The 113547-nt window shown below is 47.7% G+C and overlaps 2 protein-coding genes across 2 annotated transcripts; one reads left to right on the top strand and one right to left on the bottom strand.

Annotated features, from left to right (window-relative positions):
* Positions 1-10085: 10085 nt before the first annotated feature.
* PLCD1 (phospholipase C delta 1) lies at positions 10086-58344 on the top strand. Its single transcript, XM_036378684.2, is given in 16 exon segments — positions 10086-10374; positions 10376-10442; positions 14577-14741; positions 27815-28043; positions 32814-32943; positions 36658-36886; positions 38061-38262; positions 40109-40253; positions 41271-41420; positions 50048-50209; positions 51523-51679; positions 51979-52095; positions 53787-53965; positions 54871-55003; positions 56715-56864; positions 57179-58344. Coding segments are annotated over 16 exon segments (2340 nt in total). The 5' UTR covers positions 10086-10341; the 3' UTR covers positions 57271-58344.
* Positions 58345-60795: 2451 nt separating this feature from the next.
* VILL (villin like) lies at positions 60796-98137 on the bottom strand. The gene is given in 21 exon segments (XM_054515316.1): positions 60796-61980; positions 63234-63398; positions 63400-63516; positions 64401-64469; positions 66147-66335; positions 66670-66814; positions 67512-67657; positions 68541-68720; positions 71262-71420; positions 72366-72503; positions 72767-72867; positions 73895-74048; positions 75592-75690; positions 77045-77123; positions 77206-77405; positions 78837-78947; positions 79262-79370; positions 81811-82007; positions 84514-84588; positions 86197-86278; positions 98093-98137. Coding segments are annotated over 20 exon segments (2616 nt in total). The 5' UTR covers positions 86266-86278; positions 98093-98137; the 3' UTR covers positions 60796-61866.
* Positions 98138-113547: the final 15410 nt, after the last annotated feature.

The raw sequence follows: 113547 nt of genomic DNA, 5'->3' as shown, positions 1-113547 counted from the left end.
GCAGAAATACAACTCAAAGGACTGCAGCCTTCTGAAACAAAGCTGGGATGAGCCCTGTGCTGTGGGATCTGCAGTTCTGGGTGTTTGCTGCAGCATATCAGCACTCTTATGGTGACTGCTGGACTTTCTGATGAATGCAAGAAGTGCAGGACTGTCTGTTACTGCCTGGCTTGCTCTGAGCACACACTCATGTCAAGCCCATCAAGGATTTAGAAATGGTGATGACTTAGCTTAGGGTGGCAGAAAGGTCCCCAGGTGCTCCCAGCAGCCTAAGTGGTGATGCTTCTACATATGCACAGAAGCAGGGAGAGTAAATGGAATTGCAAAAAGTGAAAGTACAGCAAGTTCTGTGAGACCTCCTGATAGGCACCATTTGGATGTGGCACTTGGGGATGTGGTTTAGTAGTGAACATGGAGGTACTGGGTTAATGGTTAACTTGATGATCTTGGGAGGTCTTTTCCACCCTTAGTGATTCTATGGTTCCAGCTTCTACTTCAGCTGTGGTCATGGAAAAGGCAGCATGGCAAGAAGGTAGAGATACATGTGGGCTCTCATGAAGGGTAAACGCAGGGGATGATCTTCAAGTCTCAAGGGATGATGGCAGGGAAGCTCAGTTGTGTTTTCTTGGTGAATCCCTGTCCAGCCTGAGGTAAGGATGGCTGTGTTCACAGCAGAGTGATGGTGCCATTGTACCCCATGCTGCTGTGAAGAGGTTCTAACCACAAGATGGTCCATGTCATTTCTGGGAGTGATGGAGCTCTCTTACCCTGCCCCCTTGGCCACAGGGGGCACAGGGACACTGACCAGTCCATCTCTAAGTGAGGACTTGTGCCAGGCAGTGTGAGGGCACAATGGGCTGTGACACAGAGAACAGGGAAGGAGTTACTACAATGCCATTTTGTGTCACCCCTTTCGAACTGCCCTTCTCTCCTTTTCCTCTCTTGTGAAAACCATCATGTCCTCACCACCTCAGCCTTACTGGAGTTTCCAGTCTGGCTGGCTCCTCCAGCAGCCTTCCTGTACACTCCCTCCAGAACTCTTGCCCATCAGCTGAAAGGGTGACAGGCTGTGAAGTGTCCTCCCAAAATCCTTCTACCTTGAAGCTTTTAGGGCTGTACCAGGAATTTTCTGGTCCTGCCTGCCAGCAGCTGCCAGTTTGCCCTATCTGAATCAATGTCTGTGGGTTTGAAACAGGAATGTTCCTTCCTGGGTCCTTTGGAAAGTGTCTAGCAGGAGATGAGCCCTCCCCATGCCAAGCTGGTGACTGTGAGGTAGAAGAGCAGACTTGGGAGGAGTCATGGGGTGAAATCTCTGCTCTTTTATTGCTCCACTTGTTTGGCTTTGTTAGTTTTGTCCTGGCATGAAGAGTTTTGCTATATTAGGGCTGTTTTCCTTGGGTGGTGGCAGCAGCCTTGTATTTGTGGACTGTAAAACTCTCTGAGAGCAAGGTCTGGTCTCTCAGAGGAGCAGCCCAGTTCCTGGCAGGGAGGGACAAACTGTCCCAAAGTATTTTTCAACACATGTTTTCAAGATCTGACACCATCAGAAGAGACTTCTCTGTCAGTGGAGCTGCTGAGGAGAGAGGGCTTTGAATCTGCCAATAACTCCATCAAAGTGTTACATCAAGAGAACCTAAATAACCAGAAACATACATAAACAATAACAAACCAATTACTAAAAACATTCAAGTAGAGGGAAACTATTTCCCCACACTTCCTTCCTTTCCTTTTCCTCTCCCTGTTGGCCATCACCACCTTTCTATCCTTCAAAGATACCTAATTCAGGAGGAGGGAACAGAGTGGAAGAAATCAATTCCACTCACTAAAAGCCTCAGGACAGTGCACTTCTTTTCTGTCTCTCTGTCTCAAATGCAAAGCTCAACTTTTTTTTCTGCCCTAAACTCATGCCTTTGTGAGCGTTTGTGGTTACAGTTTCTATTTCTACACTGGCAAGTTCTGACTGAGTTTTTTTTAGTTTGTTTTATTTTTTTTTTTAACTTGTGAAAAGAATTATGAAAAGAATTATTACCTAAAAGCTCATTAACCCTAAACTCCGACCTGTGGCATCTCCTTAAGACCCTTTCCTTGATTTGCGGACCACCGAGCATGGACTCAGAGCAGAAAAATGCGGCAGCCACAGGAGAAGCAGCATCGCCGGGAAGCTCCAGGGGCAGGAGGAGGCCGGGCCAGCGGCGAAGACGCCAAATCCGAGCAGGGAGGAGCCAGAGCCGGAGCGGCGCTGGCCGCGCTCGGGGCGCGGGGCTGGCAGCGGCTGCGGCTGCGATAAATGAGGAGGCACAGGCGGGACGCGGTTCCGGCCGAGGGCACGGAGCTGCCTCCCCTGGCTGCAGCGAGGAGCGGGGGGAGCCTGGCGGCCCCGGCCCCGCAGCAGCGCTGAGTTCAGGGCACGGCTGCTGCCCCGGCCCCGCTGCTGCTGCTGCTGCTGCAGCCATGGCATCCAATGGCACATTCCTCGCCTGCAACAGTAAGTCTGGGCAAGTCTTCTTGTGTTTCAGCGCTCTTATCTTGTCCTAGAGCTTTATTTTTCCTCCTCTCTTCTCGTCCCTTCTCCACTTCCCCGTTCTCTCCTTTGGATGTAATGGGGCACTTCGGCGCTGCTGCAGAGAGAGGTGACGGATTTTTCTCGGGTAATCTGTGGTGTCTTGGCTGGGGAAGCATCTGCAAGTTCAGAAAAGTGGATCCAGATCTCCTCCCCTTTATGGGAAACTGAGAGTGGGATGGGTGCTCTGCTGGATAAAGTCTGTGGGTTCTGGTGGAGCCAGCAGAGCCTGGATAAACACCTGGGCTCAGGGGCTGTCCCGAGTACAAAAGTACAAATAAGTACAAAATAAGTATGTTTTCTAAAAAACATTATTACAGAATTATTATTAAGTACAAAAATAAGTAATGTTTCTAAAAACATAAGTTCTCTCTGCCCTTGCAGCAAGTGAGATTTAGGAAGGTTCTGTTGGTGCCAGGCCTAGGAGGCTTGTCTGATATTCCCTTATTCCCTCACCTGACTTTATGTATTACTTTTTTACCACTTCACTGTAATTTACTTACTCTGAGGAGCAGAAACAACTCAGGGCTGTGACAGCTACAGGTTGAAATGGAATATTTTGATCCCCAAGAAATGGGAAAAGCCTCCAGTATTTCTTTTATTTCATGAGATGGGGTGCTTTCTTACTACAGATAAGCTGTAAACAAAAATAAACTGATAGAGCAATAAGTGATTACCCATGAACATAATCATTTTAGTGTTACCAGCAGAAATGTGCAAAGATTTCCCCAGGCTGATGAAATCTTCACTCTGATTTTCCCAGATGGTAGAAATCTGACAGGAGGGTGAACTAGAGGTTAATGTTATACTTTTTGTAGGTATCTCATTCATTATACAGCCACTGGGAAAAGAAAGCTAAGAAACACATCTGGAACTGTTAAAACATTTCCCATTTTGGCCTGTGGGTTATTTTTCAGTGAATATTATTTAGTCCTCTGGGTTTAGGAACCAAGAGAAGAATTCAGTGGCTGGTAATCTATTATTTTGTCTGGAGCAGAAAAAGACACAAATGTTGAATGAGCCAAGAATTATAAAAAGTATTTACTGAAATTCCTTGACATATAACACACACACAAATGCCAGGGTCACTGCAAATGCCAGACTACTTAGATAAGAGGGATTGTTCACATGTGGACTTCTTAGCAGGATCAGACTTTGCTATGTAGTTTGTCAGAAATTTCTGATACTGTGAGTTGTGGATCTGCTTTGCCCTGGCTCTGTGTTGGAACTCAGCTTTCTTGAGTTTGGAACCTTTCTTTCAGGTTCTCTCTTCCCCCTCCCGCCTTCCGAAAAAACCACAAAAACCCACAGAAAACAACAGCTGTATTTTCCATGTCAGAATTAATGTGGGCTATTAATACTCTTTCTCTTGCCTCATGAAGTTGGTTTGTTTCTGAACTGGGAGCCCTTGTGCTCATAGATTGTGGAGTAGCTGATTTGTACTATGCCTTATTCTTATACACTGACTTTCCACCCAAGACACTGTGTGCATTGTGAGAGGAATGCTCTCTGCCACGGTCCAAGGGGAGAATCAGCTTGTAAAACCCTGCAGGACAGACCATTTCCTTGTTTGCTCTGCCAGAAAGTCCTCAGGATTAACATCTATACTGAAATTTCCAAATGAATCATCTCCACCTGCCCTTGTGAGCACTGAGGAGGCTCCTTCTGCACTTCAAGCTAGGAGGTAATGCAGCTTGGGATCAGCTGGGATCTGCTCTGGAGCAGTTGGTGACTTTCATCTCCTTTCCTGGCACCAAAATGCTCCCAGCACACACCTTTGATGCAGGTTGTGCTTGATCCACCATGTGGGAGTTTTGTGAGCCACAGTTCCCCATATTCCAGGGGAGTTTGGGATACTGACACATCCCATTACATTGAACAGGCAACATGTCCCTTTCTCAGACAGGACAAGTAAAATTCACTCTGGATCATTTTTATTTTGACATAAGAACTGCTAAATTTTCCATCTGAGCAATGTCTTTTAGTAAAACTAAAGCCCACAGTTGGTTCTGAGATTGTTGCCAGTGTGTAAAGCCCCATCAGGCCCAAAAGTAGCTAAGACAGGGCCAGAGGATGCTTGAGGAAAAATAGATTTTAATGAGGAAATGAGAAAGAAAGAAGAGGGAAATGCAGTCACTTGGAGAAGTGCTGCAGGTAGCAGAGATGAAAGGATTCAGCCAACTACAAGGAAAAGCAAGAGGGAGAGGTGTGTGGTGAAGAGATTGTTTGTGTAGGAATGGAAACTCAGCTGCCTGGATAGGCACTGGGAGCCAAAGTTATCAATAATTTGGGAGCAAAGTAGAGATTCCTGTACAGGGACATCAATTAAAAAAAGATATTTTGGAAGGAAAGCTGCAGATCAACACACTTGGTGGTTTGATCGTGCAGGGTGGGATTCAGCTGGGTCAGCACCAGTATCCCTAAGAAATTTTAGGTTTATAGGGATCTAGGCAGGAGGATTGTATCCTGTCTTCCCCTGTAGATAATGAAATCCTGCAGGCTGACCCTCAGCCAGGTCTCTCTGAGGTCCTTCCCATGGGTGGAAGGGCTCAGTCCTCACCAGCCAAGCCACCAGATCAGAAGGCTGCAGACCTTGGTCAGACACAGAGGTTTCTTTTTTCCTTTGTGCAGGCAGAGAGGATTTTGACACAGTTTCTTCTAAACTGAAATACTTCCACACCTTAAATGAGCCAGCCTAAACACTGTGTGTGGGGAAATTCTCACACCTCAGGCTTTCCCTCACATGGAACCTTTTAAAGCCCTGTACCATGGTACCTTTTAAAGCCCACACAACAAGTCTCAATGGCTGGTTTTGGCTAGAGTTACAGAAATTCCAGATAAATCTCTTAGGGAAAAAAAAAATCCCTAGTTTTGCATAATTCAGTTGTGCAATTTAATTACTGCACAAATTTTGCCCTGCTGCAGAATGTTGAGAATGACCTGTGTTTTGTCTATGGAAGAAATTTCAGCTCCTGAAGAAAATGTGGAGGAAAAGCTGTTAAGTGGCCTTTAAAAAAATGAGGCTGGGACCCACCTACAACTGACTTTGGGTTTATGAAGAGAACATCTTCCTCTGCATGTTCCCAGAAACATGACCTGAGAGTTGGGCAGCTGAGCTGCTCAAGTGCTGCTGGCTGCTGATCCTGGTCCTATCCATCAAGTTGATATCCTTCTTTTCAATTACTTTATTTCCACACCAGCTACTGGAAAAGCTGTAATTTATTGCAAGCCAGTATTTTTTTTTTACACTTTCTTTGCAGCCAAATCTCTCTGTGCACTGATGAAGGGACCAGTGGAAGCAGCAAACCAAACCCTCAGTCTGGTTTTGGGTTTCCAGTTTTAGCTGGGTGTTTTGTTTTACCTGGATTTCATCAAGAGCTCAGGGCAGCAGCTTTTGATGGGTCACAGGCTGTTCCCTGCACTGATCCAAGCTCCCTGGGAGGGACCTGGACTGGCAGGAAGATGTATGAAGGTTTTCACAAATAAAGGTCCTGATTTGTCTGTCTGTGAAATGTCTGAGCAGGCAGCCTGGCTTTGTTTACACCAAGCAGGGCCAGGGCTCTGCACTGTTTAATTTCCAGCACATTCCCCAGCCTGGTTTTGATCCACAGCAAGCTGGCAGATGGCATGGCCTGGGTGATGGGATTGCAGCCCTTGCCAGTGGGCACTGTGGATATAACCACATGAAAATACCCTTTCTCTTGCCTTGTGAAGTTGGTTTGTTTCTGGACTGGGAACCCTGTTTTGGGGAAGGATGGGCTGCATGGACTTGCCAGAGCTGGAGGAGGGACCATTCTCCTCCCAGAGACCATTCAGACAAGGTGAAACAGCCAAAGGGTACAAAGTGGGCTGAGAAATGCTGGGCAGTGCTGATCCCATCCCACAGCTCCTGGCCAGAGTGCAGGCAGGGGGAGGCTTTAGGCAGTGATCTGGAGGACAAGGAGACTTGGGAGAGCTCCTCCTGTATGAAATGTAAGGTTTAATGTATATGGTTTCTGCCCCAGCCCTGCAGGACCTCTCAGCACTCAAAGGGAGAGGGCCAGAAAAGCCAGTGTAAGGTTTGCTGCTGGAGAATCCCGTTCTCAGTGTGACCACAAGGTGGAACTTGGTACATACCACATGCTCTGCAGAGGCACCCAGTGGGAACGAGAGCAGCATCCTTGGCCTGGATGCATCTGGACTCAGCACCCACTCCCTGATCCCCTCTTCCCACAGGGGGAAAAGAGGGAAAGTGCTGGTGTAGAGGATCCGCAGGCATTTTTTTGCTGGAGGTGGGAAGCTGTGCCAACAGCAAGGCTTGGTTCTCAGAGGATGTGAGGGGTCACTGGGGAGAGTAAGCTGAGAGCAGTGAGTGGTGTCCTGGAGGTAGCAGAGAAGGAGGAAAGAGGGTTTCTGCAGGTGGAATATGGTGGGCATGGATGAAGTGAGGAATGGACTCCAGAGGGAAGGACAGGGCAGGTGGGACCCTGCAGATGTGGAAGGCACTTCTTCTGTCACATTCTTTAGTAAGAAGGATGGCATCATGTAAAATAGAGCTGGGTTTTTTTTCTTCTTGGTAACAAATACAGGGCAAGACACAACCTTTGGCCTCTTTAGGGGGAAAATCTCCCCTGAACATGACATTATTTGATATGTAGTTCCCAGAGGCATTACTAGTTCTAATTTGCATCATGTGCATGATGTGATGGGGAAGTGGTGAAGTCATCACCAGCACAGGTATTTTTATTCTGCTCCTAAATTACCACAAGTCTGGGCAAATCAGCAGCTGAGTTTTGTCATGCCATTTTGGTAAATGTGCTCTAAAGAGACTGTGGTCAGAATTAGGGTTGCATCACTTTTGGTGCTGCCTAAATATGATGGTGGTGAGAGAACAAGTGCAGCCCTAATAAAGAAGACAAAAGCCAACCTGTTTCTCCCAGTGTGAAGTGGTAATAGTGCTTCCTTAGCTCCCATGTGAAAGGATGTGATGGAGATTAATTAATTTTGGAAAATCATCTGAAGAGCAGCCTGTGGATTGTTGTGTTCTCACATAACCCATTTCCTACCAGACACTGCAGCCACTCCATCTGCAAGTGCCTGTTTCCTGGATATTCACTTTCCTAGATATTCACATCACTCAAGCACTTTGCTAACTTTGGGACCATGTTCTGCCATCCTTGTTCCCACTGGTTTCCATTTGCTCTGTGAGTGATCCAGCTGGAATCTATAGGGTGATGAGCACAGCAAATCCTGGGCACAGGGATGTGGGTAACTCCACTCATGTGACCAGGGCCATTTATTTAATTGGGATTGGTCACATGGGTAAAATTGCACGACCCACTGAGGTGCAGTTACCTGCAGTGAATAAGGCTTGAAGAATTTTTCCACAAGCCATTTGCAGGAATCACTTCCTCCCATGCCAGAGTGTGACAGCAGCATTGTGTCACACCAATACCCATGTCATCCTTACCCATCAGGCTTCTTCTGTGAGTTGTGACATTGTCTTTAAATGACCTCAAGACCACAATAAATCCAGCTTAGTCATTTCCCAAAGCAGGGAATTTCTGTCCGGATAGTCTCATCTTCATTTTAAAAACAAACTGATTTGAACTGCTTTACATCTCTGAAGCCCTCACAACAGCAAAACTTGCACATTGCTGTTCTGGAGAGGTACCTAAACTCATTGCATGCTAATCCTGTGCTTAGTGTGTCAGCAAACTTCAGGGCTAAGTACAGTAAAATGCTCTCCAAGGGGATGAACAGCTCTGAGCAGAGCTGTCACTGGCACTGCAATTAAGAATTAATGAGAAAGTGAAGCACAGGGGCTCTGTGTGTTCCCAGATCAATCCCTATGGGATGCTGGTTGCTGCTGGACAGGAGAGCTGGTTCATAGAAGCAAATTGTTTTGCTAAGGCAATTACAGGAGACTTCCCCGCTCCTTTAATTAGATCAGTCCTCTCCAAAGTGCCCAATGTGAAATATGGGAAGTGCTCAGAGACTGATAGCTAATAAATATCATCTAGCCATTACATCATGGTGCTCACCTCCTTGCCAGGGCAAAAACCAAGCTTCCAGCTCCCAGGGGAGTGCTATGAAGATTACAGCTCTGACATCCAGTCCCTGTCTGTGCAGGGGCCCAGAAAGGCTGGAAGTGTTTCCCAAACACCCACTGACAATCTGGCTAACATGTTCAGCAGTGTCCCATCCAGAAATTGCCTTTATTCTCCTTTGCTGTCTGTGATCTGCAATGGCTGGGTGTAAATAAAGAGTTATTAGATGTCCTGCTGCTCAAGGCCCGGCAGTGGCTGTGTCTTGTCCCCAGAGAGTCTCTCACCTGTGGTGTATGGCAGTGATTAATGGCTCTGACCCTGTCCTTGTGCTGGTCAAACAACCCAGGGCTCTGTGCTTCCCTGTGAGGGCTGGTAGGGCTTCCTTCAAACTGCTGAGAAAGAAGGGGAAGATTGTCTGGATTGACAGACACCAGAAACAGAGATAATGTGTATAAAACTTGTATTGACTATGATGAGGGTGATGGAGAGCCTTCATTTAGGTTGAAAACAGTGGCTAAAACAGTGATCTATGGTTTGATATCAAGTTTATTGGGTATGTGCTGATTCTGCAGTAAGAGACATTCAGCCCTGTTTGACCCATGTCCCTGCAGTACCTTCACCCTTACAGCAGCAGCTTGCAAAGGCAATGACAAAAAAAAGGAAAAAAAACACCAAAAAGAAAAAAAAATAGTCTGTGACAAGGTGTGTGTGTGTATAGCTGCTGTTTTTCCCTTCAGAAAAGGTCATGGCTAGGGAAAAGATGGATTTTAGTCCCAGACATTGCCAGGACAATGGGGAATGGCTGCAAGTTTCAGCAAAGGAAATTGATACTGATCATAGCATACAAATTCTTCTGAGAACGTCTGAGCTCTTGTATAGATATCTGAATTGGTTTTGGAGTCTCTGTCCCTAGAGATATCCAAACTCACCTGGACAAGGCTGCAAGCAACCAGATCTACCTTTGAAGGTGACTCTTCACTTTGAATGGGTGGTTGAACAAGAGAGCCCCAGAGGTTCATTCCAACCTGAATTATTCCGTGATTCTGTGTAATCAGTGACTTGTTAAATCCCTGAGGAGTCTTATTCGTGTACCAGAGTGCAGGGTAAATCTGAATTGCAAGAATAAACCCAAAGCTATGCAGAAATGTGGGGTCAGTGACTCACCCAAGTCACACACAGGAAATCGGTGGCAGAGAAGGCGCTCTCCGCACTCTTAGGAAAACACTCTTCGGTTAGTGGAAAAGGAAGAGGATTCAAACGCAGTTTCCGAGCATCGTTTGGGTCCCATCTGCCTTGGCTAGGAGGTGTTTTGGGCGCCGTGTTCAGTGCCGGTCAGCGGGAGCAGCTCTGCTCAGAAGAGAAAGGTGGAGCCAGGCTCGCTGCGGGCAGCACACGCTGACAAGCCCAAGGCACTGATTAGGAGCCACAGACAATATCCGCGACTCCTCCAGCCTCTGGAAAAGATGCGTAAAATCCCACTGGTGGAAAACTCGTTCCTTCTACCTGGGCAGCTGCCGGCAGGCTCCTCGGCTTGAGTTTGCATCCAGCGTGTGAAGCAGGAGGAGAGACTCAGCGCGGTCCCACCCCCAGCCGGACTCTGCCCTCCCCTGCCCGCCTGCGCTGCCGCTGTCCCGCTGGCCGCTCCTTGGAGCCCCGTGTGACACCGCCGGAGCTCCTGGATGAGCAGGGACCCCCGCAGGGGTGGCACGGCCCCCCAGCCCTCCCGACGGCCGCCGAGCCCCAGGCTGGATCATGCAGTGCATCCGGAGGCAGCCCAAGCGCACCGGCGTCCCAGGAGAACATCCTGCTGGAGCAGAGCCGCAGAGTGGCCGCGCTGAACGGCATCAGGCTGGGTAAGGGACAGGGACAGGGACAGCGTGGGCACACCCGGCAGCCGCTTCCCTTCTCTTTTCCCTGCGCACTTTAGTGCTCCGCCCTAAACTCCAGCGTTCTTTTTCAATTCCCAAGGTTTCCTTTCGTTCGCTTGTAATCACACGCCAGATGTGCGAACAGCTTCGTTGGACGCATCAAAGAACGCGGGCAGAGGCTCCGTTCCCAAATCTCTTGCCGGGTTTCTGCACTGCCTCTGGTTGAGGGTGTTTGGGGAGGGCAGTGCCATTCTCCTGCCTGGCTTTAGCCCTGCCCGGTGGTGCTGCCTGTTGCTGTAAGAGCCCAGGGAAGCACGCAGAGGCTGCCGATGAAAGAGGAAACCCGGGGAGTTTCATAACTTGTGTGCCTGGCTGTGAACTCAGTGCTGGTTCCTGCTCTCTGGAGGCACAGCCCGGGTGGATGCAAGTGGGATACACAGGGTGGTTGGAAGTGGGAAATAGCCATTTACTCACCCGAGTTCCTTAGACTTTACAAGAAGGGCTTTCTGGCCTTTTAAACCAGCAAACCTGAGTTAAACCTGGTCTGTAAGCAGGTGGCAGGGGGAGAGCAGGCAGGAGGAGACTTGTTTTATAGCGACTGTAATTAATTTCTATCAGATCAGCAGATTTGTGAGAACAGTGCAACAATACAGATTGTCACTGCCATCCTAAGGAGCTCCTCAGTGAGCTCAAAGCCTGGCTCCTACCATGACAGCTATTGTTTTATTGGGCTTTCTGCTTGCTGTAAACCTGAGCTAGATAAGCCAAAGGTTAACATTTCTGATATCTCAGTGGCTGGAGCTTCCTAGTGCAGTGTATCAACACGATGGTTATTGTGGTGCTGTGTGTGCTCAAGGCACTCCTACCTTGGCCAAACATGATTTTCGCTCTGAACATCACTGTGTGCTGAAAATATTCTGTTCAGAAAGTGTGTGACTGATGTTTTGCAAGTAGGGGGGTCCTGACCCTTGAAAGGCACTCTGTAATTTTGCATGCTAAGTGTGTATTTGGTATTTTACAGAGGATGCTAAGCAAGACACAGTCTTGCCACATGCTTCAGGCAGGATTTGCATGTCTATTTCAGTACAGTGATTGTGCTTCTCATGCTAATTAGTGTTGTTATATAGTTGGGAGTCAATATCCTTGTCCTGCTGCACAGTGGTTTGTAACTTTTACATGATGTATGTGTACAATGTGTATGAGTCTGATTTTCATTGCTGTGAGATGGAGCTTTGGACCACAAACCTCCTCAGCTTCAGGCTTTGAGCAGTCTGGTCTAAGGGAAGTGTCCCTGCCCATGGCAGGGGGGTGGAATGGGATGACCTGTAAGCTTCATTCCAACCAAACCATTCCACGATTCCCCATGGGGTTGCTAGGAAGAAATCTTCAGGTTTCTGGTGGGAAAAGGTGGGGTTTGTTGTTTTTTTTTTTTTTTGCTGGAAAGCAGTTCAAATAACCAGCTGAGAGTAATGACCCACTGACACATCAGGGTGTGTTTGTGGTATCAGCAGATCAGAGTGTCTTATGCTGCACTATGGACTAACAAAAAGCAGGTAGGAACACAGAAGTTAAGTGACTCACCCAAGGAAAGAGTCAGTGCCAGTGCTTGCTTGGGCATAGGAGGCAGAGCCTGAAGCACTGGGGAAGAAGAAGAAGGGGAGTTTTGACACTGTTACACTGCCTGGGCTGTTCTGCTGAACAGGATGAAGGGCTCTGAGCTCCAGCTTGTGTCTGAACTCTGTGGTTCAAGCCTGGAGGAGAGGAATCTGCCCTTGGCCACCACCTGTGCCCATCCAGATTTGTCTTTATTACATTGGTGCGGCTGTTTGGGATGTCCTGGTAGCAGGACATGTTACCGATGCTGCACACAGGGCCTGTGGAACAAAACATGCCCTGGTTAAATGGATTCCTCATTCCACACTTACAAACATCAGCATCCAAAGGATTTGATGGGTTTCCTGCCCTCCTTGTCATGCCACCCCAGGATGACTTGTCCTCCTCCTTGTCCTGTAAATGACTGAGAGTGGTTGGGATCTGAAGAAAAAGAAAAAAAATTGAGCTGGGAGCCAGAATAGAAAGGTGGGTGAATAGGGAGAAGGGAGAAGTTGGTTTCCTCTCCAGGAACCTTGAGGGGAGCCCCAGGGATGTAAGTGAGGCTGCAGTCTGTGCACCTTTGCCTTAGAGCAGAAGCCAGCTCTGGAGACCAAGAACCTGTGAAGCTGTTGTGTGTGTGTCCTTCCTCCAGATGATCTGGCCTCTCATCAACCCCTGGGAATGCTGTCCCAGGTCCCATAGCTGGCCTCACCTTGTCACCCTTCTGTGCTTTGCAGGAGACATTACTTTTTTTCCATTAATTTTTTTCTGAGGTTTTTGGAGGGGGAAGCATTCAAGTTCCCCTCTTAGGAACCTCCAGACCACTCATGAGCTGGGGAGCCAAGCAATGCTGTAGCAGGAAAGACAATTAATGAGATGTCTGTTTTAACTTTGAGGAAAGAGAGAGGCCAAAGCCACCTTTGCAGGTTCTCAAGCTTCTACTCTGATGCTTTCAAGTCTGGATGTTTCAGCCTGGCTTAGCTCTGGGCATATTCCTTGAGCTCTGCAAAACCAATAAATGCTGTGAGCTGCTCAAACAGTGGACACTGGATACCCCATGTATTTATCTCTGATGTAAATCTCAGGCTTTGGCAGCCTAAAATGCTCTCTTTAGGCCAGTGTATCCCAGTTACAAACTCACAGTGCTGTGTTTTGCTGCTGCCACCATGACCCACACTGGTGCTTTGCAGCACCTGGCACTTCAGTTTCCTGTATGGAATGTCAAGAGACTGGGAATTTGGCCACTTGGATCTCAGGGTTTTGTTTTCCAAGCAGGCCTGAAGTGATGCCTGGTAGTTCCTTGTCTTGCCTTGTTTAAAAGCCAGTGATCAAAGCAGCTGTGTCTCCCAAAGAACCAGCCCAATGTCACAGGGAACTCTGCACTGAAAAAAATGTTATTTGTGAGACTCCACATTATGTTTGTGTAGCACTGAGGAATGTCCCTGGAATTGAGTGGTAGGTGGCTGCAGGTGGCCAAGTGGCTCCCTGCACTGTCAGGGTAAGGTAAGAGAAGTTTCCTCGGAGTTGGGATGTGCATGGTCAGCTCTGCAGAGTGAAATGCTGCTTCACCAGCTCTGAGCCAGCCTTTCATGCAGTGCCACAGAGCTGCAAGGTGCCTATTACTGAAAGCCCAGGATGCGTTTCTTGTGTTTCATGCTCTCTCCCTTCTCAGTCTGCGTGCTTCAGATTTGTAATTAATGGTTGGTTTGAGGGACAGATTCTCCAAGGTATTTAGCTATGTGGAAGTCATGCACTGCTGGGACACTCAAAACCATGTAGAATGCCAAATCTGTTTTCAGAGGCTCAGTAGGTGCCTCTTTCCTCTCTAGATGTCTTAAGTGCCTTCCTAAATCTAGGCTAAGTTGTGAAATCTGAAGTTCCCACAACCAGAAGGTTTGGTTGTTATTACTTGACATTACATTGGCCTTGTAGTGTAAGAAAGACAAAGACCCTTTGGATGGTTGAGCAATGAGGAGATCCTGGCTGCTCCTTCCTGCTGTCTTAGTGATCTGTTGCTGCTTGTCACCAAACTTCCTTCTCCTAAGCTTCATCTGATCTGCAGAATTCCCACATGGCTAGGAAGGCACTGCTTGCCAGAGGAGGATGAGAGATATCTTTGTGTATTCCTGTTTCCGCAAAGGAAATTTTGTTGCAGAAGAGATTTGAAATCACTTGAAAGTTCCTGACAGCATTCCAGTTACAAGTTATGCAATTTTCCTTTTTCTGCTTTTACTTCTCTGTTGTTGGTTTTGTTGTAGTTTTTTGCATCCTAACAGTATTTGCTGGAAGTGTTTTACCTTTGTAAAACACCTGAGAATTACAAAGTATTCAGACTCAATCTGAGAAGCACACAAGGCTTCAGCCTCTTCTGTGATCATGAAGTGACCATGAACCCGTGGAGGATTTCTGAGTCTCTCTGCTCCGCTCTCCTCCCCAGACCTGGCTGCCCCTGTGGAAGGGAAAACTCTTTTGAGCATCATTTCTTGAGCTGTCTCTTAAAACATTCCCACTTCTGTTTCTCCACAGGCCTCAAAGATGACAAGGACCTGAAGTTCCTCCTGAAAGGCAGCCAGCTGCTAAAAGTGAAGTCAAGCTCCTGGAGAAAGGAGCGGTTCTATAAGCTCCAGGAGGACTGCAAAACCATATGGCAGGAGTCAAAGAAGATGCTGAGATCCCCAGAGTCACAGATCTGTGAGTAAAGTTTGCTTTCTCAGAGGTGCCTGGGGTGAACCCAGGACCATTATGTGGTGTGGAGGGAGGGTTTGGAGCATGTGGAAACCCAGGGCACTGGGAATGTTTCTCTGTCTGCTCTGGGCTGCCCTGACCCCCAGGGCAGCACTGACTTTGACCCTCATTCATGGAGAAAGTTCCCAAGACTTCGAGATAGACTGGAATCCACAAAAGTGGGAAATAGATTATAGAGAGCAGTGTGTGTCACTGGGTGAGAAATTGAGGTTTTGGGATTTTTAGTGTGTTGTGGATGGAAGCAGGATGGAGGGCACAGGGTGTCATCCTGGGTTTCTTCTTCTTCCTCTTCTCCATGGGTTTGGGTGGCATTTTGTAATTGGGCAGAAAAGTCCCCATTGCAGCTCTGTGGGATCAGTGATTGGGTTCAAAGGGAAAATAATCCAGGTGTCAGTTCTTAATTGGATAGTTTAGTCTGAAAAGACCTTGGAACAAGAGATTGTGGCCATTTTGTGCCTTCTAATGAAAAGCTGCGAAACTCATGGTTGTGAGACTGTTTCACTGATAAGAAATAATAAACATCTCCAAACATGAACTACTGTCTCAAGTGCCTTCAATCCAGACCCAGAGAACCCCACAACTGGAACTGCCACAGGAGCAATGAGAGCAGGTCCTTCATTCCTCCTGTGACACACACACTGAGTGATGCTGTCACCTCTGGGACAGCCAGGAGGAATCTGCCATGTCAGGAATGGTCACATTGCCCAAGCTCAGGAGCTGCTGCCTCAGATGGTTGTGGAGTGGGCTCTGCTGGCCTCAGCAGCCCTGCCTGCCTTGTTTCCTCCCCAAATTGTTCAGGTCACTCAGGTGTCTGAGCCCTGATGCTCAATGTGAGCACTTGTGGTGTGGTGTGTGGCTGCTGCTCCTTTCCTGCCTGCAGCCCCAGGGAAAAATTGCTATTTCAGCCTCACAAGGGAACTGCAGAGATGTGGAAATCCAAGGGCTGACAGGAGATGTCTCTGGGAAGGACAGCCTATTCTCATCCTTATCTTGGAAACCCAGGATCTGCCCTATTATAAAAAGTCCAGATACTACAATCACCATTATATGGCACAGGAAGAACCATTCTGTTCCAGCAGCACCCAGCTTGGCACCATAATTGGGACCCTAGTTGAACCCAATTGTGCAGTCAAAATGGAATCAGACAGGGTGTGTCTGTTTATATCTTTTTTTTTTCTTCTCGTTCCATATTTTTCTGACACATTTCTCCATATTTTCTGACTTTTTTTTTCTCTCTTATTTCACTAATCATTGTGGTGTTGTAAATCCAGGAGATAAATTATTAACATGGAAGATGTTTTATGGCATGTTGAAATGTGTTAATTACACAGTTTTTTTGGGTAATGATCACAATTAACTAAATGAAGGGTGGGTCTTTCAAAGTACCTCCCTTCCTCCCACAAGCAGTGATAAGATTTGCAGTAGGAGGAGTAAAGTAGCAGGGTAAAATATATTTGGTTTGTAACCAAAGTTTTCTCACATGACCTTGGGCACCTGGTTTAATCTCTTTGTCCATCCTTCTCCACACATTTTCTTTCTCTTCCCTCTTAACTGTAAAAGGCTTTGAATCATAGAATCATAAAGACACATTAAAGATTGTGGATCAGGGAGTTCCAACTCCCTGCCATGGGCAGGAAAACCTGGACCACGTTGCTCCAAGCCCCATCCAGCCTGGCCATGGACACTTCCAGGAATGGGGCATCCACAGCTTCCTTGAGCAACCTGTTCCAGTGTCTTGTCACACTCTGAGTAAAGCATTTCATTCTAACATCTCATCTAAATCTCTCCTTTTTAGTTTAAGACAGTTCCCCCTTGTCCATCGCTGTCTGCCCTTGTAGAAAGTCCCTGTGGCTCCTTTTTTATAAAAGGGGAAGGCTGCAGTGAGACCTCTCCTGAGGCTTTGGGCTGTCCCCTCCTGGGTGTTTGGGTCTCAGCCTGGTGGGGTCCTGAGCTCAGCTGGGCTCTTCAGGTCTGCCAGGGCAATCACCCATCATAACAACAACAAACACAAAGTCCTCAGTGAATGTTTGCTCCCTGCTCTGCTGAGCTCTGTCCTATATAGACCAAAGTCCTTTCCCACATAATATGTATATTTCTCTATATAATTTATCTTGCTAATATATCTCTCTCTAAATCAAATAAAGGTGTGAGTTGAGAAGAATGACTTTCAGAGCTCCCTTTCCTGTGCTCTGAGCCAGCAGTTTCCAAATTATGGGGTCTGAGAGCCCCTACAGCAACAGTCCTGACCCCACCCAGTCCTTGGAAGTGAATGGGAAGGATCCTTGGGCTGTGGCTCCAGGTACCCTGATGTTTGCCTGCAGGAGCCCTGGTGGATCCATGGCTGTGGAGCTGGCATGGAGAAGGGCTGCAGCTGGGACTGTTTTATAAAGAAGTGTGAGATAAATCCTTTGAGCTGGGCTCTTCTTGGGATCTCTTGCTGGTCCCAGTGACTTTGAGATGTGTTTGAAAGTCTCTTTTTCCAGCCCAGCGCTCGAAGAAGGAGTCAGAGCTCTTCATTTCTCGGTCTCAAGGTTGTTTATTGTATCTTATCTATAAAATTCTTTCTCCTGACCTGCTGAGGTCTGCTCAGCAGGACAGACAGAGCCACTCTGCCTGCCCCAGGCAGTGTTATCTTTTTATACTAAAAACTACCTGTACAATATTTACAATCATTTCCCAATACCTATCACCTGTGTTAGACAGTGAGCTTCTACTCTAAACCAATCTAAAAGTGCCAACATCACCCAGAAGATGGAGCCCAAGAAGAAGAAGGAGAAAGGCTGGACATGCCCAGATTCCTCCATCTTGCTCCCCGAACCCCCATTCTAAAACCCCAAAAATCTATTTTTTCACCCCATGATAAATTCACTGTCATTCTACTTAAACTGTCATGGCTTGTAATCCTTCATACAAGGTTGGGAATTGTTTTTTCCAAGGGCTAAATCAATGGCACAGGGGTCTTGGGCTCTGTGCCAAGGTCCCTGAGCCCCCTGCCAGGGTCCCTGAGCCCCCTGCCAGGAATTTCCTGGGTTCCCACAGGCTCTGGGCACAGGCTGGGGCTGTGTCTATGTGGGTGTGGATTTACAGCATTCCTGGTACACTTTGGTAGCTGGGCACAGCCAGCACTGCCACACTGCTGGAGACAGGCAGTGCCACAGTGGGCAGGAGAACCTGCTGTGCCCTGGGGGTGTCCTCAGTGACACCTGGAGATGTAGTAATGTCACCTGATGGCTCACAGCACGTGCCTGCTCCTTGACACCCTGTGCAGCAGGCACACCTTTCCCAGGGAAAGGTTTCTTCTTTTTTTTTTTTTTTTTTTTTTTTTGTCATGAGGATAACAGCAATGGAGACAAGTCAGTAGAGGCAGAGCTTGTCCTTGCAGCTCTGGGAAGGCAAGCTAGGCCAGGCTCTGGCCAGACTGGCTTTGGGTTTGCACCCATGTGGCTGTGGGAGCTGGCCAGGCAGTGTCCCACGTGCTCCTGGGAGGGTGTGAGCCCCTGCACACTGCTGGGAGGATGTGAGCCTGTGCCTGCACTTGTGGTGCCAGGCTCTTGGCAGGGCTGGAGGGACACCTGCAAGTGCTCTGCACACACCTGAGCCTGGAAGTGAATGAGAGAGATGAGTGCTGACTCCTGCCAAGTCCTAACCCATAACATCAGAGGTTCATTTCCATAAAATCATGGAATGGTTTGGGTTGGAAGGGACCTGACCATTTCCAGGGATGGGGCAGCCATGGTTTCTGTGGGCAGCCTGTGCCAGGGCCTCAGCACCCTGACTGTGAGGAATCACTGCTTTGTAGCTAATCCAAACCTGCCTTCTGGCAGTGTGGAGCCATTCCCCTGTGTCCCATCACTCCAGGCCCTTTGACAGAAGTCCTTCCCCAGATCTCTTGAAGCCCCCGTAGGTACTGGGAGGAGCTCTGATGTCTCCCTGGAGCTTCTCTTCAGGTTGAGCACCCCCAGCTCTCCCAGCCTGTCCCCAGAGCAGAGGGCTCCAGCCCTTGGAGCAGCTTGGTGGCTTCCTCTGGGCTTGCTCCAGCAGATTCACATCCTTGGAGGCCCTGGAGCTGCAGTACTGCAGGTGGTGTATCATGAGAGCAGAGGAGAGGGACAGAATAACTTCCCTCAAACTTCTGCTCATGTTTCTCCTTGCCTTTCTCTTTTATTGATCCTCTGAGACCTTCCATTCATGAGTTTTCAGAGTGATTGCTGTGTTTGAGTTTGATTCTAGAGCTTTTAACTTCAGCAGGCTGCTCTGGGTCCAGGTGCAGAGTGGCTTACCCCTGGCTCGTGTTGTGGCCTCTGACAGGCTCTGTCACCCCCTCTGCCTTCTCCCTTGGTCCAGTGAAGGCTGTCACAGCAGAGGAGGAGTGCAGGGTCATGATTTGAGACCCAAAATCAGGGTGAGTCTCTGCAGAGGGTCACACGTCCTTGCTCACAAACACTGACTTTGCTCTCCAGGACAAAGCCTTTCCAAAGCTGCAGATAAATTCCCTTTTCAGGATGGAAAAAAAGGATGAGCAGAGTGGAAACTGGGAGGTTTAGCAGCAGATTTAATCTTATCTGCAGCATTGCTGACAGCAACAGATGCTCCTCAGAGAAGGGAAGTCTGGGTAATCTAAGGGTTATGGGTTTTTTTGTTTGGATAATTTCTTGTTGTTCCTGTTGTTATTCTTATGACCATGTGGAAAAGCTGTTTGTAAACCATTGTGTGATGGAGTCCAGTAGATAAAACTGGGGACTGCCAGGGTTAGACAGGAGAATCTCAGATGTTTGAAGTTCAAAAAACCCCACTTATCAGGGTTGTGACAGGAACAGATGTTGCCTGGATCAGATACATGGGGTATAAGCAGTACCTTCCTCTGTTGTCCTTGTTTTAAACCACTGGGAATTTAAATTAGATGCTGTCTTCATAGCTGCATCTCCCAAACAGGGCTTTGGGGATAAGCTGTCCTTCCAAAATGGTTTCTGATCTGGTAGAATAATCAATTTTTTCCTTATTGTCAATAATTCCTTATTTTTCAGTATGTTCCATTTAGGCCCCAGGGCAATTATTTTTCCCCCCTGAAAGCCCTTGAAGAATCTTAAGCCAGTTTTCCAGCAAGCATGTCTGCCCTGTGTGTACTCTCTGGTTGCCTCCAGCAGAAACACAGGAGTGCTGGGCACCAAGGGCTGCTCAAAAGCACCTTTAAAAATCCATTTTTCACCAGGAAGGTTGCTCCTTCCTGTGGCTGAGCTACAACCAGACCCACAAACACCCTGCTGCTCTCCTTATCCCAGCTGATGTGTAGGGCCATGGGAGGGTGGATGCTTCTTTGGCCCATGAGGCTTTCACAGGGCTTTCTCCCTGGCCTCCAGAAACAGAGTTAAAGTGGCTGGATTAACAGTTTGGGGGCAAAGAAAAGATTTATGTGAGGGAGCTGGAAAACAGTTCATTCTGAGCAGTTCAGTGCTGAGTACCACTGTGGTGTGAGGGAGGAGAGCCAAAGGAGGCAGAGCAGCAACCTGTCACTAGCACTGCCTAATTTAGCTGTGGTCAAATACCAGATCTCATGTAGGTGAAAAAAAAAAAGGAGCAAAAAGGCATTTGCTGCTTTCAGTGAAATTGATTTTTGAAAGTATTTTCTTAAACCAGCTGTAATCCCTAGTGTGAGCTCACTTAAGCCAGACTCAATCCCTTTAAAAACTCTCTCAACTTGGGGATTTGTGGGAATGGTTGAAAACTTTCCAGTGAATCATCCTTTTGAGCAGCTGGTGGAGAAACAGAGTGTTCAAAGGCAGAAGGAAAAGGCTGAATGAGTCTGTTGAGTTTGGGGGTGCTGCAGTGGGGCCCCAGAGGTGGTGCTTTGGTACCTCCTGCACTGTGTCTCTCCTGGAGGCTCAGGGAGGTGATGTTTTCCATGACAGCCCTGAAAAGCTTCACACACTGGAGCAGGGATGATTCACTGGGGCTGTGTTGTTGAGTCACGAGCAGTGAAGTCAGGAGAGAACGTCAGGAGTCGGAGATGAAATGTTTCCCTTTCTGGCCAAAAGCTTTACGTAAGAACTTCTATTGTTGGATTATTTCTTCTTCTGTTTTTTTGATTAAAATAATCGGTTTTGGGAGGTGAGCTAAACTCGATTGGACTGCTGAGTGTTGCAAGTGATGACTGTATTATTACTTAAACTCATTAAATAGATCTTTTGGTCTGATGATTAGTTAGTCTCCCTATTAAAAATGCACAGCATTTGCTTCTGTTCCTCTGGTTTCTGGCACAGTTATAGGATATTTTTTGCTTGGTTTAAACATAGTACAAAAGTTTTATGTTTATAGCCTAGTACCAGTGTTCAGCAGAAAACTTCTTCCTTTGCTTTTGGCTTGCTGGGAAATTTATGAATATCCTTAAAATACCATGCAGTGAACATATCATACCACTTTTGTAGAAGAATAAATGATTGTCTCCATTGAATTAATGTCCTGAACTCGCTTGCAGAAGAGCAGGAAGGATGTAATATTGCTTTGTGTTTGCTGGAGTCACGAAGCAAAAGCTTGAAATTGTTCCTGATAAGTGTCTAAAGTCAACAGAAACTCTCAGCAACCTGTGTGCACACAGCAGGTAGCTGGCTGCACCAGCAGCTTCCTTCTGCAGTATCTTGAGGAATCATTGCTTTCGTGGTCAGACAGGTATTTATCCCTGGAAAAATATTTGCTGATGCCAATGAGTTATGCAAGGCGGCTGTCAGCTGTGAAAACAAAACTGTCTGTGGGTCTCATCAGTTTTTATCAGAATCACTCAAGCCAGATGCTGAGCTGCTGTTTCTTCGATTGAGTTTTCAATCAGGCCACCGCGGGCATCGCTGGGACAGTTTTCATCACAGGCTGGCAAATATTGACCTAATTCTCCCTAGCATATGTTAAATGCAAAGGCAGAAGTGTTGAGAGCCTCAGATCCAAATTTAGCGGTGCTGTGATGGCAGGGCAGGTAGGAACCAGTCACCAAAACAGTTTGCAGGGCCCTGGTTGTGTGGAAGGAATGTAAATAGAGATCACTCTCTTTGCTCCAGTGCTCCAAGTCATGATGGGCAGACTGAAAGGCTGGGTGAAGGCCTTATATGAAAGAGTACTTCCAAACGACCTGTAAAATTGCATGTGCATTGCATCACTGGTTGCCAGCTGGTAAACACACACCAGCAGTGAGGGCAGACTGCTGTGCAGCAGATCTCGAGTCAGAGCAACCTGCTGAGCATGCCTGTGGAGGGGAGAAGGGAATGGATGAGGAATCAGCAGCTGGGACCTGCCATAATTCACACACAGGGAGATGAAAGAGCAATGCAGGCATGGCTGGGAGGGCACTGTCACAGACATATTTTATGAAAAATCCTTTCATTAGGATCTTTTCTTCTGAGAAGCTGAGAAGCTTCAGCTTCTCCATGTTTTGCTGCTTTGGAATGTGATCTGGAGAATTGTTTACCCAGCATGTGAAATTGTTTTTACTTGATGACCAATGACAGCCACCTGTGTCGAGGCTGTGAGCAGTCACAGGATTTTATCATTCCATTCTTTCTATTCCTTACTAGCCTTCTGATGAATTCCTTTCTTCTATTCTTTCAGTATAATTTTAATATATCATTTTATTTTAATATAACATATATCATAAAATAATAAATCAGCCTTCTGAAACATGGAGTCAGGATTCTCATCTCTTCCCTCATCCTGGGACCCCTGTGAACACCCCCACGTTTGGTGAGCCCTGAGTGAGGAACATTGCCACAGGGCATGGCACAGCAGGTCTCACGCTGAACCCACCCCTAGCCATGGAGTTAAAGTGTCCCTCAGGGATGGAGGTGATGGGTGGCCTTTGGTATTCCCAGCCCAGGGGGCTGACAGTGCTCCAGCTCCTGCTGGTTGCAAAGGTCCTGATCCCAGCTGCAGGTCCTGATCCCAGCTGTGTGTGGCCATTAGCATCAGCCACCTCTGGTGACAGCAAAATCAGCTGAACAGCTCTTGTCAGAACCCAGGAAATCCCTCTGGCTGCCCTGGATGGCTCCAGCCCCTGCCCAGGGGGCTCAGGGACCTTGACACAGAGCCCAAGACCCCTGTGCCTTTGATTTAGCCCTTGGAAAAAACAATTCCCAACCTTTATATGAAGAATTACAAGTCAAGAAAGTTTAAGTAGAATGATAGTGAATTTATCACGGGGTGAAAAAATAGATTTTTGGGGTTTTTAGAATGGGGGCTCGGGGTCCCAAGATGGAGGAATTTGGGCGTGTCCAGTCCTTCTCCTTCTTCCTAGCCTCCATCTTCTGGGTGATGTTGGCACTTTTAGATTGGTTTAGAGACAGACTGTCTAACATAGGTGATAGGTATTGGGAAGTTATGGTAAATAATGTACAGGTAGTTTTTAGAATAAAAGATAACACCACCCCAAGGACGGGCAGTGTGCCTCAACCCAACCTGCTGGACAGACCTGTGGTGGGTTGGAGAAAGAATGTTATAGATAACAGCAAATAAACAACCTTGAGAACGAGAACAGAAAAGTCCTGACTCCTTCTTCGACTGGCTGGCGGGGAAAAAGAAGCTTGTACGTGTCTCAGAGTCACTCTGAGCAGCAGAGATTCTGAGAGGCTCCTCCTGGGGTGAAGCCAGAGCAAGGAGCAGCACATGGGACACACTCAGGTGGTGTGAAATCCAAGGGGTGTCTCTGCAGGATGGTCCTGGGGTCAGCTTTCATCTGCTCCTCACAAGATGCTGAGCTGAGGTGCAGCTGGTGAGGGTCTGGCCTCTCTGCAGACGGTGCAGGATGGTGTGCAGGCTCTGTAGGGCTGAGCACGTTTCTCATCTGCATTTCTTGACAGTAAACAGAAGTGACTTACTGAGCCAGTTAGAGTGGGATGGAGTAATTCAGTGTGACAGAGTGCCACATGGCACAAATAGCCTGCTACTGACAGGGGTGGGGTAAGGAAGGGATCTGAGGAGCTCTTCTTGGACTAACTCAAGGGAGGCTGTTTTGGCAGTGCCCATACAGTGACCCTCCTCTCCCACTTCATCAGCAAAGGCACAAGAAAGGAGAAGCACCTGCCAGTCCTTGTCCCTCACATGCTCAGTAGTTTGCAGGAGGTGCAGGTTCAGTTTCTTACTTTCTCTCTTGACAAATACTGTTGACAAAATGTCTCATCTCAAAGGCCTATCAAGCAGGAGGAAAACAAAGGGATTGTTGTCTGCCTTTGTACCTCCTTTCCCTCTATTCCTCAGGATTAGCAAAGAGTTTACTGTTCATGCTCCCAGCACGGTCTGGACATTTCAGTTGTGGAGCAGTGATGAGAGAAGAGATGGAGAGGCCAGGGCTCCTCTCTGACAAGTGCTTTCATCATTAGGAATGTTGTCAGGCTCATCCTTCTGGCTCTTCTACACCAGAATCACAGAGTTTCTTGGGTTGGAAGGGACCCTAAAGATTATCCAGCTGATTTCCTTTAAGAGGTGTTCCTTCTGCAGGAAGAGATGAGTTTGCAAATGTAACACCCAGCTCCTTGAAAGCCATGAGGAGAGAAATCCAAATCAGGAGAGATACCCAAAATTTACATATTGGTTGCTTGAAAATACCATGGGCTGTCAAAAGAATCCTGAGGGCCTGAGTCATCCCTGCCTGCTGATGCCAGGGGTGAAAGAGGAGAAGGGTGCTGGGCTGAAAATCAGCAAGGGAGAAGCACAAGAGCAGGAGCCAGTGATGAAAACTGAAAAGAGGGCTAGAAAGAAATTTCTCAACATCTCCCTGAGAGTAGATCAGACAGGAGGAATTCCGCTGGCTCCAGGGAAGGCTGCTGTACGTCCGTGTCAGTGGGGAGCCTCTGGCTGTCTGAGCAGCATCCAGAGCAGCCAGGAGGGCTGACCAGGATGTAACCTGTGTGAGTTGGTGTCTGGAGGTCGGGAGGAACACAGGCTTCCTTGTGCTGTGCATCGTGCTTTGGGCTCTCTACAAACCACCTCTTCAGCAGACGCAAACACTCCGAAGTAGATGCAAACTTTCCAAATTCTCTTCTGCTTGTGGTTATCTCCCCACTGTGGCGTGATGGGGAAGGAGCAGGGAGGCTGCAGGGAGCTGTGATTGATGGCTGTTTGCTGGGAGTGTTCCTCTGCTGTGAAACATCTCTGTGCCCCAGTTATTTTTGATTTCTCCTTGCAGATAGCTCAGCTGAACACACAGTTTGGGACTCCTAATAGAGTACAGTCACTGCCTGGGAGCAGCTGATAAAGTACTCATGCTGGGTTAAGATTTTCCAGAAAAGAGATAACTTTAGCAGATGGCTTGGGCTGAGTCCTTTGGCTTCAGCTTTTTTATTGATAGATGAAAACAGTACACACAACCAAGCTATGGAAAGCTATAAAAAGTGTCCTTCCTTACCCTGCTTTTTAACAGTTCCTGTGGTGATAGTTTCTCTCCTTCTCTCTTGTGTGACTACAATAGACCCCAGTCGTGCTCTTCAGCCTTCCTTGTACCCTTTCTGTACTGAGGAGGTCTTTTATCTCCATCATCCTCTGAAAAGATCAAGGCAGCCCTTCCAGACACAGGTTTTCAATCTTTTTTTTCCTCCCACACAGCTCTCTTTTCCAGTGGATTCATGCAGCCATGTAATGGTTTCCAAAGAATCCATTCTAAATTTCCAATATTTAACATCAGATTTTCTGGTCTTGGAAACAGGAGGCTGTTGCCAACCCGAAGTTTAGGGACTGATTGCACAAGCAGACTGAGGAGCCATTCTGCAGGACAGTAACTCTTGTGAGCCAAGCAGTGGTGAGCAGCTGGCAGGTGGGGAGGAATAACAGGATGATCCTTCCACTTCACTGCCATAAGCAGAGGAGATCTGGAGAGGAGGAGAATCCCACATTTAAGGACAGTTTGCATATGAGATGCCCAGCTTGCACTTCCTTTCTGGTCAAGGGTCCACTGTAGCCATGGGTTAAGGGTATAACTTATCTTACCCTGAAATTTTTGCTTGAATAGGACAGAACAGCTGTGTTCCAAAAGCTGCTTTATTTCCCACTGGCTACAAAAGAAACCTTACTAAACTTTAGACTTCTTGATGGAACTGAATCTGGCCAAACATAATAAGATGCTTTACATTAAAGATGAAGTTCCACCTTAGGCACAACCTCTATAATTTGATTAATGTCCTGGTTAAAGGGCAAGATCACCAGGAAGGCTCAGCTGTGGGGGAATTGCAGCCTTTTTTTCTCTTTAAGCTGGTTCTAGTACTCAAACCCATAAACTTTCACTCAGAGGTAAATTGGCCAGATAACATAATTCCACAGCAGCCCATCCCAACCCAACCTTTTCCTCCCCTCCCCTCAGCTGATCAACTGTTGGCCTTTACAAAGTGATAATCAGAGACCACACAGAGATAACAGCTCATAATTGTCAGGGAAGAGCTTTGCCAGCTCCAGGGAGCTCCTGGTGTGTTCTTGTATAGGAACCAAACCAGCACAGTGCTGTGGAGGGTGTTTGACCACCCCAACATCTGGTGAGAACTTGAAGCTAATGTTAAGTGTTGCTTTTGGAAAGTCACTGATTTTTGAGGACTGGAATTTTGGATGGTTTTTTGCAGGTTTTTTTTCCCCCAGCAGCTGAGCATTATCATGACCGCTCTGGGAAAACAAGGAAAGTTTTCAAACCTCTAATGAGCATCTGATGAATTTTGAATAATCCCAAGGCAGCCATACCAAAAATGTGCAGGTGGATACTGAGTTGGGTCTTTCTACAGTGTTGACTTTGAATAAACTGGGCATTTTAATGGTGAAATGGATGCTTAAAGACAAGTTTCTCCTATTCAGCCAAACTTTGGGGGTATTTCATACTCATGAACTGCTTTTTAGCAAAGCTCCAGACCAGGTTGCTCCAAGCCCCATCTAACAAGGCCTTGAACACTTCCAGGGATGGGGCATCCACAACTCGGGGAAACCTGTGCCAGTGTTGTGTGGATGTATGAAGTGACCCATGAAAGACAAAAAGAGGCTGTGGGTGCTGCTGGGAGCTCACCTGATTTCAGCCCAGTTTGAGGGCTCTGATTGCTCTCAACAGCATTTTAAGGCTGTCTCTGTCACTTGTATTTGTTTAATAAAAGTCTCTTCATGCACTGCTCCTTCTGGATTGCCTTGTGTGTGCATTTTGCAAACTTGGAGCAACTTCAGGGCTCATTTCCGCCAGCTGAAGAGCAGAGATGGAAGTGGGGAAGGATGATCTTGAAAACAGTGTTTTGATTTCTTACAGCAAGGAGGGTAAATTCTACCCTTGACAGGGGTTAGGATGGAGTATGGGTGACACCAGACTGCTCTGAAGCTTTGGTCTTTGCCTCCTTAATTTGCACTACTGTGACTGAGAGGAACAGATGGGATCTTCACTTTTACCTTCTCATTATTTTTGCCACCTAAAGAAGGACAGTTTTATTCTTTACCCTCCTCTTATTGAAGTCATTTCTTATTTTGCCCAGAGAGAATGTGGACTTCTCATCCCTGGAATTGTTCAGGGCCAGCTGGATGGGGCTTGGAGCAACCTGATCTCATGGAAGGCATTTCTGTCCATTTCAGGGGTTTGGAACGGGATGGTCTTTAAGGTCCCTTCCAACCCCAACCATTCAGTGCTTTTAGGATTTTCCTGTGGGGTGATGTTCACAGGGAGGCACAGCTCCACTCTCCCCATTCTCAGGGGCAATGAGTCAAGGGATGCTCCAAGGACTTGGAACCAAACTCTTGGCCCTGATTTGTGTCTCGTAAAGAGGACATCACAGCATGGCACCTATGGCATATTCTGTTTCTTTATTAAATAAAGAACATGAAGAAAGAGGTTTTCTTTTTGATATTTCTTGCTCTTTCTAGCCCTTTTGAGTTGAGGTTTTTTTAGTACCAAAGCTTGGGGAGGTGGGGGAGAGGAAAGGAACCTCCAGAGGCTTCAGGAAAAGGAGAAAGAGTAATTTTTTAATATCCCTCACCAAGTAGAGATAAGGCTGTCTGAACCCCTGCTGACAGCAGGCTCTGCTTTCTTTCCACAGTCTCCATTGAAGATATCCGGGATGTGAGGTCAGGCCATAAAACAGAAGGGATGGAAAAATACGCCAAGGATGTCCCAGAGTATCGCTGCTTTTCCATCATCTTCAAAGACCAGAGGAAAAACCTGGACCTCATTGCGAGCTCAGAGGATGATGCCAACCACTGGATTGCTGGCCTTGGGAAAATCATAGCCCACAGCAACTCCATGAACCAGAAACAGAAACTCCAACAGTATCCTTTGCCTTATAAAGTGATTAATCATGGACAAAGATGCACTTGTCTTTCCATGTGGGTGGGGATAGTAGACTAACCTCCTTTTTTCCCTATTCTGGGTTTACTCTTGCATTGATTTTGCACCCAGGCAAGCTCCCTGGTTTCCAGTGCTTTTCCCCCCTGTTTTACAATGATACCAGCAAGAGTGGAGTCAGGCTTAATGTGGCTCCTTAAGCAAAGAATTCCCTCTTTCATGGAGCTCCAGATAAAACAATCATTATTTTTTTGTGTTCTTCAGGGGTCTGTTTCACTTGCAATGCAGTAAACTCCAGGACAGGCACTTCTTGGCAAGGCATGAAAAGCCCTCACTGTTTACCGTGTTTCTCAGTAATACAAGGAGAGGGAACTGATTCTCTTCTTCTCACTGCCAAATTTACTCCAGGGTAGCTCCACTGACTTGAGTGAAATTACTCCTTATTAGCCTCAGCACGGGAGGAAGTTTTGCCCTGAAAAATCTGCAGTTGCTCTGGTGACAATGCAGAGAGCAGAAAGGAAAAGGCACAGAGCAGGAAAGGAGAGTGAATTCATTATGAAATGGAGAGAGGGTGGTTATTGGGTGAAATCCTGGCTCTGCTGAATTCACAGGGAATTCTCCCTGAGGCTGCATTTCACTCAATAAGTTGCTTTGCAAACAGAGGTCTCATGTATAAGGAGAGGATGTCTGTGGGTGCAGTTTTTTGGATGGATTTTCTTCAGTCCCTGTGTGTCTGAGACTCTGACCCTGACATCTGAAGCTGTTGGCTGATTTCACCCTGATTTGACAGAGCCACAGTAATGGTAAAATATTAGGTTCCTTTAAGCTTCCCAAGGTAGATACTCAGCTATCAGAGAGGAAAAGAGATACCACTCTTGGGGGCAGAAGGCTGTTTGGGCTTCATGGCCTGTTTGACAGCAAACATCAGAGAGGAGGGGAGATGCAAAATCCTCAGCTGGGAAAAATCACAAAGCTGGAGCTCAAATCTCAGAAGGCACCAGGAATGCTGCCCTCAGTTAAGTCTTCACTCCACGTGAGTTCTCTGCTGGGTAATAATGCACTGATGGAGAAGGAGATGGTGCATAAATGCTGAGCTTTCATCAGGCATTACTCTTCTGTGGATTCTCTGAAGTCTGAGAAGCATTTTCACAGCCACAGTGCTGTTCACTTAAAGGAATCAGACTCCATTAATTCTGATGTGCCTGGGATGTCCTGTTTATCTCCTGCATTGTGAGTGTCTTTTTTTGGATGGTTTTGCAAGCTCTGGGCTGTAAGGTCACTCCTCAGCCACCCCACAGTGTGTAGGGGAAAATCTGGGCTACAGAAAGTTGTCCCTGGAGCATATCAAGTTAAATATATTGCTAAAAAATTTGCCTGTAAGAAGAGAAAAGATTTTTTTAAGGGGGGAAAAATAACAATGACATTTGCAAAGGAAGAAAGCTGTAAATTTCCAGCATGGAAAAGTGCCTTTCTGTCTTTGGAAAGCAGAATTGAAGCTAAATAGGGTGGGTAGGCAAACCATATTTCTGGAAGAGTAATTACTGTGCAGTGCTGGCTTCCAATCTGGGCTTGTCTCAGGCCATTTAACGTAACCTGGAATTACAGAACAGCATGATTTCTCATTTGAAATTTGATGATGTTTAATTAAAGCCTCGGATTTTAAATTTAGTCTGCCTTCACTGGGTTTGCTTGGCAGCGTGGGCTTGCTCAGAACTTCCTTAAACCTCATGGAGTGTTCTCAGCATCTGTGAGGACAGAAGGGGAAGAGTCAGGGCATGAGAAGTGTTGTGTCCCCTGCCTGTCCCCCATGACTGGAGAATTGCCTTGCAGGGTATCGTTGTCAGCCTCTCAAACCCCTTGCAAAACAAGTAAGGAATGTGCAAGTTTTTGAAAACAAGGATTGAAAGCAAAAACTCTGCTAGTTTCAGATGGGGCTCGTTCAGTTTGGAATTCAGTGGAGTTGCCTGTGCTAGAAGGGACTGGAATCAGTGTCTTATGTATTTTTCCAGTCCTGTATTCCTACACAGATAAAACTCCCACATGCTTGATGAGCATGTCTGATGTTCTTATATACAGAGTTCTGTTTTAATAAGCCTCAGATTCAACCTTGCAGCAGGCTGGCATGGGTAGTTTAGCAAATATTGCAGGTATGTGTGCAGGGAAGACTTTAGACCAGCAAATACAGAGGACTTTTCATTTGAGCAGGGTGGCACTGTCTGGTTTGGTTCTGGGGTTTATGTGTGAGCTTTTCTTCTGGTTTGAAAGCAATTACCAGAAGTTCTGCAGCATTTCTGTTCTGAGCACACTCATGGGATATCTGCCAGATAGAAACCAAAGAGAGATGACTGAAACTGAGAGAAAGCTGGTAGCCCTGGAGCTGGCACAGCCTTTAAAAATCAGAGGCTCTCCCTGGATGCACACAAAAATGGGAGAAGCTTTCCCACAGAAATGGGAGCAGCTGCTGTCCAGTGCACTCAGACCCACAGAGGGGCACCAGGTGAAAGGAAGAGCCACAGCCAGGGCTGAAAAATGGTGTTTGTACCAGATGAGAGGACTTCCAGTGCGAGTGTTTTGTTCATCCAGCTCCTCCAAGCTCTCCCAAAGCTGAGGGGATGCAGATGGATGGGGAGTTTGGGTATTTTGGGCTCAGAATGCTGCTATTCACTGAGATCTCAGTTGTCTGTACTCTCCTTTTTCTCTCTTTGCTGCTTGCCCTTGCAGCAGGAGGACCCACTGTGTGTGCCTGGGCTTTTCCTGGGCTCTCTGATTTCCCTCCTGCATTTCTCAGCCTCCTGGGAAGGCATCTAAGAGAAAAACATCCTCCATTAACAGGTAGGACCTAGGCATACTCTTTTGCAGATGCATTTACTGCCCACATTTTGCCTTCCAGAGAGGACTTTGGGTACATGCATGACCTCTGGGTGCCCATTATCAGAGGAAATGATGCAGACTCTTAAAGAAATGTGGGTTTTTTGCAGTGGTCAGCACAAAACCAGTAGTTTCTATGCACAAAAGAGTAGTTTCTATCCACCCCTACTGCTCACCTCTGGCTGTGGCAGACTGGATTTCCTCTTGGCTCACCACAGCTGGGTTTTCCTCCTGCCTGTTGTTTTTAGGGAAGGCTGGGAAGAGGACCTGAGGTGCAGGGTCAGGTGTGAGTGGGTGGCAGCAGGGTGACAGTGTGACAGTCTGGTGGCAGTCTGACAGACCCTGTCTGGAGCAGAGCTGGTGGAGGGGGTGTTCTGCACCCCGGGGTGGGTGTGAGGTGCTCCCAGCACAGCATCCTCTGCTCATGGGAGCTTCATGACTCAAACTGGGCTTTCTGGGAAGAATCAGACCCTGGTTCAGGGCTCTGGAGTGTCCTTGGGAAATGCAGCCTCTCTTTATTTTGGTTTCCATGTCTAAAGAAGAGGAATATTAATATTACCAGGCTGAGACGGATGTGGGGTGAGGTCATTGCTTAGCACCTGCCAAGATTTTTAAAGTCAGAAAGTTCAGCTTTCCACGAGACAAACAATACTCACTAACAGTTTACACATATCTCCATCACTAGGAAATACTTCAGTGCAGGGGTAGCTCTGGCAAACACTGTTTCAGGGTTATGTTTACAGCCCCTAAGGCTGTTAATGCCCTTTTCTGGGGTCATTTTGAAAGGCCCAGTTTAAATGTTACAGCACTATATGCCTCAGCTGGTTTTGCTGATCCTGAGCTTTACTCTGATTAACATTCAGATTGGGCATTTTTTTGGAAGTTTTTCTGGAATTTGGAAGCATTGTTTCCTATGTGAGACATGGAAGGTTATTATTGGAGATCAAATTCTTACTTTGATCATTTTTTTTTCCTGTTGAAAAGTAGATCTTTTTCTGGATGACCTTTCTTATTTGACAGTAAAACAAATTAGACAGACAGTTCCATGATGCAAAAAGCAGGGGGTTTTTTGGTGTTTAAAACTGCAGTGTGTCTCAGCTGTCTAACATGATTTTAGAGACTGAAAGAAAATGGAAGTCTCAGTTCAAAATATCTGACATCACATTAAGAAGATCATTCTTATAGCAGTTACTCCTGATCCACAGATACACTAAAGTGATTAAAACCCAAGCTGTTATGAACATATCATAGTACAGCACAGTAACAGACCCCGTGCATTTCATCAGGGGAAGAAGGCAAGACCCACGAAGTTTGCTTTGATTCCACTCACAACAAATTCTTAGGAGATATTGGTAGAAATCCCTAAAAATGTGCTGAAGGTGAGTTCAAAAATTATTATTGATCATTCTCTTGGAGTTCAGTGTTCACCATGACACACTGAATATTGAGCAGATCCATGGCAATGAGTTTACCAAGCTTCTCTTGGGAGCTCTTTTCATTCTTTCCTTTATCCCCTTTTAACCGTCTGGAGCAGAATGTACTTTCTGTCATAAAAGAGAAATCAAACTGTTTCTGGCTGTGGCCAAGAACTCCTACAGGGTAAAGAGAGCTGCTCCAGCCTTGGCCAGATGGTGAAAAGCTTCTCCCAGGTCCCCATCAGTTGTATCACAGCACGTTTTCCTCCTGCCAAGGCGCCATTGTGCTCTGTGGGAGCAGGAGGTGAGGTGGTGGCGGCTGCTCAAGGGGCCCACACTGATTTTACAGCAGCTGGAGAGGTGGCTCAGAGCCTTTAGAAGAGGACTTCCCCCCTACCATGTGCAGCAGAAGGTATTTAGGTGCTCAGGCTAGGCACTGACCTGGAAAGGTTTCCTTACATCCCCCTGCAGCTGGATTCACACCTGCCTGCGCAAAGCTGACAAAAACAAAGACAACAAGATGAGCCTGAAAGAGCTCAAAGACTTCCTGAAAGAAGTGAACATTGAAGTGGATGACTACCATGCCAAGAAGATTTTCCAGGTAATGGGAGCAAGCAGAAAAAGGGTTTGCTCTTGGCTGAGGTCAGGGTGTCCCACAGCTTTCAGCTTAACGGCTTGGAGACCTCACCTAAAGTGAACTCCTGGTTTCTTTTCTTGTACCAAGGAAGGACTCTCAGGTTTTGATGCTCAGTAATTTGTTGCCCAGAATAATTGATTCCCACTGAGTTAGGCCAGCACAATGCTTTTGATGAGGGTGTGTTAAGATCTTTATTCATAATCAATGCCTAATTTTGCCACGAAGCAGAAAATGAGATGCAAACATGGATAATACAAGAAAAAGGGAAACAAAGTTGAAGGTCCCAGGGGTCTCAGGAGTTTTGTGTGCCACAGCTGCATGTCAGTGCCTAAGTCTGGCTGAATTTTGTTTGGTTACAATTGTGAACCCAGATCCTCACATTCTCAGAGGAGGGGGGTGCAAAGTGACAGGTATAAACAAACAAACAAACAAAAAGAATGAAGTGCAAATTAAGAAAAAAACCTTTCCAGATTCATGATAGATACACAACATTGCACCCAAGCCTGGACTAGTCTGATTGATTTAATACTCCCAAGGCATATTTAATCTGGTCAGGGATGTACACTTGTAAATTCTCAAGATTCAGCTTGCTGGCTGAGCCCATCAGAAGATAAGAAAGGGATGAAAATTTCTCAGTTGTTAAGCTTTGGGTTTCTCTCTAGAGAATCCATTCTGCTGAGGTGAGATAAAACATCTGGATAATTTCCAAACTTCCATCCTGTCTGAAGCAGGATTTGAATTAATGTGTGTGCAGTTTCAGAAATGGTTTTTTCTGATCAGTGGTAAACATGTGGGTGGTTTTGGGCACCAGGCAGGAGTTCTCCTGCTCCTCCATGTGAGCAGGCAGCCTTCCCCCAAAGGAGGTCAAAGTTTCCTTGTCTTTGCTTTTTACACATCTCTCTGGTAATTCCTCAGGAATCAGGGGGAAGGTCATCAGCAAATTAAAGAATTTCAGCTCACAAAATATTCCAGTTGTTGCCTGCTCTGGCTGGTGGATCCCATTCCCATTCCCATTCCCAGGAAGGTCCTGGAAGAGTGGAAATAAGGCTGGGAATCCACTGGTTGAGCTGCATGTCTCCACTGGAAGGAGCTGCCAACACTTCCTTTGCAGTCTGTGCAGGTGAAGCCAGTAGGGAGCAGGGTGTGAATCTCCTCATCCCAAAGGATACATCTCACATATGGGAGAAGAATCATTTCCACATCTTCACACATCAACAATCTGAAAAAATCACCTTTTTTTTTTTTTAATTTTCCTTTTTTTTTTTATTTTAGAGGCACAGTCTCCTCTTATTTAATGAACCTCTTCTGCTGTCCCAATAGTTACAAGGGAGCTCTAGGAGAGGAATCTTGATGAAATTAATCCTTTTTGCTTAAGGACTCCAAGTAATTGCTAAACCTTGATTCAACCCATGGAAATGCAGGGAGTTAGTTGAAGTACCATCATTAAGCAAGTAATTTTAAAGTTTCCTGTATAGCCCGTGGGAAGAGGGGCACTTTGGAGGTTAATTCAGATCTCCTGAGGGCTGATTTGCCTCCAGGAAGGGTCTGTCTTGCTCTTAAAGCAATTACATATTCAGTTTGCATCCTGCCTCATCCTAGATGGGCTGGGGCATTACAGCCTATTAAAGGGTGATCTTTTCTGTCTCAGAGAGTTTTTCTTCATTTAGTCACAGGAAGGAAGGGTGATCAGGGGCTCAGGTGAGGGCTGCATGTTCTCACATTAGTTTTGCCTTTCCTCACATGACTCTGTGTACACATCCAGGTTTGAGACACTGGAGTCGAACATATTGCAATGAACCAGAAATGATGCCAAGCTGCTGTCATTGCTCACTTCATTTCAACCTGAATATTCATTCTGATGCATCAGAAAGGTGTTTTTGCTGGCAGGCCAAGGGTCATTCAGGACTCATGGCTTGTGATGCATACATGGGAGGTAAAACACAGTATTTTGGGTTGAGATTCTCTAATTTGGACCTCTTGTAGCCAAAGCAGAAGGAACCCACTTTCATACTGAGCATCTGATCTGTCCTGGAGTTTGACTCTGGTGCCAGTGCTATTGTCCTGGTTTCATCATTTCATTAGTTGCCTTTAATGGCAACTAATGAATAAACTTCCCCAGGCACACCACTTAAAATGCCAGTTTTCTAGGAGGAATATCTTGTCATTTTCCCTGTCATGTCTTAAATAAAAGAACATTTGTAATTCACAACATCCCTGCTGTCTCCACCAGCTGCTTTCCCTCTTTATATTCCTTTTGCAGTTGCTAAGCATCATGCTCAGCTTAGCTTGAGGGATCTGCCAGAGCCACAGAGCAGGATCATAGACATGGAAAGCAGTGAGGAAAAGGCAGTTCTTGGACTCTCAAACCTATTTTGGAGGTGTTTGTAGTACTGAACATGTCACAGGTTGTCCCATCCCTGCGATGAGCCCGTAGCTTCTACCCAGCAGGTTCTGAAGTCAGGACAAGTTGAACTCTTTTTTTCTGTCACTTCAGTTTGTGAAATGCTAGGCATCATGAGAATGTTCTTTGGTTTTATATGCGCTCCTTAAACAGATAGTGAAAGATTTGCAGGGGATGAAAGTCCCTCCTTACCATCTTGGGACACTGCCAAAGCCACTGTGGCCATTGCTGAGATCACTGGCAGGGCTAGGCTGAGATTAGTGTGATTACTGGTTAAACTAAGACAGGCATTTTCATCATAAAAACCAGGAAAATAGCTCTGTCACAGGGGATCAAAGATAGAAAGCAATTTAATTCCTCTGGTTTGACAAGCTGAAGAATTCTGCTAGGAACAAACAACAAAATTAATATCAGGATTTGCCACAGGAGAAAAAAAAAAGTTGTTTCTGATGAAAAATTGAACTTGGGAGTATTTAAAATAAACTAGAACAACTTGTTATTGGGAAAGCTGTGTCCTTGATGGAGACATTGACATGTATATCTCAAGCTCCCCACCTTTCATGGTCAATCAAGTCCTTGGCTGTGGTGCTCTGTCACAGATGGTATCTACTGGAAAAGTTCAAACCCCAGAGGAAGATGGAAAATCTGAATTACAGTTCCTTGTGAGGAGATTATATCTGATTTGAAATCCGTGGGGATTTTGTTACGTGGCAGGTTTTGGATGAGAATGGAAAATTTCCATGGAGAGGTGGATTTTTTTCATACCTAAACATGCACATTTAGGAGTTGTGAGGGTTTTTAGTTGTTTTTGATGCCATCTTTGCAAACAGCCCTGCTGTGAGTCTTGACAGCCTCTTGAGCCACTAAGGTCAAAGGAAAGGTTCTTTTCACTTCCTGGACTTTTGGCTATACTCTCTATCATTAATGAACAGAGTTAATTGTTTCCCTTTGTTCCCCCTTAGATTAAGATTCTTTTGACCCTTGATTTGTGCTTGGATTATTTTGAGCTGTCCTGACTGAAGCCCACCAAGTGCTGGAACTCGAGGCTGGTGCCTCTGAGCTCACTGACAATGTATAAATGCTAATAACTGTAATTTTCATGACTCTTGGCCTTGTCAATGAGAACCATTGTCATGGACCACGTGCTCCTCACTGGCTGGCCAGTAACTCTTTGCAATTATTTTGTGTTCTGCGTTGTGTAGCCCTGGTGCAGATTACGGCTGGCCTATGCCAGAAGGAAAGAAGGTTTTCACTCCTTCTCCCCTCTACGTTTACAGCACTGTGACAAGTCCAAAACAGAGGCTCTGGAGGATGATGAGATAGAGGAATTTTACAAGATACTGACAGAGAGGAAAGAAATAGACAGCATCTTCCAAATGTACTCGGACCCAGAGGGGTTCATGTCCTGCCAGAACCTGGTGAGGTTTCTCTATGAGGTGCAGCAGGAAGAAGATGCTGTTATTGCTGCCCCTGCCTTAATTCAGAGATATGAGCCCAACGAAAGAGGTAGGTTGAAAACCCTGTCTGGTTTGCTTCAAAATCTTGCTTTTTTGATGTATTATGAATTGCATTGCTGTTGCTTTTTTTTCCTGCAGTCGTTGCATTATTTTCTCCCCACAGCTGCTTCTAAAAAACCACTCTCTCCTAGGGGAGCATTAGAATATTAGTTATTAAAATAAAATTGAAGAGAGAGATTTCCCAGCCTCTCCTCTGCTCTCCTCTCCTAGCATCTCTAGGAGAGGAGGGCAGAGGAGAGGCTGGGAAATCTCTCTCTTCAATTTTATTTTGGGTGCACTGAACAGCAGGAGAGGGATTGATACAGGTTTGACTAGAGGATGATGAAAATCCTGAGGGAAAGACTCAGATGCCAAAAGACCTCATGTGCCTTTTCAAGGCTGAGAATGGAGCAATATTTGTGTTCTCCAGAAGCTGGAGTGGAGGCAGATGTCCTTGATGGTGGGCACCTGTAAAGCCATCTGCAGATGGGATCTCTGAGTAGAGGCCAAGGAGGTGACAGCTGTCTAGGAGGCAGACACTGAACTGTCTGTCTGCTCAGACTGTGGGTGAATCATCAGTCTGGAGCACCTTGGAGGATGGGTTCCAAGAGCCAACTCAGAATCATGGGCTGGTTTTCCACTATCCTGCTCTTCCTTCAGGAGAGGGACAAGGCTTTGCAACTGTCAGGCTTTAGGATTAGGCTGAGATCTAGTTCAGTCCCTCAAAATGGGGAGTAATTTTGTATTTCCTCTTTGCAAATCATGTATTTCATTGGATAATCTAGACAGGATTTATCTGGCTGTGTTTAGACATCTGACAGCTTCTCTGGGTTGGTGCAAAGAAACCTTGAAATGCTCAAACAGAGATTTTCATGCTGTAAATCTCTGGAGACAGATGAGGTAAGGTCTGTCTTTGACACTTTTAAGATGTTATCAAGGACAAGTAAAGTGTCATAAAAAGCCACATAAGCTGTGCTTGGGAAGGGCTTTAAAAGCATTTTCAGGCAGCTGAAGGTGCCATCCTTGCCTGGAGAGCATCCATGTCTTTGCTTTCACTGAATGCCTGGGGAGCACATGTTGCCTCTGGGGTCTTCTGGAGGGCAGAGGCACCGTGGTGAAGGTGGCAGTGTTACCTGGTGGCGTCTCATTTTCACTGTGGGGTTTTCTGTCTGTTTGTCTGACAGCCAAGAGGGGCAATGCCATGACCAAGGATGGTTTCCTGATGTACCTGCTGTCAGATGAGGGGAACATATTCAACCCCTCCCACAGGAAAGTTTACCAGGACATGACCCAACCTCTCAGCCACTACTTGGTGTCATCCTCACACAACACCTATCTCATGGAAGACCAGATCACAGGGCCAAGCAGCACAGAGGCCTATATCAGGTAAAGAGAGTGTGTGTTTGTGTCTGTTGGGGAGGTTATCCTCTTTCTTTCGGAAGACATGATGCTGATGGATGCAAGGGATCAAGAAGCAGTCTCCCACCAGACCAGGTAATAGGGGCTGGCCCATGTTTCCAGGGTGAGCTGTTTCCAAACCAGCTCCTTGTCACAGCTCTTTGACCTGAGTCTCATCTGGTGTCCACCTGAGTGCAGATGTATAATTACTACATTTGGAAGCAGTATAAAATATCTGCAGTCACTGGAGGCTGGATTACAGCCCTCTGGCCTGGTGTTCTCTAAGCATGATGATGAGGCGGTGTTGCATTCCCCAAAATATGGCACAAGAGAGTGCAAGGAGCTTACAAGATGAAAAGATTCCTCCTGGGATAGGGCTGCAGGTCTGGGAGAAGCCAAAATGATGCATAGTGTCATGGTACTTATATTCTGTGCTGCCTTTTGGGACAGGTCCATGGCAGGAACTGTCCCCACAACCATGCTGGGGTGTATTTTGGAGAGTCCTCGTTGGAGCAATCAAAAAAAAAAAAAAAAAAAGAGGTGGGATATGAGCAGGGGAAGTGATCAGCAGAACTTACACCTGGTGCCTTTTTATCATCTCAGATATTCCCACAGCACCCCTGCACTGAGCTTTAGGTGTTGTTTAGAGCTTTAGGTGTGGCCTGTGTCTGCCTTTAACAGCATCTGATGTCTCATGGCCAGATGGGTGCAGTGACCTTTAGTAATTTGCACACCCACAAGACATCACTGCTTGTTTTTATCAGGTGAGACAGTGTTTCCTTATGAGCCAGTCAATGGCTGCAGTTCTGCCTTTGTTTATGACTTATCTCATTCTCAGGAGCAACCTGACCAAAGTCACAAGGTCAAAAGTGTTGAGAGTGAAATCTGGCACAGGTTGCTTCTCAGTAGCTCTTTGAATTCATCTTACACAGTCTTAAAATTATAGATGTATGTTTGGGTTGTACCAAAAAAAAAAAAATCCCATTATTCTGGAACAGGTTTCCCAGAGATGCTGTGGATGCTCCATCCCTGGAAGTGTTCAAGGCCAGGTTGGACAGGGCTCTGTCCCTTCCCATGGCAGGGGATTGGAGCTGGATGATCTTTAAGGTCCCTTCTAACCCAAACCATTCTGTGATTCTATTGCAATGAGTTAGAGGAATTGTGTGATCTGAAATGTTTAGGGAATTACTGTAAAAGAGACGAGATCAACTCCTAGATAGATGGGGGAGGAATCTACATTTGAAAATAAATTGAAATGAAAGTATGGATATGTAGAGGTAGGAATTTCACATGGAAATTCAGTCTGTAGACTTGGTTTAGGACACTGTCCCTCAGCAGTCTCCTCTGCTGTGGTGGAGGTCCTATAGCTCCCTCCCTTTCTCCCAGCTCTGAGGATTCATCCTTCATGTGATATCCAATCTAGATGAAGAAATCACATCATCTAAACTTTGTGACCTGGCTTCTAAGGCTGACTGTCATTCTTCCACTGCAGCCTCTCTTGATTTTCTCTTCTCTTCACCATCTTTGGGGAAAGGCTTGGGGCACAGTAATCAGTGTCCTTTCTTATCTGACACTCACTATGTCTTATTCTTTGGATAATTCTACCTTGAACTTTCAGTACCTTATTTCTCAGATCCTTCTGTCCTCTCCTTGCTGACACCGACTCCACCTGATCCCATCCTTTATCTGCTTTCCTGCTTTTCCAAGCTCCTTTCTTCTCCCTTGCTCCCGAACTTCCTTCCAGTCTTCCCAGGCAGTGGCTGTGCCTGATGTAGCCTCACTTGGAGATGGAGCAGAAGGTGTAGAACCCAACCAGTCCCTTCTTTGTTTCCAGAGCCCTGACCAAAGGCTGTCGCTGTGTGGAGCTGGATTGCTGGGACGGCCCCAACTCAGAGCCCGTCATTTATCACGGCTACACCCTCACCTCCAAGATCCTCTTCAGTGATGTCATTAAGGCCATCAAGAACTATGCATTCCAAGTAAGGATGAGGGACTTTTTTCTCATGTTGTACAACCCAGGACTGGCAGTACAGCTCTTCCCCCCCAGCAAAGAGCAGAAGCAATGACAGCTTCACCTCATGGGGACAAGAGAAATTCCTGCTCCTTCTGTCTGAGCATCCATGCTCTGCTTCCTGCAGAGATCCATGCCTGGGGGTTGCTGGACAGGGAGAGCACCATCTGAGGATGAGTTTGAACCTGTGCCAGCACAGCTGCATCCTGGACCCCTCTACAATGAAAATGATGCTTATCATCTTGTGCATACCTGGTGGGAAACGCCAGCAAGCCTATGATTTGTGTGGCTTTGATGTCTCAGGGTCTGTTTCTTGTTTAGAGGAACCCATGTGCATGTTTTGGATGTGAAGGACTGGATTTATTCTGCATTAAAATGGGTGAACAGGGCTGGATTCTTGTATGGCAGCAGGCTTCAGAAAATCTTAGGTCTGTCCAGACTCACTGGACTCTGTTGTTTTCCTTCAGTGCACTGGGGAGCTGGTGCCCAATTTTGTTTGGGGCCATAAAGGAGTGACAGTGACAATAATGACAATGCCTTCAGCACACAAAATGACCTGGGGGGCACAGGGAACCAGGTCAGGCCTATGCAGGAATGAAGCAAGGATTGATATCACTTAAGGGTTTGAGCAAGCCCTGGGATTTCAAACCCCCTTCCCAGTCCCCTCTGAAGGTGGGTAGGAAGGTGCTCTGGCCCACAGTGCAAGTGGAGAATGGAGGCACAGGGAGTGCCCCAGAAGGTCTGTGAGAGGTAATCCTGAGCCATCCTGGTGCCTTCTCCATTGGACCATCATCTCTGGAAGGCATCAGCACAGATCTGAGTAACTACTTTAACAAATTCCATTATTCCATTTTAAACAAATCCTTGCCCTCCTCTTGACACACTCCCTCCCAGAGACAGCAGCACTGGGGTTCATACCAGTTCCTGTAGACTGGTGAAAGCACAGAGTTCACTGATGGTGTGTGTTGCTGTGTTGCTGTTCCAGACCTCACCATACCCTGTCATCATCTCCCTGGAGAACCACTGCAGCGTGGAGCAGCAGAAGGTCATGGCCCAGCACATGACCACCATCCTGCAGGACATGCTCTTGGTCGCCCCAGTCGATGGAAACAAATCCCAGTTCCCCTCCCCTGAGGTAAGCAAGGCCACTCCAGCACTTTCTGCCTTCTCAGGGTTGGACAAGAGGGGAAGTTTTTCTTCTTGCTGAGTGCAAAGCTCAAAACTCAAGGGGAAAACCACTGCAAGGAGCCTGAAGTGCATTAAAAACAAAGTGTCCTGCCATTGAGAGTGTCCTGGGGGAGCCACTGGGAATGGCCTGGGTTGGTGGGGATGGAGATGTCCATGGAGGAAAAAGGGAAGCAGGAGTCTGCCTAGAGATTCCCCTTTTATTCCCAGGAGTAAAATATTCCCTGCAGCTGACAGGCTGGGAGCTGAGCCCTGGCCTTGCAAGAGGAAAGAGATACACAGCACTCAACAGTGGTTCACCACTATAAATCATTGGCTGACAGAAAAAAAATGGAAATGGAATCTTGATATGGAAAATATGTCTCCAAAACAGGAGCCAAAAGGAAACATTAATCTATTTCCACCCATGTGGTTTGTGCTTTCTTTCTTTCTTTCTTTCTTTCTTTCTTTCTTTCTTTCTTTCTTTCTTTCTTTCTTTCTTTCTTTCTTTCTTTCTTTCTTTCTTTCTTTCTTTCTTTCTTTCTTTCTTTCTTTCTTTCTTTCTTTCTTTCTTTCTTTCTTTCTTTCTTTCTTTCTTTCTTTCTTTCTTTCTTTCTTTCTTTCTTTCTTTCTTTTTCTTTCTTTCTTTCTCTCTCTCTCTTTCTTTCTTTCTTTCTCTCTCTCTCTCTTTCTTTCTTTCTTTCTCTCTCTCTCTCTTTCTTTCTTTCTTTCTTTCTCTCTCTCTTTCTTTCTTTCTTTCTTTCTTTCTTTCTTTCTTTCTTTCTTTCTTTCTTTCTTTCTTTCTTTCTCTCTTTCTCTCTTTCTCTCTTTCTCTCTTTCTCTCTTTCTCTCTTTCTTTCTTTCTTTCTTTTCTTTCTTTTCTTTCTTTCTGTCTTTCTTTTTCTTTCTTTCTTTCTGTCTTTCTTTCTTGTCTTTCTCTTCCTTCCTGCCTTCCTGCCTTTCTTTCTGTTTTTCTTAGCACTTTGCAGAAACAGACTCCTGCAGAGTTAGCTGCAGCTCCCTTTAAATTGCATTTCTTTGCTCATTCTCCAGAACTTGGATGAACATGCCTAGTCAGAGCTGGAAGGAGTTTGTGGGTGAGATAAAGCTGGCAGTCAGCAGGGGAGAAAAGAGAGGAAAACAATCCACTCAGAATATCTTCTATATTAGTTCTCCCTCTTCCTTTATCTCCTTTCTCTTTCTGACTTTCCCCTTTTGTTTAGGAGTGTCATGCCTTGTTTGATACAATTCCTGGCACAGAGGGAAGCTGCTCTGGGCTGGTCCCTAAGCACCAGGGCAATAAATTAGGATGAATTGTAATTTTTACTGCTGCTGCTTCAGCAGGACCTTGGCTCTGGCACAGACAAGGTGCCTCCACTGGGAGAAGTGACTCTCCCAGGGTGAGGACACTCCCAGCACAGAGATCAATCTTTGCAGGCTCTCACTGAGTTGGAAAAATACATCTTCAGTGTCCCCTCCTGACTTGTTATTTATCCTGGTGCAGGATCAGGAAAAGTGCTGATGGCTTTTCAGCTGATGGCAATGGTAGGAGGAGAGAAAGGAGAAACACCAAGCAAAGCAATGTGTGATTTGTGAGTGGAAGGGGATGACCCCAACTTCCCAAAGATGCTTTTTCCATGCCTGTGCTCATCTAAACTGATTTTGATTACCAAAAAGACACTTGGCCCTAGCTGAACACAATGCCCAGATCTGCCCTAGGGGATGGATTTGGGCTGATCTGCTCCATTGCAGGGATTGATGCATTTAGTTTAAACACAGAAAAATTGCCAATGTTGCAACACCTATCCTTTTCCTTCTGGTACTTTTCCTCTGCCTTCCTGCTGTGTGAAGTAGGACAGTGCAAAGGGCTGAAATGCTGATTTTTTTTGGTGTAAAATACATTGAAACTGAAACATGAGGGAAAAACAAACAAACCAACAAACCAGGAAGCTCTTGGCTTTTCCCTCCCTTGTTGACAGGAGGAAACCAGGCATAACAAGGTATTTTTTTTATCAGGAAAAGGGTGGGATCTTCCACTGGGCTAAGGGCTGGAGGCTGTAAACACAAACAGTCGAAGGATTGCTGCCGATTGTGTCAGCAGGGCAAGGTTAGTAATTAAAGGAAGATTGACACGGTTTGGATTGGTGCTAACGATTCACACCACAGCCCAGCCCGGGGCAGGAATCTGATTTATTCGGCTCCATCCAGGCGCAGTGTTGGGCTACACAGATTGTCTGAATACCTCCCCCAAGCTGCTGTCTTCAGGCCCCAGTAGTGAATTACGTGAAAAAACACACAAAGGCTCCAGGCAGCGCCAGGGCTGGAGGGAGGAGATGCTGGTGGGCTCTTGCCCTTCTGTCCCAACCCTGCCAGGAGTGTGCCAGGGCCCCTTGGCCCCGTCCCTACATCCCAGCTAGAAGTGCTGCAGTCACAGTCTTAAAATGAGGCTGAATACTTCTCCCACTGTTGGAACTATTCAGTGTATCCAGGGGTCTGAAACCCCTACAGTCCTTTGTTCCTGGAATTCCTTGTTCATGAGGACAGTGGCTTTGGGCATTACCCACACATTTTGTGCCAATGTGGCTTCAGGTCCATCTGCACATCTCTGTTTCTCCAGAGATATACAGATGGACCTGAAGCCCAGCTTGTGTCAGTCTTGTCTGCAGTGAATCTTCTTGCCTGAAATTCTTCAGCTGAGTTTCCTTCAATATTCCAAACCCTCCTTCAGTAATGTGTTTCTTCCCCTTTTCCTGGAGACTCTCTTCATCCTCTGGTGCCACTCACTTCAGTTTGCAGCTGAAGGACATGCACAGATGGAGATGTCACACCAGTTAGTGCATCTGATTCTCCTCAGGAATGGGAATATGTTATTCCTCACAGCTTCCAGAAGTCTGCAGAGGTGGATATCCTTGTTAGGAAAATTAATCCACAAACACCAGAGGTTTATGTCCAAAAAGGAGACAGAGGAGTCCTTTTACTTTATTTGAATAAAGGGAGAGGCCATGGAGCATTCCTCTGGGATCTCTCAAATTTTTGGAGGATGCAGCCTCCTTTTTATCCCAATTTCCCAGCCACATTTCCCTTCTCTTTCCCCATTGGCTGAGGTACTTGAGAGGTCCATCCAAAACACCTGATACCAGAGATTCCCCTCTAATGTATAACCCTCCCTTTTAATTTTTAATTCTTATGGAATTTAGGGTTTTTTCTTCTTCATTGTTCCTTTCATCTTTCAATGTCTAATTTCATTTATCAGCAAACCTAAAGTTTATTTGTAAAAGCAAATATCTTTTTCCATTCATCAATCAGTGGAATCCTTCCCATTGTTTTTTTAAACTCCTAGTGCTGGTTTTATCTACCAGCAGACCTACAGCTTTTTGTAAAGACAAATCCACCATTCCTCTCATCCTCATCCTCAGGGTGGGATGTCAGGAGGCAGTGCTGACCCTGTGTATCCATGTACCTGAGCACTTCACTCTGGGCTCCTTTGGAGAAACAGTCCCAGGAGCTGGAGGTGTGGTCCACCTCCTCCTCCTCCTCCAGTGTTTGTCCAAACAGAGGAGGAATCACACCCTGGGAGTGTTTGGTTTTCTCTGTTGACTCTAAAGGAGGTGTTGAAGCCACAGAAAGTTTGTTGAGATGGATCACTTTACAAATCCTCCATTCCCACTGAGGTGAAAACTGGAGCTCAGACCTTGCTGTGGCTCTCAGGGTGCTCCTAGGGACAGGAAGATTTCAGGTGGGATAAACCTGTGCATGCAGATCTTTTAAAATCCTCTGCTCATTACAGCTCTGCTGCTTCTGATAAAATCAGTGCTTTCCTTTAAGATGGTTTCCATATCCCAGTGTTGTCAGAACCATTTCACCTGCAGAGCTGAGCTTGTTCAGTGTGCAGTGGAAGAAGTGGGAGAGCAGATGAGCTCCACTTCAGGAGGACTGAGGAATGCCATTTATAGGGCAAGAGCTGCATCTGTTCCAGCAGCCACTCCACTGTGTGTTCTCAGTGGAGTCCAATGTCCTTGTAGCCCTTCCTGAGGTTGTACTCCACCTTGGGCTTCCCACAGACAGCTGGAATGGCTTTATGGTCTACTTGGAGAACATTTATTGAGTATTTCAGCTATTGCTTCCTCCTAAGACAAGGGATCTGCTCAGCAGAGCTGAACTGATGAGCTGAGTGTGTTTTGCCTCGGGCTAGAAATACTTAATATCACATGAAGGGGAACCAGGAGAGATGGAGCCAAGGGCAGGTGTGTGTTTGTGACTGTCTATATCAGCTTATTTAAAACCTCAGGAAAGAAGATAAACTCTCACATTTAGGACTTGGCTTCCTCTGCAGGGGGGGAGTCACTGCAATGCTACTACAGGATAGCACCTTTTGCAGGAGATGGGGGTGAAAATGCCTCTCTTTGGGGTGAGTCTCACCCTTTCTTCTGACAAATAAGTAAATGGATCTCCTCTGAGTTAGGTGGCACATGGCCTGCTCTCCCTTGTAAGCTTAGGAGCAGTGTCCTGTGCCCATGGGGAGCATCTGCACCCTATCCAAGGTTTCCCAGAGGAACCAGAGGCTAGATAGGATAAACAGCACACTGAGGACCTGCTGCTGGCAGCCCTGGAATGGCTTGTGGTGAGGAGACACAGTGGAGGCTGTGTTGCTGTCCCTTCCCTTGTGATGCTCTTCAGCCATGTAGGGTTGGTCTGTGCCAGCAATTGCACCTCCCACTTGCTGTGCAGGCTGAATGAGAAGGCTGACCTAGAACAGAGGCTACACAGAGCTAAAGAGTAAATGAGGTATTTATTAAAAGGCCTCAATGGATCCACCTTGGGCAGCACAAGAGCCCAGCCCAAAGTGAACCAAAATGGTCACAAAATGGATGACTGCTCACAAGGTCTCACACTTTTATAGGTTCTGGTCCATTTGCATATTGGAGTTAATTGTCCAATTACAGCTTCAGATTATAAGTCCCATCTTTCTTGTTTTCTCTCTTCAGTTCACATTGTTTCTGCTCTAGGGCCTGAAACTTGTATTGGTTGTCCTTGGTCTCCAGCTAGAGAAGGAATTGTTTTGTCTCCCTACTTTGTGCAGAGAGCTCACCATCCCCTGATATGAAGCTCAGAACTACACACTAAAGCAACACAGAATCTGAAAAATATGAAAGCTAAAACTTAAGGCATCATTTCCCCCCTTCAGAGGCTTGACAAGATTTAAAAAGCTTAATTACCTGCTGGTAATTAAGAATCAAGTGGGCTGACCCAAATACCTTATCCTTAGTTCTCCACTGCTGAGCTGTGAGGGGAGGCAGTAACATTTCTTGTGGGACATTAGAAAGCAGAGACAGATAAAACATTAAATGCCAGGATGGTATCTGCAGCCTGCAGGGGACAAGAGGGGCTGCTCTCAGCCTCTCCTGATGCCTTGTGCAGGCTGCCCTAGAACAGAGGCTGGACAGAGCTAAAGAATAAAGCAGGGATTTATTCAAAGGCCTCCATGGATGCACCTTGGGCAGCACAAGAGCCCAGCCAGGGCTGCACCCAAGATGAACCAAAATGGCCCCAAAATGCACCAGCGCTCCCGGGCTCTCTCCCTGGGATCAGTTCTGCTCCATTTGCATCTTGCAGTTCATTGTCCCATTCCAGCTTTAGCCCCTGCAGTCCCACCCTGCTTGTTTTTCTCTCTCCAGCCCACGGGGTTTGTGCTCTTGGGCTGAGATTTGGATCATTTGTCCTTGGTGCCCAGCTGGAGCAGGAATTGTTTTGTCTCCCTGCTCTGTGCACAGAGCTCAGCATGCCCTGATGTGAAGCCCAGACCCACACACTAAAGCAGCACAGAATCTGAAAAATAGAAAAGCTAAAACCTGAGGCATCAATCCTTACTGTCCCCAGTGCAATCCTTCCAGGCTTGTCCATCCCAAGTGCTGAGCAGAGCCTAAAAGCTCACCCAGAACTGGATTTTGTGGTGGAAGAACAGAGTAGAGCTGGGTGTTGAGGCAGGAGGGTGGGAAGGGACATGAGAGCAGCAGGCTGAAGTCAGGCTCTGAAGCTGAGCCAGCTCATCTCCCAGCCATGGATGTGGAGAAGCAGAGCACAGCCCTGCCTGGGAGGATGGGGTGGGGATGGGAGGAGGATATTGCTGTGCTCTGAGTGCTCCTTGCAGTGCAGCTTTTGAGTGACAGGGAAAGTGCCCCACTGTAAACAGCTCATTTATAGCTGAATAAAAATGCTCTCAGCTGCTGCCTCAGGGGCCAGTGTTGGATTTCTGCTTAAGCCCAGCTTCATCCACAGCTTTGCCAGGTGGTGAGGAGTGGGGCTGGTCTCTGTAAAGATGGGATGCAATTTGTTTGAACCCACAAAGGGTGCAAAGAGGGAATGGTGTCCTTTAAAAATGCCTGTGTTGTTTCATAAAAGATTCTTGGTTTTTCACAGTCCTGTCATTTGAATGTGGTGGGGTTTTGTTGCTTTTACTGTTGCAGAAAAGGTAAATATAGGGTGTTGCTGAGGAAAGGGGAATGTGCTACACAGACTGAGGGGCTGTACTGCCTAATTCCAAGATTTTTCTGGAATAACTTGTACCCTCCAAAGCCAGGAGTACCAAACACATCCAGGTGGCAGCAAATCTCCTGTTCCTGGAAGCTGCCAGGCCTAGTGGTGCTCTTGATTTTAAGGCATAACCCACACACCTGGAGATCACCCCCAGTCACCTTTCCCAACAATTCTCCCTGCTCCAAACATTGTTTGCTGCCTTGTTTGGGCTCTAAGTCATCCCTGCCCAGGCTCCAGCAGCCAGGGTTTGTGCAAAGGATGCATCAGTGGTGAGGGGTTGTGGGTTCTTTGCTTCTTTTTTTCCAGGGTCAGGATTAAATTGATGAGAATGTATTTCTTGTTGGGACTCAGATGTTTATCAGTTCTTATCTATGTCAGTCTCACAAACCCTGAGTTCTGCAGCACTTCACTCTAACAAACTAAAAATGGAGCCCATCTCTCTCTCTGCAAGGCCTTTGAAGGATCAACTGTCCAATTAGGAAATGACACCTCAATTATTTTCACTTTTAACTCAATAACCAACTACCCGTGGCTGCAATGGGGACTTTTTTATCCAATTACACAAAACCACCCAAAGCCATGGAGAAGAAGGGGAAGAAGAAGGTGGAGAAGAAGAAGAAGGAGAAGAAGGACCAGCCTCTGCCCTAAAACCTCCATCTTGCTTTATATCCATTCCTGTATTCTAAACCCTTAAACTCTGAGTTTCCCACCCTGTGATCTCACACACTTCTATCCAAACTCCACACCCACAATCCCAGTTCTGTCATTCCATTCTGGAAGCTTCTCCATGGCCTCAGGTCAGTGCAGTGTTCTCTTGGGGGACAGTGCCTGGCAGCACAGAAATCTGAAATTCTCAGCAGCCAGAGTTCCAACAAGGGCTTTCATGTGAACCTTGAAAGAGGCTGGAGAGAATTAATTCAGCACAGGGAATGTGATCCCTGGACTCCCTCTGCACCCAGCTGTGGTGCACTGGCACATGCTGGTTTTGCTCAGTGTTGTACCATCAGAGCAGTAGCAGGAGAAGCTGTTCCCCGAGGAGGAGGTAGCTTTGGAAAGGGTCTGGAAATCCTCCTGAGGCTGTCAGCACCCTAAGGCTTCACCTGCAAAATGCCAAATGCAATAAAATTCCATGTCTGCTGTGTATGGGGCACCTGTCCAGAACTCACTGGAGCTCCCTCCCTCAGTCCCTGCTTGGATCTCAAACAGTTTCCAGAGTTGTGCACAGGTTTATAACCACACACTGCAGAGCGAGGAGTGGTTAATACATTTATTAATTAATAATAATTCATTAATAATATTATTATTAATAATAAATATATAATTATTAATAAATTTATCAGTTAATAAATTTTATAATAATAAACATTTATTATTATAAAAATATATAATATTATATATAATATTATATATAATATATATTTTATAATATATAAAATATATATTATTATTATATATATTATATAATATTTAAATATTATTAAATTTGTTATTTCTAAATTTTATTATTAATAAATTTATCATTTATTATTTAATAAATTTATTATTCTATTATATTATGATTTTATTATAAATTATTATAATTATTATTAATAATACGAGTAATCAATTAATAATTAAGAAGAAATTTATTAAATAGATTATAATTAATAAGTTTATTAAATAACAGGCCAAACAGAGGGGCAGAAATGGTGCCACAAATTTCTTCCAGCAGCCCAGATCTCCAGGCTTGGCCTTGTTTGCTGAACATTTCAGTCTCGGGGGAAAAAAAAATGTATATTTTAATTGTCTTTAACAGCACAACTGTTTAAGTTGTCTGGTTGAGGAGATGGTCAGCTCTATAGCAGAGGGGAATCACTGGGCTCTCTGGGGTTTTCAGACTCATGGCTTGTGGTCTCAGAGGCTGGGCAGGGCCCCAGTGTAAAAACACACTTATTTTTACCTGTGTCTCTGGGTAATAACCAGTCACTGATGCAACTGTCAAGCACTGGTTACTGAGGGGCTTTTTCAGGGTGGGCCAGAGCCTCCTCTAACCACCAGGTATTTTGTCCACTTTTCCTTGTGCAGCAACTGAAAGGGAAGATCCTGGTGAAAGGCAAGAAGCTGAGCAGGCAGGAGGACCCCATCAATGGGAACAACAACCTGGAGGCTGAGGATGTCTCTGATGAAGATGAAGCAGCTGAAATTGAAGATGAATCTGTGAAGACCAAGGTAGAGCAGAAGGGAAAGGTGAGTGAAAGAAGAAATCACTGAGAAATCTTTTTTAGGTGGGTTTTGTACCACACCTAAAGCAATAAAGAAAGGAAAGCAATTGAAATACAATTTTTCATGTGTTCCCAGCCAAGACAGGTCTGTGTGGTTTCAGCTACTCAGCTGGGTTGAAAGGGTGAATTGTTGAAATTGCTGGGGCTGAGGATCCTGGTGCTTGCCCAGCTTAATGATCTCTGTCCCAAGCACAAACAGAGATCTTGCAGAGCCAGCCAAGCACAAAGGTTGGCTTCTTTCTCTAAAACGAGACTGGAGGACCTTGCAGCAAGGACAGACTGTGGAAGCAGTGGAAGGGCACATGTTCAATCTCTGTCTTATTTCCAGAAATCTGTTTGTCATGGGACAGTCATGACTTTGGCTTTTCCAGTCACATTTTAGGATATGCCTGCACCCTCACTGGCTGTTTGTTTCTGACCTGGAGGAGGGAGGGAAGATCTATGGGGAAGGGGTGGCCAGCTACTAAAGCAATTTGTATGATGATTGCTGGAAGGAAAAGGATGGCCTTTGCACAAGTGTTCTGTCCCATCTTGTGAGGAAATGGATGTTTCCAGCATGCAGGTCCTTGTGAAGACCATATCTGTCACGGGGTGGCTTCATAGGTGACACAGACACATTCAGCCCCACTGAAGGCAAAGATGTTTGGTGTTACCTCTGTATCAGGACTGATCTACATTTCCCTTTGATGAGCTGCTCACTCTTTGCAGGTCTTATTTACTTCTCTGATCTCTAGTCAGTAATGTGTACATTATTTTGACATTCTGACATCTTCTGACTTTCTTTTCTTGCCCCTGATGGGAGCTGGGGACTCCCACTTGCACCAGTGAATGTGGCTGTGGAGTTGGAGTCATCAAAGCATTGTGACAACTTCCTAATTCAAGGGGGAAAAAAAGCCCAAGCTCTGTGGAGGCCAAAACACCCTTTTATTCCCTTTATTTCCAGGTTTGCATGCCTGGGACCAGGACAGTATGGAAAAGTCATTGCTAAGGCTCTGCTGTAAAATTTAGCACCTGGAGACAGACGTGAGTGCTGAAATAGAAATGATTCTGCAGGGAGCAGCAAGGAAGGGTATCCCACCAACAAAGGGAGAGTCCTTTTCCAGCCTTTCCTGCACAGGTGACACAGAGGGCACACCAGCAGCTGCTGAGAGTGTGCATCTTTTCCTGGTGGAAGTGGTGGAAAAGACAAGCCCCACGGATCCTATAGAGAAAACACAATTGCCATTTCGAGCACGAGAGTAAAACCTCCCCACAAACCTCTTGCTGTCCTGTTTTTAGAGTGACACCTTGAAGCTGGCCAAGGAGCTGTCAGACACAGTTGTCTACTGCAAGAGTGTCCACTTTGAGGGCTTTGATGACCCCAGCCATCCTCGGGCTTTCTACGAGATGTCGTCGTTCTCGGAGAGCAAAGCTCTGAAACTGGCCCAGGAGTCTGGTAAGTCTGTTCTGCCCTCCTCTGTCCCTGCCCCCCAGAAAGGGACAGCTGCTGGTGGAAAAGGCAGCCCAAAGACATGGGTTATGATCTCTTTGATCAAGCATGTCACTGAGAAAAGTGGGAAGAAATAGCCTTGAGGATGTTACCAAGAAGGGGGTTTTTGCAGGTGGTTCCCATTCAGCCAGACTTGCCAGGCAGAGGAGAACACACAGGCACAGCAAGAAGAGATAAAAGTAGCCCCACCACTGAAAGGGATGGGGGGAAAAAAAAAATCTGGTTTTTTTTTCCTGTCTCTGTAGGAACCAGTTTTATCCATCACAACATCAGGCACCTGAGCCGTATCTACCCCGCAGGCTGGAGGACGGATTCTTCCAACTACAGCCCCGTGGACCTGTGGAATGTTGGCTGCCAGATTGGTGGGTGTCTCTGGGAGGCTGGAGGGGGTCACCTGGCTGGGGAGGGGCTGCAGGTGAGGCAGAATCTCAAGCCCTTTGCAGCCAGAGGCTCAGCAGCCACTGGGAGAGACCAGTTTTCCAAATAATGCCCAGTGATGTGGTGTTGTGAGGTCCCCAGGATGAGGTGAGAGATGAGAATTTGACTCCATGTTTCTCAGAAGGCTGATTTATTATTTTATGATATTATATTAAAAGAAAATTATATAGTAAAACTATACTAAACTGTAGAGAAAGGATACAGAAGGCTAGAAAAGAATGATAATGAAAACCCGTGACAGACTCAGAGAGTCTGACACAGCTGGCTGTGGTTGGTCATTAAATTAAAACAATTCACATGCTGGGTAAACAATTCTCCTGATCACATTCCAAAGCAGCAAAATGGGGAGAAGCTGAAGCTTCCCAGCTTCCCAGGAGAAGAAATCCTGGTGAAGGGATGATTCATAAAATATCACGGTGACACAGTGACTTCCCATGGACCATCTTCTGTCTCACAAATCCATCAGGAGAGGCTTTTCTGCACATTAATGTGCAAATCCCTGCAGTTTCACTGCCAGCAGAGTTATTGCCATGTAACAAAGGAGCATGAGCTCATTGGGTCCTGCAGCCCCATGGGGGCACAGGTAGCACCCCTTGCCCTGTCTGGCCTCAGGACAGTCCTTGGGAGGCACCATCAGTTCCCTTGGGGCACAGGAAGGCCAGACCTGAATCCAGTATTTGGGCATGCAAAATAAGATTTTTTACAAGCCCTGAGTACTTTCAGCTCCCAGGAAAACCAGTGTGCTGCAGTTATCAGTCTTGCTGCAGGTGGAAAAATAAGGGAGGGCCTTAAAATGCTCTCAGCCTTCAAGTATGACCAAGTATGAAAGACATGCAACCAGGATAAATTTCTGTGTCTTAAGAGATGTCTTAGGTGTTGCTAAAGAGTTTAAAATCATCCTTGAGGAAATGAAGGGAGCACTGAGGAGCTGCTGGGGTCCATGTGCACTCCCTGTGTGGTATCAGTGAGGCTGTTCCAGGTTTTACATCAATGCCTTTAAAAAAGGTATCGACAAATTGGGAAGAATACAAGGAATGTGTCTGGTGTTAGGACAGCAGTGAGGCTTAATCTGTTTTGGGCAGTAGACAGTAAAGAGGTGATTTGATCACAGCTTCTGTGCTGCCACCTAAGGAGTTCAGACAATGAGGAGCTCTCCAGTCCAAGCAGCAGAGGCATCAATGCCCCTCAGGATGGCAAATGAAAACAGGCAGCTCTGGGCTGGAAAGGAGATTTTATAATGAGGCTAAGTAGCCACAGAAATGATCTGAGATGGATTTGCTGACTTCACTGCAGGAGAGAACTCCTTCAGCATAGAAATGAAGAGGTTTATCTAAAAGATGCATTTGTTCTAGGTAGCATAAATTCCTTGCAGGACAGTTTTTGATCCTGGGGAAAGCAGGATGGCTGTAATGGCTCCTCCTGTCTCTGTCATCTCTGAATGCAAGAAATCCTCAGGGCTAGCAGGCTGTGAGGGTCAGAGTTTACCACTGCTCTTTGAAGCGTGGAAAAGCCAATGTTTATGTCCATGAAGTGCAGTTTCATGTGAACAGAATTAGCATGGAAAGATTCCTAATTGATTTCTCTGAGTGACTGAAGTTATTTATTTATGTTGCAGTTGCCCTGAATTTCCAGACAGCAGGCACAGAAATGGATGTGTACCAGGGCCGCTTCCAGGACAATGGGTTTTCTGGGTATGTCCTAAAGCCAGAATTCCTCCGGGACGAACAAACCAAATTCAATCCAAAATCCATCACAGAAGGAACATGGGGGACAAAGAAGAAGCTGCTGCTTAAAGTAAGAATAGAAGTTGGAAAACATCTCAGTAACATCTGCTTTTGGGGGGGGTGTTAGGGTTAGGGTTAGAAGGTTGTGCCTTCTCCTTCTTCTGGCCCTACCTTGAATGTTGTCTAACCCTACTGATTTCCCACATCTGGAGGCTCTCATGGACTTGGACCCTCCAGGGATCTACTCTCATGTTTAATGTTGGGTGCGACCGTGTTCACAGGGGTCCCAGGATGAGGGAGGAGACGAGGATCTGACTCCATGTTTCAGAAGGCTTGATTTATTATTTTATGATATATATTATATTAAAACTAAAAGAATAGAAGAAAGGATTTCATCAGAAGGCTAGCTAAGAATAGAAAATAAAGAATGAATTACAAAGGCTTGTGGCTCAGACTCTGTCTGAGCCAGCTGACTGTGGTTGGCCATTAGTTAGAAACAACTCTATGAGACCAATCCCAGATGCACCTGTTGCATTCCACAGCAGCAGATAATCAATGTTTACATTTTGTTCCTGAGGCCTCTCAGCTTCTCAAGAGGAAAAATCCTAAGGAAAGGATTTTTCATAAAAGATGTCTGTGACAGTTGGGCAACAGGTTAATGACAATATTTGCTGTTGTTCCAGAACTGTGCAGGCAGGCGTGCAGCCGCCTCTGGTGTTCCCAAGCACCAGCTGAGCACTGTGGGGACACTCAGAAAAGTTGTCTGTCCCAAAGCCAGCTGGCTGGGCTGGAGCAAGGTTCCTTAGGGGCTTTAGCTCATGACAGCTTCTTCTGAAAGATGTCACAGCAGCAGCTCTGAAAGGGCAGCACCAGCCTCTCACAGCAGATCCTGCACTCCTGGCGAAGGAAAGGGAATCCTCCAGGGAGCCCCCCTCCCCTAATGATGTCCTGACATCTTCCCCGTTTCCTCCACAGATAATCTCTGGCCAGCAGCTGCCAAAGGTGAACAAAAGCAAAAACTCCATTGTGGATCCCAAGGTGACGATAGAGATCCACGGTGTCCAGCAGGACAACAACAAGAAGCAGACCAAAGTCATCGAGAACAACGGTGAGGGGGTTTCCTCCCAGCTCTGCTCCCAGGAGCAGAAACCTTTTCTGTTCCTTGGCAAGGCTGCTGCCCTGTGGGCAGACCCACCCAGGGCACCCAATCCTGCCCACTCTAAGCAGGTATTTGAGGTGTTGTTCTTCTTCTGTTTGGAGACAGAAATTCCCTGTAAAACAACATCAGCCATGTGGGTTGTTTGGGGCTGGCTGCCAGATTTGCAGAGCTAGAGCTTTGGAAGTGCTCTTTGCCTCCATGCAGTTGGGTTTGACCTGGTGTGCAGGGGTTCTCACCAGGATCTTCCCAGAGGAAGCTTCTTGTGGGGCTGAGTGTACCCCAGAAGTGTCACAAACTCACAAAAGATTGATGGAAGGAAGTTCAGAGCTGTCTGTTCCAGCCTCTGCCTAAGGTAGGGCCAGACAAAGTTTACTCAAGCTGCTCAGGGTATTGCCCAGATCAATTTTGAGTATCTCAGAAGTTGAAGGACCATTTCTTACCAGTCAGACATGGCTGTGACCTCCCTCTGTGCACTGAGGGTTTGATATTATGGCCTTCTGCACAAACACACATACTCTGCTTTTCTGTGTGGAGTAAGAGCCAAGCACTGGAAAGCTGGTGCATATTTTCCTGCCTGCTAACAATGTTTTCCTTTTCCTCTTTCCTGTTTGAATAAATCTGGCCTGGCTCCTAAAGCTCGTGGCCATTTCCGTCACCTACAATAATTTTTACAGCCTGTCAAGTGAAAGTTGTGTAGGGAACATTGCAGCCCTGCCAGGCCTGTTCCTCAGAGCTGCTGAGCACTCCCAGCCCCATGGCCAGCCCTTCTCCAGCTGGAACAATAGTGGAATGATGCTGGAATGCTAAGTGCTGCCTTATGGAAAGCAGATCAATCAATAAAGACACCCCAGGCCCATCTCAGCACCTTCAGGGCCAGATGAAAGATCCCCGTGTCCTGCTGAATCACTCACAGACCCTGCAGGACCAGCAGGCTCCAGGTGACATTTTGCTGTCCTTGGTCTCTGCTCTGCACAGGCAGTAGGGTTTTTAACAGGATGTCCTCTCCTGTTTGCTCCTGGGGAGTGGTTTATTGACACTGCACTGCCGTGGCCTGGAGAGAGGGCACTGAGCTTGCTCTGCATTTCATGTGTGTTGGTCTCAGCTTTGTTTGCTTTGTGATTCTGGACCACATGATCCTTATCCAGACTTGATTATGCTTTTTGTAATCAGACACTCCTCATTAACTTTTCTTGCAGACAGGGAAATTGGGGCACAGAGTGGTGCTTAGATGGATTATCTCAAGCAGTTGGAGAGGCTTAAGGCTCTAGAAGGCTGTCTCAACACAAAAGCACAGCTTTCCTCTCTTCCCTCCCCTGGTTTAGGGCTATAAAAGTTTGCATCTGGTCCAATGGCAACCAAAGACACCCACGTAGCACCCAGCAAGAGCCTGTGGAGCAGAGCTGAGGTTCTCCCCTGTCCTGCTCCTCACTCCTTAGTAGGACCAAGGTCTGCAGTGAACAGCCCAGGCTGAAGGATTTATTAATTCCAGGCAGAAAATCACAGTATCAAAGCTGGGAACAAGGCTTTTGGCACCTCCTCAGAGCCTTGGTCTAGGTCAGATTAGATTGACAGGCAGGAAGAGTCTCCATCCATGTGCAAACACCTCAGACCACCATTACTGCTGACATCTCTGACCTCCATCCTTGTCTGTGTTGCCCAGGCTTTAACCCAAACTGGAATGAAGAGTTTACATTTGACATAGAGATCCCTGCACTTGCCCTGGTCCGGTTTGTGGTGGAGGACTTTGACATGTCGACCAAGAATGATTTCATCGGGCAATACACCCTTCCCTTCACGAGTCTGAAGCAAGGTAAGGCCCTGCTGCCTGCTCCTCACAGCCCCTGAGCCCTCTGGGAAGCTCTAGTGTCCTGGATGAGTGGTCCAGATCCATCACAGCTGGGGTCAGAGTGGATTTTTTGGCACCTGTTGTCACCAGAGACCTTGGGCACGTTGTGTTACCCATGCTCAGAGCTGTGCTTCTGGGACCTGCCTGTTCATCACCCTGTGGGAAATGGGGACAAAATGCTCTGAGACAGGGAGATGTTTGTGCAGGGTCTTGGCAAACGTGAGCAAACACTTTTCCAGATGGACTAAAGGCCATTTTCCATCTGTCTCTGCTTCCAGGTTATCGCCACATCCATCTCCTGACCAAGAACGGAGACCCCTACTCCTCCTCCACCCTCTTTGTCTACGTCAACATCCAGGACTGTGAGTAGCAGCTTGGCTCCTCCAGGCCACAGAGAGCCTCCCTACAGACCTGGAAGGAATTCAGTGTGTGTGAGCCCTGCCAGTGCCAGGGTCAGTCCCCAGCACCTTCCCTGGAGCAGCACTCGGTGCTCTGTAGGACCCCGGTGTGAGACAGCCATCGACCTTCTCCCTGCTGCTGGAAACATCCTAATGCTGCTGATGAGATTAATCCTTTTGTACCTGTTCAACCAATCCAGCTGTGGTTTTAGTTCACTTTATTTCCATTTTTTTAATGTTGCTTTTAGCGAGAGGACGGGGACTCCTTTTTTAGTGAAGTACAGCTCCTGGGTTGGGCTCAGTCAGGCATCTGGGCAAAGCACCCAACATCTGTGCAAGGAAGAGTCTCCCTCAGCACTGCAATCAGTGGCCAGGTGCCAGGTGGCTCCTTGCAACTGCAGGTGTCATCCATCTTTCACCATATGAAGCCCTAAACGGGGACACCATTCCCCTCCTTTCTGTTACAGATTAAAAAAGAAAGCTGCACTACAAAGCCCCGTGTTATGTAACCCGAGTTTCCTTTTGTGTTGTAATAAAAAATACACGAGCACTACTCTGCCTGTGTGCCTGGCTCTCAGCCAGGCCACTTTGCATTCAAAGCTCAGCTCTCATCCTGTGAAGGAGAAAGAAGCTGCCGAACAGCAGATTTCCCTCTGACCCAAAGTGAAACCCACTCAAAGGGACCTCAGAGAAGGTCTTGTGCCAAAGACAGAGGGAGCAAGCTCAACTGCCAGCAGGGCTTTTCTTTTGGCTTTGGTTTTTTTTTTTTTTTTTAATACAGTAAAACTTGGTGTTTTTACAGAAAAATGTCATTTTTTAACAGACAGGAAGTAGATGTTATAAGTTCTAGCAGGTCCCAGCTGCACTGTAGAGGTAACCCAGCACGAGAATGTTTTGAGAACAACACAGTATTTATGGCAACGAGTGATTTGTCCTCAAGCAGAGCTACAGAGTTAAGGGAATATTGTTGAAATAAAATAATATATATTTTGAAGTGCCAACTGTGTTGCTAACAGTATGTTAGACTATTAAAAGTTTAAAACAAATTCTGGAAGCGTTCAATTACTTGTCACTATTTGCCTCTTTGTCCTACTTGAATGCAACATGCATGAATTTGGAGCTAGACCTGCTTGATTTCTTAAATTATCAGGATTCCTGGGGATTCTGATCCCTGGTGGTGAAGATGAGGGGCTGATACCAAAGATGTTAATGTCCTTTTAAACATACTCTGGTCATTTTATTTTTTAGTCCAAAATAGCCTGGATTTAGTGATTTTTAGGCCCTCTGCAAAGCTGGGATTCTTTTAGTCCTCCCTGGAGTTTGTTATGCTGCAGTAAACATTGGGCACATTGATTTTTCCTCTTGACTACAATACTGTGTGATGTTGTAAACCATTGCCAGATTAAATGTGAATTAAACCCACACCTCAAGGGCTGATATTGCATTAACCACCAGCCAGCTGGAAGAGCTCAGGAGTGGCCAGTGAGGCAGAACAGGGGGCCCTGCAGTGACACAGGCTCTCCCAGGTCACCTCTGGGATGGGGCACATTGCTGGGGACACATTGGAAGGCCAAGGATGGAACACCCTTGACTCCCACCCAGGGACAGCCTGAGTTTGGTCCCTGCTCTCAGCACTTTGTTTTAGGGAGCCATGGGATGAAAAGCAGAGGTGAAGGTGGTAAGAAATGCTCCTGCCCCCTCACTTGTACCAACACCAGCTCTTGTGGGGCAAGTTAGAAAGAAATTCTTCCCCTGTGAGAGCAGTGAGGCACTGGAAGAGGCTTCCCAGAGAAGCTGGGGATGCCCCATCACTGTTAATGTTCAAGGCCACTTTTGGGGCTCCGAGAAACCTGGGACAGTGGAGGGTGTCCCTGTCCATGGCAGGAAATTGGAACTGGATGATCTTTAAGGCCCCTCCCAATGCAAACCATTCTGTGATTCTGCTCCTCTGTGAGGCCAGATCAGCCTGCTGGGTTGGCTGTGGACTTAGTACTGGGATTTTTTGGATGGCAGGGTTATATTTCAGGTGGGATACTGAGCTAAAGCCCTCACCTGCCTGCTGTGGCCAGCACCAGAGAAGTGGGGGACCAGGTGGCCAGGGTCAGGGTGGGCTTGGATGGATTGCACAGAGAAGCTGGGGTTTCCTCTGCTTGTTTTGCACTTAAAGGTAGGCAAGATCTATGGGATGAAAAAACATCCTTTATCAAACAGAAACAGCTGGGGAAAGCTACTATAGCCAGGTAGGAAAGGAGCTGAGATGGAGATGGGGTGGGCAGAGCATGATGACAATGCTGCAAGGTCCCAAAGGAAGGGACATGTCCACATTGTTACCACCTGAGCTCATCTCTGAACAGATCAGAAGTGCTGCAGCCCCACTGGAGGGAAGAGCTCTGGGGAAAAGAGCAGCAGAAACAGGACATGGCCACTGACATCACAGCAAAAGGCACCAAAGGGAGGAAGTGGGAGAGGTTTTTCTTTTAGAAATCAGAGGTGGGGAGTAAAAGCAACTCCCCCATGAGGAGAGGAGTGCAGCAGCAGTTTCCATCAGGCCCAGGTATCAGAAGGCTCTGTGAGCTGTGAAATCCCAGGCTGGTCCCTGAGTGCTGCCAGGAGCACTGCACTCGTGTTGGTGAGTGTGGTGGCTACAGGAATTAAAGCAATTGGCAGCAAACTGGCCTAATCTCTATAATCTGACTGTATTTTGGCTGATCTTCATCTGATTGTGTGGAGCTGGTTAGGCCCACAGGTAGGTGGCATTCCTGCATCTTACTGAGGAGCACATGCAATTCTTTAATTTGGGAGCTGGCAGCAGCACTCCTCAGCAAGGCAAGGCAAATATTGCTGATTCCAGCAGGGCCAGCAGAGGTTGAAACGTGGGTAATGTGCACTGATTGCATCTCTTGTGAACACAACAGGAGCAATCACACAGGTAATTCAGCTGATTTGTGTCTCTGCTTGATGCTTTACTCTGCACAGGGTATTCCAGTGGGTTTTGGGCTGGACCCTGAAGCAGAAATGGGATGAAGTGGTGGTAGGAACAGGGACAAAACAATGGGGTTGGGGTTTATTGAGTTAACTACCAATTCTTAAACACAAAGTTCTCCAGCCCAGCCGGATTGTGACACTTCTGCACCATGATGTGGCCCTGGATGTTGAGTGAGAGCTCTTTGCCCCTCATTCCACAGCCTGGAGCTCCCCAGCTCCCTGCCCACATCCCTGCAGTCAGGCCAGCTGCTGAACTGCCAGGTACTGCTGCCCACTGCCAATGGGGGCTCCAGGAGCAGGGTACATGGGTGTGGGGGACAAATGGCCCCAGCTACGTGGAGTTTGGGACTGAAGGGGCCCCACCTCCTCAGTTCTTTTCAAAAAAATCCAAAATTCCATTGATAACCAGGTGTTTGAAGGATCTGTGGCCCTGCAGAGCTTTTATCTGCTGCCATCCTACCCTCCATGCTGATCAAGGACACTTAGCGTGCTGCTGCTGGATGTTTATTTGGAATCACTGATCAGGTTGGAAATGGAGTAAAGCTGCAAACCCACATGGTCTGAGTTTTTAAAGGTGGTGTTTTTTCCTTTAGTTTACATTTTTATCCTGTAATCACTGACTGCTCACATTTCCCACTGCCCTCCCCAGTCAGACTGATCCCACAGCGTGGAACCAGCACTCTCGTGGACATCACAGGGATGGAGCCCTGATAAAAACTTCAGTAGGACACCCTCTGCCTCAGGTCATACCCAACACCTTCCTGGCTTCCTCAAGCCTCTGGTCTGTGGCCTGGTGGACTCTGACATTCACCTGGCCATGGTCAGGGAGGCCAGGTGAGATTGCAGATGTTGTCTGAATGAGAAAAAAAATAGAGTCTTGTCTGGCAGTCAAAAATCAGTATTTGTGTCTAGCCTTCAGTGTCATCATCCTCTGGAAACATCAGCTAATAAATTTGCTCATAATAAGTGCTTTTTTCACCCCAAACCAGGTTCTCATGTGTTTTACCTGCCCTGGGCTATGCATGTTTATCTGGACCTGATTCTTGCTGTTTTTTGGTGAGAAGGGGCAGAAGTGTCTGGTGTCACTCCACAGAGTACCTCATCAGGCATCTGGCTTTTCCCTGACCTCAAGGCTCCCCCTCCATCCTCTGAGGGCTTCCCCTCCTCTCCTCATCCAGAATTCACACAGCAGCTGCAAATGGCCTTTGTCTTGACTAACTTTAAACTTCTACAAATGAAGGAAGATCATGGCCTGGTGCATGTGGCAATTTGCAAAAGGGAGAGGAAAGATGAGGCTACAATGCAGTTGTGTGGCACACACTTGTCTTCATGGCTATCAGCAATAAAGTGTCAGGAAGAGGCAAAAACATCTTGTCAAGAAGCTGTTCCAGAAAAAGGCTGTTCCTCCTGGGGTTCTGGGTTTGCAGGGAGAAAGGAGCCATCTCCTGAACAGTGGCTGCTGGAATAACTGCGTTGGATTGGGCTGCTGGGTTGGGATCACTGAGGAAATGCCTGCACTTCTTTTCTGCAGCTCCTAAGGGAGCAGGGGCTGGTCCCAGAGTCATCAGATGCCCCCTGCAGTCTCAGAAGAGTCCAAATTGCTTCTTCTCATTCTGCTGCTTCCATTTGGGCATCTGGTAGAACTCGTCCTTGGACTTCCCAAAGATATCGTGGAAATCGGCATCGGAGAGATAGCACTGCCGTGAGGAGAAAGGACAGGTCAGCTTTGGCTTCTGCAGAGCCTGGACACCCCCATGGCTGCATCCCCTCCCCATGTGCCAGTGCTGACCTCTGACTCCAGACCAACAGCTCCTGCTCAGCTCCCTGTCCTCGAGCTGGGAAATGCAACATCCCAGCCGACTGTTCCTCATCCCACTCCCCAAAGCACCAGGGGAATAAAAGCCCATCAGCCCAAAGAGATGTTCCAGTTTTGAGGAGTTAGCATGCTCTGGCTGGAATTTAGCCCCTGCTGATCATACTGTGGCCAGGACAATTTATGGCCCACCAGGGAAGCTCTGCTGGCCAGAGTTTTAGGCAGTGATTCACAGCGAAAGCATCTCCCCCTGCTCAGTCCCCTCTCCTAAAATATTCACTGGAAATGTTCACTCTCATTGCTGGAAATAGAGGGTTTGCAGAAATCAGGCTCATCAGGGATGCTAACAAAGGCTCTGTGGGAATGGGAGGTTGAGCTTTTTCCTGGTATTTTGGGTATAAGAACCCATATAGAGCCCAGCTGTGGATCATGGCTCTGGCTGTGGGTGCTGGCCTGTGCCAGATCTGTTGGGTAAGACATTGGTCAAACAAGGATTACAGGGAATAGAGGGAATCAATCTTCTGTCCCCCCCATCAGCTTGCTTGGATTCAGCTGCAGACACTGCCGAAATCCTTGGGCTGACTGGAAATCTGGGATGTGTAATTTCTTCTGAAATTGAAAACTGCTGAAATGCAAGCTTTCTGCAATTAATAAAAAAACAAACAAACCATCCTTCTGGGACAAGTTTCAGAAGAAAACATTCACCTACAGCTCAAGTAAAATGCAAATTCTGGCTTAGCTCTCAGCTGTGTCACCTTGTCCCCCTGTCCCTCTGAGGACACAAGTTGTGTGGCAGAGCAAAACAATTCTACCAGAAGAAAACACTTTTTAAAAATTACTACTTAAAGTTATTTTTTTTTCTGCCACAGAAACCCCATAATTACTTAAACTAGGCTAAAACCACCACAAGGTGTTTCTTTCCACAGCAGGGAAAGGGAACTAGACCACCTTTAAGCTCCCTTACAACCCAACCATTCTATGGTCCTATGAACTTCCTCACACAAAGCTCCTGCTTTTGGTGAGCCCCTGTGTGTCCTGCCAGTGTCCCCTCGAGTCTGAGCAGGACTTGGTGGTCTAAAGCACACTCAGCCAGCTGCAGGTTAAGTTAGAAAGGGATCAAAGCAGCAATGCCATCACCTCTTTTTTAGTGGGATCCACGCCTTCGGGAAGCTCATCCACGGTCCTGTGCATCAGCACCTCTCGGGAGTAAATCCCTTCCCCGTTGGGCACCATGGCAGGGCTGCTGTGGCTGTTGTTGCTGCTGCTGTAGTTGTTGCTGTTGTAGTTGTTGCTGTAGCGTGCTGTTGCTGTCACTGTGGCTGAAGTGAGATTTGTACTCCGAGGAGGCATTGGCTGTAGCTGAACCAGCCAGGCTGGTGGTGCTGAGGGCTCTCTTGTTCAGGCTGAGGTTGTTCAGGTCCTGCCAAACGGAGGAAAACACCTCATGATGAGATGCTCTGGCAGAGCAAGGTGGGGAAGATGCCAGGATCTTTCTGCTGGGGTTGTGGGGGACTATTTCTGGCACAGACTATCTGTAGCTCCAAAGCAGCAAGGGGAAAGTCCCACCTGAAGTGTTAGTGCAGTGCCTCCATAAATGCTACACCTTGGTGTTAGGACTGCTAAAAGCACACACTAGCGAGAGCTCTTATAAAGAACTGAGGATACTTACAGCAGTCTCATTCTTCTCAAGATAACATCAGGGGAAGGCACATGTGGGATGACAGAAGGTGAGGTTAGATGTCTACCATGTCTAAAACATCTAAATTGCCTGCACACCCCTCCCTGATCAGCCATATCTCCTCATCCAAACCTGCCACTTCCTTCCAGCCTTCATCCTGACCCTGCCCAGGGCAGAACTGACCCTGTGACAATGGCATTTGGGAATGTTGGGACATCATTTACTTTGGAGGATCCCCCACTGGGCCATGCCCTTCTTGACCAGGGGACCCTTGTTTGGGGTCTCAGGGGCTCCACCACTGTAAACTATTCACAAAACACTTCACTACACCCTCTCAGAGCTGCACACACCTTAATTTGTTCTGCATTAGAGCAGCTGGACAATGTCCTGCTTACAGATGCTTCTGGGCAGGACTGGAAAAGGCCCAGGAGGTCTGGGTGTATTTATGGGTAATTTATCACATCTCCCTCTGCTTCCCACAGAGGAGCACAGCTCCAGTGCTGGCAGCCTGAGGTTCCCATCCCTGCCCTCATCCTGGTGTCCCCTCCTTGGTGCAAACAGGCTGGGGGATGTGGAGGTGTGTGAACCCAGGTGTTTCCTACTTGTATGGCCAAGACACAACTCACCACTTTGATCTCAGATATGGCTGACACGTCTCCCAAGCTGTTCTTCATTTCCTCGTAGGATTTGCCATCCTAAAGGGAAAGAGAGAGCTGTGAGAGCCATGGGCTGCCTTTAGCCCACACTCCTGGGTCAGGAGATCCTGAATTTTAAAGCCCAGAGATGGCCACTGATGCGGCAGCTCCTGCAAACCTCAGCCCCTGCAGTCAGAAGAATCTGAGCTTTCACTTGAAAACAAAGAAAAAAAAAATGGACTTCAGCCTTTGCAGTTGTACAGTAACAGGTGAAACCAGCAAATTTAAAGACTTTGGAGCAGAAGGCAAATGAGAAATAATATTCATTGCTGGATTTAAATCTTTTACATTTTTGATGAATCTTGCAATGCCTGAAAGTATTCCTTTTTTCCAACTTTCCTACTTCATTTAGCTAAAACAACACATTTTTTTCAAAGCCTCAAGTCCTTACTTCTTGTAATTAGGTGCCATGTATTACCAGATACCTTTTATTTTCTATTTAAAAAAAAAAAAGGAAGAATCTAGATACTAGATAAATTGGCAAAGCTCATGGCTGTGTTTTCCTAAGCAGCCAGGAGATGTCAGTTCTTAACAGAAACATCCAACAAAGTTTCCCAACAAGAACAAGCAACATAAACACATGGACTGCAGAGAAAACAGATTTAGACCCAAAACTGAGCAAAGAACACACACCAGATGTTTCTGGGATGTCAACAGTTTGGATGGCTTGTCTGTAGTTGCTGAAGCTGCCTACAGGGGATATTTTTAGAGGCACATATTTTATGAGCTGTATCCTTGTTTTTCAGCAGTTCCTCGGGAAAAAAAATAAAACAAACCCACAAGTTTTGACCTTTGTTCTAAGCATCAACATATTTTAAGGGTCACTGTGAGTTGCTGTCTTATCTCTCCAGATCCAGCTGTCAAGACTGGATCCACCACCACATGGATTGGGAAGCAAGACAATGCAAACTCAGATACAGGAAATAAAATATCTCTGTAAGAGTTTTCCTGCAGTGTGGAGTCCTGGGGAAAGAGGGGAGAAAGGAATTTTTCCTTCCCACTCATCTCTTGGAACAGGTTTCCATTTCTGCATAGGGAGGAGCTGGTATTTGTAACTCTGATTTGAAGGCTGGTGCTCAGGGACCAAGGGTGACCTTGCTCAGGAGCTCCTGAGCTCTGATGGACTTTCCACAAACCTGAACATGAGACCTGTCTGCTCACATCTTTCATTTCACCACAGTTTGCCCTTAAAGCTGGCTCATAAATTTGCCTCTGTGGCTGCACTTTCAACAAAGAACTTCTGTTGCTTTGGTTTGTTTTTTTTTTCCTTTATGATGTGGGTGTGTCTGTTTTCCCTCTGAACTTGATTTTACTACTCATAGTCCCCACCTCTTTCTGGCTGAAATCAAAAACTTGATTTGGAACCTAATATTTATGAAAATATGAATATCGTGATTTAGAGCACATTTGCCAAAGCCTCTGTTTCACCACACAGGTACTTTTTTATTGGTGAAGGAGCAGAAGCTGCTCAGACAGCACCAGGAACTCATGTCCCTGCACATGGCAGGGGTCTGGAACTGGATGGTCTTTAAGGCCCCTTCCAACCAAAGCCATTCCATGATTCTGTGAAGCTCAGGACATTTCCTAGTGAGGTTTCACTCCATGCGTCCTATATTCATTGGCAACAACACCCTCCAGGCACCCCTGAGTAGCCACAGGGCTTTTCCAGCAACTTACACTCCATTTGTAGGGGTCCCAGGCGTTGAACCACCCTGTGAAGTTGAGGGGTTCATAGCCCTGCTTCACCAGGATGATGGGAGTTGCCAGGTCCCTCCCAGCTGGGTGGGTCTTGAGATACTCCTTGGCCGAGGCAATGGCCTCGTTCCTCTCCTGTGCGTTGGAGGCTTTGCCAACCCAAAGGAAAATCTGCAAGGGGAGAAGGAGTTGAAGGTCAGTGAGGCATTAGAACCTGTGCAGACAGAGCCTGTTTGCTCTCCCCTGCCAGTGGGAGCAGAGACAAGACTGGAAATGTGTTGTCCCAGTAGCCCCCTGTGATTCTGAGCCCAAATTTACCCCCAAACAAGGAAGATTTTGCTTTTGAGACAGGCATGGAGCATAAATATTTCAGGTGACAGCTCTTGTACGTTTCAAGGTAGCTGAACCCAGTCATTGGCCAAGATCCAACTCAATAACCACCAACTAAAGCCATAAACCTGCTTGAAAACATGTCTGAGGAGAAGGGGAGGAGGCTTTTTCTGACCTCTTCCCACGTGTCCAGCAGCATGACATCATCTTCATCCAGGTCCTCCTGGCAGAACCCGACCACCTCCGTCATGATGAAGCGACCTGTCTGGTTGGAGCACTCAAAGAGGCGAGGCTGGTAGTGTGTGACCTGCTCCTGGAACCTGCCTCGTGCATGGCAGGGGAGGGAAAAGCAAAAAATGTGGAAATCTTTCCCTCCTGGCTTACTGCAGGGCCCTGAAGGTGCTTTTTGTGGCCTTGAGGGGAGAGGGGGAACATGGCAGCACTCATCTAAAGGGCTGGAAGCAATGTCAGGTATCACGGGATTCTCAGACCATTTTGATAACTTTCAAAGGTAATTTTTTTCCTTCACCCAAAAAGGCAAAAGCAGAACCCTTCCCTCATTGTGGCAATGAGCTTGATGTCAGGTGAAAGCCACACCAGATCACGTTTTACAGAAGAAACCATCACCAGCCCAGAGGGCTGGGGAAATCCATGCTGTCCAAAGGCAGATCTAGTCTCAGGATTCTCCTGGAGCTGCTGCTGACAATGGCTGGAAATGGAGCACGTGGTTCCTGCAGCCCTCAGCACAAGATATGGGATATGTTTACTGGGGAGAAAGGAGGATGTAGCACACCCTTGTCTGCAGGCTTTGGACCTGTAGCTCCCACTTCAGGAGAACCCCTGGCCCAAAAGGCAGGGAAGAAACACCTTGGTGTGGTTTCTGATCAAAGCCTTGGTGATATTCTGGCCTTGTGCTTCCTTTATTGAGGACACAGCATCAAAGTATTCACTTTCCTGCAAAGTTTTGATCCCTTGCCTAATGTCCCCTGGCCAGAGGAACAAGCAGGTCACTATTACCTCTTTTCACTGGCATAAGGTGCTTTGCCTCCCAGAGCTTCCCAGAACTCTGCAGGCTCCTGTCCTTCCAGAATGGTGTGTTTGTCCCTTCTGGAAACGATGTCAGCCACCATTTTTGCCATCTCCCGCTCATCTCCACTGCATCCCTGCGTTCAGGATAAAAGATGGAGGTGCAGTTAGGGAAAAAAGACTGGCAAAAATTATCCGTGGGGAAAAGCTGGCTTGGTCCTCTGGAGAGCTTCAGGCCTAATTGAGTGCCCTTGAGCTGATCACTCAGAATCAGAATCATTTCTAGTCCTTGAAGGGACATTTAGTGCAGCCAATGGCACCTGCATCAAACCTCACAGAATGACAGAATGATTTGGGTTAGGAGGGACTTTAAAGATTATCAGGAACACCTTCCATTCAAACAGGATGCTCCAAGCCATATCCAACATGGCTCTGAACACTTCCAGGGATGGGACATCGACAACTTCTCTGCTTCGGTTTGATCTACTATCTCATCCTGACACATGACTGAAACAAGATAAATTAATTTGCTCTCGTCCTGGCTCATTTCTTACAGCTGGAAAATCTGGGATGATTTATTGACCTGAATGAAAGTTGTATGGACACCTACATTGAGGTGAGGTGAACCCCAACATGGGTTACTTTTGTAGAGAAGGCTTTTACTGACCCTCCACAGACAGAGCCCTTTCCTCACAGAAACATTGAATCATTAAGGTTGAAAAAGACCTTTAAGATCATGAAGTCCAACCATCAGCCCAGCACCACTAAATCATGTCATTAAGTGTCACATCCACGCATTTTTGAACACTTTTGACTCCATCATTGCCCTGGGCAGCCTGTTCCAGTGCTTTCTGTGAAGAAAATTTTTTAGCATGCAGTATTAACCTCCCCTGGCACAACTTGAAGCCATTTCTCCACTGAATTAATGGGCCACCTGCCCAAGGATTTAACTCCATGACCTAGCAGAGGCAGCAGACTCAAGCAGACCTGGCTGGTCCCCATGTCTCACTGCAGACTCACCTTCCCACACCACAGGTAGCAGACCTGGCTGGTGCTCAGCAGGAAGACATCGTTGGAGTTGAGGGAGGAGGCTCGGGCTGGCACCTCTGTGGCCTTGGTGTTCACCTCATCCGTGCCCCTCACCTGGAAGAGGCGGATCGCCGGCTCGGGGCTGCTCTGCTGAGCCCGGCTGGTGCCGCCCTGCAAGGAGAGAGGGAAGGGCAGCTGTTGCGTTGTGATTTCAGGGTTCACCCCAGAACCTCGGATCCCTGGCTGATAATTCCCTGCCAGGTGTGTCAGTCACCTCTCCTTCCATCTCTCTTGTCCCCTGCCGAGTACTGTCTGTCAGTCCTGGAATTCCAGAAGGGAGTGGAGAGACTGGCAGATTCAAAGGATGCCCTCTACCCCTGGGGGGACATTAGGCCATCCAGGTGTCCTTTGCCCCTTAAGATCTCCTCTCCCATACCTGGTTGGTGGCTTCCTACCCTTTCCCTCCCCCTGTCCCCAGGGTTAAAAGGAGCAGCAACCACGCGGTTTGTGAGTTCTGTTGGAGCTGTTGCTGGATTCAGAGGCCTGTGGGCCAGAATAAAGCTCTGGATCAAAACCCTCCAACAGAATCGACTCCTTTCCTTCACCATCACCTTGAAGCTTCTCTGCCAGAGGTAAATCCGAGCTCCTGCAAGGCTGGACTTGTCTCCAAGCACCCAGCTGCAATATCCAGCTAGCCAAAGGTGTCTCTGGGGTGAAACACCACAGTGCCACTGTTGGGTTCAGCACCAAGGGCCAGGCAAGCTCAGGCCTGTCCCATCCAGTTATATTGGTATTATTCTAATAGGTAGCACTGAGAGGTGAGGAGGACACACAGATCCAGGGTGTGACTGATCTGAGGAAGGCTCTGGGCTTGCAGCCCTGCCCACTCTTGCAATAATGTGTTACGGTCATATTTCCCGAAAAATCCCTCCACCAGGATTTCCTCTCCTGGGAAGCTGAGAAGGCTCAGAGAAAAATGAAAACAATAACTAGGAGATTTGTTTCTCCTGTGTTTTGCTGCTTTGGAATGTGGTCTGGAGATTGTTTATTGAAAAGGTGGTTCTTTAATTGGTTTCATGTGAATTGCTCTAACTTAATGACCAATCACAGCCAGCTGTGTTGGGACTTTGGAGGAGAGAGTTTTCATTATTCATTCTTTGTTAAGCCTTCTGTCTGTATCTTTTCCCTCTTCTTTAGTATAGTTTTAGTATAGCATCATATAATATCATATCATATATTATCATATCATTAATATAATATATAATATCATATCATAATAAATTAGCCTTCTAAGAACATGGAATCAGATTCATCATTCCTCCCCTCGTTGGGGTTGCTTACAAATTCAACAATAATGAACCATGGTTCTGCACTGAGCAGACGAGGAAATCCAAGTATCTTCTGATTCCAGGTCAGAATGAAACCTACATGGCACAACTCCCACATTTCTCCCTGACTGCAGAGTCCTGACCAGCTCCCATCAAGATCCTCAAGGTCCATGTGACCAGATCCTGGTGTCTGTAGAGGATTTACCATGAAAACTGGGCAGGGCATCTGTACCCTGATCTCCAGCTGTGCTCATCTTAACTGAACATCTGCCATGGAAACCATACAGTGGGACCAACACTGAGAGCTGAGGGCAATCCCCCTCTCCCACAGCCACAGGTGGAATTTCTCCACCATGTATGTCAGCAAGCAAGGCAGCAAGTGAAGTGGGTTGGTGGCTATGTGGTGTAACTCAGGCAAGGACAATGCAAATCATGTTTGTAGGATATTTTGAAGGACCCTCTCTGGATAGCAGCATGGGTAATTCACAGGATGACTGCCTTATTCTAACTCTGCAAAATATTTTGGGACAGAGTCGGAATGAACCTCACACTGCTGGAGCTCAGGGGTGGAGCTCAGGTGAGTTGGGCCAGTCCAGGACCGTGTTTACTCCAGCAGTGCTCAGACTGCTTGAGGAGTACCAGAAATGTCCCCTCTGCCAGCCTGGGGGGACATTTCCTGAATATCAGCCCAGTTTGATTGGACTATTTCCACTGCAGCTGCCACTGTTGGTGCTCCCACCTCCCAAAGCCAGGTTGTTGGAACCCAGGACATTCCTCTGGCTGCCCTGGAGGACTCGAGACCCTGGCAGGGGGCTCAGAGACCTTGGCACAGAGTCAAAAACACCTGTGCCTTTGATTTTAGCCCATGGAAACAATTACCAACTTTGTGTGAGGATTTACAAGCCACAAGGGTTTGAGTAGAATGATGGTTAATTTGTCACAGGGTGAAAAAGTAGAATTTTGGGGGTTTTAGAATGGGGGTTCAAGAGGCAAGATGGAGGAATCTGGGCATGTCCTGTCCTTCTTCTCCTTCTTCTTGTCCTCCATCTTCTGCTGTGATGGTGGCACTTCTGGATTGGTTTAGAGTAGAGACAGACTGTCTAACATAGGTGATAGGTATTGGAAAATTATTGTAAATAAAGTACATGTAGTTCTTAGTATAAAAAGCCAACACCACCCCAAGGGTGGTCAGAGGGCCTCAACCTGATCTGCCAGACAGATCTCAGCAGGTTGGAGAAAGAATGTCATAGATAAGAGAAAATAAACAACCTTGAAAACCAGAGCTGAGGAATCCCAACTTCTTCTTCGGTCGTGGGGCTGAGAAAAAAGACTCTTTAATACCTGGGGAGCCATTTCAGCAACACAAAACCCAAGAGCAGGTTACCTCGTAGATGACCAGCTTGCCCTTGAAGATGGCCAGGAAGTGCCTGGGCTCCTTGCCCATGGTCACCCGCACCTGCACGGCCTCGTCCCCGTATTTCCTGTCCAGCTCGATGGCATTGAGGGCACAGGCAGTGATTTCATCCACGGAGGCGTGGCGGCCCTGGGGGACAGGGGTGACACACACAGCGTGATGAGAGCAGGGATACAAACCTCTTCACAATTCAACACCTGCCAGTCCCAAAGTCTGTAATACCATGAGATCAGAGTTAAAATTTCCAGATATTTAAATTTCACTGACATTCTGGCTTTGCAGACTTTAGAGTCCCATTTTGAAGCTTCTCTCTGCATGAAAATATACTTCAAGAAAGAAAGCAGGGATGTCCATATACCCACAGAACTCTAGGAACTGAGGCTTTGAGGGACAATCCGACTCCAAACTTTGACCTCAGCACCGTAAGCCCCATCATTCTTCACTCTTTCTGTCTGATTTTGCTGGTGCTCAGTCTAATGCCAGTTTGGGATCAGTGTTCATGCTACCTACAAAGGAGAGCTTGGGATATTTGAAACTGGTATTTCATCCACGGAGGCGTGGCAGCCCTGGGGGACAGGGGGGTGTCCCACACAGCGTGATGAGAGCAAGGGTACAAACCTACAAACCTCTTCACAATTCAACACCTGCCAGTCCCAAAGTGTGTAATACCATGAGATCAGAGTTAAAACTTCCAGATATTTAAATTTCACTGGCATTCTGGTTTTGCAGACTTTAGAGTGCCATTTTGAAGCTTCTCTCTGCATGAAAATATACTTTAAAAAGGAAAGCAGAGATATCCATATACCCATATAATTCTAAGAACTGACTCCAAACTTTGACCTCAGCACTGTAAGCCCCACCATTCTTCAGTCTTTCTGTCTGATTTTGCTGGTGCTCAGCCTGATGCCACTTTGTACCTACAAAGGACAGCTTGGGAAATTTGGAATTGATGAGCAAAGTGTATCTGAGTTCTTCTGGGTGCCTGGGTTGGGATTTTTGTGTGCAATTGCTTCCTTCAGCTTTAGGCTTGTACAGCAGGCACAGCACAGTGCCCTCTGCTCTGCTTTGACCTACCTGCCACATGTAGAGGATGTAGTGGGGTCTGCCTGACCTCAGGTAGGTGTACAGAACCAGGTAGCAATCACCTCCATAGAACTGCCCATACATCTTGGGATTCACTGGCTGCATTTCCAAGTCCTCAATCCTCCACACCTAGGGAACAAAAAACATCTTGGTGAGCAGCTGTGGAGTCAAGGTGAGGACAGAGCACAACCCTTTGGCTACCACACCACTGAAGCTTCAGGAGTTCCCCCAGGTCCCATGACTGGAGGGAAGAGATCAGTGCCTACCCTTTGTGAGGAAGCTGTGAAGTGCCATGAGGTCCATCCTCAGCCTCCCCCAAGCTGAACAAACCAAGTAATGCTTGGAAAGAGGCTGATTACAGCACCCTCTGCCAGCCAAAGGAGCTGTCTCACCTCAATCTCCCCAGAGGCATCATCGACCATCCTCTGCTCAGCTGCGAGCTCAGGCCTGGCGTGGAGCTGGGTGGTGTCAAACTTCACCTGCTCCACCTTGGCTGCGTCAAACAAAACAAAAACAAGAACAAAAACAGAATAAAAACAAGAACCCAGTGAATGCATGACACAAACCCTTCCCACAACCCTCACGCACAACCACTGTAGAGCAAGTAAAACCCAGTCCAGGTTTGCAAAAAGCCACTCCTGCCCCCAGTAAACCAATGCTGATTTTGGAAAATGCAAGAGCAAACCCACCTCAGTGTTGACCTGTGACAGGCTGGAATTGGCCCCACAGCATGTTCCAGTGATGGCTGGTAAAAATATTACTTGTCTCCTGACTGAAAATTCTTTATTTTTTTCCAAATCTATAAATATTTGCCTCCTTTCAAAATGCTGATTTCAGAAATAAAATGCCTACATTTCTCCAGCTCATGGCAAAGAAAGAGAGCATTTACAGACAGCACAGAGAGAAACAGAGATGGAGAGAAAAGAGAGAACTTGCAAGGGAAAGAGATTTGTGGCTCTCAGGCTGTTATTGATGGAGATGTTCAGGATCTCTGTCACCTTCCCATCATTCATCAACAAGTTCTCTCTCTTTGGAATTGCTTAGTCTTGGGGTTAATGCATTGTAATATTCCCTTCAGCAGTGTGATAAATACACCATTTACACCCTGTGTAAATACAGCATCATTCCACCGACGTCAGGAGGGGACTGGATGGATGCCAGTGTAAATGAAAGCAGAGCTCCTTATCAGGCTCAGCATTAGCCCTTCATAAAGGAAATTTGGGAGATCTGCAAGTGGGAAATTTTGCATACAGTTCTTCAGAGAGGAGTGATTCTCTGCCACCATTTATATTCAGAGGAAGTGGCAATTTGGTTCATATTAGAAAATTCAGCAGAGCTGAATGTCATTCAGTTCATGAATCCTTTCCATCTACTGAAGAAGATGGAAAATAGAAGGCACCAGGAGAGTGTAAATTAGATTTTTGAGATCATGAAGGCAGGAGACAGTTGATGTGAATGATGTTCCCTCAGCTATTGCTTAGCACAGGTAGGAAAGACAAACCCAGGACCAACATGCTCACCAATTTTGCCTGTAGTGTAGACCTTGCCCAGCCCTTGTGTTTCGTTCTTTTCTGTCCACCTCTGGAACAGCTGTTTGAACATGGCTGACTCTGCTCCATCATTGATCACCTCAACGTTGGTGGATGAAGGATAGCCTTTGGCCTGGATAAAACCCTGGTGGGGTTCAGAAAGGTCACTAGTGAGCTTTTGGCTTTTTACAGACATGAGAAGAGGGGTGTGGACCTGGACCAGCTTGAAGAGTGTCCCTCACTGAACACAGGGTGGGATTCAGTCCAAGATTTGCATTCAAACTAACCAGAAGTAACTGAAGACTCTTGCTGTAGTATCCATGTTTACTTCTGTCTTTAGGGGACTGAATCCTACCCTTACCCCTTTTCTCCAAACTTTTTGTCCCTCTCTAAGTCAGGAAAACTGTTCTGCCTGCAGCCTGGTAGAGAGCATGGGAGTGAAGGGGTGGAGGCAGCTCAGCACACCCAGAGCACGAAGTCTGTTCTGAAGGGACTAAACTCTCACAAATATTTTTTTCTTCTTTTTTCTAGTTTTTCCCTAAAGCCATATTATTTCTTTGCAATAGTGCTATCATTGAGTTAAAAGACTATTTCAACAGAGGTGCTTGATACAATATGAGTGGAAAGAAAATGTTCTGTGTTCTGCCACAATGCCAAAATCCTCGCTCGGTTTTGGGAACTGCTCCTGTGTTTATCTCAGAAGGCTCCAGGATGACCCGAGGTGCAGCGCTGGCAGCTGTGGGAAGGAGCCTAAATGTGGCTTTCTGAGCATCCAACTTCTGCTGTAAAAACTGCAGCCACACAGTGCCCTCAGGGAAAAGCAGAGCAGATGGTTCTCCCGCCCCTCCCACCTGCCACACTGAAAGACAGACACATCTTTTGTTCTACATGTGTAGCTCAGGGCCAGAATTTGCTGAGATGATTGCCTACTAAAATGAGTCTGAGTCAAGCTCTTGAAAGGAGCACAGAGGACAGTGAGATAAGTTTTAAGGCATTTTTAAGCTTTTCTTCTATGAGACAATAGGTGCAATCCTATTGAAGCTGGGGGTCTCCAGGTAGGACCTTGCTGAAGGTAGGACTCACTGAAGTTCAGTATCTCCTAGTTAAGATCTCATGGAAGATGAAGCCATTTATGGTCTTCCCATAAGTAAATGTCTAATTAAAAGCCATGTTCCCTCATAGTCTTCACTTCAACATGCTAACTTGTAAAAAAATACCAAATTCCTTACTTGCTCAGGCTCCCTCGAGGCTAATTTTTTCTGAGAGGAAGAGCTGATGAATGCTCTGACAGAAAATGAGACATGGATGTCAGAACCCCTTTATTATCTGTTTATGCACCTTTTCTGGTCAAATTCTTGACTCTGCTGATCCTTTCTGACTCCACCATCCCTTGAACCAACAGTTCCCAGAAGTTCACTATTTACCATGTAGAAAGGTATTTTCTTTTACACTTGATTTTCTTTTACCATTTTTTTCTTAGTTTTAGTGGCAGGTCTTGGTCCTAGCACAATTTGATGACTAACAATTGTGTATTTATGTCATCATGCTTCCCCTAGACACTCAACTTCTCTCTCTGTTATTACACAGGCCAGCTCCCCAAGAGCTACACTTAATTGTAATTAGTGGTCAGATCTAGATCAGCATGTATCAACCACCCACGACATCATTTGCACTCTATTCCAACTCACCACAGCTCGAGTGAATGCTGCTTTTTTCTCTTCTGGGCTGGAGGCTTTTCCTCTCCAGACATAAATTTTGAAGCCACCTTGGTCTAAAATGTAGCAGTCCTGAGGTTAAACCAAAAAAAACAGGAAACAGAAAAAAACAAACGTGAAAAACTCTGTGCAGGAAAAGCTCATTATTTGTAGCCCAATCAGGTGGATCCTTGTTGTAGATTTAAGTTAGATGCATATCCAGCTCATTTCTGAGCCTTGCAGAGCTCTAACCCTGGTGCAGCTATTATCAGAGGTGACAGAGAATGAATTTCCTATGGTTTATAAATGGAGTACAACTACCACCAACCCCACTGGGCAGGGGTTCACAGGTGTGGGCACACCTGGCCCAGGCTGCTGATTTATAATTTTAACTAGCTAAAGTATGTATTTTCCTTAGGCATTGCCCAAAACTGTCTATTACCCCCTCACAGGAGGTGTTCTCAAAGCAAAAACATCACCAGCTCTAAAAGGGGCCAGGAGAAGTGTATGCTGAAATATCTACTCTACCCTACTGCTGCCTGTATTTACGCCCAAATCTGCTTCTAAAGGAGCAGGAAAGGTCCAAGTTAGACGTCTTCTGCATGAATATTTTGTCCTCACTGAGATCCCTGATCTGGAGCTCAGTGTTGCATTGCTGTGAACACAGCAGGATCCCGAACCCAAAAGGGATGAGGGGTGTGCTGAGCCCATCCCCACTACAGACAGCTCGTGCTCCAAACACACTGTGGGACCAAAGGCTGCTCCTTTTTCAAACTGAACTATGAAAGAAGAAAAAGGGCTTAATGTGTCTGCAAAGGGAGGCTGAGATTTTAACAAGGCTGACATCAGGATGCAAAGGGGAGCGGGAGCCTTGCGGCACAGTGCTGCGTTGGAATAGGCTGGTCTGCACTGCAGAGAATTAAGGATGAGCAATTCTCTGCCAAATTTCAGTCAGAGGAAAAGCCTCTGTTTTCTGAAAAACTCTGCACAGAGGGTCTGTCAGGAAATCTCCTTCCAGGGTGGATCACTGAGACCAGCCACTTGCTATGACAGGAAAACAAATCTCCCCGGTTTCGTGAGCAGAGTATTTATTTGCTCTGGAGTCAGCAGAGGGAAGGCTATCCTTGAACATCAGGTATTAAGAAGCCTTCATTCCATCTGGAATTTATTCCTGGTATGCAGCTCTCCCTCACTGTGATTGCCAAGCTAATATAATCCTTGGCTGAGAGCATCAATTTGCCATCTCTTCTTGGAACAGCTTCAGCACACCACCTACCTCCGGCTGCTGAGATTGTAGCAGGGCTAAGCTGTCCTAACCTAACAGCAGGGCTAAGCTCTCCTAGTGATGGAAGGCCTGATAATTTTCAGGAAACAGGTGCTCAGCTGAAAACAAAGTGAGCCACAGCCTCCTTTTCTGGCTGCAAAGGCCACTCTGGCTTTGTCTCACCTCGTGCTGGAGCAGATCCTGCGTCAGGGGCCGGGTGGCGATCTCCTGCACCACCAGGTCATTGTCCTTCTCATAGACACTGCAAGACAGAGCCACCGAGCTGAGTTAGACCCCACAGAGCCCCCTGTGACAAGGGACAGGGTTTGGAGCACAGGACTCACTGGTAGAGCCTGACGTTGGCTTTCTGCAGCTCGTCTGCTTTGGTGTCGGGGATGGCGTCGCGGAGCTCCCCGCGCCGCTCGCCCAGCACCATCCTCATGATCTGCATCAGGTCTGGGGAGTCCCTCTCGTTGTCAATGATGCCAATCTGAGCACGGCCGCCCCTCTCGCTGTCCCTGATGCTCCGAGCCAGAGCAAGACCCTGCACAAGGAGCCACAGGGGCTAAGTCCTGACACACACCCCAAAGCCAGCCAGCCCCAAGCAGTGACTGAGAACCAACAGCCCCAGCCAGGTTACCACAGCTCCCTGAAGCTCCTAGTGCCTTCCAAATTTAGCTATTAAAGAAGCAGATATGTCTGTAATGCCTGATTGTTAACTAACTCAAAGGGAAATACTGCTAATTGTGTCGCTGTTGATGCTGCTCCCGCAGGGCACATGGGAGGAGGCATGTGGGAGCCACAGGCATGTGGGAGCCACAATAGGCACTGCCTGCGTGTGACTGTGCACCAGCAGGTCCAGTGGTCCCCTGGGATGGCCTGGGGGACAGATGAGCACATGCTGAGGCCAACGAGGCAGGATGCTGCAGAGCTGCAGGACCCCGGCCGCCCCACGGTGACATTTTACATTTAAATGTTTCAAGTGTTCAAAAAACGTGGATGTCTTTGTGAAAAAAGCAGCATGAAATGTCAAGCAGCTAATTAGGCTGAAATCTCCATCTTCAATTGATTTATTTTTTTTGTTCCCATGACTCTTACTGCAATAGCTTTGAAAGACTCCTTTCTTTATCTCCTGTCTCTTTATCAGACATAGGGGATGACCTGCTTGAGGCCTGAGATGAAGCCAGCAGCCACAAACCTGCTCCCCTTCCTGTGTTGAGGATTACTTTGTGTCTTCTTCAGCACCCACAGGATCTCCACTGTGCCCCAAAAATGGGCAGATTCCCTGGGAAGATTCCCCCTCTCCCAGTTCATCAGGGGACACCACACACAGAGCAGACCCATCTGCCTTTTAATATTATAATGACCACAAGCTTGGCCACCAGCTTTGCTGATGACCTGTTGCTGTATCTTGCTTTATTAGATCTCTGTATCTTGGCTCCTGTATCAGTAAAATAAGGGTAATGATCCCTTTGCAAAGTGCTTTAGGAGCTGTAGATCTGACCTATCAGCACCTGGGTTATGTATTCCTGCTTGTCTCATACTGACCAAGCCAGAATTCCCTGTTGATGCTGTAAACAAAAAATTAAAATTAATCTACCCTGGGGTGGTTACTGCAGCTAAACCTACTGGAGTTGCTGACCTTCTAATCCTTGACATGCAAACAACAGGGCACAGAGGGATGGAGATGAGCTCCAGAGGGAGCTGGATGACTTTCTAGGGCTGGAACTAGTGATGTGTCCTTGGCTGCCTCTGAAATGCAACCTGAGGCCAGGTCTGAACTGGAGCAAAGCAATTCCATGGGCCTCTAAAACCAGCATATGGGCAAGTAGAAAATTTATGATTATTTGGTCATATCTATGTTGTTGGTCATAAGATTTTCACTGTGAAAACACTGTGAGTTTTTTCCTTTATTTTTTTTCCCTAGGCATCAAAAAACGCCACCTTAAGCCAAGTGTTTTTTGCCTGTACTCACCCTGGATTTCTCAGCAATGCTGCAGCTGGGTCCATTCCACTGGATCAGCACTTTACCAAGGTCCAGCAAGAACACATCTCCCTTGTTGAAACTGTCCCAGGAGAGCGCTACCTGTCACATGGAAATTAGAGAGTTTGGCAAAGCGGGGAGGACGAGGAGAGCTGCAGGTGACAAGTCCCAGCCATGGCAAACCTGTCCCTGGGGATGCAAGAACAGGTTTGCAGTGACTGCTCATTCTGCTGGCACTCAACTCCTCACTGAGCACAGTACTAACGCCAAACCCTCGAGTGAGGACTTGAAAACTGTCCTGAAATAGAAGTTATTGAGCAGAAATGAGATACCCACCTGTAAATCTGCTCAGAAATGAGCGTAGGAGGAGAGGGAAGGAGGAATGATCTATAAGAAGAGCAAGGTCTTCTTCTTACCTCCGTGGCTGACACGTGCTTCTTGCCCTTGACGTGAAGGAGACGCTTGATGTTGTACATGTTGGTCTCCACGTGCTTAAATCCTGAAGCCACTCCTCCCTTCTTGTAGCTGTTGTGCAGCAGAGAATAAAGAGTTAGAGCTGGTTAGAAAATACCTTCCCCTCTACCCTCTGAGAACATCCCAAGATTTTGGTGGCAACTAAAAAAACCTAGAGGAAAAATAATCTCAAAGTCCTAAAATTGCAGCGGCAAATGCTGTGTTCCTCACTGCTGTTCATGGTCCTGTTCGAGGTGTCTGTCTGCCTCTTATGGGTGTTGTGTTTCTGCTGTGCACACAATTATAGAATCATAAAATCATTTAGGTTGGACAAGACTTTCAAGATCATTGATTCCAAGCATTAAACATCCTGGGAGAAGATGAACAGGCAGGTCAGGGATGGAAATGGAATTGTATCCCAACCAAACTGAAAATCCCACTGACCATGGCAGTGGCATCCCAAAATTGAAATATTCCATAAGTATTCATTTAAAATATGAAACAGACTTGGCAGAAAACAAACTTCCTGCTAAAATTTTGGTTTTTTTCAAAATAGCTGTTTTATTAAAAGCAGCCTAGACAGGAAACTGTGGCCAGAAGCAGAACAAAACTGTAAACACTTACAGGACACTGTGTTTCCCTCATTGTTCACCTCCCAATTTTTTTTCTTCCATCCTTGAACACACACTTTGCAGCAGCCACTCTCAGCACTGTTATCACCTCATGCCACAATGCCATCCCCTCTCTTGTGGCAACTTTTCACAATCATGAGAGGGCACAACCCCCCATAGAAGTCCCACAGCCCTTTTAGTGGGTTTTTTGGGGTGATTCTAATCCACTCTTACATATCCTAGAGCATTTTAGAAACAGATCCACTGTTCACACTACAGTAATAACTGACACAATACAATTTCCATTTAGATGAAAAAAGGGACGATTGTTGATTTTAATTTTTGCCATGTGGGTACTAGATGTATTTTATTGTAGGTGGAAAGGTACTGGCTAATGTGGTCAGAAATGTGACTCACAGCACCCTAGACTTGTTTGGCCCAGCTTAAGATATCCACAGGAGGATGCTGTGGTGATTAGTCCACCTGCCAAGATGTGGAAAGAGCTTCCTTTAACTTCTCATTCTGCCTCAGACTTCTTCACTGACCACAGGGATGTGGTTTAGACCCAGATGAATTCTAATGTTGATTTCAGAGGCAGCTTTCCAAACAGACTAGTTTTGAGGGTCTGATTTTCAGTCCTTCATTGTCCCCTACTCATCTTCAAGATGAGGCTAAAAGCGCTTTTCTCTCTCAGAAAAGTTCTGAGGAGATTCATGAGAGGTTGTTGAGATGCACAAGACAGAGATATCCAGACAGACTGGGATGGAGGATATTGACCCAGGATTATCTGAGTTTCCTTCAGATGTTTGAAACCAAAGCACTCAGGCTGTTTATTGCCAATGAAGATCTTCCTTGGAGGACAGTAACTGGAGTCCTTCCAAAAACCCAAGAGAGAGCAAAAAAAAAAAAAAAATCCCTGGGATTGGATTCAATATATCAACATATCATATATTCAACAGTATCTTTTAGATGACAAAGGTTCAGTCACTTTTTCCTTCCACTTCAGGAGTATTACACCCAGTATGAGCCAAATCAGCACTTCACTGCAAGGTGGATATTAGTCTGAAGTGCTCGGAATGGACACTTCAAAGTCTGTGGAGGAGAGGAACAAAGACCCTGAGGTGAACAAAAGGGAGGTTAAGATTCATTTACTGCAAAAATCTGGGAAAATGACCAGTGGAACAGAATGCCACGGCTCCAGACTGAATAAATAATTCCTTCAATATGGGAATTCTTTGCTCTGAATTTTAACCAGCATCAGTGCTGACCCAGGGAGGTCATTCTGTCCCTCTACTTGGCATTGGTGAGGTCACACCTTGAGTGCTGTGCCCAGCTCTGGCCCCTCAGCTTGGGAAGGACCTGGGGACACTGAGCACATCCAGAGGGGACAAGGAGGCTGGAGAGGAGCTGGGAACACAAACCCTGTGAGGAAGCCCTGAGGGAGCTGGGGGTGCTCAGCCTGGAGCAAAGGAGACTCAGGGCTGCCCTCATCACTCTCTGCAGCTCCTGAAAGGTGCCTGTGCTCAGCTGGCCCTGGGCTCTTTCTGCAGCAGCACTGACACAACCAGAGCACACAGCCTCAAGCTGCACCAGGGGAAATACAGGTTGGATAGCAGGGAAAAGTTTTTCACAGAAAGAGTGAGAAAGTTCTGGAATGGCTGCCCAGGGAGATGGTGGAGTCCCCATGCCTGGGTGTGTTTAACAAAGCCTGGATGTGGCACTGGGGGCCAGGGTTCAGTTGAGCTGTTGGGGCTGGGTTGGACTCGATGATCTTGAAGGTCTCTCCCAACCTGGTCATTCTGTGATTTCTGTATTTTTCACATTTTTGAGACTTAGAGAGAAGCAGAGGGAACCTCGGGGGCCACAGCCCCCCTTGGTGAGGGTCATTTGGTGCCACTCACATGATGCCGTGTCGGAAGTAGCTCTGGAAGGTCTCGGACTCGTGTCCCTGCACCTCGCGGTGCTGCACGGGGCTGCCCCCGAGCGCCGTGTCCAGCTGTGTCACGTACACGGCCGCGGCGCCCTGCTCGTCCTGGGAGGAGTCCTTGCCAATCCAGTAGTGCAGATCCACAGCCGAGCCACGGGAGCTCCTTTTGGTCTGGAAGAGGCGGGAAGGACAAGTCCAGGTGAAGGCACAGCCCTTATTGTGTCAGAAAACAGAGTGACCACGGAGTTCCCCAGTTCTGCCTTTCTCCTGGGCAACAGGGAGAGAGGGCAGAGCCTCAGGTACTCCCTGGGAGCTCAGCCTGGAGCTCTTCCCATTCAGCAGAGCAGTTTATGGGTTTATAAACTGAACTGAAGGAGGTTTAATATTCTAACTCCCATTATCAAGGAAAACGGAGCACCCATGTCTGAAAACATTTTTGTGTCTGAAAACATTTTTGTGTCGGAAAGCCAAGTGACCACAGAGCCCTTTCCCAGTTCTGCCTTTCTCCTGAGCAAGGGGAGAGAGGACAGAGCCTCAGGTACTCCCTGGAGGCTCAACCTGGAGCTCTCCTTATTCAGCAGAGCAGTTTATGGGTTTTATAAACTGAACTGAAGGATGTTTCTGTTTTATATTCTTTTATAACTCCTATTATCAAGGAAAACTGAGTGTCCGTGTCTGAAAACATTTTTATGTCGGAAAACCAAGTGACCATGGAGACCTTTCCCAGTTCTGCCTTTCTCCTGGGCAAGGGGAGAGAGGACAGAGCCTCAGGTACTCCCTGGAGCTCAGCCTGGAGCTCTCCTTATTCAGCAGAGCAGTTTCTGGGTTTTATAGACTGAACTGAAGGATGTTTCTGTTTGATATTCTTTTATAACTCCCATTATCAAGGAAAACTGAGCGCCCGTGCAATTAATGTGTTCAGCTTGTTCTACTATTGTACATTTTGATATTATGACTTAAAGCAGGTTCTTCTCATAGGATACCTCTTGAAATGCAATGCACGTTGCTATTTATTTGCCTGGAGATGCTACCCCTTCTTTCTTGTTGTCGTTCTCACAGCACATGACAGAGCAGCACAAACTGCCTTGGAATTCCTGCTGACTTGCAAAACAGACATAACTCCAAATGAAGCTGAGCCAGTGTGTGCATGCTGGGATTCATCTTATTACAGAAAACCCCAGCAGCCTAGAAAAAGGAGGCAAGCAGGCTGAGAAGAAGGTGTGCTCAGTGTTATTTGAGTTGTGCCAGTTATTTTTCTGCACCCACTGTGTTAAATCCCATTGTGGACACCTGGGAAAGGTAATAAAAGCTCATTTTATAAGCTGGATTTGACACTAAATTCTGTTTATTTGCTTTGTGTAGTGATACCACAGCGAAACACAGCAGAAGGAGTTGAATAAAATCCAGCTCTGCTCCTGAGGCACAGATAATTAATTTGTGGAAAAATCACTCAATTTAATACATTGCTATTGAGGATGATCAAAGTCCCATTGTCCCACGGACAATCATTATTTGGAAAGGCTCCAGTAAAGAAGCAGAATGCAGAGATGAGTGTTTTTACCCTCCTGTCTTCCAGGGAAAAGGAGAATAGTGGGCTGATGAAGGGCTCTTCTGCCTGGGGAAGTTGTTGCAACAGAAGCTGAGCCTGTGAGCATCAAAATCCATATTTACACTGCCAGCTCCCTGCAAGGACTCCAGTATATTGCTCTAAGCATGTGTTTGTGGGCCTGTAACTCAGGCTTCCAGCACTCAGAAAGTACCCTAGAGGCATCTGTGTGGGGCATTTGAGCAGGAGACACATCCTGTGCTGCTATCCCAGCCTGCCTTCCCATCCTGGCACCTGGGGGATGATGTGCAGTTGGGTATTGTGGGGCACTGGAGGTGTTGCTGCCTCTCCACTGACAGAGATGTTTGCAGGAGGCACACTCAGACCCAGGAAGTGGGAAATGCTTCTGGTCTCCACCCTGTGATGGGTTTGGGTTCAATGGGACCTGGGCTGCTCTATGCAGATGAAGAGATCTGGAAGGGATTTTAGGAGGTGAGTGTAACACATCATCCTCCTGCCAAAATCTGAGACCGCGAGGCAGTTTGCACAGAGCAGAGCTGGCTCTCAGCAGCCCTTCACAGCCAGCTCAGGGAGGTCTGGACCAAATTTGGGTGGGGCTGAAGTGTCCTTATGGGGACATGGGATGGGCTGTAGGGCCTCTGCTGCTTCCGTGACACGCGGCATGGAGCATCTTCATGGCACACATCACCTGCTAAAAATGAGACCCTCCAGCTGGTCACATCCCACATCCCCCAAGGACTCCCATTATTCATTTAAATGTGGTCCTTGATTGAGTTTTCCAGGAATGTAGTGGTCATTTTGCCATGCCTGGGCATGACTCAGAGATGTTTGCAGGAGGAAAGAAAGATAGAGTCTTTGCTGATTGGAAGATAAACACTTTTAATGAATTACTAAGTTAATGGCTCCTCTGAACTTCTGATTTACTAAACAGGCAGTGTTGTCACAACAGCCACGTGAAATTCAGATCCATGATTAGATGGTGAGTACACATGCAAAACCACTTCAGCAGTGCTTTTTCCACAGGACAGGTAGCTAGGAACCAAGGCAAATCTAAATAAAAAGGGTTGAACCAGTTGCCCAACAGAGAGCAGTGTTTGCTGTCTTACTTACGTGCAAAATGATGTAACAGTCTCCTTCAAAAAAAGTCCCATAAGCTTTTTCAGGTACAGGAACCATCTTCATGTTCTGAAAGGAAATCAGAGGTGGGGTCGTTGCTAAAAGTGAAGAGCCAGAAGTTGGTGTGTATGAAACAGGACAGGCTGGGCTGCACAAAGCACTGAGGTGACAATCAGGGGCTGGAGAAGGAAGAATCAGGGCTGAGTTTGTGAGCTGGGAAAAGCCACTTCTGGAGGAAATATTCAAAGTACTAAGAAGTGAGCATGGAAAATGAAGATTTTGCTTGGCCAGACTGACAAGTATGTTTTAGAGTCCTTGCCCTTGTGCAATCCTGTAGATCTACACCTGGGGCCCAGGCTGAAGTGCTCCAGAGTTGCATTTGTAGGGAATTTCCCTACAATTTTTTTTTAATTTACAAATTATATTTATTTTAATTTCCCTACAATTTTTTTTAAATTTAAAAAATTTTAATTTATAGGGAAATTAAAATAAATGATCTCAGGAGAGTGAGGACATCTCATCCTAGGTTTAGTTTTGGGCACAGTTCTTTGTACCCATGAGTTCGAGGATAATTTTCAGCACTTTGTCAGGATAACCCCTCTGCTAGGGGCTCAGGGCAACCAGCTGAGAAAAAACAGAGCTGAGGACACTGATGGTCCCTCACCCCTCCAGACCCAAATTGCAGATTTCCTCTGGCACAAGTGCATAATTAACCATGCATAATTAGCCATGCCTGCCCAGCACAGGTGCCTGGCTGTGCCACCCACCAGTCCCCACGCAGCTCCTGGGCTGGAGCTGGCTCTGAGGTTCCCTGAAATTAGAGCCTTGCATTCTTCTGCTGGCCTGACTTGTCTCCCAGCATACCAGCCTGACCCCTGTGAACCCACACAGCTCTAATTACAGATCCTCTGGAAGCAGCTCCGCTCAGTGCTTTGCAGAGAAATGGAAAGAGAAGGCCCTGGGATATCTGGAACATGGTTGTGACCTGCTGAATATCACCTGGAGATGTTGGAGCCTCTTCCCTCTGCTGCCCTGAGGGGATTCTGCACCTCAGTCTAAACCCACTCTCACTGCAGGGGAATGTTCTTGGTGAATTGGGGCAGAAAAAGCAGAGTTGAGCACAGCTTGGGTGCAATCCAAAACCAGATACCACCAGCAGCAAAAAGGCAACCACACAAGCTGCAGGATCTCTCCTTGCAGTGACACAGAGTAGGAAAGGCAAGGAAGAAGTACAAATAGACTCCATGGAATGCCTTTGCTGCAAAAATTGGTGTTTTCCCCATGCCAGCTGCTGGTGTAGACTAAGACTACCTATGAATAACCCATCTTGGTGAAACAGGGGATTTCTGGTGTGTTAAAGCAGCCTTGCATTGATTCCAAAAAGGGGTGAGAAAAGCCTCCAGTGCTGGAGGAATTACTTCAGTCCCACCACGTTCCTGTTTCCTTTGCAAACATTATCATCTCCATTTTACAGAGCAGGAAACCAAAACAATAACATGTTGAACATTTCATGGGGAAATACTCAGTCTGTTTCCCACTCTATCTTATCTTTAGGACCCTCTTTTCCCACACAGACTACTGCAAGAATTAATCTTCCCCGAAACACAAACACACAGATGTGCAGGGGACATGTGCCATGACTGTGACAGAGGACATGTGCCATCCCTCTTGTCCTACCTCTATGCCCCATATCTGCAGTCCCAGCTTCCTCTCGATGCTTGGGAGGTTTGTGTCACCTTCTGTCATCCTGCAGGCTGAGCTAGAAGGCAAAGGAAGAACAAAACTCAAAATAATGATATAATTAGATGCAACAGTGAGTGTGCTGGTCAGCTGGGTTCCTCTTGCCATCAGAGCAGGTTTAACACAGAAAATCCACATTTTGAAGTGTCTCTGTCTCTGCTGTTAACATTTAGGTGGGATGAACCCCCATTCCCAGGCTATCCATGCTCAAGAAGGGCCAAGCAAAGTGCAGGATCCCAGCCCAGCAAACACTGGATAGGACACTGCTGTTTGGGTGGGGGATCAGTTTCCCTGGATTTGAAGAGGTGGAAAGGATCCATTGGGGATCATTTTACCTGGATTTGAACACATGGAAAGGATCCATTGGGGATCATTTTACCTGGATTTGAAGAGGTGGAAAGGATCCATTGAGGATTATTTTCCCTGGATTTGAACACATGGAAAGGATCCATTGGGGAACATTTTGCCTGGATTTGAACACATGGAAAGGATCCATTGGGGATCATTTTCCCTGGATTTGAAGAGGTGGAAAGGATCCATTGGGGATTATTTGCCCTGGATTTGAAGAGGTGGAAAGGATCCATTGGGGATCATTTTACCTGGATTTGAACACATGGAAAGGATCCATTGGGGATCATTTTGCCTGGATTTGAAGAGGTGGAAAGGATCCATTGGGGATCATTTTCCCTGGATTTGAACACATGGAAAGGATCCATTGGGGATTATCTTCCCTGGATTTGAACACATGGAAAGGATCCATTGGGGATCATTTTCCCTGGATTTGAACACATGGAAAGGATGCATTGGGGATTATCTTCCCTGGATTTGAACACATGGAAAGGATCCATTGGGGAACATTTTGCCTGGATTTGAACACATGGAAAGGATCCATTGGGGAACATTTTGCCTGGATTTGAACACATGGAAAGGATCCATTGGGGATTATCTTCCCTGGATTTGAACACATGGAAAGGATGCATTGGGGATTATCTTCCCTGGATTTGAACACATGGAAAGGATCCATTGGGGATTATCTTCCCTGGATTTGAACACATGGAAAGGATGCATTGGGGATTATCTTCCCTGGATTTGAACACATGGAAAGGATCCATTTGGGATCATTTGCCCTGGATTTGAAGAGGTGGGAAGGATCCTCACTGGGCTGTTGGACCCGACACCAGTACTGGTTTGTTCCCACCATGGCACGAGGGGTGGAGGAGACACAAGAGGACCTCCAGGAGTCCTGTGCCCCCCTGGGCCAGTCACTGCAGGTCAGGTCAGGTCTCTTGGCCTTGGGGGAGCCCAAGGAATGAAGCTCTTCTACTTCAGGCCAACATTCAGGTGTAAATTCAACCAGGTATCTCAGGGCAGGGCACCAGGCTCCCAGCTCCATGCAGGCACAGCAGCACACAGAGTGAGCCAATCAATAACCAGAATGTCTATTTTACACAAATCCCAGCATCTCTCCAAGCTCTGCTGCCTCCATGGGGAAGAAGCAGGTTTCAGGTTGCCCACACAAAGGTGTCTCAGAATATCTGAGGTGGTTTTTGTGTCTTCAGCTGCCCCTCTGATGGGTGGAGGTCTCCCATCCATCCTCTACCATACCCACCAGTCGTGGGGGAAAAATTCTTAGCTATGCTCCCTGTTCCTACTGCTGAGGTTTTTGCCCAAGAAACAACTTCAGAACCCAGCTTGTTTACAGGGCAACTCCAGAAACAAATGGAATCCCAAAGCAATGTCCATAAAAACGTGGAGTTGGATCCTATTGGAGCTGGCTCCACTGCAGCAGCCACGGGACAGGCTGTGCTTGTGCAGGGGCACAACCCACACCAGCCTTTCTGTGAGCCAGTCCTGCTCACAAATCCAGGCTCAGAGAAAACACAGCTCAGTGTTCTTCTGAGGGAGGGGGAGAGCAGGGCTGTGATCCCTGCCTGAAGGTTTTTATTGCTTGCGTTACAAGCAACAAGTGCTGGTCACCCTGAAGAGGTTGAACACCAAGTAAGAGCACAAAAAATGCTGCCAACATTGGTCCATCCAGACCTCCCAGATCCTGGCTCCTTGCTCAGGTGTTTCCTGGGGTGTTTTGAGCACAGCCCCAGCACCTCTCTGCTCCCTGAGCAGGCACAGCCTGGCAGGGCTCAGCAGCAGGAGTCAGAAGGGCTCACTCCTTCCTGAACACAGAAGGACTGCTGGAGACTGAGCCCATGAGGCCTCAAGAACACATTCAGCAACTTTCAGCTCCCTCTCTGGTCCTCCAGAGAGCTTCCAGGCAGGAAAACAAACAGCAAGCACAAAATAAGACATTTTTCACTTCAATTCCCAGAAAGGTGATTGACACCCACGCAGGTTAAAAGCCAGATCCAGGAGGATATTTCAGTGTCCACAGAGGAGGCAGACACTGTTCTAAATGGTGTCCTGACTCACTTACAGCCCTGGAGGGGAGGGCTATCAGGAACTAAATAAAAAACATGGTCTTAGCTCAGATCTTTAGCCAAAGACCTCTCCTTTCTTTTAGTATCACATTTAAAAGTTCCCTATCAAAGAAAAACCCAAGTGAAGCCTCCTTCCCTCAGCTATCTTTTTAATTTATTTAGGGGTTTTTCCTTCCAGCATAAAAACAGGAAGAACCTGAAAAGAAAGCCAGTAAAGACATTTATATTTGAGGGCAGTGGAGTTTTTTAGCACTGCTGACCCTTCTCCCTGTGGAAGGCAGCAGGCACCTTGCTCTCCTGCTCACAGCTCAGGAACCAGCAGCTGGCCAGCTGTGAGACACAGCTGGATCCCTGCTCCTCTTAGCATCCCAACCTCTCCTGGAAAAATTAACCCAAAGGATGCTGAGGTTCCTCTGAGAGCCAGCAGTGCCCCACAGATCCCCAACCAAACCTGTCTGACTGGAAATGAGGAGCTTGGGTCTCCTTCACTCCTGGGGATCCTTTCTCCATCTGAAAGCTCACAATCAGTGCTGACTCCTCACTGCTCTGAGAAATGGTGTCCCTCCCTTCCTCCTTTAGCTGGGGGAGTGTGAATCACAGACAAGGTTGGCTGTTTCTTTGGACTTTCCAGCTTCTTTCAGCCAGTGGCCAAGTTAGAAATAATAGGAATATGACTTACATAATGAAGCAGCTCATTTCATTAATGATTCAATGTGAGGTTTTAATCAGATGATCCCATAATTCAACTCCTGTCCAGACATGAAATCTGGTATTTATGGAGTGAAATCTTCCCATCTGTGCTGAAACTATGAAGGGCAGAAACTTTTAGAATTTAAAAAGGAAAAAAAGGGATGTTGAGGGTCTTGGGGCATTCACTGTGGGGTTTCAACAGCAGTGTCTGGGGCAGCCCTTATCTCAGTCAAACCAGTTTTGCTCAGCATTAGGTGAAATGCAAATTGGCAAGAAGTGTGAGTCAACCACCTCAGGGGCAGGAATTCACCAGGGAAAGTCACTGGTTAGGGGATGGATTTGCCTCCTTGGGCAGACCCAGCTTAACCTGTGAGGGGAGGAGAGGAGAAGCAGCTGTAGCTCATTTCTCTGCCCCCACATTAATAACATACAACCACTCAATTTCCACCTCCAGGGCCAGCCTCTCCCATTGCCACTATTTGCAGGGAGATCTTCCTCTCTGCAAGGGAAGAGGAGAAAAGTTCATCCCTTGAATGTGGGCTGGCCACTGAATAGCCAAGGCAGCTTCTGGCTTGAGGCTGCTCTCTGGGTCATCCCCACTTGTTAAGGTGCTATAAATGAAATTGCAAAAATCAAATGCTGCTCTTGACTGAGGGCAGAGAACCTGGAAACTGAACATCAGTGCCTGGCCCTTGACTGGACATTACAGCCAGGGGCACCTGGAGCCTCCAGAGCTAAAATCAAAGCTTTTCCTGGCACAACCCAGGCAGCAAAGCTGGTGGGTGAAGGCAGATGGGTCCCCCTTACACCCACTGCCCTTTGTGCACTGCCAAAATTGTTACTACACAAGTGCACACACCGCTGCTCTCAAGGTGAAGAAAAAGGGAGTTTATTTTCTGACTCCAACATTTATAGTTTTCCAAAAGTGACAGAGGATTGGAGGGTGACAGTGCCACCTCTCCAATGACACTGGACAAACCAACAGTCCATCAAACTTTTCCTCCTCTATAAAAGAATGCAAAACAATGAGTTATTTATATAAAGTGTGTGAGAAAGTTTGCTACAAGAATGGAAACATCAGAAGGCTCAGAAAATCTTAAGAAATCAGGGAGACACAAAACCACAGCAGCACTCCTGCTTGCTAAATCCACCCCTCATCCCCTCTCCAACCAGCACAGCACCAGGAAAAGCTTCACCTTCAGGAAGGACTACATGACTAATTGAGTGTCAAGGTCACTCCCAGGGCTGGTTAATGATTAATGGCTGGGGTGGCAGTGCCAGCCAGCCCTGGGTCAGCTCGGTCCATGATGGAACCCAGACCCTGCAGGACATTGCTCCAGGCAGCCTTGGGCTGTTTGGGTGGGGAGGAAAGAGCAGGACTCAGCAAGGGGACAGGGGAGCATTTCCAGCTCCTGAAGCACATTGTGAATTCAGGCTGCTTTGGCTGGCCTGGGTTCTGGCTGTAGTCACAGCAATAAAACAGCCCCAGTGAAATGACTAATGCTCTGTACAGCTTTGGGAAAATAGGAAGCAGCTGTGGCTCCAGCCTTTCCAGGCTGAAAGGCCTAATTACTGGGGATGCTTGGACTGGCATTAGATGAGGTAAAGCAGGGGCTGTTGAATTGCCCTCATTGTCTCCACTAGAGTTGGGCATCTGGGCCCCAGTAGGTGCCATTTTTCGTTTGCAGAGAGGACAGTGCCGAACTCTTGTTTTGCCCAGAGGAGTGAAACTCAACACTAGAGTTCCCTCCTGAGGCTCATCAGCTGCAGCTGAGGAACAGTGACTGTCCAGAGGCTCACACTCAGCCTGGGTAAGCTGTCTTTTACTTCTCTGTTCCAAAAGGAGAAAAGGCAGCTTCTATACCACAGGAAAATCATGGCTAGGGAGGGCCAGCTATGGGGCTTGTCTGCTCTCTCATGTTGTCACATTTAGAGCTCTAAGACCTTCCTCCAAGCCATACTGGCTGTGCTGGAGCCTGGTGGGGAGGGCAAGGAACAGGATATGCATGGTGGGGATGGGAAAAGAGGAAAAAGCACAGCTCAGCTCCTCCTCCTGCTCCAAGTCCTGTGAGGTCCAGGCTCAGGAGCTCAGTGTGGCCCCCAAGCCAAGGCCAGGGCTCTGCCCAGACACGCCTGGGTGACCACAGAAAGCATTTCAGCCTTCTTGGAAAGAGCTGTTGCCTGGCAGCTAAACTTACGTAAAGCAGGCCTTGAAATAAGATGCTATTTCTGATCATGGTGGGCAATTAAACATTGGAACAGCTTATTAGGGAAGCTGGCAGGCTGGGCTTTACTTAATGTCTTTGAAATGAGATGGGTGAGTGGCTGTGGCCAGGAGCTGCTGCTCAGGTGCTGCATTTCCAGAAAGCTGCTCCTTCCCATGGCTTTGGCAATAAAACAAACACTTGGACTGGCCCTTGTGCTTCAGCCACCTCCACTGGTCAGAAGAGATCCCCTGTCCATGCTACAGGATGGATCCTGAAATGGTTTGAAGGGTTTATTTTAGACTTCAGTAGTGCTGGATCAAAACCTGAGATGGGGCATTGGATGGGATGAGCTGAGATTGGGCCCCTCTCCTCAGGGCTGGAGATGTGGGGCAGGATTTCCCCTTTTTCCATGAATGGCTGCCAGGGATCCCCACAGCACAGCAGACTGCTGTTTTCTGTTCTCTGCTCGTGGGCTGGGATGCTGAGGTGAATGTGAGTGAGGATATAAGAGCATGGGATGAAGAGATGGTTTCATGTTAATGATGGCCTCTCAAGCTCTAAGTGCTCTACAGCCCAGGAGAGGTTTCAATTCCCTATTCAGTGAAATCAAAGGATGCAGAAACCTGGATTCATCTAGCCAAGGAATCCCTCAGGCTCTGAAAGAGCAATAACCATTTTGGCCTGTCTGAAATAAAGCTGACCAGTGTTTCTGGGACCCAGCTGCTCTGGCCCTTGAACCCTGGAAATTTACCCCATCTCCAACCCAGGCCCTACAAGAAACAAACCTCTGGTTTAATGTGACTTCTTACAACCTGTGCCTTCACCTCCTGGCCCCTTCTGGCATCTCAGACTTAGCAGCTGATCCTTGGTCATTCCCAGAAAACCACTGAGGCTGTGAGCGTCACCTTTCAGCTCCTCTGAGGATGGACTTTGCACTAATCCTCCAGTCCCTCCTTTGTTCCTAACATAAAAGCAAAGAGCACAAGGAAATCCCAGGCTGCTGGGAAACAGCCACCTTCCCAGCTGCACTAGCCCTCAATTTGTATCTCATCTCCCTCTTCAAATTCCTGCTGATTTAGAAGGGAAGGCATCTCATGATTTATCTCCTCTGACTTTGACTGCAGCTGTGTTTGCACCTGCCATAAATTCTAGCTCAACACCTTACTCCATCCAGGGAATGTTGCTCATCTCTCCACGCTTCTCTTCGTGATCCCCCTTGTCCCCCTCTGTTTATCTCGCTGCTGGTGCAGTTCCAGCAGCCTGATCTTTAAGCAGATGGTCTTGAGAAACTGATTGGTAAGAGCAGATTGTTTTTTTCCCTCAAACTGCTGCTATTTCTGAGTCTTCCCTCTAAAATTTTACCAGCTGAGTGCTTGTCCTGGGAACGAGGGAGCTGCATTGTCCCAGCAAACTTCTCACAATGAGGGAACAATGCACTGACAATTAAACCAGACCTTTGCCTTCAGCCCCAGCTCCCAAGTCATGTGGTCTGAGTTTCCACATTCATCAGGCTGGATGTGGAGCCCAGAGCTCAGCTCTGGCCAAGGTGGGGCTGGCAGGGTCCCCTTGGTGTCCTACAGAAGGTCAGAGCACCCACGCAGCTCCTGGCTCAATTCCTTCCCAGCAAATCCTTCTTCCCCAGGATGCCCTGGAAAGCAGGAGGCTCCTCCAGGCAGGCAGGCAGGATCTCTGCAGGCTGAGGGCAGCCCTAAAAGACTCAAAGCTTTCCCAGGCAGCAGCAGCAGCAGCAGCAGAGGCTGAGCTGCAGGAAGCTCTCCCTGAGATCAGCCCCTGTGACTGATAACAAACTCATTGCTGTGCAAACCCACCTCTCTGAAGATCCATGAGAAAAAAAAAAACCCAAAAAAACCCACAACAGGCACAAGAAGCTGTTAAAAACTTCCTGCATTGTGCTGGTGTGGTGCCAGGTGCATTTTTGCCAAATAAAAAATTTCAGCTTGGTGCACCCCTCCTTCAGAGGTATCCATTGCACCTCCAGCCCCTCCCCGTGGGGTTTGTGAGTCAGCAGCAGCACGGAGCCATCCCAAGGGAAAGGTGAGCAGGCAGCTTGCCAATTCATCAGAACAAATCTCCCCTTTCTTTTAGCTCTTTCTCCTCCTGAAAGGGAGAGATTGCTGGCTCAGGACCAGCCCTGCATCCAAAGGCAGGGCTTCATGCAGGAGATGCACACAGATGGAAAGCAAAGCCATTTTAACTCCTCTTCCTGGTTTCCAGGGAAGGGGTTCAGGTTCCAACTAACTCCCAATTATTCACCACCTCCACAAAAAAAGTTACCACCCTCTCCCACATCAGCATTTTAACAGAGCATTATTTAACCCCATGGCTGCAGGTTAAATAAAACCAGAGCTGAGACATCAGGGAGGAGAGAAAGTGTGTTTGTTCACAGAGGAGCACCTGCTCTTCAAAAGCTCACAGGAAGAAGAAAACCTCAAAAAAATTACATTTTTCCCAGCTGAAACTGAGGAAAAGGCCACAGCTTCCATGCAGAGCCTGGAGGAAGGGGAGGAGAGGGGGTTGGAGACTGGGATTTATCCACCCTCTCCTGGGTGTCAGCTGCACAAGCCTGAGCAGGGCTTCCCCTGGGTGCTTCCCCTCATCCTGGTGTTTGTTCTGGGGCAGATCCAGTGAATCCTGGACAGGAGGGACTTGCTGTTCCCTTGGCCTAAGAGGAAAACCCCTGGGTGGAGAGCCCAGCTTGCCACACTGCTCTCCTGCTCCTCCAGAGTTTGGGGCTCTGTCCCATCCACTGTGCCCCAACATTCTGCCAGCATGAACTGAGACAAATGCCATAAATAAAACCTCCTTTAAACCCAGCTGCCAGTGCCCAACAGGCCCCTCCTTCTCAAAAAACAAGGCTCAGAGTTAGGATTTTTGTTGCTGCACGAAACAGTTTTGTAATTACTGTAAGAATTCACACGTCTATGTGAGCAAGACAAAGAGCAGCTTTTCCCTGGTGCACAGTTTAATGAGTGCAGGTCCTTGCCCACAGGACCTGCTTTTGGTGGTGATGGAGCAGGGGAGATGCTCTGCCTCCACTCAGACCAGCTGGAGAACTGGCTCCAGAGCATTGGCTTCCCAGTGGGAAGTGGCAACATTAATATTAACTACCAAAAAGCAGGGACTGTTTCAGTGCTGTCCCAGTTCAGACCTGCAAGCATGACATCAAGCTTGGGAAGAGAAACCCAGGACTTCCATTAAAAAAACCAAAGAAACAGAAAACCCCAAAAAAACAAAACAAAGCAAAACAAAAGAAAAAAAAACCCCAAAAAAACCCGAAGCAGGTTTCCATTTTGGATTGCAAGTGAAAAGCCCTGGACCTCAGCAGGTGCTCTGTGGGTGACAGCACTTCCATCTCTGGCCCAGTGAGGTATAAAAGGTTTATTCAGGGGGAAGTTTTGTTTCTCAAGCAGCAAAGGGAAGCTCATCCCTTGTGAGTGTTGGCAGACACAACTCTAACAACTCTTAACTCTGATCTGTGTCAGAACAAAAAAGGACCAACTGACCCAGCCCAAAATTGCACTGGGATGGCTGCTGAGCCAGGCTGTGAGCTGCCCTTGCTGAGCTTGAAGGCCTCAGAAGCAGAGCCAGCCCTCCCAGGATCTGCTCTCAGTGCAACACCAGCTCCACACACCTTTGTGGCAGCAGTGTCACCTCCAGGCTGGTGCTCACCCCACCCCTGAGGTGTGTTTGTCACTGTGTCACCCAGCCCTTCCAACCCCAGCGGGGCTCTGAGGCTGCTCTTGGCTCTCCTGGGACCCTGGAGGGGCCACTCAGCTCCTCTGGGCAGAGATGAAAGCAGAGAGAGCAGCAGGTGAGTAAAACAGCCCTGAAAATGCTGCAGAAACAGCTTCAGGCAGAGTCACTCAGCCTGGACAATCTTTTTCACCTGGAGCTGCCAAGGGCAGTTTTGTGTGAGCACCAGGAAGGGAACCAGGCATCTGACAGACTGGGATGGGTGGGATAGCAACAAAGGACAGTAATTCAGGCTCTGCACACTCCCAAAGGAAAGATGGGTACCCAGGCACTCTCTCCAACCCAAAAAAGAACACAGATTCCAGCCCTGCCTGTTTCCTACCCTGAGCAGCTGTTTTTGTAAGAGCAGTTTTAAATAAAGGCCAGGCACAAACCTCTCCTTTCATCCCAGGGCATGGCAAGAGGACATTTTTAGGTAGAAGAGGTCAAGTGCTGTGAATAGCTCCTTCCACAGGAGCTGCCCAGGATGGAGCCCAACCATGCAATTTAAGGTCAGTGTCACATCCCTGACGTGGATATAAGGTAATAACAAGTTCCACTGTCACTGTACCCAGCTCTGCCTCAGATAAGCCTGAGGAGGCTCAGATGAAGGCAGATAACAAATGAGAGAGTTTCTGTTACAAGCAGAGATCCTTGGAAATCAAGGCAACTGAATTGGATGCACATCCCTGATGCCTGGACTTTTCAGGGTGAAAGATGCCAAGACTTTAAATGATAATATTCTCCCCTTAAATGATAATATTTTCCCTTTTCTGCATCCCTTTCACACCCAGAATGGGTGGAAATACAGTAGAAATGTTTAATCATTCAGGATAAACCATAATTAGGCCCCTTTCCAGGGCTGTCTTGTATGGAGAGAGAGAGCTCATGAGAGAGAGGAGAGGTTTTACTGAGTTGTGGGAGAGTGTCTCCCTTTGTGACTGAAGGATCTGCTCCTCTGAGGGGACAACAGAGGATGAAGAAGATATGTGAATAAACCAAGAGATATTTTGGGTGTAGTGTGGCTACCCTGGGGTCCTTCCTTGGGCAGATGGACACTTCACACATGGAAAGCCCAACCTGTGCCTTGTGTCAGCCCAGTGACAGCCTCACAAGGCTGACACAAAAATGTCCTGAAGGAGGAACCTTGAGCAGGGTCAGTGGTGGCACAAGTGTTCTCCAGGGGTGACAAAACCACAGCTGGGATAGGGTAACACCAAAGTTTTGGCTGTGCCCTGAGCTCCCTGCACTGCTCTGAGCATTTCAGGGCTCTGTTTCCAAGTGGGTCACCACATATTCAACTCTGTGGAAACTGAGGGAAGGCTTTTGGTCCAGCAGGATGTGCCCAGCACACAGCTGAGCCCCAAGCATGGGGCAGGTGTCCAAGCCAGCCTCCTCTCAGCTGGGGATGGATCACCACCAATAATTAGGATGGGGGCTCCATAACAGAAAAGAGAACAATTTCCATGCTGAAAGTGCGGAAAAACTTGCACAGCTCTGTGGAAAAGGCCAGGAGGACACTGTGAACATCCTCAGCATCCCTGGCCATGCAAGAGCAGGGATTTATTGACCCAGCCTAAGCAGAAGATCAAGAGGAGGCAGGAGATCAGGGTGGCACTGCTCACAGCCACGGCACAAAACCTTTGCTCCAAGCTGGGAGCCTTTGGCAAGCGCTGCCTCAGAGTCGTGCCTGGGAAAAAACCATCACGAGACCTCTGTGTCTGCTGGTGAGAAGGGAGCTGGAGGAGGATAAAGGCATCCTGTTTGTGCAGGGAGGAGGAGGAGGAGGAGGAGGAGGGGAGGCTCACCTGGCTGTGCCAGGAGGAAGGTGAGGCAGGATGGTTATGGGTTTTTTCTGATCTGCCTGTCCTTGCATTGCCTTCCACCTGGCATCCCGGGAGAGCGGTGGAACCCCTCTGACTGTCTAATCTCCACTTTGCAGGCTCTTATCAGCCCATTTCGCTGCGGTGAGTAAAACGCACCTGGATGATTCAGCACCAAGCGCTGCTCTGGCGGGGCCAGTTTGCTTCAGCTGCTCTAACACTTGTTTACATCTGCGTTAGGGCAGCCTTGAATAAGCGTGAACCTCCCACAGATGCTAATTCATATCAGCTCTCCTTTGTGTTAAATATTTATGTTCCTAATAGGCACGCCTAAGAAAAATACTGGCGAGCGAGCCTGCAGCTTAACTCCATTACAACTCAATTTTATCTCAGCGCAGCTCGCATCTGGAACGAGCAGGATGAGAAAACATTCTATTTGCAGAGCACAGCAGCCTGGCCATTAGCAATCTGTCGATCGGATGACAATAAAACCCATGGATGGGAACTTCCAAAGACTTTCCGTGGCTGCCTGGACCCATAACTGCGCCCCAAAGGCGGGAGAGCTTTTGGAAATCCCCACGGCAGCAAAACACAAAACAATCCAGGCCCAGACAAAGGTTACGCACGAAATCAAAGCCAGGCTGTGCAGAGAGCTGAAGGAAAAGTCGTGTCCTCGGAGCTGAGAGGGAGCCCGGACGGGTTCTTGGCAAGCTCGGAGCTGCTCGTTCCAGCCCCAAACGATGTAAATCAGGGTGGGCTCCTTCCAGCAGACACATCCTGCTTTGTAACAGGGCAGGATCTTTAATTTTTTTTTTTTTAAAGTATGAAGGATATTAATTTTTTTTTGGTTTTGTTACCATCTGACATTAAAAAGTAATCAAACAGTTCTGGCCTTATTAAAGCCGGCGGGGTGCAGGACCTCGCTTACCTTGCTGCAAAGTGCGCGCTGTCCTCGCAGGTGTCCCCTTCCTTCTGCACCGAGCCCAGCGCCTCCTTCTCCTCCCCGCCGAGCTTCAAGGCACTTTTGTTCCCTGTTCTGCTACCTTGTCAGCCGGGGAACAGCCCTGTTCGGAAATTCAATCCTCTACTTAACCGCAGAGACACTCCTACCCGGAGATCACACCCATTCCCAGGCTCTGAGAGGGACAAAGAGGGAGCCGGTCCGGGAGAGTTTCAACCAACTCTGTTTGCATCCAGTATCCCCCGCTCTGAATTCCCTGAATGGTGATTAAGTGCTGCTTTCATTAAAAACCTGTTCTGTCCAGGTTAGGAGGGCACAGGAGGGATTTTTCCCCCCCCTTTTCTCGGTCTCTGCGGGACAAAGCAAGGTGCGGTGCTGCTCAGCATTAACCCTTGGGGACAAGGAATTCCAGCTCCACTCGCTGGCTCTGACTGTCCCCAAAATTCCGTCCCGAATTTTGGCAAAGCTGTTCCAAAAGTGGTCGGGGAAGATCCCTGCTCTTCTTCTCCCTGCAAGGCCGAGCTGGGAGTCCCTGTGCCCCCAAGGAGCCCCGGGTGAGGATTGCCGGCAGGTTTAGGGATGTAACAGAGCACTGGAGTGTTTAACTGGGCTGTCCTCCCAGGGGAGCAGTAATGATAAACCAGGCAGCCCCAGCAGGGTTTGCTGAGCCACCTTCAGCAGCACAAAGCTCTGTGTGAGGACACTTACAGCTCATTGCTGAGAAAAAAATTACCTGTGAAGGGTGGATGTAAAATCACAGCCACTGAAGGCTGGCTGATTCACTGGCTGGGGATGACCTGAGGAAAAATCATCTCCTGGCATTCCCAGCTGCTCCTGCCTGCCATGTGCTTGGTGCTGCTGATAGAGGAACATCCCTGGCTGGAGAAGGAACCATGTGGTACCTTGTCAGCAGCCACCAGCACTCATTTTGGGGGACCCAGGGCTGTGTCCAGCTGTGCTCTGCACATCTCTGAGGATGGAGACCTTTGGGGGACCCAGGGCTGTGTCCAGCTGTGCTCTGCACATCTCTGAGGATGGCGATTTTGGGGGACCCAGGGCTGTGTCCAGCTGTGCTCTGCACATCTCTGAGCATGGAAACTACACACAACCTCTCAGGACTGGCAGCTGTCCAAGGCCTTCCCTTCAGATACATTTTTCCCTTGTCACTTCCTGAATTTTCTAGATTAGCCCCCACAATCTGAAAATAAATATGAATCAGCTCACCAGCTAAACCAGGTGGCTGAAGAGGTTTAAACCACAGTTCCCACAGGTCCCATCCACTGGCCACTGTTAGACCTCAGGGAGCTGTAGTGGGAGGAGTGCCCAAAATACCAATGACACTGCCTGCAGCCTGGTGTGCCACTGACCACAGAGAGCTGCAAACCAGGGTGTGGCTGGACCTGCTTATTCAGCCTGGGTGTGCCCATTTCTGAGAGGATCACTGCAGAGGTCTCAGTTTCACGGTTTAAGATGCAAAACCACCTCCTAGCAAGTGATTTCTCCCTTTATGTCTGCAGGCTATAGCTCATAAACCTGTAACAGCCTTCACCTTTCATTTTTCATTGTTTTCATGTCATTCTTTTCATTCCACCATGCTGAGAGCGTTCATCTGTTGCAGGGGACAGAGGAACAATGCTTTGTGTTTCCTCCAGTCCACAGAGGATGGGGACCTGAAGCAGGGTCTGCTTTTATCCTTGGAGTCCACCCAATGCTGTCCCAGCAGTGAGGGTCACACTCCAGCAGATCTGCTGGGAGCCATTGGAAGGTGGGGTGAAAACACCTGGAATCTTGGAGGATCAGCACCAAATCATGGTGTTTTCCCATTCCCTTTTTGCCACATGGACTTGTTATCCCCAGAACCAAGGATTTCATTAATAGTTGTGTATCTGGGTGAATTTTTTGTGCTGATGTAAATCAAGTCCCTTCCATGGCTGTGGCTACACAGATTTGAGCTCTGGGATGGAGTTTTCATTGCTATACCCAGAGCTTTGCTAATGCACTTCAGGCTCCCACACAGGTGATGCCTGAGCTGCCTGCCCTCTCCTCCTCTCCATTAGTGCCACAGTGAAAAAGCACTAAATTATCCTGGTGAGCTTTTAAGGAGCCCAGCTCTGCAGAAATATGTGCAAAGCAGTTTAGAACAGTCAATGCCAAAGGGAAATAAAAGATCTTCATCATAAAACGTGGGCTCATTTAGGGCTGAGCTGTAGGCACTTTTGCTTCCTGCTAATTCTGGTCATGCCATGGGGTTATAGAGCAGAAAACATTATTTCCAAGCAGTTTAACTCAGTAGTGGTGGAAAACAGCCTGGCCTGATTCAGAACTGAAACATGATCTGAGATGTCCCTGTCCAGCTGTGCTCAACTTGCTGCTCTCGTGTCCTGGCCCTAATCCGGGCCCTGGTATTCCCAGAGCTCACAGACCTTGTGGTTTGGTGTTTTTTTCGTGCTTGCAGGTGGCAGATGAGGCTGTTGGCAGTGTCCCAGGGCAAGCCCAGGACACTGAGAGCATTGTCACAGGTCCACTCTGGGTTAATCAGAGGCTGCTGGGAGGAAGAGAGCAGAACTGCAAGCTCAGGGTCTGGCACCAGAATGGCCCAACATCTGCCTCAGCCTGGGCCATCCCACCTTCCTGTGGACAAGGGTGACATTGTGCATGGGGGAACAGGCCCTGCCAAGGATGTGTTTGCAAAGTGACACCTTCCAAAGGTATTTCCAGCCTGCTGCTGGGTTGGAGCTCTGGGAGGAAGAGGGAAGGGCCAAGCCCTGCAGATGAGATAACACAGCAGGGGCCTCCTGCCTGGGGAAAGCAAAGGAAGGAGTTAAAAAAACCGCACAAGCTGCTCAAAACACCAGTGCTTCAGCCATCAGTAGAGGTTAAACACCCTGACCTGTAAGAGCAAAAGCACTGCATGAATTTCTGAGAAGCTTTCAGGAGAGCTTCCCTTGACCCACAACCCAACCAAGTGACATTTCCCTGCAAGTCCCTCATGTAGCCTCACTCAGACTCTTCTCTGCCCTAAAAAATCATAATGTCCACACGAAAAATCTGCATAGTGCCTCTTGCAGGTGTAACAGCTGCTCTGATAGAGGACGATTGGGTTATAACCCCCAGCTCCCTCACCTCCTGTGCCCCTGGCTGTGGGGGAAAAGTTGAGAAGGCAATGCAAATACTTGTGTGCTGACTGCCAGATCATCTCTCAGATGAGACCTTATGGCTCCCTGCAGCTCCCTGACAGGAGCTGGGGCTTGGTCTCTTCTCCCAGGTAACAAAAGCAAAGACGAAGTGGCTCCAAGTTGTGCCAAAGGAGGTTCAGTTGGATATTTGGGAAAAGAATTCTTCCCCACAAGGGTTATCAGGCTGAGCAGGGAAGTGGTGGAGTCACCATCCTTGAAGGGATTTAAAAGATAGAGATGTGGCACTTGGGGACAGGGCTTAGTGGTGGCCTTGGCAGTGCTGGGTGTGATGGAGTTCACAGGGGTTCTTGGATGAGGGAAGAGACCAGGATCTGACTCCATGTTTCAGAAGGCTGATTTATTATTTTATGATATATATTACATTAAAACTATACTAAAAGAATAGAAGAAAAGGTTTCATCAGAAGGCTAGCTAAGAATAGAATAGCAAAGAATGATAACAAAGGTTTGTGTCTTGGACTCTCTGTCCGAGCCAGCTGGGCTGTGATTGGCCATTAATTAGAAACAACCACATGAGCCCAATCACAGATGCACCTGTTGCATTCCACAGCAGCAGATAATCATTGTTTACATTTTGTTCCTGAGGCCTCTCAGCTTCTCAGGAGGACAAATCCTAAGGAAAGGATTTTCCATGAAAGATGTCTGCGACAGCTGGGTTTACAGCTGGACTTGATTTTTGGGTCTTTTCCAACCTAAATGATCCTTTTCCAACCTAAATGATCCTGTGATCCTGTTCTGGAGCTCTGTGGGCAGCCCCTGACAGGCATCAGGGTGCTGGTGAATGGTTCCCAGCAGCAGATGGGAATATCTGGGGGCAGGAGAAGGTTCCTGGGCATTCAGGGCAGGAGTGTGGCTGTGCTGCAGTGCCCAGCAGTGCTGTCACACACCTCTCCAGCCACAGGGAGTGGCTGCATCCTCCCCTGGTCACCTCCTGGCAGTCAGGGGCTCCTCTGGTCGCAGCATTGCTGTGCTCTGAGCCCTGGGAGCTGCAGACTCTGTGGAGGCAGGGGCAGGACGGGCCCCGTTCTGGAGAAAGGAGTGGCCCTGGCAAGCCAAGGGCACCAGGGTGAATGCTGATTTGGGGCAGGAGGAGCTTTGGAAGAGCTCTGGAGATGCAGTTCACCCTTCCAGGGCCAGCAGCTCACAGCAGGTGAAGACAGGAGCAGTTTCTGACATGAGACAAACCTGGAGCTGTTACTCCAGTTGATTGCTTGGCCATATTAGTGCAAAATCCATTTCAAGCCATCCCTGTTGGGCTGTGGACTGGAGAGATGGGGCTCATGTGTGCCCAGGCTTATGGGCAAAAGCACCCCCTGAGAGAGAGACAGAGGTGGGAACTTCTTGCATCATTGACAGCAAGGTCTGACAGGGCTTCTGGTCAGTCTTGAACCCTCTTGTGCATCCTAAAGTGTCTCTAACCCACCCTTGGAGGTGGGATGCACCACTCTGTGTCTCTGCTAGCCAGGAGAAACACCTCAGAGAATACAACTCCAGCAGATCTGATGCAATGGCTGCATCATGTCCCTTGGTCTGTCCCTGTGAGCTCTGGCTGGAGTTTTTGCAGAGGGATGTACCAGCAGCATGTTTTCCAGAATTACATTTGGGACAATTACATTCTCCCAGTCTTTGGGAGGGAGGTTTATTCCAGGCTTCTGTCTTGGAGCAGAAGAGCTGCCATCCCCTTCCAGGAGGTAAATCTGCAGCTGGCTGGGGGCAGGGGAGGTGGCACAGGAGGGGCAGCTGCCCCTGGGGGCACTGGGGGCTCCTCTGCACCTCTCCCTGTTTAACCTCTCCCACCACGGAATCAGCAGTGCCCTGAGAGAGCAGGACAGCCCAGGTGGGAGCCTGACCTGGCAGCCCTGGTGTGGGAACCCAGCACATCCCTCTGGCTGGCCAGGATGGCCAGGACCCCTGCCAGGGGGCTCAGAGACCCTGGCACAGAGCCCAAAACACCTGTGGGTTTGATTGTGACCCATGGAGCAAGTTACCAACCTTAGATGAAGATCAGCAAGCCACGACAGTTTAGGTAGAATGACAGTGAAGTTATCACAGGGTGGAAAAGTCGATTTTGGGGTTTTTGGTATGGGGGTTCAGAGGGCAAGATGGAGTGAATTGGGGCATGTCCAGCCTTTCTCCTTCTTCTTCTTGGCCTCCATCTTCTGCTGTGATGGTGGCACTTTTAGATTGGTTTAGAGTAGAAGCTCACCGTCTAACATAGGTGATAGGTATTGGCAAGTAACTGTAAACATTGTACAGGTAGTTTTTAGTATAAAGACATAACCCTGCCCTGGGGGCAGGCAGAGTGCCTGGAACTGGAACTGTCCTGCTGGATGGACCTCGACAGGGCAGGAGAAAATTTTTTTATAGATAAGAAACAATGAACAACCTTGAGACCGAGAACTGAAGAGCTCTGACTCCTTCTTCAAGCACTGGGCTGGGAAAAGAGACTTTCTGATGTATCTTGGGGTCACTGTGACAAGCTAGAGATCCCAACACCCTGGCTGCCTTCCAGCCCAGGAGGAATGCAGCACATGGGCCCCAGGCCAGATCTGGATGTGTTCACACCATTGTTTTGTCTGGGGAAACTTTCAGAAGTACCCAAATCCCCAAGGCCCATCACCCCCTTGTTGCTGTTAAACCTTTCTCCTAATGCTGATGGGCACAATTTGTTCTTTGGCTTATGTCTGCAAAGATGGAGGAGGTTTGTGCTGGGAAAAACTTGGTTTTGCTGCTGCAGAAAAGGAGCCAGCTTTTCCAGAATGCCAAGAAGCTTTAGGGAAGGGATGGTGGCAGTGAAGGCTCAGCAGGAGCTGATCCTTTAGGGAAAGAGATGCAGTCTGACAGGGTGAGTTTGAGGGCAGCTTCACAGAGTAACCATGGGGGAACAACGTGCAGGAAAACAAAGCTGGGCTCTTCCTGGTCCTGTTCCTGAGGTTTTCCTCAGTGGTACTCCAGCCACAGCTGGCTGAGCCATTTGGACTATCACCTGCTGTTTCCTGATATCATATTGCTATCTTCTAGAGACCTTAAATCCTGATTCAGGATTTAATCCCAGGTAAGGCATTTGTGGGAGCTTTGCACTGAGATGTTTTCCTGTCCCAAGAAGGCAGCAGGGATTATTGCTTGACATTCTCATCCCTGACAGGGATGACAGCAGGGAGGGAGCACAGGATGCACACAGAGGTTTTCCAGCCAGGATCACTGGCAGGAACTGGGTAATAAAGGTAAAAAACCAAACCCAGATTGTGGTGCTGTTTGCAGGGGTCCCAGGATGAGGGAAGAGATGAGAATCTTGACTCCATGTCTCAGAAGGCTGATTTATTATTTTATGATATATATTATATTAAAGGAAAATTATATATTAACACTATACTAAAAGAATAGAAGAAAGGATTTCATCAGGAGGCTTGCAAGGAATAGAAAGGAGTGATAATAAAATCTTGTGACTGACCAGAGAGTCTGAGACAGCTGGACTGTGATTGGCCATTAATGAAAAACAATTACATGAGATTAATTAAAGATGCACCTGTTGCATTCTACAGCAGCAGATAATTATTTGCATTTCGTTTCTGAGGCCTCTCAGCTTCTTAGGAGGAAAAAAATCTTAGCAAAGGATTTTTCAGAAAATATGTCTGTGACACCCAGATCACCTAAACACAAACCTGGCACTTGGTAATGGTACCCAGCCTCCTCCTGGTCATCCTGTCCCTGCCCTGTCCCTCAGCCACAGAACCAGTGAGGCTGGAAAAGCCCTCTCAGATCATTGAGTCCAGCACTGCCAGGTCCTGCACTAAACCCTGTCCCCAGGTGCCACATCCAGATGGTTTTGGACATTTCCAGGGGTGGTGACTGCACCATTTCCCTGGGTGCCAATGCCTGACCACCCCTTCAGCCCCAGTGGGGATCAGATGTTTCCCTCAGAGCAATGTGTGCACCTTGAAGAGGGAGACAGTGGGAGAGGAAGGAAAAAGAAACCAGAGAGGATCAGTAAACACCCAACGCCCCTGCAAAGAGAGCAGTTTTGCAAATTGCTGTATGGATGGTTTAGGAGTTACACAAAACCTCAGGGGCTCTCTCACAGCCCTAATGAAAACCTTATGAAACCCAGGAAATTCCAGCACACTTTGGTCAGGGTCATCAAGCAGAGCCTCTGCCATTTCCAGCTGGATCCAGCAGAAAGGAGACATTTCACAGGCAGGGGAGGCTCAGCCCCAGCGCTGGTTAATGGGTGTGGGAGCCTGGCAAAGGTCATCCCATGGCATCCTGGGGAGGAGGAAATCACTTGTGCTGGGGCAGGGACAACCCTCGAGGTCCAGGTCCCTTGGAACTGTCCTTTCATGGGAATCACACCATGAGCAAGCAAGATGAGGGATTAATACCTTGTTCCAACACAGGAGCTGAGGTAAACAGAGGTAATTTATGCCCTTTGGACAGGATTACCTGGGATGTCCATGCAGCAAACAGAAAGCTGGCTCAGTTTCCCCACAGCCCATCCTGCAGGAGAGGTGGCCTGGGTTTCTCCTCTGCAGAGTACAAGGCTGCCCCTTTAGCACTCACAATCCAAGTGGGTTTCAATCCCAATGGTTTTACTGTGGGTCAGGATCACTGGATGCTGAGGTAGCTGGAACATGTTTGCTTTACTGGTGAAGGCAGCTCGAGCTCTCACCCTCACTGTTTATTTCCTTTTTCCTTATTTCCTTTTTTCCTTATTTCCCTTTTTCCTCAGGCAAGTCCAGAAGTTTTCACAACTGTGGGAAATCTGGTTGCTCCTGTTGGAGTCCATACTCAAGTGCCCACAAAATAACCCCACCCTCCCTTGCAAACTTAATTTTTAACCTGTCTCACTTCAGTGGCCAGGCTGCACGTGTGGGCACAGAAAGTCAGTGTGTGCTTGGGGATGGGATGGGGGTGAAATCCTGAACCCCTGCCTTTGCCAGGGCCCACCAGCCTCTCCCAGGAAATTGTGAGGAGCACAGCAGCTGTGGAGAGCATAGGGGATGTCCTTTTCCTGTGCCAGGTGGGAACTGTGCCCTGGGAGATAATCTGGATTTTTCTTTGGGATTTTTGAGTTTGTTCCCCAAAGCAGAGGTTTCTCCAGGCCAGTAGGTTTGGCAGCTGAGTTGAGTTCATCACTGCTCTTGTTCACATCTGCTAACAGAGCTCATGAATCCAGCTCTGAGGATGTGCAGGAGTGTGAGGACTGTGGGAGTGACAGGGGTGGGATGGTGGGGATGGATGGAGATGAGAGATCTCTGAAGGCAGGTCTGGAACTTGGGGTTTATTGCCAAGGGCCTGGGTGCAGGGCCCTGCTGGGAGCTGCCAGACACAGCTCAGAGCAGGCCCCAAAGAGGGAGAGAGGGGGAGAGAGGATGAGAGGATGAGAGAGTAAAAAGGGGTAAGAGAGTAAAAGGGGTAAGAGTGTAAAAGACAAGAGCTAAGAGACAAGAGAGTAAAAGGCAAGAGGAAAGAGTGCGAAGTTCCCATTACAATACCATAAATCTTCTTCTGTGCTGAATATTCTAATTCTCACTAACCAATCTAGTACAATATACAAATCCTAAAGCATTTACATACAGCCTATAAGAATCATTACATTACCATGCTGTGTTACATTTTAAACCCTAAAAACTCCTCTTTGGGCCCCTTCTGCCAAGCTGGCAGGGTCTGCTCTGACCCTTGGAGCTGTCTGCAAGCAGAGGGTGTTGTTCCATCAAAAGGGGATTACCTTCAGCTGGCCACACCATTGTTTTCCAGTTGTTCAGTAACTGAGGGATCTCAAAGCTTGATTTCATTTCAATCTCACTTATAGTTTCTATATTCTCAAAATCTTTTGCCAGGCAATCATATTTATAAGGCTTCCCTGTTTCATCTTCCCCAACAGAGGACAAACCCTGCAAGCTCCTGAGCCCAGAACCTGCAGGCAGAGCTGAGGTTGTGCCTGCACAGCCAGGGGGACAGAGGGTGGCCAGGGCTGGAGCTGCCCGGGTGGAGCCATTGTCTGCAGGAATGCAGCCCTGCCTGTGCCAACCAGGAAGGAGCAACAAAAATCCACCACCCACCCCTAAAGGCTGGGAAAATGCCACCCTGCTGTCACCCCTCCCTGCTTTGTGCAGTCCCCAGGGGTGCAGTCAGTGCCTGATGTCCTTCCTTGGCCCATTAGGCCCCGTGTCAGGTGTTGGTCACATCAGGGTGCAGGGAGCAGCTCTGCCACCCCTGCTGCCAGCTCCAGAGGGATGATGATCCCCACCAGAGCCCGCTCCAGCTGATGACTGAACGGCAGGCACCCCACCAGGTGCTGTGCACACCTCCCCGTGCAGTTCTGCATCACCATCTCCACCTCCTTCCTGTAGATCGGCCCAAGGAGCACAAACACGATGGGCTGGGACCACAGAACTTCTCAAAAATGGAAGAGAGGATAGTTAAGGCTGGAAATGACTTCTCAAAAATGGAAGATGGACTAGTTAAGGCTGGAAATGACTTCCAAGGTTATCAAGTCCGTTAAGCCAGCACTGCCACGTTTACCACCAAACTATACACCCAAGATAAAGTGCAAGTCTCATTTTATTATTACAGCTTTTCATTGAGTGAAGAATTCAAGCAGCCATTTTTTGAGCAATGTCACAGTCCATAGACTTCAGCTGCCTTGTCAGAAATGATTTCCAAAATGTCCAAGCCAGAGCTGAAGCCCCAGCTCTGTGTCCCCTGTCCCCTCTGGGCCACACCTGCTGTGCTGCATGTGGAGATAAAAGGCCAGCACAGCCTTGGGTGCCAGCAAGGATTGGTGTGAAAAATGCCAATCACTTGTTTTTAAAATTGTAAAAGTTTAATAGGAATAAAATGGTTATAAAAATAGTAATACAATTAGAGTAATAATAATTTGGACAATTTGGATTAGGACAATATGAGACAATAGAAACAAAGTGTTAGGGACGTCTGGGTACCTTTTCTGGGCAGCATAAGCCTGAAAAAGGACCCAGGTTAACAGAGGATTAACCCTTAAAAGCAATAACCTGTTGTATATTCATACACCTCATACATGATGCATAAATTCCATTCAAACAGAGGATTCTGTCTGGTCAGTGTCAGCTTCTTCCTCTGAATCCTAACAGCGCCTTTGAGGCGGGAAGAAGTTGGTTTCTCCTGATAATGGGGCAATAAATTCTCTTTCTCTGAAAGATTCAGGTGTCCTGTGGCTGCTATGTCACTGTGAGTCCTTTCTTTAAAAAAGTTATCCTACATAGCATAGTTTCTATTTTAACATTTTTTATAACCTAAAACTATATTTAACACTCTACTTAAGAGAATTAATACAGCATTACTTTCTAACACAACACATATAATATTCATTTTAATATTTGCAAAAAGCCAATCATAAAATACACATTTTTTCACAATTGGTGTCCTCCAGCCACAGCCTTGGGTGCCAGCAAGGGTTGGTGTCCCCCAGTCACCCCCAGCCTGTGCATGGCAGGCTGGTGAGGAGCAGGCTGCTGCCTGAAACCCTCTTTTTTTTTTCCATTTTCATTGCCACAAGGCTGATAAGCCCAGTGCTTCCTGGGAGCCTTTTTGGGTTATTCCATGAGAATAACTGGAATATTCACACAACCAGCTCAGAGCTGAGCTGAGCCCAGAGCCTTTTCCCAGGAAGTTCTGGTTACTGTGTTTGAACACCAAACAAGAAGCTCACGTTACTTCCCTGTGGGACTCCTCCTAACACAAGTGAGAGGCTGTTCTTGGGACATCCCTGTGCCACACCTCAGCAGGAGCTGGCTGGATTCTTGTGTCTCCTTCTGATTTTTCCAGGCTCTTCTGGACAGCAGCACTCACTCAAGGGCAGGGCTGTCTCACCTATTGTTGGCACCAGAGGAAACCACGAGAATTGCAGAACTTTCCTCTCCTTACACCCAGGGCTGGGTTGATTTGGATGAACACATTACCCAGTGGAGCAGAGGGGCACCAGCACACAACACAACCCAACGTGCCAGGCAATCTCCCTGCTCACCAAAACTGCCTGGGGACAGGCAGAGATGGCACCTGTGACATCCCCACACACCTGGTGGCATCCATGTGCTCTGGCACTGGGCCCTCCCCTGTGTCTGCTCGGGCATCACTCCCTTTGCAAACAGGGAGGAGGAGGAGGAGGAGGAAGAGGAGGGTGGCACCGAGGCTCAGCAGCCAGGGCAGGAGGGAAGGGCAGGGCACTCACACCTGGGCAGCAGCCCTGGCCCTTGAGGCACATCTGCTTGGGTTTGGGATGTTTTCTCTGCTCAGTGAGGATCTGGGTGAGGCTCAGGATCAAAACCAGAGTGGGACTCGAGTCCTCTTTACTCAAAGATTTCCCGGGCAGGATTTCTCCAGGCCTTCTCTCCACGTTCCTTGTGCACAGGAACGCAGCAGCTCCAGAGCAGGGTTTTGGGAGAGGCCCCAAGGCTGCCCCCAGGGCCGCATTGCCGTGCTGGGCATGAATCATCTCCGGTCCCTGAAGGAAGGAGCCCAGCCCTGGGGCACTGGGGCAGCAGCGAGGGAGCGGCTGGAACAGGATGGACAGGTTGGGAGCTGCAGGCAGGGCAGGGACCGAGGGACAGCACCGAGCACGGGCCACAGGGACTGGGGAACACAGGGACACAGGGACTGGGGAACTGCGGGGACACAGGGATTGGGGAACACAGGGACACAGGGATTGGGGAACACAGGGATTGGGGAACACAGGGACACAGGGATTGGGGAACTGCAGGGACACAGGGATTGGGGAACACAGGGACACAGGGATTGGGGAACAAAGAGACACAGGGATTGGGGAACACAGGGACACAGGGATTGGGGAACACAGGGATTGGGGAACAAAGAGACACAGGGATTGGGGAACTGCAGGGACACAGGGATTGGGGAACTGCAGGGACACAGGGATTGGGGAACACAGGGATTGGGGAACTGCAGGGATTGGGGAACACAGGGGACAAAGGGATTGGGGAACAAAGGGACAAAGGGATTGGGGAACGAACAAAGGGATTGGGGAACTGCAGGGACACAGGGATTGAGGAACTGCAGAGATTGAGGAACTGCAGGAAACTCAGGGATTGGGGAACAAAGGGACACAGGGATTGGGGAACACAGGGGACAAAGGGATTGGGGAACTGCAGGGACACAGGGACTGGGGAACACAGGGACGCAGGGATTGGGGAACTGCAGGGACACAGGGATTGGGGAACACAGGGACACAGGGATTGGGGAACTGCAGGGATTGGGGAACTGCAGGGATTGGGGAACTGCAGGGACACAGGGATTGGGGAACACAGGGATTGGGGAACTGCAGGGATTGGGGAACACGGGGGACAAAGGGATTTGGGAACAACGGGACAAAGGGATTGGGGAACGAACAAAGGGATTGGGGAACTGCAGGGACACAGGGATTGAGGAACTGCAGAGATTGAGGAACTGCAGGAAACTCAGGGATTGGGGAACAAAGGGATACAGGGATTGGGGAACTGCAGGGATTGGGGAACTGCAGGAAAACAAAGGGATTGGGGAACTCAGGGCAGACAGGGATTGGGAAACTGCAGGGACACAGGGATTGGGGAACACAGGGATTGGGGAACTGCAGGTGACACAGGGACTGGGGAGCTCAGAGGACACAGAGATTGCTGCTCAGATAACCTGCCCAAGGAGAAAAGGACCTGACATTTCTGAAGGACCACACTTTACACACAGGAAATGTGTGGTCTGAACAAGTGAAAACGCAGAGGTTTCTCAGGAACATTTTTGCACTTCACCCAGAAAATGGTGATTATTCAATAAAGCCCACGCCCCAGCTCTCAGCCATTCCAGCCAAGCTCCAAACCACTGCAAATCTCCAATGATGCAGGCTCCAAGTTATTTCCTTCCATCCCCTTTCTCTGTCCCAGATCAGCCTTCCCAGCTGGATCCCACTTCCCAAAGTCTCCAATCTTCCTCCCTGGGCTGCTTTGCACCTCACACTCCCTGGCAGCAGAGCAGCAGCAGGTAACCCCTTCCTGGCTGCTGGCAGCTCCCACAGAATTTGCTTTTGAGGATGAGCCCAGCTGCTTTTGTGCCAGGAAATTCCAGCTGCAGATGCTCTTGTGCCCCAGGGATGCAGGGGGGGGGGCAGAAGCCTCCTCTGCAGCACGGTGACAGTGCCAGGCTGTGTGCTGGTGACAGTGACAGGGTGTGTGCTGGTGACACACGTCAGGGGTGTCCCCACTGAGGGAGGGGAGGGGAGGGGAGGGGAGGGGAGGGGAGGGGAGGGGAGGGGAGGGGAGGGGAGGGGAGGGGAGGGGAGGGGAGGGGAGGGGAGGGGAGGGGAGGGGAGGGGAGGGGAGGGGAGGGGAGGGGAGGGGAGGGGAGGGGAGGGGAGGGGAGGGGAGGGGAGGGGAGGGGAGGGGAGGGGAGGGGAGGGGAGAGGAGAGGAGAGGAGAGGAGAGGAGAGGAGAGGAGAGGAGAGGAGAGGAGAGGAGAGGAGAGGAGAGGAGAGGAGAGGAGAGGAGAGGAGAGGAGAGGAGAGAAGAGAAGAGAAGAGAAGAGAAGAGAAGAGAAGAGAAGAGAAGAGAAGAGAAGAGAAGAGAAGAGAAGAGAAGAGAAGAGAAGAGAAGAGAAGAGAAGAGAAGAGAAGAGAAGAGAAGAGAAGAGAAGAGAAGAGAAGAGAAGAGAAGAGAAGAGAAGAGATCTACAGAAATCACCCACTCCAGCTGCAGCACATGCCCTTGCGGGAAGGATGGAGCTGCATGGTTGTCCTTACACATTGCTGAAATCTCGTTTTTGTGTTGAGAATTAATCCTCCTTTTTGATGTGACACAAAGCAAACATCCTGCTGAAAGCCAGGAATTTATCCTGGTAACAACTTTCCCCCTCTTCTAGAGTCCTGGGGTGGTTTGGGTTGGAAGGGACCTTAAAGATTGCTTAGTTCCAACCCCCTGCCATGGGCAGGGACACCAGAGGAGAGCAGAGCCTCTCTCTGTGGTGTTTTTCTCCCCCTGTGCTTTCCACACTCCATTCTGTGGCACTCCTAGCCCACTTTATCTCTGATTTCTGCCCTAGGGCCCACTGGCACTGACCACAGCTCTGTGGAAGCCTCTCTGGCACCCAGCAGAGCAGCAGCACTGATTTCCCAGTTTTTATGGAACTCCCCTTTTGAAAACCCCCCTTCCTTGAACGAGATGGGGATTTTTTGGGCAATGCTTTGTTGGTTTAAACTCGTGGGGTTTTTTTCCTTCTGAAGCACAGCACAGGAGATCCAGCTAGACCTTGTCATCCATTGCACAGGATCATTCAGTCTTTAAATTTGGAAAAATTAATCTATGATCCATGAGTCCAACCTTTAACCCAGCACTACCAAGGGCCACATCTACACATTTTCTGGACACTTCCAGGGATGGTGACTCCACCACTGCCCTGGGCAGCCTGTTCCAATGCCTGACCGCCCTTGTGGTGAGGAAATTTTCCTTAAGACCCAAACTAAACCTCTCCTTGCACAACTTGGGGACGTTTCCTCTTGTCCTGTGCCTTATTACATGGGAGAAGAGACCAACTCCCACTTCATTACCCCCTCATTTATCCCCCTGCCCTCTATTCATGTATTTGATCTGCTTGGATTTGTCACTCAAGGAGATCTCCCTCTCACACCTCTGATTTCAGTCACTCCCAGGGAAAACTCTCTTCTGCTCCTCCTGGATTTTCAACTGCAGGTTGTTCCTCCATGGCTTCAGAGACCCTTCCCTGGTTTGGCTGGGGGAGCATCACTCAGGTGTGGCTGTGTCCACAGATCCACTGACAGAGGAGGTGATTTTGCAGGGAGATTCCCTAAAATAGCAGCAGTGTCTAACACAGGGCCTTGCTTTCATCCCCCTCCTGCTCCACAGTTCAGTTCACACAAGGCAGCCACCAAATCCTCACAGGAAAGGGCTCTCCCTGGGGAAGCTGCTGCAAGAAATGCTGCTTGGAAAGCCCTTCCAAGCCCCCCCAGCTCAGGTAGCTGAGCTTGAGACAGGAGGGTTCAGCTCTTTCCAGGGGGCTTTGGGCATGGCTAAAGCAATTTTTCCCTCAGATATTGTGTAAGCAGCACTTCTGGTCAGGCTGGGGGAGCTGAAGGATGAGCAAAGCTGTGTTACAAACCTCTGGTGGAGGCAGACATCAGCTGGAGCAGGTAACAGCAAGGTGTGTTGGTTTGGAAAGACAGGAGTCTGCTAAGGAAGGCAGGAGCCTGCCCTGAAAT

This window comes from Molothrus ater, chromosome 1 (assembly GCF_012460135.2).
Source record: "Molothrus ater isolate BHLD 08-10-18 breed brown headed cowbird chromosome 1, BPBGC_Mater_1.1, whole genome shotgun sequence".
Classification (NCBI taxonomy): domain Eukaryota; kingdom Metazoa; phylum Chordata; class Aves; order Passeriformes; family Icteridae; genus Molothrus; species Molothrus ater.
The sequence above is the reverse complement of the archived record's forward strand: the minus strand, read 5'-3'. Positions and strand labels throughout refer to the sequence as shown.